The 120,856-nt window shown below is 42.2% G+C and overlaps 1 protein-coding gene across 7 annotated transcripts; it reads right to left on the reverse strand.

Moving 5' to 3' along the window:
- Positions 1 to 4,713: 4,713 nt before the first annotated feature.
- Positions 4,714 to 71,885, reverse strand: fgfr3 (fibroblast growth factor receptor 3). 7 transcript variants are annotated; one of them, XM_085258174.1, is made up of 18 exons: positions 71,358 to 71,885; positions 66,871 to 67,096; positions 48,310 to 48,582; positions 45,089 to 45,154; positions 36,631 to 36,797; positions 28,246 to 28,369; positions 27,894 to 28,084; positions 23,529 to 23,673; positions 20,847 to 21,022; positions 17,373 to 17,521; positions 17,067 to 17,188; positions 16,785 to 16,895; positions 16,507 to 16,697; positions 16,019 to 16,141; positions 15,542 to 15,612; positions 10,875 to 11,012; positions 9,781 to 9,886; positions 4,714 to 9,474 (listed from the first exon to the last, which is right to left on the reverse strand). In XM_085258174.1, exons 2-18 carry the CDS (start codon positions 67,016 to 67,018, stop codon positions 9,310 to 9,312), a joined length of 2,466 nt encoding a protein of 821 aa, XP_085114300.1. In that variant the 5' UTR covers positions 67,019 to 67,096; positions 71,358 to 71,885; the 3' UTR covers positions 4,714 to 9,309. The 7 variants fall into 7 exon arrangements, with proteins under 7 accessions (XP_085114300.1, XP_085114297.1, XP_085114296.1 ...); XM_085258171.1 differs by having other exon boundaries at positions 36,631 to 36,800; XM_085258170.1 differs by lacking the exon at positions 23,529 to 23,673 and adding an exon at positions 21,649 to 21,793 and having other exon boundaries at positions 36,631 to 36,800; positions 71,362 to 71,884.
- Positions 71,886 to 120,856: the final 48,971 nt, after the last annotated feature.

A 120,856-nucleotide genomic window follows, 5' to 3' on the forward strand; every position in this document is an offset into this window, starting at 1 on the left:
TGGTCTCCTTCAAATCTTGAGGCAAGTGAACTAATCTGACTGTCGTATTGAATATTTTCTGTGCAGTGATTAATCTCTTTTTGGGAAGGTTTCACAGGCAAGGTTCAAGCCTAGTTGCAAAGACTTGTCTTAAAATAGCTCTAGATTTAGCCTGTTCTGGGTTAAACAGATCCAGTCTCAAGATGGGGGCTAGAAGCTACTCTGGGCCTACGCCGAGGCTTTAATTAATCCTTCAAGGTGGTTGCTTCAACTTCAGCTTTGCAAATTTGTGAGGGCTCATTGACAACCCTGGGTATTTAAATGAGCGTTGACATGCACTGCAAAGACCTGCCTCATGACTGCTCTAGTTGTTGAAAGGACGATTCTATTGAAATTTTTGACAACATAAACTTTTCAACATTTTCTAACATCTGGAATCCATCATAATGAAACTGGTTTTATGTGTTGCCAGAGAAACAGCTGTGTGCAGAATTGTCTAATAGTCTGCAGGGTCCTTTTTTAATGCAAAGTTTTAGAGAAAGATGGTTCCAGCTTCTTCTTCTGAGGAAGATGAAAAGCTAAATCTCAGCTGACGGAGAGCACGATTGTGTGTTTTTGTTTTGGAAAAATCCGTGTTTTTAATGCGCTGCCACTCAGTGCATTTTTACGAGCGCGTTTGTTGCAACAGTAGAACTCTGGTTTGATAAACTGACCCTCGAGTACAAATTCATGTGTTTGTTGCCTTCCTAACTAGTGTGCCTTCTTTTTCCTCAGAGACTATGGGCTCTGTTTCTGTTTGGTAGCTGTGTCATAGCTGTACAACCGACTCGTAACACCAGTGATGATGCTCAAAATCAAGGTTGGGGCATCCCCGTGCCTGATGACGCTGCTGTTTCTTTGAAGTCAGGAGCCACGGCACAAAGAATCAACCAAGTGACACACTCACAATGTCAGCAGTTTCCATGGCAGTGAACCAACAATCCCGAGGTGCACTTCCCTCAAATTCTTGAAAAGTTTCAAGGGTTTGTCACCATGGTAGATTGCCCTGATGTCGGGTAACTTTCTGCCTCCTTTGAAATAGGAAACCTGCAAAAAAATGTAATTGGGCTAAATGATTTATTTATCATAGGGCTTTAGTAACATTTCAAAGTTCTCCTCAGTAGATTTTGCTCGCTGCTCTGTGCAGCCATATTTGATAGCAAGGCAATTGCAGAGCTTGCCTGGTGAGAGGCAACCTGTCATAGCCATTTCAAACTGACCACGACTGGTCTCAGACCAGTGGGAAAAGGTTAATGAGTAATTGTCTAATTTATAAATGGAGAAAGACTGCCAACTCGTTACAGTCTGAGTCAGTCTGTGCCAATGAGTGCAACTTTTCTGTGCAACATCTCTTTGCAACAGTGGACTGAATTCAGCTGGTTGCCAAATGGTTCTATTCTGTTTATATATCCATATAACAGAAAGCTTGCCAAGTGCCTATGCCATTTTGCAGTTAATTTGCCATCACACAGTAACTACATCACTATTTTCACATTTATGAAGTTCTGGCGAGATTCTGAATGTCTTGCCAGAACATTCACAGAAAAATAAATTGTATGTAGACGGCAACAGATTTTGCCGTTCGTCACCATATTGTTGCAGACAGATTACTTGTAATTGACCAATATGACCGTTTTTAATCACAAACTAATAGACACGTAGTAGACTGACTGTGTTATTGTTGCTTTATCTTCTTGAGTGACCAAAGTTGACTTCAAAGCAGCCATTTGAAAGACAAAGAAATGGCAAGTTCATTGCACTTTTGATCTTGTTGTTGTCTCCAACCACTGTTTCCCCTAATGTGACGGCAGCACTTATCAGACTCACAGATTAAACAGTCTCAGGGAACAAAACGTAAATGATGCCCAAACTGGAAGTCCACAGATGCAGTTCTTTAATGCAGCTTTTTCCTGAAGCAACTGTTTCTCATCATTTTACACTTGATAACATGTGCACTGTTTTACATGAAAAGATACAGATGTGTAGCTGGCTGATTAGCAGACTCACCACTTCTGCTTTAGAGAAGTGAAACAAGTATCCATCCCTTTATATCTGCTTTGCAGTTACCCCTCCTCGACTCCAGCTCCTCCTGTGCTGAGAGGTGGATTAAAGGTCTAACAGGAGCCTAAAGTGGGAGTGTAAGTTTGATGAACTGCAGCTGAGACTGTAGTTAGCTGAGAGCAGGGAGGAGAAACAGAAGGGAAAAGGAGAAGGAGAAGAAGGGGAAATGGGAAGTCAACAGGAGGAGGAGGAGAAAAGTGGGGGTAGAGGGTGTGTGCGTAAGTATGTGTGTCTGGGGGATGGCGTGGAGTGGAAAGCGTCCAGTAGCACAAACACCTCTGAAACAGAAACATCCATTTAGCAGCAAAAACAAGCCCCCCTCACAAGACCTCCATGAATGGGCCACTTCAGCAGGCTGAGGAAGTTCCAACGAGGGGCAGGATGTTCCCCTCAGGACGCACTTGAGACGGGCTGAGGGCCAAAAGCCTGAATACATAGACCCCTCTCTCTCCCTCTGTCACTGTCCAGCTTTGCCCTCCCACCCTGGCCGTGCCTTCAGTACCCCTCTGAAAAAAATCTTCCCCTCCTACCAGCCATTTACTGAGCTGCAGCCAGTGAGGCGGCGAGGGAGGGCGTGGAACCATGCTCAGCAAACAAAGACAGAGAGGCAAAGACTTTACTTGATTAAAGAGCAGTTAAGATGCTATGAGAGGCTAATTTGTTCACTGTGTGACAGAATCAACAGGAACTGGGGCAACAAAATCTCTGCTCACTGCATTTCCTGTTGCACTTTAAAGGTGTTATTCAAATTCTCAGCATCTTTAGTTTCCCTCTCTGCATGCTGTACACATACCATGTCATGATAATATACACATTTTACTGAAGAAAACAATTAATTATTGTATTTAAATTGTAATAACACATCTTCACATTCAGCTGATTTACATACCTGCATGTACTGGTTTTGGACCTTTAAGTTTAGCCCCTACCTTGGAGGAGACGAGGTCATAATATACAAAGAATTTCTTTGTCATAAAGCTAACTGGACGCACTCTATTACAAATTAAATATCACCACAATAACCAGTGCGGTCACTGTCTTTTCTCGGCATCCTTGGTTTGCTGACTCGGCTTGTTAATCAATCAGCATTTGACTTGCAGCGCCATTGTTGCTGGACAACGGAAGTGTGTCTCTGTGTTGGTCGAATTCCCATAATCCTCCTCTGTACATATAAGAGCCTCTTTATGCAGAGTGGCATAAACGCTCGGTCTCTTATTTCTCTTCAAGCTCCTTTAAATAAGATAATAACACAGTAATGTGTCCACTTGTCGATGGAGATATTCGGGAATCAAAGGAAACAATACCATCCAGTAACGACAGTTATCTGTAGTTGCTTTTTACTTGACTGAAAAACCGTGTTTAGGTATTGCTAAAGACAGTATGGCAGCACGCTGGTGCAATGGTTAGCACTGTTGCAGCACATGCAGTTAGTGAGGTTAGGTTAATTAGTTAATCTAAATTGCCCGTAGATATGAATGTGAGTGAGAATGGTTGTCTGCTTCTATGTGTTGGCTCTACGACAGACTGGTGACCTGTCCAGGGTGTACCCTGCCTCTCGACCTATTGTACCTGTGATTGGCTACAGACCCTCCGTGACCCTGAATTGGATAAATGGAAGAGGATGGATGCATGGATATTTATTTTTAGCCATGCTTGTGACACGGCCTGAAGGGTTGGCCCTACAAACTGAGTATATCTAATGCTGAAGTCTTTGTTGGCCAATTTTCCTCTGTATGCAAAGACAAGTATATTTGTGTAGAAATCAGTGACAAAAATGACAAAAAATGTTGGCTTTTCATGTTTGTAACACATTTTTGTTTTCATGATCTCATAATAAAAAATAGCATGATAGTCATTTTGTAAATTATGTTTCCTTTTAGAGTAAAATCAGCTTGGCTACCCCATGATGGCTACCTCATCGTTGATAAGTTGCCATCAAATTGACCCCGTGAGCATCGTTTAAATGCCACAGTTTAAATGAGCATCGCTTACAGTGTCCTTTACACCACAGTGTTATCCTGACATAAGGCACCATGTCACAAACCTCAAATTACCTTAAACTGGTTTCTCAAGCATGACAATGACTTCGCTGAATGCAACTGGCCTTCGCAGTGATCCGGTCTCAGTCCACCTTTGGGATGTGGTAGAAAACAAGATTTATATCATGGACGTAAACCGACAAGTCTGCAAAATTTGTCAGGAATGTTTCCAGGACTTTGAAGAATCTGTGCCAGTTCTGAAGACAAAATAAGGCTGAACTGGGTACTAGTGACATGGATGTAGTAAAGTCTCCAGTGAGTGTGTTTCTTTGCAGCAACTTCTTTGTCTTTGTTAAAGTCTTGCATTTCATCCCTCAGTTATGTAAGTTTGCGTAGAAGGGAAAAGTCCCGCAATCTGCGTCTGTACTGACAACGTTCAGACGAAACAACCTGAGACAGCGGGCAAACAAACATGCTGACATTTGTACTTTTGTGGTATTTTAGCTCCATTTCATTGACATACACTTCCAAACTTCTACCATGAATCATAAAATCTGTCTGGGGTTTTTTTAATGTTTGACTCGTTTTTTGCCACAGGAACAGTTTGTTTTTGCAAATTCATACTCTTAGCGACAGACACACTGCTGACAGCAAATGCTATTATATTGTTTATTGAAAACGTTTTTTTTTTTTGACAGCATAGTTTGTCAGGCACAGAGACACAGAGAGAGAGAGAAACAGAGAGAGAGACATAAAGAGAGAGTTGTGGAAAGTTGTTTTGTTTGCTCAGAGGGGGTGTGATGGTGGAATGTTACAGAGGATTCACCATGAGCAGAACAGGTACGTTACAACAAAAGCTATGAATTACACACACGCTAAAAAAAAAAAAATCAAATAATGCCAAATGGTTAGTTCCACCTTTCTATGTTAGAAACATGAATACAGAGGGAGGAAAAATAAATAGTGCGGGATTGTGAAAACAAAAAAAAAAATCTGAGGATAACTTTTGCAAAAAAACACAAAACCCCCGACAAACAAACCCTGCAGAATGCAAAATGGCGGCAATAAAACAAATGCATGAAAACGATACTTACAAAACAGCTCTACTCGTGCATACTTAAGCAACGTAAAAGCGCATTTCAAACTATAAATTATGCTGGACTAACTCATCGCGAGGTTAGAACTATATGAAGCGTAGAGAAAAATGAAAATAGTGCGGAGCTGCTTGACAACTTACTGAAAAAAAACAATCCACGTGAGAAAGGACGTGAATGTTTGGGTGTAGTTGTGCAATATAGGGAAGGAAAGACGTATACTTAAGATGACACCCCTCTCCCTCCCCTCCTGATCGGAAACGGGAGAATAAATAAATAAATCCGAGCAGTGACCGCAAGCGTTTAAAGGTCAACGCGTGACTGTAAGTACAGTAAGAGTCGCTCCCTGCTGAGGCTGTGGGGGTTGTTCAGTTTAGTAGCAAAGCAACCATATTCACTCAAATATATGTGTTGTTTTTAATGTGTCGCAGATACTTCTGCACAATAATACGGAAACGTCTCCACTAAAACTCCCGATTCCGATTTTATTTGAATTGTGAAACACCGTCACATTTGATAGAAGATTTATTATCTTTAATAGATGTGTTTGACAGGTTGCTGAAATCACATGACTCAAAATCAAAACCGTGGAAACGAGGTCCTGGTTATTGCCAAAAATGGGACACGTCTTAAATACAACACATTCATTTTAAGAGTGATGAAACAGAGAGAGCCCATCAGTGTCAAGAGTAAAAAGCTCGACATGGACACAGAAATAACATGAAAAATAAAAGATAAACTATGCCAGGAGCAAATCCTGATGGGGAGCATCAGCATCTAGTACAATTACTACTCTACATCATCATCTTCTTCTTCTTCTTCTGGCTCTTTAATGAATAACAACACTGAAAAACTGAAATAGTTAAGAATAAAAATACTCTCACCATAGGGAAAGCTTTTACCCAGCATGGAAGAATAAATACAACAAAACATCATCTGTTTCATTAGATCCATCCAACCTTTTACCGAAGTGCCTTTTTTGTTTGTTTTGTTCACTTGGGAAAGAAACGAAATAAAAAAATCAGGCTAATAGTTGCCCGCTTCTAGTGAGAACTTTATTTTGGTAATTATACATTCAAAATGTGATCAAAATGAACCAATGTCCTAAATTATTTCCAGGCACTTTACAGATTTGGGCCAAAAACTGTTCTGAAAACAGAAATAACTACGACTTTGTGTGGCTGCTCACTATGCAAAGGCCTTGTTTCAGTGCTCTACCAGTGAAGCAATCAATTAAAATATGAATTTTCACACTTTAAAGTACTTCAGGTGAGGTGAGGGATGACCACATGTTTAAAGTCATCTCACACACTGAAGCGAGGCCTTTGCAGAGCGGCGTGTCTGCACCTTTTCCATTTAGCAGCGAGTAAAATGTGTTAGTGAACCCTTCAATGCCACTTGAACGTCGCTTTCCCTTTTGTGACTTTTCTGAAAACAGATTCTGTAAACATTTCAACGCTTTTGCTTTTTTGGGGGAGGGAGGAGTCGGCTAGACAGATGACTGCATTAAAAAAAAGAAAGAAAAACAAAAACAAAATAAAAAGATGGATCCATCCATCTTGGAAATCCCATGATCCTTCCCTGCACGTGTAAACCTCTGCCCGCCTACATTCACCAGTGCAGTATTTGGTTCAGAGATATGAAGAATTTGATAAAATACACTTTTAAGACTAATTTGGCACTTTTCTCAACAAATGGAAATTGAAGAAGGACCCACCACAGAGTCTCATTCAACAAACCAATATTTATATATTTATATATATATATATATATATATATACTGTATATATAGTTTCTTTTGTTGCCGTGTGATCTGTAAGTCGCACAGCATGCCTTCATTTCAGTATTAATACTACAGAGCAGCGATAAAATCTCAAGCGTTTGGGCAGAGTGTTTTTTCCCCCCACACTCAAGCACAAAAGGACAACAGCTTTACATTTCTGCCTTCAAGCTGATCTTTTCATCCGTGAAAGTGTACACAGGCGCTCAGAGTTTTGAGACTGAAGCTTGTTAGCGCTGACCCTGTGACCTTTACGAGTTAAGCAATTGAAGCCTTCAGAAGCATGTTTAAAAAAAAAATCCCCCTATAATTACGTTAAATCTTTTCAAACAACACCAGCTACAGGCGATGCAACTTGAATTCCTCTTTTTGGTCATTTTTAGACTACGAAACAAGTGACATTTAACAATTACACATGAAGAAGCCCATTTCTAACCCTCATCGTAGCTGCTAATCTTAACCCTAACCCTCTACAGAAAACTGTCAATACAGACTAACACCTTCATGTTTGCAGGTGAGATGTTACTCTGACACCAGCCTTTGTGGTCAGATGTAAAAAATGACTATAATGCCAAAACTTGGAAGAACAATTGATCCAGATGGCTGCCCCTCTCTCAGCCTGGATCTAGCAGAAGTCTTCCTGTTAAAAGGGAGTTTGTCCTTCCCGCTGTCGCCAAATGCTCGCTCTGATTGTTGGGTTTTTCTCTGTATTATTGTAGTTTCTTCACCTTACAATATAAAGCACCTCGAGAAGACTGTTGTGATTTGGTGATTACATAAATTGAACTGAAATAATAGAAGCAAACACATTAATCTTTTCATGGCCTGAACAGTAAAACAGTCCAAACAGGAGGATTTTTTTTCCCTTACAAAGGGTCTGAAGGCTTCTTATGATTCACAGCTAGTCATTGTTGTTGATGTTCAATATGTGTTTAAGTACTAGAAGGTCTCCCCGGTACGCATCTCCTGCTTTTTCTTGCCCAGCAAGAGTGAATCGTCGCTTTGATACGGCAAACGCTAACTTTTCTAAACCAGAACTCAGAACTCATTGGAAACATCCGGCTCTCCTCAGCAGGAGCCTTCAGCCTTCGTGAGTCCTCCTCCGGCAGTCAAATCGCACTCTCTCGCTCTCAAAACAAAACAAAACAAATCATCTTCGTGTCATACATTCTAAACTGTAAACAAACCAATAAAAAGATGGATCAGAAACCAGAGGAGTCTGCCAGTTGTGAAAATAATATCGCAGTTTGGTTGTAAAATAAGTTACAAAAACAAAAGGAAAAAACCCATTGAAATAGAAATCTTTGCGTACAGTACTAAAAATCCTAAACTAGACCTTTCGAACTTAAGAACCACATGTTAAGTCTATAAATATCTTTACAAATATACACGTTAATTACTCAAATAAACCTTTTCTGATTAAGTGTTTTACACGTTCATGACAGTGTCTCCTAGATTGCAAAGTTTCCAATCCTAAAACAATATCTTAAAAAAATGTCATTTTTTGTCTTTTAAGTACACGGCTGTGGACAGCATTATGATACATATTTGCATTTATATATTTACAATAAATCACTTTGTAGATACATTTTTAAAAAACCCCTCATAACCTCGCTGTTCTTATTACTGAATGGCCCTGAAGCTTTGCCTCATCTTTGATGAGGAAAATTTGTTCCATGATTATCACTTTTTCTTTTTCCCAGGAAGCTAAAATGCGGATGATGGCGTACACGTTCACGAGGAAACGCTCACGTGATCCTCTCTGTTGCTGAACATCTTCTAGTAACTCTGCGGAAGAACAAATCCTGTCATTGAGCTCACGCTGGCTTTGCTGGTATCTCGTTCATCAATTTTCTTTCAGATCGCTTTATTGCGATAAAAGGGCTCCGTGTAGTAAAAAAAAACAAACCGAAAATTGGAGGACCCCCACCCACTGGATCACCAACAAGTCACTCATCAATGCCCTTCATTTCCTCCTCCTAAATCCAGTCTCAGGAGGTTTAATCCCAGTAGGCACGGAATGGTTTCACCCCACAGATTGTCTGTAACAAAAGACTGGCCCGAGTACAAAAATATAATTTCATTTCTGAAAAGAAGAACACAAACATGGTTCAACGGCAAGAAAAAAAAAATCCTTCAATGTTTAAAGAGAGTTCGTGGGGATGAGGAGAAAAAGAAAACACGAAACAGAGCTTTGTCCGAGAGTTTAAGACAAATCAAAAAGAGCTGAAGCACTGTGGAAGTATTGCATGCTGAGTTTTCTTTTTTTTCTTTTTTGTCCCTCTCCGTATCTTGAGGTGCTTGAGTCAGTGAGCGGTGATATTTCTGTCACAAACTGTGAGAAGAGGTTAATGTCCGACCTCCTCCGGCACAGGTTTTATGTCCTAATCACCCCGTTACTGGGAAGCTGTTTGGGAAGACAGGGCTCGTCAGGCAGCGGGTCGTGGGCGAACACGGAGTCGTCCCCTGAGGAGCAGGTGCTGTTGGAGTCCTGACAGGTGGGCGAGTACTGCTCGAAGGGCACCGACAGGTCCAGGTACTCCTGTCAGAGGAGAGGTCAGAGGTTAGACTCTGGTGTCACAGTCAAACTTTTTCACTTTTTGGTGGTCAGATGATTGGAAAAAAGTTTAGCGTATTATTCCAGGTCTTCAGAATATGAAATACTTTGGAAATGTTATGCTGCTTTACATTGTTCACTCGCATGCAACTTTAAAAATACACCCAAACATCTAAAGAATCTCTCATTGCGACTCTTTAGCAGTGTTTTTATGGTTGGGTGACGCAATAAGCTGCGTGTGCTTTTATTTCTGGTGTTGTGTGTGTTCTGCAGCTTTGCAGGGAGACTTACGTCTGTGGAGGTCATTGATAAAATCCGGTCGTGATCTTCTACCAGCTGTCTGAAGGTCGGCCTCTGCGATGGCACAGCGTGCCAGCACTCCCTCATGATCATGTACCTGGAATCCCAACAGCGAGGATTTAGTCACACTGCATCTCGTTCACTACATTCTCCGGTCTTAGATGGACTGTTTTTACTGTTTCGGTTTTTTTAGCAGACTAGACATAACACAAAAGGTCCCTATTAGGCTCATTTCCAGCTCCTTATTTTTATTCTTAGCTTTGAGTGATTCACAGTTGAAAATGATCTCATATCTATATTGTACAGGGCCAACAAGCTGTTTGGTTCCCTTATACCAGGGGTGTCCAACCCCAGGCCTCAAGGGCCGGTGTGCTGCAGGCTTTAGATATCACCTTGGGTCAACAGCGGTCCGAACCCCCGGGCCGTCGTTTGGTACCGTGAGAGACGAGACTCGGGTGTGAAATTTAAGGTTTTCAGGGTTTTTTTTATCATTAACTTGGATTCCCTGGATCTTTTCCCGTGTTGTAGTTGTGTGTCTTATTTTGAAAAAAATATTTACGTGTTACCATAGTGACCAGAGAGCATTAAGGGGCAGAGAGGAGGACGTTACTCTCTTGTTGGCGCATTTCAAAAGGGGACGCTGCTAATAAAGTTACACAATTACACAGTAAATTCTTGTTTATTATTATATTTACAAAATACCACAGTTTTCGTCCTATCATATCATTTTATTTTGTTGTATTTATCTGTGATGGATCACGGGGACATCTAAAACCTGCAGGACACCGGCCCTTGAGGCCTGGAGTTGGACACCCCTGCCTTATACAAACATATTATGAATACAGTATTTTAATGACAGAACAACTCATTAAAACATCGAAACCCTCCTAACAAAAAACACTTCAAAAAAGAGGTATAAAGTTATGGCTTTCTGGGAATGTCAGCAAATGTATGACAGTATGACAGATAAACAGAATATTACTGAGGAACATAACAGGGCCCTGGTGTAACCTGCTGTTGTTTGGCTCATCTGGACAGCCTCCTGTAAACAAAGGCAACACACTTATACTCATGCAGACACCTACAGTTCATGGGTGCAGTTGGCAGGCTTGTCCATTCGATGTCCTTCCTTCAGCAGTTTAAAGAGTTCTTCCACTGGGATCCCTGGGTACGGCGAGCCTCCCAAGGTGAAGATCTCCCACAGCAGTACCCCATAAGACCACCTAAACAGCAGCGCAAACACACGAGGAATATAGATCAGAGGTCGTAGCGACGCCGCGGTCTAAGGCAGTCATAGTTCACACAGATGCGCTCTGTCCACCGATCGATCTGTTTGAAGGAAAAATCGATCCTCGGTAATGTTAACTGCACTCAATTTGAAAAAATCCATTTGAAATTCTTATTGTTTCAGACAGCTGGTCAATATTTGTAAACAAACAAAAAAAATCTACTTCTCTTGCCTCAAGCAAGAAATAAGACGAGTAAACGAAAGAAGGAGATGTAATCATCAGTTCGTTGTTTTGATGGCTCAAGAAAAAAAAACAACACAAAAAAACGAAGCGTGCACAAAAATCTTGTGGTAAATAGGCAGCTATTAACTATGGACGCAGATAATGATGTTTCCACAACACCAACACAGGCCTGACCTGAAGGGAGAAGCAGAGATAAATGGGAAAACTTATTATACAGCATCTAGCGTTAAAGCGCAGCTGCTATCTAAACCAAGCCATCATCTCTCTTTCTTTGTCTCTCGGTGGCAGCAGCTCCAATGAACCCCCGTATTATTTCTTAATGTCTAAAAAATGAGGGACAGTAATCATATAACGGGCAGTCTATTAACTCAGCATACTATTGTTTGGCTATTCGTCCAGTGAATCAGAATGAGTCCCCTCCTTCTATTGCAGCTCTCGCTAGGTCTAATCTAATTATCCGCGCTCTGGTCCAGAGGGTGAATAAATGAAAAAAAACGGCCGCTACACTGGCTTAGCCGGCTGGTCTTAAATCCGAATACGGCGCACGCCTGAGACAGAGAGGGAGAGAGTCGGATGAAAGCCTGAGAGACGACTGTGGTGAAAAAGAGACATCAATATTCAAAGAGAGGGAAACATGTCAACAAATCAGGTGTTCAGTGTCACAGCAGGATAGTCGGAATCAGAAGGAAGAGCAGAAAAGAGAGGCTGCTTATATTTATTGATGGTTGCTAGGAATGAATATTCACAGGCTATTAGGTGACTAACAGGAGAAGAAGGCAATGAAGATATAAACACTTCATTTGGGCACCTGCAGCAACGGGAGCTGACAGTCTCGGAATCTCAATGCAAGCATCACCGATGGCTGATTTAGTGAGATTTAGAAGGATAATCACTTTGGGGAGGAATGAATATAATCCTGCATTTGGTGTGCTGGTTCAATGATAGCTGTGGCAATATCTATCGACTTCAAATGTGTTCATCAATCAGCCCTGTTGGGCGATGAAAAGCCACTGAAAGTACATGTGCGAACAGACGAAGAGGAACAACGCTGCCTTAGTAGCAAAAAGGCCATGCTGCCACTACTAATTTCGTTAGTGGGGAACTCGTTATTTGCTTGGATTTTCTCTTCACCAATCATACCAAACCTGTTACTGACAATCTGGCAGTACTGCATGTGCTAGGTGGTTGGAGACGAGCGTTAATGAAAAGTCAGCCACAACTTTATTGGCTTTATTTGTTGCCCAAGCATTGCTTCTTGCTGTTTTCATATTCAGCACCGACTCTCTTCGTGACTTATACGGAAAAACAACATCATCTGTTTCTGGGGCTAATAATAGACTCTGACGAATGGTATCCATCTGTGATTTCAGTCCTGTAGACACTTTTAATAAAGAATATTTGCACATGATACCAATCAACACACCACTGATCGTGTATTCTTACAGCAGACATTAATAAACGTCAGCCACTCATATAAGCAGCGGCATGAGTCAAATTAAGAAAATGAAGGCTGTTAGAATATATCAGCGTCGCAATATAATGACCGACTTTGTTAAAGAAGTTTTGAGTAATATTGTGAGCAGATAAGTGCAAAATTATTGAAAGGCTTTTTCCCATGTGTCTTTTTAACATAGTATATCTAAACATACTACTTTTACTGAGCTATAGCATAAACCACTACAGGATGTGCTTTAACTCTGTAATGCTCAACGCTTGTAAAATGTATCTTTCTATTTATATACAGTATAAAAACTTCAGTAAGGGATTTTAGCTGTCGCTGTGAAAGCATCGTGCCAACAAAAAGGGAATTGGTTTAGAGGAGGTGGACATAAAAAGTTATCAGAGGGTTTCCAAGTGTCAAGATTTGGAGTGAGAAGTATCACCAAGAAACTCAAAGAGAGCCACACCGTACAGAACGAGCCTGGCAGAGGTAGGGAGCAGAAGATTTCAAAGACTCTTTGAGAGAAGTGTCAAATAATCCCAGAACACCAGAACGCAAAGAAGACAATCGCACACAAACTCTGCACAGGAATGGACTGCGAGAAAAAGTCCACTTCTGCAGAAGAGAAACCATCAACCCAGACTCAACTATGCTAAGGATGACCTGGAGGAAGATACTGCATACTGGAAAAACATGCTTTGGTCAGATGAGACAAAAATAAAGCCATTTGATCATAGAGGCACTGCTTGTGTTTGGAGGAAGAAGGGAGAGGCGAACAACCCCAAGAACACCGTCCTCACAGTCAAACACGGTGGTGGGAGTATTATGTTCACAGTAGAAGGAATCATAAAGGAAGGATATGTGAAGATTTTGAAAGAAAACAGCAACACACGTCACTGAGGAGTGTCCCAGTCCTGGTGAAGTCTACAGTGAGTGTCATTGACTGTGGGGTGAACTGACGACCAGGGTCTGTGCAGGAAGTTTGGAGGAGCTCGAGAGATTCACAAAAGAAGAATAGGCTGGGACTGCTCAGGAGGACATATACAATTGAGTATCAGCATCATGGGGGCTAATAATTTTAATCCAAAGCAAGCCTTGGTTTTTGGAAAAGCTGTGCTAAAATGTTTCATAGGGGGACTTAGAATTGCATCTTCATCTAAAGATATTGACTCGAGGGCCGGTGTCCCTGCAGGTTTTAGATCTCACCCTGGGTCTACACACCTGAATCACATGATTAGTTCATTACCAGCCTCTGGAGAACTTCAAGACATGTTGAGGAGGAAATTTAGCCATTTAAAGCTGTGATGGAGCAAGGACACATCTAAAACCTGCAGGACACCGGCCCTCGAGGCCTGGGTTTGGACACCCCTGGCTTAAATGAAAAGAATGGCATCTACTCTATCTGTGACCATATCTTTGCTCTAAGCCTACCAGCATTACATTTACATTAATTCGTTTATTTAGTTACAGGTAAGTTTCTTTCCCTTTAAAATCATTTCTGCAAACGTGTCAGTGCCAAAAGCTTTAGTCTTAATCATACCTGCTTTTACAACCCAGCTGCTTTTGGCCCACACCTTCCCCACCTTCCCTGCTTTTAATGGGCTAGTGCGTCACTGTGAAGCTGCAGTGAGATTTCTCCACTGCAGCTTTTATAGGCTGACACCTCCGAAGCTGTCCAAAATAAAATCCTCACCTCCGTGACATTGGCAGCGGCCGCAGTGCTGGCTGAGCCTCTATCTGCACTAAATAACTCTGGTGTTTGAAGTCGAAAAGAGAACTGGTGATGTTAATGACGACTTACACGTTTTCTTGAAAAATGAAAAATGTGCGAAAGGACAAAAATCCTATAAAAATGGCTCCCAAATGTTGCCACTGTGTTTTCTGCCTTTACAGCTGTAAATGAGCCAGGAGGGTTTCAACAAGCATGAATCTGACAGGAGAAACAATATGCACTACAGTTTTTTCATTGTTTTTTTAATTGATTCGCCATCATATTTCCTAAAAAAAAAAGGGGGAAAAATAAGAAATCATTGCGAGTCAAAAGTCAAGGTCCCCCAGGGTGTGTGAGAGTAAACTGGCTTCAGAGCGACTACTGTATAAAAGGAGGAGGAGGAGGTTTGGCGGGAGGATTGACTGTGTAATCCAGACCTGCTGAAATAACAGAGAAGCCTGATTCTCCCCTCGGCCTGTTCCCAGTCTAGTGTAATCACACGGCGAGCCAGTGTTGACAGGGGCCTGTGTTTGGCTTGGATGGCTGTGCTGGGGACACGGCGTCTGGCTGTAGCCGGCGGGGCTTGGGGGTTGAGAAGACGTTTTGGGGTGGGGGGTGGTATGTTACAGCTACTGCAAGGCAGGCCGCCTCGCCTCCTCACCTTTCTTCTCTTGATCGTGGCCAACACGGAGGCAATCAGAGGTTGTGAAAACTGTCTCTGCTGCCCAGATTCCTTTTGAAGTGCTGTGGGGAAAGTGCCCCGAGGGAACACCTTGTGATAAATCCACTGACCCTCTTTATCTCCTCCTGCTCTGGGGCAGGTTGGATTTTCACTGATAAAACAGCACTAAGATGTCGGGACTCTGTTGTGTTCCTATCTCTCTCTGCTGTCGTTGGATAGAGATTAAAAGAACAAATGCAGGAATGCGCCGCGGCTAATACGCGAGAACCTCGGGGGTTATCAGGTGAACCGCAGATATTTGGAAAGGGAATGTTATGATTCCATGTTCGCACACGGTTGATGCTAACACGCTCAGTCACGATATTTCAACACCCGGATTCCGCCGGTGCACTCGCTTACACGCGACTGGGCAGTTGGTATGTGACGGTTAGTTTGTGCAAACTCACACATCGCTCTGGTGCGTGTAGACCCGGTCGAAGAGAGCCTCTGGAGCCATCCATTTCACGGGGAGACGACCCTGAAACAAAGGAGACAGAAACGCTTGGGTCAGCAGAAGCACTCTGTACGGAGCTGACAACCAAACACTCACACAAACACACAAACTTCAGCCTAGTCACGCTGCCACCACCACAGCTTGAACTTCAGCTAGCTTCAGAAATCTGATGACCATTTCGGTGCTTCATTCGCAGCAACACCTTTGCTTGAAAACACATTCATATCAACACTGTGGAATCCGCATATACACTTTTAATTTTGCTCAATCTGCTCAATTCTACTTTTGAGATGCGACCCGACCGTGACACTGAAAGAAAAGACTTTCAGCCATATGTAATAAGCTGCTGCTGTATTCAATACCATCCCATCGTATCGCTTCAAACACATAATATTTTCCTAAAGGACAGCACTGAAGGAATGAGCCTCACATTTGTGGTCTTTTTGTAGTAGTCTATATTGTGCACGTCTCTGGCGAGACCGAAGTCGGCGATCTTCATAACGTTGTCCTCCGTCACAAGGACGTTTCTGGCTGCCAGGTCTCTGTGGATGCACTGAGGGAAGAAGAACAAATGCATCAAACACACGGCGCATTGCACTCACGCATACACGCAAATATACTGAAACACTGATGCAAGTTGACAAGTTTTACTTTGCACTATGAAACGCACAAACTGAACTTTAAAAGCCTCAAATTTAGTTTAAACTTAGAGTTTTAATTCACTAATCTAATTATCTTTCAATTTCGCAATTAACACATTGCTGTAATGGACTTGATTTCTTCCTGTTAAAAGGGAGTTTTACCTTCTCACTGTTGCCAAGTGCTTGCTCATAGGGGGTTGTCTGATTGAGAAGTTAAGTGCAGGCCAAAGCATCCTTTTATATGATAACTGAGTTAAAGTGAAGCAACGTGGCTAACCTTCTGTGACGCAAGATACTCCATGCCTCGGGCAACCTGGTAGGCACAGGACACCAGGTCTTTGAACGTGAGCTGCTCATCGGGGATTTTGCACGTGTCGAAGGAGTAGTCCATGCCCGGTGGCCGCCGTGCACGCAGGTACTCCCTCAGGTTGCCTTTGGAGGCGTATTCCACCAGGACATACAGAGGACCTGCACGGGAAACAGAGAACAAATATGACTTTCATGGCAATGGTTAAGTCCTGCATTAATTCTGTTGTTACTGCACTCTGCGCTCACCATCCTGTGTGCAGGCTCCGAGTAGGTTGATGATGTTTTTGTGTTTCCCAATCATCTTCATCATCTCCATTTCTGACACCAGGTCTGATAAATCTTTATCTGTGGCGTCATCTGAGATAAGAAAATCAATGGAGCATTTGTACTGACGAAAATACGAACCGAAGCAATCAAACCAACGCAAATCCAGTACACAAGACAAACAGAACAACAGCGAGCATGGTAGCACTGTCACTGCCAAGGTCATGTATTCATTCCTGCAGGGTAGCCACAGTGATTACTTACCTTTCAACATTTTCACAGCAACAGTGAGCGACTTGTTGGGCTTCTCTTTGTCGATGCCAACAGCCTCAGCCATAACCACCTGACCGAAGCAGCCTTCTCCCAGAGGTTTACCCAGAGTTAGCCTGAAACAAGTGGCCAGATTTCAGACTTGGAGTTCAGTGTGTATACTCATAAGACTTTAAGTAATTTGATTACATGTAAATTTCACATGTAATTTTGTCACATAAGCACAATGTAAAGTGTGAAATATAATTTACTTGACTGAATAATTTTTTTTGAGCGCGTGCAGTGTGCTTTTTTCCTCACCGTGTCCGAGGGAACTCCCATTTGGGGTCGGACGGCAGCTCCAGCTCCGAGACGTTGGCGAGCATCGGGCCGTCGCTGGACGACAGACGGGCGATCCTGACCAGCGGCGTGTTTGAGTTCATGGAAGAGTTGGAATCCAAGGACACCTGCTTGGGTACAAAAGAATAAACTGTTATAGTCTCTGAAAAAGAGTTTGGTGACAGGCATTCAAATAAAGACAGAGGGAAAAGAGAAATCTAACCGTGATCTTTGACCAAATATTTTTTAACTAAATAATGAATAAGTAATTCCTTTTTCAGATCAGTTTGACTCTTTATTATTTATTCAAACAGTCCTAATATTTTTGATGTTTTTGAAAATGAACCAGCCCCTGAAACATAAAATATATTCAAAAGAAATCTTTTCTCGTGACACACTGAAAATCTTGACACTCTTTTGGGGGGTGAAAAAAAACAAAAACTGACAAAAATACATCCAGTGCAAAATCCAGTCAAATTCAAAACCGCTTTGAAGTTTAAAGAACAACATTCAGTGACTTGAGATAAAACCCTTTTTGGGAAACATCACACATCTCGGGACCAGACCAATGTCAGTGACTTTTACAAACAGCAGGCCTGTGGCTGCGCACGGGAGGAAGCGAGAGGTAACAAAGATGAATGAAGGAGGATGCAGAGGTGGGCGAGTGAGTGGCGAGGTGGGGTGGACATCTCCATCCATCAACAAGCTCCATTTCTGGATCTGCGGTCATTCCGCTGAGCCCTTGGGCTCGGCATCCTCCCGCCATTTATCTGACTGCTGGGGAAAAAAACGATGGCTCGGGTCTGCTTTTTGATAGATCTGTTTATGTCAGGGTCTGCCGGCTCAGACCCTTCAGGTGGGGTCCTGAAACAAACATGTCCACTTACCAGACTTCTTGACTGGAGGAAAATGAGAAAAAGGGCCCTGACCACAATTTCAGAGGCATGAAAAGTAATATCTGATAGAACATGCCAGGAGCTTTACAGGAGATTTACTCAGAGTTATGAAAAAAAAAAGGAGAGAACAGGGAGATTAGCTTTACAAAAACGAAGCAAAGATTATAGAAAAATGCAATAAGAACTTTCCCTGCACTACCTTATAAGACCATTTATATGAGCGCCGCACAAGTAGAAATGATTTAGAGGCTACAATTAAAAAATGTTTCGATAGTTGAGGTTTCTACTTGATATAACCTAACAATACTTCTTTATGTACCAAAAAAAACCCAACCTCAGACTGTATAACAGCCTTTACAGCTGAAACCTTATCGTGGTTTTAAAAGTCTGTTTGTTTTCCAAGAACTGCATTATGGCTTTCAAATAATATTTTCTTTTCTAAAAATGCATCGTTTCCATTTTGAGATGCACAACCCTTTAATTATGGAGTCGGAAAGCTGGATTTTGCACAAAACACACAGACACACATAGTGGCTATGTCCTGCACACAGTGGGAGCCAGCAGGGTGGGGCCGAAGAGATAATCGCAAACTCGTCTACATGTTAGACATTCAGACAATCTTGGCATTCAGAGAGAAATGGTAAGATGCACATCCCTACCTGGATTATAATTACTGTAAGAGACCAAAAGTAATGAGCTAAAGGCTCACAGGGATTAGTGCGACTGCTCTAAATAATCTGTTTCTGACTGTCTTGTTTTGTTCTTGGCTCTCTGTGATGTCATTCAAAGTGGCTATCCTTAATATGCTCAACCCAGACTCACAGCTCTGGCTCTGAGCACAGAAGCCTATTTGTCCCACCTCTTGTTCGACCTTCTCTTTAGAGAAAAGGTTGAAGGTAAAAAAGCTTTTTTCAGATGGAAGATAAACTACAGTACGTAGGATAAATCAGGATTTCTTGAACTGTGATTCATGCAAAGCTAGAGTCCAAAAATAATAACTTGGACTTATAAAAGAGCGTAATAGTTCCCTTTTAACCCCGTACTGCCAAGTGTATCATATCTGATATCTTATTTTTTGAAGCCTCATCAGTGTGTTTTCATTTCTCCTAATATGATTTTGCTTGTTTAAGGGAAACAAACCGTGAACAATAAATTGCACAAAATGCTATTTGTAGCAGAAATTATAAAAAAAAAAAAAAAAAGAAGAATTATCTTGATTTAACCTAAAAACTGAAAGCCCCCTTCATATATCTGTTAAAAGTTAGCATTAGAGCTGCTCACAGTAAAGCACAGTAAAAATTGGTTTATATTAGCTATTTGGCAACATATAAGAATCAGCATTTATAACGGCATATAAATAACAATTAAAAAAGTAAAGAAGAGACAAAGAAAACACACTTTAACCATTATATCAGTGCTGACGTTGTATAGTTAGTCCACAAGAGGGCGCTCTGCAACTGATGACAACAGAGCGTAAAATGGTGACGACGACTCGCGATCCGATCCGCAACTGATCTTAGCAAATGATCCATGAATAAATAACTGCATAACAAATGTTGAGGAAATGTTTTTTCGTGCGTCTTAATTCTACCCCCAAAAAGATGACATCTGACAGCGTCCCCCGTACAGATAATGACGAATTTTAGCATCTCAGTATAAATCAATAAGGATGTGGTTTGATGACCATTAGAAGCAGTTTCTGTTATTTTTTCAAGGGTAGCTGCATAAGCAGAGACCAGCTATGCTAACGTCTGATGTGCACCCAATAATTTTGTTCTATAAGCAGTCCTGAAATATGACAGAAACCACTAAGGTCAGAAAAGGTCAGTCTAAAAAAAAATCCTGTATCTGTCGGTCTGTCTCTGAGTGTTTACTAACAAGTCAAGCTAGCGTACCCAGGTTTTACTCTTTATGCTAAGCTAACCCGCTACTAGCTCTAGCTTTGTGTTTACATAAAGAGATGATCAATCCTTTGTCTCAACTCTTGTTGGAAGAGTGCTCAACAATTTTTTTACAAAATAAATTATTCCTTCAGCCCTCGAGACTTGCTTTAATTTCAATAACAGCCTGTTCGATAATAAACTGAGCATGATTAGCCCGATCTTAGTAGATACTGTATCTAAGCTTGAAGTCACGAAGAGTTCTTCGGACTAAAAGCTGCGGCAATGCAGCTGCTCCACTCTGTGTTTCTTCGCAAACAGTTGATGAGAGAGAGTGTGTGATACACTCAGAGTGAAATCTAAAACCAACACTGACAGTCACAGGAGCGCATAAATATCCCTGAACCAAATCTGCTCCAAGATAAATGTGAACACATGTCACCAGTGTGCTGCCGTCCATCGTCAACACAGCGCCAATTAAACAACAGGACAGACAGACGCGTAGAAACCTTCTTTAACCAATTTATACTTTGTTCTATTATTTAAATGACAGATACCCCAAACTCTTCCTTTCTTAGTTTGACCTGGGTTATATACTAAAAGCTGCATTAAACAGACAAGCAGAGAGAAGAAGGGTTTTGGGAAAGTCTTGTGCAAATCTTGTATCTACTTTCTGTTACCTGTCTCTTGAGGGGGAACTTTGACAGTTTTTGCACGGGAGGCGTGGGCAGAGTCTTCTGCGTGGTCATCCTCATACGACAGAGGATTGCGATGACCACGGCGAGGATGAAGAGCACGCAGCCTGTCACGTAGATAAGGATGTCGGCGTAGTAGTCTTCCTTTTGTGGACTCACTGCTTTAGGAGGGAAAATGTGAAAAGTCAGTTGAAATTCACCAAATTCACACAGCATTTTGTTTTAATTCCCACTCAAAAATAGCTTGCTTTGTTCAGTAGCACACTTCAACCAAATGGATTTTTAGTGAGCATTTTCTGTGAAGAAATATCCATAAATCAAAAGAGAAACAGATCAGAAACTTGTTGTTCCTCACTGAAAGCTCGCATTCACACCGTGGGTTGGGGCAGCAACCCACGGTGTGATCATCGTGTAGTTTTATCCTGCTGCAGGTAATTGCACCTGTGATACGCTTTTCCTCAGGGAGGCAATTATTGTCTTGAAAAGCAAAAGCTGAAGTGTCGTTAAATTGCCTCATAGCCCAGAGACATCTGAGCAGACGATCTGCTCTGATTAAAAAGCGCCTTTCAGTGAAGGATGGATTGCATGTTCGGTTGGTTAAATTAAAGGGATGGTGACAGAGCGTCGACGCACTTAAAATATGTGCTTACAAGTAGCAATCTATGATAATTAGGTTTGAAAATTGATGTTAAATATTGTGCTGCAGAGCAAAACAAGTTTCGTGGCGTTTCTAACATTTCAGGTAACACAGGTGGGAGAAAATGGACCCACAGAGTGAAGAGTATACCTGGAAGCACCGTCAGCCAAGCAGAGTGGTAAGAAAAGCCGATAGAGTTCCCTGCGAGACAAGTGTACTCGCCCGCATCCTCAAAAGACACATTGGTCAAGAAGAGAACCTCTAGCTCCTTATCTGTAGTGTTAATGCCAGCCGTCTGTGGAGGATGAGAGGGAAGAGAAAGAGACAGAGAGAGAAGATATATCGTAAGGCGAAAGCTTCTTAGAAGAAACACCAAATGCACCCTGGAGGAAAGGACAGTCCTGTTTACTGTTGTCAGCACCATCACCCACACCTGAAAACACCCAAGCAGCACCTACACCACGCTGTGAGACAAGCTCGTTGGTTCAGCCTAACGCCACAGGCACTCTTTGATGTAATGAACTCCTATCAAGAATTTTCTAGACTGTAGCAGTGATTTACTTTCATATGTGGAATCGTAAGACACAGGCATCCATTTCCACATTTAGAACAGGCAGAAGTGTCATAACAGAGTTTCCTAACACAAAATATTTCTTACAGACTTCTGTAAGCTTCTTTGATAAGGAGAGTTTTCTGTTGCCTCCAAATGCACCCGTGAGTTTAAACTGAACCACGTACAGTTGACCTGATGACAAAGCTTGCCTTTGGTTCTGGACTTGCTTATGAAGGTCTTTGTGTGTTTGTGAGAGGAAAGTGATTTGCGCCTTTGGATCAGTGTTTTTCTAGGAATGCCTCAAGGATCAGTCCTAGATCCTTTATGTTTTTAAAAGAAAACAAATTCAAATGAGCACCGGGTTTTGTAAAGATGTTTTAAAAAGATATTTTTAGTTTAAGATTACTGCTGCAAGATGTCATTACCAAAATGGGATTTCACCTGAATTTTTTACAAGTAAAATTTAGAGAGCCAGATTTATTAAATGGTCCGCAATCCCCAAATAGAGCTCAGAGGCCTGGTTAGTTTTATGGGTGATTTAATAAAGCGCCATAAAGCACAAAAAACCCTTTTTCCCCCCAGCTTTTTATATTGTGCAGATATTTAACGTTAGTAAATCAGTTTGCACGCTTGATTTAAACAGTCTTAGTCTTAAATAGTTTGTGCCTTGAGAAAGGAACTCACAGAAATACAACAGGGTCTGAGTTCCCACCTCTTACACGCCATCTTGTCACTGTGCACTTTTTGTAAATATCAAGAGTATCATCAACTACAACTTTTTTTTTAAGCACCAAAGCCCAGCCTAAAAAGTGCATCACTGCAGTTGCGATTTTTCTTTCTTCAAATATCATTTGGTGTGATGACCGCTAGGTTAGTTTGATTCAAAGGCAGTGCTGGATGTGGCTTAGTAAAGGCTGAGGTGGAGGACTTATTCCCCGTGCCTCAGTAATGAACACTGACATCCAGACGCCTGCTGCATGCTCTCATATAAAAGCACATTAATATAGCAGGAGGATGCTCTCCCAGAGAAATCAATACTGGCTTGTTTGTGTACGGGTACGCTTTGGTCAGTAAAGGTTTTATGTGGGCTTTAATCTGTGTGTGTGTGTGTGTGTGTGTGTGTGTGTGTGTGTGTGTGTGTGTATGTGTGTGTGTGTATGTGTGTGTGTGTGTGTGTGTATGTGTGTGTGTGTGTGTGTGTGTGAGAGACTTTTGAAGTTTTTGCATTAATTAATGGCGCAATATTGTCTTTCTCTTATCGACCGGGAAGGAAGACAAAGTGGAGCTAAAATAGATGATGGCCATTAGCTAACTAAATGCGAGCATTAGAACTCAAACCTCACTGATGAATGTGTATAGGTGTCAGCAAGCCAGCGAGCCAGTCAAAACCCACAACCAAGAGGAACATTGCAGAGAGGAAGAGGCACAGCAGATCAAATGTGGTGACGACGGTTCTCGCCCAGAGTTCAGAATTTACCTGGTTTGTATATGTTAAGCCAGAAAGCGTTTTCTGACTTTCCTACAAAGTTTGAAGCACGACACCAGTACTTCCCGGCATCTTTCTCTGTCACGTTGGACAGTTTCAACTTACTGTGGGTCTCAATGTGTTTACTGACAACACTCTGTAAAGGGAAAATTGAAAGGCAGAGTGAGGCCTTCACAGCTCCTGCAAAAACACATAGTAACAACATGCAAACCTACATACTACACACACATCTAAAAGAAGCACTGCACATCGGTTTTTACATTTACAACATTTTTTTGTGTTATTAGCTTAGTTTCATTGTTTATTGTGAACAAAGGGGACCTCTTACGCTCATTCTTATCTCCACATAGCTCTACGTGCTTCACAGCTCAAAAACGATCCAGCTTCTCTCTCTTTAAGGCAAACTTTCTTTTGATTGGCCGATCCGTGTGTTTTCATACATCACAGAGAGCCATCAGTGGAAAAAACTGCCTCAAACTGAACATTTAAAGAAGTCTTATCATCCTCATCATTTAGTCCACTATTGTAACAGTATATATGTGATAGAAAATCATGAAAAGCATGATGAATAAATCCTCTTTATAAGCTGCTGTTGTAAAAAAAAAAACAGAGACAGTAAAAAAAAAAACAGAGACAGCCAGTTCTATGACTTTCCAGTTGTTTACAGATTTATGCTAAGCTATGCTAACATGACGTGAGAGTGATACAGTGAGGCATAGTGTCATTCTGTCAGTTTTGTTGATTAAAAGCAACATGTCAAACCTGTAAGATCATAAACACACAACAACAGGAACACACACGAACCATACATTGCAGACTCGCACCAATCCGCGCTGTCTGTTGCTAGTTTAAAGGCATTACAGTATGTCAGTCCTATAAGGGTGTAAACCTGTGAGTGTAAACACTCACGATCTGACTGGGTGCTTCGCTCGCAGAGAAACTGCTGCTAAATTATTAAACGGGCCCGGCGCATAAAGGAGAAAACATATCATGTTTTATAGTTGCTTAATGAACATCCACGGCTTGGCTCCAGACGTCTCCTTCTCCCTCCCCCGTGCGGGGCGAGTCACTCATCGTTAACTCTTTTTTCCAGGCATCAAAAGAACGATTCAGGCATTTCTCAAAAAAAAGAAAAGAAAAATTCTTTTTTTGACCCCCTCGTCTCACCCTAAGCTGTATTTAACTTCTACAGTATATGCCACACACGAGAGAGCATATCATGTCTGAGTGAACTGTGGTGGGCCTAGAGAGAGAGACTGAGAGTGACAGAGAGAGAGGGAGGCACACACAAATCTCAGTAAATACTGTTTCAATTATGCGGTAGTCGAAAATAGAGCGTGGAGCCGCAGTCTGGGCTGACAGGCTTGCTTTCCCCCCTCTTTCTCTCTCTTTTTGTTGGCCTCTCTCTTTCTCCTCCTCTTTCGCTCTGTCTTACTCTCACTCTCTCAGTCCTTTTGCTTTCTATTTTACTCCACCTTCTCAGACGTACATTTCTAAAGATTTGCTGGACACTTTATATGCTGATCTTGTGTTTGAAGTCGTGAAGTTACGAAGACAACATACTGCACCCACAACCATATCTCTTATCCACAAACGACCCACGTGTTTCAGCTCAAGCATAAATTAAATGACACTACATTGATGTAAAAGGCTTCGGCACAGTCAGTGTTTTAATAAGTCATAAAATAACTGTGAATCCAGCAGATTTAAAGTGACATTTCAACATTAAATGAGTGAGCACCTAGGACACCTCGCTAAACTACCAGGCTCATATAGCCTCATATTGAACGTGCGGATAGGAGAGCGTCTCATGTAACAAGTGAAGGTATTCATTTATTTATTTATTTAAATGACTTGACATTAAAAGTCAATGAAACTTTAATGTCAAGATGGAGTAACCCAGACCTTCAAGCTCACGACTCATAGTGTGAAGATATTTAAAAATTTTAATAATAATTCTAATAATGTGTTAGAAGATTAGAAACTCAGGCCTTGAGCATCTCTTCAACTCAGGAAGGTTATCATCTAAAGGCTTCAGCTCCAAAATAATCTATTTGCAACCTGAGAGCACTCTTGTACCTGGACAGTTACTTTCATATGTGAAAAGCTAACACTGTGACATTTCTCCATGCGCTTTGTTCAGCTTCTATCTCTTGCTCTTCTTGTTTCACGTTTGCATCTTATTTCCTTCGTCTCCTCCTCCCGCCCGTCTCGCTGCTTTTCTGACACCCCAGCCACTCGTTCTCGCCCTCGCTCTCCATCTTTGCCCACCAATCTGTCACACATTCTCTCCCTCTCCCTGCTGACTTTGCCCTTCCTCGTGTTCCTCCACTAATTTTTTCCATGGCTTTTTTGGTTGCCTCTTCCCTTTTTCCTCTCTCCTCCTCCTCCTCCTCCTCAAACCACGCGACGCAGCACATCTGACGGCAGTGGCGGTTAGCAGAGCCTGCCTCTCTCCCTGCGTTGCCGCCACCACAGCAGTTAACTTAGTCCAAACCAGATGTTTGTTTTATTCACCCTCTCCTCTTTCTCTCTCCAGAGGCAGAAAAAAGAAAAAAAGGAGGGGGGGGCGGTCAAAATGAGACAGCTAAGCCCTCTCGGGTTTTGCGATGTGGATGGGAGTCTTCCTTTCTAGACCCCAGATCTAAAAACACGCCTCGAAGTGGGTTTAAGGTTGTTGCCCTCTCTTCGATTGATTGAGGACAATCCTATCTACACTTTCCTAATACTTCATGAGGAAGTATGCGATTAAAATATCTTTTTAAAAACTAAAAGATGCTTCATCAGGGCAAGGACAAAAACTGAAGACGGGCAACGCTGAATAGCTCAGAAAAGTTGTGATTAATCTACAGGGACATCTGAAAATGCAAGTCACGTATACATCATTTTCCAGCTCGATTTATAATTAAATAGTTCTTTCCCAAGCAAGTAAACACGTAGGGCCACCTTGACTGATCAGACTTATAACCTTTAGGGTGGATTTTTGATTCACTTTATTCATGTATTTTGTTTTTCTGACATTCTTTAGTTGAATTACGGTTTGACTCAATACGAAATAAAGCGCAATAAAAAAAAAGTCAAGTATCTCTTCTTCTCTATAATGCTGTAACCAAATATAGATTTTAGGAAATCTGACAAAGAAAACCTTTTCGTTGTTGTGATTGTCAGTCTGTCACTTACTGAATCAAACAATGCAAACATGACTGCCTTGGCAATCTCCTTTCCAGTGGTTAAATAAACAAATCTGGGATTTGCAATGAGACTGAAATACCAACAGCTGATATTTGGATAAACCATGACATTTATCTCAACAATAACAAATATTTCTCTGCAAATGCAGCTATTGCCTATTTCGTGCACTTCCTCCTAACATATTTTATTCAAATCGAATGTAACCAGTAAGCGGCACTCGACTGATTGGCTTGTGGAAATGCTGGTTAAGCATGATTAATTGCTGTTAGCCTATTAAAGAAACATGAATACATTTAGAGTGGTGGAAGAGACACAATGCGCAATCACTGGGTACAATCCTGCACTAAGTTAGTATAGGTGCTCACCCCCCAACCATTCCCCTTGCCCCTCCCTCAGCCTGCTTCTGCTGGAGGTTTCTTCCTGTTAAAATGGAGTTTTTCCTTCCCACTGTCACCAAGTGTTTGCTAACGGGGGGATCATCTCATTGTTTAGGTTTTTTCTGTGTTATTGTAAGGCCTTTACCTTACGATATAAAGTGATCTGAGGTGACAACGGTTACGATTTGGACCTTAACAAGTAAAACTGATTTGAAATTGAATTGAATTAGAACGTCTGTGCTGACAGCCAGAGCTGTGTGTCTGAGACAATCTTAAAAATGATATCCTCTTACTGTTTCATCATGACATAAATGAGTAGAAAAAAAGAAAAAGGAACAAATAAGAAAAAGGAGAAAGAAAATAAAACACTGTAATTATAAGTGAACTGGCTCCATCATCACCAGTATGGAACCACACTGCTCAGGCCAGCATTAGAATAAACTGAAGCAGTGCAGGTGCCGTGGTTAAGTGGAGAAAATTATTTACAGGGCTATTATTAGGTTTATGAGAATCCATTTTTATATGGTGTGGTATGTCGCAAAATGCAGGTGTGTGTTTTTTCCCCATAATGAAGGTATGGTGTTTGAGGAATGAGCTCTTCGGGTTCAGGCTGCAGCGAAAACAGCCTGTGGGCCCCACAGACCCACCTACTGTAAAAGCTCATTAAACAGAACTATTAGGAGAGATTAATTATGAGTAGAATTATCGCAGACTGAGATCGACTCCAGGCAGTGAGACTCAGGCTCATTACAGATGTAAAACAAAGAGCTCTGAGCTACAGACCCACCTTCAGCACGTTGACGTAGGGAACACCGTCGGGGCCAAGGCGACTGCCGTTCACCTCAATGTGTTTGAGCCACTGGATGTGAGGCTGGGCGTCGCTGTAAACCTTACAATGAAACTCCACATTGCTGCCCACCACCACCGTCTGATTAGCTGGCAGACCAGCCTGGAGGATGGGCCTGTGAGGTGAACGCTCTGAGGAAAAAGAAATTATAGAGTCATTACCACAACTCATTTGTGGCAATAATATGCTGCAGGAAATTTAGACTTAAGGTACAGCTAAAAATAAGCTCTTTTATAATTGCTGTGTGTTAAGTTATGTGTTGTTAAAACAGCAGAAGAGAAAAGACATTCACCGAGCACGTCAAGCTGGTAGGTGTGGCTGATGGAGCCGTATTTGTTTTGCACAACGCAGGTGTAGTTTCCCCGGTCTGACGGCACGGCGCTCTCCATCACCAGACTCCACTGCTGGTGTCTCAGCTTGGGGTTGGATGGGGTGGAGGGACGACGGAGATGAGAGAGGAGAGAATATTTAGTATATGTCATAAAAAATGACAAGGGTGCAGAAGTCTTTGGGAGAATTTGCTTTCATATTTTCAAGAGAGCAACACACAAATACCCATTTAGTATATTCCTACGTTTAATAAGACGGTCACCATAGAGAAATTGCTCCAATAAATATCAGCTATTGCTATAGAAAAGCGTCCTCTCTACTGTCAGAGCTATTCCCTCCTTTGATATCCTTTGGTATAAAACATCACAGAGCGCACCGCTCGGTAAACAGGAGAGGCCTTTGTGCAGTGCATGTTTACTGAGGTGCAAACCCTTTTGAACAAACATTTCAAACGACAACACAACTGTAACCTCTTTTTATTAATTGCATCCCGCTTGATGCAGAACAGATGTGATTAGCAGAACGCAATATTTTGACGTGGTGTTAAAGTCTTAATGGGAAATTATTCCGCGTGCCCGCAGCGGCCAGGGAAGCTGCAGAGAGTGGTGCCATCAGGTATCGCTTTGAATAAATCACAAGGAACGGCCTTTTCAAGAAAAAGAACGCAGCACACGCCATATGTTTGAGAAACCAGTTAAACTAACTGGAATCATGACTTGATGAAATATGACATTTTCAAATAGCAGAGAAGTATTTTCTTCTCTCCGCCTGCAGTGAGGGCAGAAGGATTTTTTTTCTTCTTTTGCACCTCTGAAAGTGGTTCCACTGTGCCACTCAGGAGCAAGCCATCCCCGGAGACCCGAGTGTTGAATTGTGTGTAGTAATTCAAACCAGGTGTGGCTGGATGGCAGCAGCAGACAGATACTAACTTGACAGATTCAGAAGTCTATCGGATGGGAGAGCGAACGTACGAGCGGTCCGGCACCGCGAGGCGCGAAGACAGAACCCGCCACGCATCGATAAGCAGAGTCTCCACGGGCCGAGAGGAATGACCTCCACGGTTTAAGTGGAAACGTGTGGCGCTTAGCGCTGCGAGACAGGAGCAGAGTGAACTCCTCCGCGAGAGGTCAGAATTACTAACGACGGGAGTGAGTGATGTCAACAAGGAGGCTTTTCAGGGTGGAACACTTAACATCACCCGCAAAGGAAAATGTGCCGACCCAGAGAAGGTTTAATGTTTTTGTAAACATTTAACCCCACACATTTTGGTGGCCAGCCAGCCATTCACAGAAGGTATATATATATATATATATATATATATATATATATATATATATATATATATATATATATATATATATATATATATATATATATATTTGTATGCCGAGGATCAAATTCTCCTCCCCTACTTCTTCTTCTTCTCCTCTGTCTGTCTTACAGTATACACTTCTTGACTCCCACTCTTGGAGGCGTATACGGAAAATAATGTAACAGTGTAAATATTATGCCTGTGTGTGCTTTTTGCAGTTGCGTGGTAACATAGGCTCGCTCGACGCTGGCAAATGGTTCTTCAGAAGGGCTGGCTCCACCCCGTCTACCCCTCTCAGAGACAGGAGTCAAACCGAAGTCAATGGCTGCTCTCATGAGCAGCTGAGTGACGCCTTGTGCTGTGGTGGCTGGGATTGAGCTGAGCTGAGAGGGGAGTGAAGGGATAAAAACCCCCCAGAAAACAGGCGACACATGCAGGGGGAACCGAAAAGGTGGTAAAATATGAGAACAAGTTCAAGCTCAGTAGTGGGCAAGACCACCAGGAGATACAGAAAGAGAGCGATCCAAAGCATGACTTCTTTGCTTTGTAACTCTTTGCAAACTTTCAGTTCAGATGGAGCTTTTGCGCAACTACATTTATACGACAGCTGCTGTTACATTGCAGATTCTGATTTCACACCTAGCCCGAGACATCTGTGTCTGATACACGCACTCGGTTTTAAAGTGTTAACTGCCACTAATATCGTGGCTACTGAAACGAACTTCTTGTCTGCGGTAATAATTAACTTTGAGTGCCATTCTACTTTAATTCCTCCTGGCACTTTTCATTATTTTCTAAACACACATCACTGGCTTTTATTACCATGTTACACTGGCTAACCCCTGTTGAACTCGTAGCATTAGTCCCCAAATGTGATAATCCTATCCATTCCAATCATGCCAGATTCCAACCAGAATTAAATTATTAAGCAGCTTACATTAGAGTCATACAAGGCTTTAAAGGTTTTAAGGCTTTGGCTGTGGATGTACGGAGCGCACAGAGCATGCCATGGGAATGGACAGGCAGTTTTACACTGCAAAAAGTGCACTTTGAAAGAGACATTACCAGCTTTTCAGGAGTCTGAGAAGGACAGAGAAACAACTTGAAATTTGTATTCTGTGTTAATTTTTTCTCCGAAATATTTTGGGACAAAGTAAACTGCCTTTCAAGGCATTTCCTTTTGCTTCACCGGGATTGCCATCGAAAACACTTCAGTTCCCTCATCCAATGGGCAGATTCTCTCACGTCTTTTCATCAAATTCTGGACTCTGAGCGAGCTTGAGAGACTGGCAAAGATGCTGACATTTTTTGCAGTGTATTAGTTGTCTGAGAAAACACAGGAAGCTCTTTTCCCTTTATAGTCCAAACTCTCCGTCTTCACCTCACAAAATAGCTTCTGTCAGAACCAGCGGGGCCAGTTACCAGAATTTATGAGTGTGTCAGAGCGGACCAGTGGCCCGGATCTGCGCTACCGTCTAATTTGACCCATAGAGAAGGTAGAAACAGAGAGATGCAGCCCTAAGGGGGTTGCTATTAAAGCTGGTAAAGTTTAGCTTTGCAAGACAGCAGAAGGCTGTAAAAATGGAAGTATATGAGTAAAAAAAACAACAAAAAATTGGATCATCTATCTTTTGATATCTGCGATGTGTTTGATTAAAATGACTGAGAGGGGAAAAAGACGTGCGGCTGGTCTAAAATTAAAAAAAGGAGTCCAAAAATAATCTTGCAATGTGTAGAAATTCCTGCGTGGCCTACTGAGACTCACAATCCAGGCTGTGTTAAAATCCGGAGTGGAAAAAACAAGGATTTAAAGTGCTTAAAGTCTTAAAAAGCAACAGTGTGGAGCCAGTTTAAGAGCCCCGTCTTGGAAAGCTGTCAAAACAGGGATTGAAAAATCAGTTAAGTGCTGAGCGACCTGGAAGGAATGAAACACAATAATTACATTGTCAGCTTTAGCCTCGCTTGTGCTGCCGAAGTTTAGCATGAGCACAACAAAATCCCATCCGCCATATGTGGCATCATACAACGGCGATGACTTTGTCTGTCGAAGGCTCGGGCTGGCTCAATGGGTTGACAACACGCCCATCTCTTGCCACGTCCATCTGATGGCTCAATAGACGGCTGAACTTTAACCTTTAGGGCTTGGCCTTCACAATAAGGAGCGCCGCAGTTGTCTGGAAAGGCGAACAATGCTCCGGCACATCGCACTGCTGGAATTTTATTTTCCATTTTATAAATGAGCCACACATCCTATTTAGTTTCCTTTAGTTTTCAGCTAATGCACCGCTTAGCTCTCTCGGTTGCATTTCAACAGAATTGTAAAGTGCTTGCAAGATTTTAAGCGAATATCTGAAACAGCCTCCAGCTTGCATGGGGAAAAAGGTGTCAGTGTACAAATATACAGGCCTGTAGGGTTGGACTATCAAATACTGACACTGGAGCTGCTAACACACGGATCATTCTGCTGATCCTCTTCTGTAAATTAAACAATCCCTTTGTTGTAGTCAGCATTTTCCCCCAGAAATACATTACCTTCCAGAATGGAAAGCATGTGAAAGACATTAACACTGAAAGCCAGACTGTCTGATAATACCGTTGTCAGCAGCTGGTAAATGCAGCTTGACCTACAAAAAATAAAATAAAATAAAAAATCTAGAAAGAGCTTTAAAAAGTTTAGTTATGCAAAATAAAGTATAAAATCCATTGATCTAATAAAAAAAAAGTGTTGTGTGGCCAGAAAAAATGCTTCAAAATGGGTGGAATATTAATACAATCCTGCCTTCTGCCATTTGTTTTCTTGCCTGTTCTGAAATTCAATTCAGTTAATTTTTATAGCGCCCAATCACAACAACAGTTGCCTCAAGGCACTTCATGTAAGATAAAGACCCTACAATAACACCTTTGAATCTCTTTACCACAGAGATGACATTATCTCTGCCATCATTTTACTTCAGCCTCCTGTAAAAGATACCCTTAATCTCAAGAGAGCACTTTTATCCCTGATTACATTGTAACCACTGAAAATAGACGTAAGCTGTTTTGCTTTGAGATACCTTCAGGATAAATGCTCAATGTCAACATCTTAATTGTATTTAAAATATGAGAGTTTTGATGGTGATCGACAAAAGAGTCAATGTGCCACTTTCCCCCCTACATTTCAATAAATTCTTCAAAAGAAAAGTAAAACCGGAGACTAGTTTAGACGTGTGCATATTTGCAAAAGAAAAGAGCGATTGTCAAACCCTCTGTTAAAGCGGAAGTCTTTAAGCAACAAAGGTGAACGTAGTGCATCCTCGGAAAGGCTGTTTTCAAGCACTCTGGCGTGAAGACAGGACGTATTTTCTGTAGGTGGCTAATGGACCCTAATGGTCCACTCAGTCAGTGCCTTTCTCTCACACGTCCGCAGATCTGAAGGCACTCAAGAGAAAATGACAAACTGGCTGGTGGGCAGCGCTTACATGGAGTGGACTCCACTGTGCCCGTCAGCATGGATCAGTTAGCAAGTCAGTCCCCAACCAGCACACTCCAAGCCCTGAGATATATGCGACAGAGTCGTTTCATCCCCCCATCCGAAGCCAATTCGTTCAGCCAAAGTTAACCATGGCTGTCACATCAAAAATGATCTTGTCATTTCAGTATAGATGCTGGAGGAAGCGACTTCACCTTGACGACCTGTTGGAGGAATAGTCTTTAAGAGGCCATTGTCAGGCTGTCAGGACTCCGAGACCCCCCTAACCACCCCCAGCCCACTAAGATGAACCAATATATTTCTATTAACACAACTATTATTCAAACTTTAGCTGTTAGTTTGAAAGACTAATGACTATTACCTGTAAATATCATTTTGTGCTACAAGTTTAGACTTTTTTGAGAAAAGAAGTATCCTCAATAGATCATGTTTAACATGACCGGCATTAGTTACTGTGTCTAAAATGACAAAAAAATAAGAGATGGAGGATTAAGGAATAAAGCATAAAAGTAGTTTGTGGACTAACAACTTCAAGCATATGGCAGGAACAAAAAAAAGGCAAATTAAATTATATTAGATACTATCAGGCACATCAATCAACTTAACCGAGGATAATGTGACTAGATTTTCAGTGTTAATATCTTTTAGTGCAAATTAAGCCATTATGGAAATTTCTTGGTCTGCATTTGAAGAAGGGCGTTATTTGTGGCGTGCATAGTAGCAGAATAACATGACGAGCAGCAGTTCTTGGCATTGAGATGGACTGAAGCTGTCACCCTTGACCTCACTGAAACGTAGCTGGGTCACAGACTTGTCTGTCACCCGGCACTGTGATTTTATAGAGGATGACCTCTCTGTTCACCTCCCTTAAGGCCAACAGTGGTCACATGGTGATTAGCTAAATGGATTTCGAAGCATCTCTGGGAAAGAAGGGAGGGACGAGGGGAGCGTGTGAAAACGTCTTGATAAAGACACGTAGAGGAATGTCTTAATAATCACAGGACGTGCTCTTACGTGTGCTAATGCTAACCATTTATAACAGTGAAATAACTGAGGCCATAGTGTGCAGAAATGGCCAAGCCACTACTAGAACCTATTCAGTCCCTACGCTTGTACTGCAACTACAACGTCCCATTCCACTGGATCATTTTATCCTTAGAGTACAAGTGGCCACAGATACAATTAAACCCACAGCAGTGGTTGTTTTGCTCAAGCTACACAGAGCAGAGCATGTACAGGAATTTGTGTTAATGACTTGTTAGTGTCACAGCTCACACTCAAATAAAGCCAGCCCGAGGTCAATGTGACTTTACATACTTCGTAAAGGCTTAGTATGAAGAGGCAGCTATACATATCGACCTCTAACTATACATGGAGCATCCCATAGGAGCATGTATTAAAGCATAAAGGTGTACAAAATGGTTACTGCTGCTTCAGGGGCAAACACACCAAGCTATACACACTGCATAGGCTGAGTTTGTGTGAGGAAAATACAAAGATGGCGCTGACATTAAGACCAGACCTTAATGCTAAAAACACCTCCGCTGTGCTCTTTAACTGGACACTGGTGAGTACAGAACAACTCTGGGTTGGAGAACTCAGAGATTTGTTGAACAGTTGGATTAAACATCTAAGTGCTCTGAGCGCTCAGTTTGGGATTAATTTGCTGCTAACAACAAAATTTCTCATCCATTAATCTTCATGTGTACTACACATGCTAAAAGTTGCTGTCAGGGAACCACTCCAGTCAAAGTTGGAGCGTCCTGAGGACTGGTGGCAGGTGTGTGTGAATCTGTGTGTGTGTCAGAGTGGGGACAGAGAGAGGGAGACAACTGCTGTTGGTCTGCTGGGAGCAGATGTTGAAGATCTCTGTAAACTGTTAATAGCTGAAGAGTCTCATTACATTTAACTCTTTAAAGGCCAAATGTCTCTCACTGCTTCTATAGCAGTCTGACACATGATTACCCCGCTGAAAGTGGAAGATGAAATGTTAGAGTAATAGGAAATAGCTCAAATGGACACTTTCCCTCTCTTCTGTAATAAAAAACCTGTCTCAGTTGACTCTTTAACCTCACTCTTTCTCATTTTTAATTCAGCAATTATTCTGCAAATACACTCTCAGTTAGTGTACTATGTCCTCTACATACCTACTTGTGTAGTATGTGAATTCTGACAGCCTACTGTAACACTATCTAGAAATAACGTTAACGTTTAGCACAACTGTGGTGCTTTCACAAAACATAATACTAAATTCTTTAGCAGTGAAGATGACAGTTTAACACGCTTATAAAAAACCCAATTGCATTTATTAACTGGGTTTTAACTGCAATGCCTCGAAATGAAAAAGTTTGTTAGCTAGCTCTTAGCTAGCTAGTAATGGCTAGCTAACAACGCCGTCATTATCTGATAATATATACTTCCTTTAACTGGCTGAAAAATGTTTGTCCACGTGTACAGTGACTGTTAGGAGACACTATTCGATATTTCTAGAGCCCTCAGTGTAGCCACAGTTAGTAATTTGAGCGCTATAATACTCTGAAATTAGTGAGTTTAAGTATAGAAGTGCAGACAAAGCATTAACTTAGGGTGGCTAATGTTACTAAATGTTGGCAAACCTCATGTACATTTTTTTCTGGAATATTAGTAATGACTTGATTACATTTTAATAAATCATAATTGCTGAAATGACAGCAATTTCAGGTTAGAAAGTAACAAATTAATGCAGCTCTCCCTTACATAATTCACCACATATGTGAATGTTAGCATCTAAAACAGTCTCCCCACCATCATTTTAAGAAAGCACTGAGAAGAATGAGAAGGACAAAATAATAAGACACAGGCTGAATGACCCTCAAAAGAATTTACATCTCTGGGCATAATTTTAGAATTTATGTGCCATTAGGTTGAAGTTTATTTTGAACCAAAACACACGTTTTTACTGTTTGAATTCCGATGGTCTTACCACACCAAGTTTGTCCTTTAATTCTGCAGCTCAGGGCCATTAAGGGAAAACAAAAGTAAACCAAGCCCCGCTACTTTAAGCAGTGCCATTCCACCCGAGAGCCTAGTGTTTAGAGTGAATCCGATGACAAAACTGAGCACAACAGCTGTCTGCTGCACTGGGTTACTGTCAACACTGAGCTATCACGCGAGCATGCATGTATCTGTGAACCATTCTGATTTCAGCACAGCGGTCTGACCCTAAATTCATATTCAGCTTATCCGTTTCTGAGTGCCGGGGGTGTCCTCGACTATGGCGTGTTTCCTGACCTTTATTTACCGTGAGAAGATTCACAGAGCGTGAGTTTCTTTCAGCACTCTGCTTCACAGTCTCCCAGTTATAGACATTCACACCAGGGAACATTGCAACACCCACACTGATCTACTGATGGACACGCAGCAGGGGATTAAAATGCCTTGCTAAAAGGCACTTTGACAGTAGCTCAAACAGGGAAGAACATGAGACTCCTCCAAGCAGATTTTTTTGGTGCTGTGTGAAGATTTGAATCTATAAATCACAGTCCTGCTCCTTTAACCTTTAGGTGTTAACATGTTATTGCTCTCACCTTGATGCCTCCCATTCTCTGCTCTCCCTTGAACTCTTTGCCATTCTTCAGCCAGTGTATGGTTGGTGGTGGGTTTCCAGACGCAGCGCAGCGGAATTTGACGGTGTTGGCCGCAGGAACGGCCAATAATTTCTTGTCCATTCGTTCTGGCCTGGTCCAATATGGCGCTTCTGTTGGGAAAACACAAAAGACTCATTAAAAACTCTTAAGACTTTTAAATATTTCCATTTCAAAGACATTAAATAGATAAGGCAGACTCACGCAATACGAAGATGCCACTTTTTTTTTCTCCAAACAGATCTGTCTACGGTTTTCCATTTACTCTTAGATCATAAAACATTTGGGGAAAGACCCTCCAGGAATTTACAGTTACATGTTTTTGTAATTGTTAAAAGACGGCACAGATGGGACAAGTTGCTCTTCTGCCCTTTTTTTTAAACGAGTGCTTCATCTTGGATGAGTTATGCACTATACCAGAACAGATGTGGTGTCACCAGAGGTCTTCCCTCATCTAACAACACAGAGTACCTGCAGTGTTTACAGAGACTAATACATATGTACACTGTTAGGTTTCTGTGATTCATTTTCAGTCATTTTAAGCTCTTTTTTTTTGTGATTTCAAGATGTTTTTCTTGAGTAAATCATGAGGCTTTTGTTTTGATATCCCAAAGGAAGAGTTGCTTATAGATGTTTGAATGAAACCTTTTCATTTTTTACTGATAAAACAATCTTTCTTCCAAGTCGGCCCTTCCCCGCTGTCCACAGAGATACAGTTAAGTTGAAGATGCGCCAGCGGTGTAAAACACAGTTTGACGGATGCTGAAAGAGCTCAAAACGGACGCATGAAGCGTCACGGGGGGACCAGACAAAACCATCTTACCATCTTTCCTCTATAACAAGATGAGGAGTTGGTCTGAATCATGAGATCTTGAGAGTTTGGAAACCTGTCAGGGCGATTTATTGAGTTGTATTGAGAAGACGGTGGACAAAGAGAGCGTAGTGAGTCAGGAAGGGCTATTGTCCATGCTGTGTGGGTGTGGAGAGTGAGAGCAACGAGGCATGGCTTGCTCACTCTCCTCTTGGTATAATCTGTGTGTGTGTGTGCTTCCCAGGACAAAAGCTGGGGAGTTGGCTGACCGGTCATCAGATGTCTCTTTTACTTTCTAAATGCAGCAGGAGAGAGTGGAGCTAATTACCATCTCAATAGCCGCGCTTGTGTGTGTATGTGTGTGTGTGTGTGTGTGTGTGTGTGTGTGTGTGTGTGTGTGTGTGTGTGTGTATTTGAGTGAGTCAGGCAATAGTTAAAAAGTAATTCTCACCCTCGAGCGCTGAACGGGCAAATTCCCGTCTCATCTTGGCAACTCAGGTGAGATGTCAATCACCGTTCGATATAACATCTACCTATAAATGCCTTTGATCTACTGTGTGTCTATTTATCAAATGTCTGGGGTGTTCTGATACTTTTCTGACACTTTGGCTCCTACCATCAAACTCTGGCTTCAGCTTCACAGAGTAATTGCAACCAGACTGAGAGAGATGTTCAGCGATTAAAGACACCTACCTATCTTCTTAGAAAGCAAACAAACAGGATGTTACTGAACCCTCTAAACAGACTGTGTGTGTGTGTCTGCTAATAAAGCACACAGACCACTGGCTGACTTAGAGACTCCCCAGCTCGCAAAGACAAACACCCTCCACGTGCAATCACACACACATACACACAGACACACACACAGCTTCCACCTTAAAAGGGAAGTGTCTGTTTGAATTCATGACTTCTCTCCCTCCATCTCTCTTTTTCTGTCTCTGGAGCGAAGTTCCACACTCCACACTGGGACAATCCTCCAAAAGCAGTCTGAACACATTGTTTTTTGGCATGGTAATCAGCCACCCTACACACACACTGACACACAGACACACACTCAGTCAAACAGAAACGCTCAGTGAGGTTTTAAACAAGTCTCTAACCCAATGTGTGGTCCTTCTCCTCATCCTCCTCCTTCCCCTGCTGCTGCTGCTGTGGGTCCTGAACTCATCTGGGCCTGAAAACATATTTCTGCTGCTGATCCTTCAGCCACAATGACGCTTATAACCCAAAATAGATGCTTAGGTGGATTCACAGGACGGACTAAAGGTGTCTCCGTGGTTTTGTCACCATAACACACGAAGGTTGTTTTATTCGCGGACCTTCAGCTGCTCTGACTGACGCTCTCCTCTGTGGAATCAGGAGATCAGCCGTCAGTCAGGCAGTCTGGATGAAGCTTTTGAAATCTTCTCGTAATTTGTTGCCCATTGTTGTACTTGTCGCTCATGCGAGCAAGTCTCCTCTCATTCAACGTGTTCCAGATGTAACAATCACCTCCTGTGAACCATTAAGCCAATTAGTAGCTTGCTGAAACAAATGTTTATTCCACGTGAAATTATGCCGTGATTAAGCGGGGACGGTGATTTAACAGTTTAAAAAAAAAATCTTTTTTATTCGCGAGACTGAAAAGCTTTCTTTCTGGTGCTTCAAAAATACGATATGCTGGCTCTGCCGATTCTTAAAACAGCTTACTTTTCAGAGAGCTGATGCAGACACTTTCCACCAGAAGGAAAAAAGTGAAAGAGCCGCAGCCTTTTCCAGTTCAGAAAAAGCCGTCGATATTTTGATTTCAGCATGCTTTTGATTTACTGCGCAGCCTTGCTCTGTATGCTCAGCAACACGCAGGAATCCCATCCCGTGTCTAATTGGCAGGATGGTATTTCCTCAGCAGAAGAGGGGAGTGGGATTTTCTGGGAGGGAGGCGAGGAGGCACGGAGGAGGGGAGGGCTGGCACCCCTCAACCCCTCGCAGAGGGGGGTTAGAAGGGACTCGACAGATAACCCTGCCCTGCACGGATATGCAGTCGCTGTAGTGGAAACTGGTTTACAATAACATCTTAGCACAACTCAGCAGCTACAGTGTCATGCCCACCTGTCAGACACGGAGGCTAACTGCGAGGGGAATCTCTCTGGGAGCCTATAAATACACGAGCGTGATCCGCCTTGCTTGCTTCATGTTTGATAACAGATTTCAAAGTGTGGCTGGAGAAATCCCACCAACACAGACGGGGTAGAGATCAGTCAAAGGAAGAAGGTTGTTTCCGCAGGCACACAAAGTGTCACATTGTCAGCAGGTATATTCTTCCCCATTGCGGCTGCAGCCCTTAAGGTAAGACTCAAACTCAGTGATATGGTGCAAAATATTGTGCAAAAAGCACAAGCTAACATAGGAAGACCGTCCACTTTTTGGTCTGGAGCTGGGATTTCCCCTATTATTATTATTATTATTATTATTATTATTATTATTATATTGTTTTTCTAATTAGGGTGGATATGGTGACCCAGAATCCTCCCTTAAGTTACGCTGCAATAGGCCTAGGCTGCTTCTCATGATGCTGTGAGTCTCCTTCACTCATCTGTTTTCCACTCACTTTGTGTTTATACACTGCTCTACATTTCATTATTAGTCATTATTAATGTCTGTCTCACCCCCAACCATTCCCCATGCCCCTCGATGGGCCTGGTTCTGTTGCAGGTTCCTTCCTGCTAAAAGCAAGTTTTTCCTTCCCACTGTCACCAAGTGCCTGCTCATAGGGGTTCCTATGATTGTTGGGGTCTACAATATAAAGCGCCTAAATAAAACGTAACTGAATTGGAATTTTCAAGATTTTCTCATAAACTTCTTAGTGCGCTCACGTCTTTCTGGCTCATGGATCTGTGCTGCAGGTTGGAGAAGCATGACTGTGGCTCCTCTATCAGCTATGTTGAGTACAACAGCAATTAGCTGGAGCACGACACAGTGCAGTGCTGATCGCCACGGCACAAGTCTCTTCAGCGCTCAGACACCGATCTGGGAAAAAAAAGGGGGGGTCTAATTGTGTAATTGTATAATTTGCCCTCACTGACGCCTGCGAGCACACAGGCAGATTTCATTACAGATTACACTGGGGCTCTTTGAAGGCACACTGCCCTGGAGGGCCTGCGGGGACTCAAGGCAAACAGAGCAGGAGGAATGGCGGCTGTGGAGCAGCGTAGCGTGGCCCGGCGTCCAGCTCTCTGCTCTCCTGCCAGGGTAAACAAGGAGGCTGCATAGCTCAGGAGCACAGCACAGCACAGATTAACCCTCCCACCCTCGTTCACATACACGCTGCCCTTTTAGTTCGCACAGGCTCCAAGTGTGTTCGCTGCTTTCCATGCTGCAAAAAATACTCACACACTCAATTCGCATTCATCGTGTGAGGGCGGACGGCTGTTCAAAAATTGCTCACTTTGTATTTGCCCATCTGTCAGCGCAGCATCTTCAGGGCACTCCATTTTAAAATGTTTTTTCAAGTTTTTACGCATATTTTGAGAGATCAAACGTCAGGTCAGAGAGATTCGAGTGGTAGGTTCTTGCGCACTCATTGCTGAAGTTGGCATCGCTCTGGTCACTTTACACAAGTTTTGTGACTGCAAAAATAGTCCACAGACAGCAAAGTCCTTGAAACCACCTTGGCTCTCCAACAGTTTTCTTTAGGGCCATGCTCTAAAGATCATGTAGGTCATCATACAGGTAGGGCCTCTTCAAGCGCTCTTAACTCCTGGGTCGGACCGCACTCGTCCTTGAATGCAACCTTCAGCTTGTTCTGAAATCCACCTGCAAAACTGCGTGACGACATCCACATCCTATTGAGAAAACCTCTCATACGAGCACCTGGCAAATGAATCAAGACTGTCTCTGTGTTGGTTTCTGCTAAATTTGTGTCTCCAAGACCATAAAATTGCAAAGATGACAAACACAGAAATACATGTTGAAAACAATGCACACCACGCTGTTTCAGCTGCAAAGGTACCGCTAATTAATTTGGACATGTGTTGCACAGAGGAGGCCACCTGTTTCCCTGATATCTTTGTTCACTCTCAATATCTCAAAATGCTGCTGAGGCTAACAAAAGAAGCCTACCGACAGCAACAATGCAACTCTCATTGATGAATAATTACTCAGTAAATATTTTAGTTCCCCAGCTGGAAACTTTTTCTTAAAGTGGTCAGGTTAATGCTGCCTCCTTTCCTTGTTTCCTGCGCCCTCTCTTCTCATTAATTAATACCCCGACATTTTCACCATCTCCACATATCTGTTATCGTCTGCTTTCGGGGACTCTGTCTGGTTGTGTGGTTTGTCACATGGCTCCTTCCTGCTACAGCTGGCTAATTAGCATTGGCTTTGCGGACATTAAGCGGCGATAGGGGTTTAAAGTTTCTGGGCTAATCCCTCTGCTTTTGGTCAGGAAATCAGAGCCTTATATGTCATGAGGTAGACTTACTTTAAGAGATTAAGTCTGGCAGTCTGAGGCTATTTACCGGCATTCAGGATGTCTGCCGTAAGCTGTTACCGCCTCTGCCACTTCAGCCTGTTTAGAAAAAACACACTGCAGGCTTTCACTGCGACGTGAAGCTGTGCATTCAGAGATTTTACGCTGGAGCTGTTAGCAAGCTTTTCCAAAGCGGCCTGCACTACAAAGACCGCATCGGGAAGTTTTCTTTAAGAAAACGTATTTATTTTGTTCATTTTTTTCTATCTCTCTGGATAAAAGCAATCAATTAAATCAATTCTAATTGAAGTCGAACTGAATCAAGTCTGAAAGATTAAAAGTCAAACATGAAAACGAAGCAATATTAGGTTTGAGTCTCTCACACATATTGAGTAGGTTGAATAGTTTAAATGTTGATATTGACAGAAGTAAAACATTTGTAAGATGACCTCAGATCAAACATTTAGAAACTGGTATAAGATGCAACTAAGTTCCCCAGAATCATTAAATGAGCACCATCTTAATTCCAGATCACTTTAAAAAGCATTATTCTTATTCTTATTTATTTTTTGGACACACCTAGTTGCTGTTGGTTCTGGAGTGGCCACATTTATATTTCCGTGGAATAGCTTTGCTTGTTTTTCACATGATTTTAGAACATTTAAAATTTCTTGTTTCTCTTGAACACCAGTTCATCTCCCCTTCCCGATCCATCTCTCGCCATGCAATCGTTGTAGCTGGATAACAAACGATTGGGTGAACTGTTAATGATGACCACGGGGCACTGAGAGTTTCAGGAGCGGCAGTATGTCCCACAATCATTGCCTCAGCTTCAGTTTTATTTTAGTTTGAGCTGAGTGTGACGATGTTTGATTTGGTTGGATCTTTGTAGCGACTTTCACAAAGGGGCTTTGATTTCGGCTGGGCGTGCGCCTGTCGCTCTGTCACTGAAACAGTTGCGCATTTTGCTTTTGGCACCAATTTTGTTGAGTGGTTAAGGGTGGACTGGGAGTTGGTTCAACATATCATGGTCTGTTTGACATCGTTAGCATGTTTTGGGCTTTCACTTTTATACAGTCTGCTGACTCCCCCTTTTTTCGTCTCTGCATCCTACACTCTATCTTTTACCTTTCACTTACATCCCATTGTCTTCCCTTTATTACTGTAGTTCCATCAACTCTTTCCTCTCATTTTTTAGATTCGTCTCTGACTGTCAGCACCTCACCTTCTGCTGTCTCGCTCCGTATGGTACAACAAAGGCAGCACAGTGTGGCGTCTGGCTGGTCGAGAGCTTGCCGAGAGGGGTGGAGGTGCTTTCTGTCTCTCTGGAGTCATGCTAGCTGACAGAATAGAGCGTGTAAAGTGTGTGCAGCCAGTGAAAGCCATCCCTCCTCGTTCTTTGTTCACCTACACCTGAACTCCGCAGGTCTCTGAATGCCAAAACAGCTCACATCACAAAAGAGCAGTGAGAGGGGCTGTTACCTGCTGGAGAAACAGCAGCCTTTGATCTGTGCGACAGTGGCATTTAGTTTTGTGCTTGTGGGGGAAGGTTTAATGCGAGCGATTATAAGAGCCATATAATGTCAATTACAGATATACAACTCTGATTACGCTCATACAAGCCTGCATAAATCCATTTGTAGTCACACAGTGGCCCATAAAAGCAACTTTGTGGGGACGTGCTGTTGCTCCTGCAGATGAACTCTTTTATCACTATGACAAATGAAATGAGTTTAAATTGTAAACTGCACATTAACTTCTGAGGATAAAAGTGCAAGTGTGGTGTAAATAATATGAAGAGCTCATTTATGTACGACATAGGGAATTTATAACTTTATAAATATCTGACACAGGACCTTAAAGATGCATTTGGCCCTTCAGTTCCTCCAAGCCTCATCAGAAATGGTGTTGATTTCTGATGCCATTTTGGTTGCTGGGGGATTCCCATGATGCATTGAGTATTTCTTCTTTAGTCACCTTTCTCACTCACTATGTGCTAATAGACATCTCTGCATTGAATCACACTTGTTATTCATCTCTGGCTCTCTTCCACAGCATGTCTTTCATCCTGTCTTCCTTCTCTTCTCTCTTCCTTCTCTCTCTCAATGAGCCTGGTTCTGCTGGAGGTTTCTTCCTGTTAAAAGGGAGTTTTTCCTTCCCACTGTCGCCAAAGTGCTTGTTCAAAGGGGGTCATTTGATTGTTGGGTTTATCTCTGTGTGTATTATTGTAGGGTCTACCTTAAAATATAAAGTGCCTTGAGGCGACTGTTGTTGTGATTTGGCGCTGTATAAATAAAACTGAATAAAATTGAATTTTTATGGAATGAAACAGAGGAAAAAACTGAGGTATGGCAAATTACACAAGAACTTTACTGGCAGTCGGTGGCAACAGGTCTCATGGTGTGATGAATCCAAATTTAAAACTTTTCGGTTCAAATTTACATCATATATATGGAGCAGGTGAGGACAGAGGGATGTGTAGAGCTAAAGCACGGTGGAGGCTCTGTCATGTTTAGGGCTGCATTTCAACCAGTGCTGTTGGAGATCTTATCAAAATTGATGGAGCTTTAAAAGCAGAAAAGTACCATCAGGTTTTGACCCACCATGCAGTGCAATCTGAAAAGTGTCTGAATTGCAACAGCTTCATTTTCAGCATGACAATGAACCCAAACACACTGCCAATCCAATAAAAACATGCCTGAATATAAAAACACACAGTAGACCCCTATCAGTTATTGATCTCAGCATTACTGAAGCAGTGTGGAATCATCTTTACAGAGAACAGAACAAACCAAAGAACCTTGAAGAACCTTAAATGTCCTTGAAGAACCCTGGAGAACCATTTATGAAGACTGCTTAAAGAAAGCTTGACTAAGAGAGTTCAATCGGCATTGCAGAGTAAAGGTGTTCATAATAAATATGGACTTAAGCTATCATTCTACAAACTCTATTGTTGACCTATGTTCTGTGTTTCCACATATGTTTGAACATGTTTCAAGAAATCGCTGTACCCATTTACCATTTTCCTTGCAAACTATAAAGAGATGAGGACTGGTTCAACACTCTTGCACAATACTGCATTTCCTGATGAGAGACGTATCATACTTTCTGATTGTGAAATGTGGTTTAAGAAAAGAATTCACCATTTTCATTACCTGCACCTTCAGGGTCTTCATCATAATCTTCATCATCACCAGACGACAGAGAATCTGACGAAAGAAAATACAAAAAAAAGAGTTTAATTAATTATTAATTTATGGCTGGAATGAAATTATTTCATTTAAAATAATATAAATGAGCAATAATTCATTTTAAAAAATACAGCAGTTGTATGAGAAAACACATAATACAGTGTATTTTCTTATACAACTCCTTGAACTATTTTGCATTTTGGATAAGAAGGAAATTACATGTGGAAAGTTTGTAGACCAGAGGGAGGGAGGGAGGGAGATAAAGGGAAAAGGGGGTGTTCACAACCAAGCACAAAGACACACACACACACACACACACACACACACACACACACACACACACACACACACACACAGATGCATGAATGCATATTAAAGCTGTTCATTCAGAAACTCATGAATGAGCCCACCGTTCTCTGTAGCGTGGCAGCTCTCTCAGATATTGCAATCCAAACATTTCCACAGACGGTACAAATAAGAGGGTCATTAGTGTCGCTGAGACGCACTTGCACAAGAGTGTGCGCACATGTGCTGATACACGCACAAAAACTATTCTTTCTAGCTATCTCTGCAACACACACTGACCCTAACTCTTGCTAACGGTTAGCGCGCCGGTTTACGCCAAATTACTTTCCATCTTGCTCTCCATCTTGTTTAGGTTTGCTGTATCACACGTTTTCACTCCGCTGCTGTAATTATTTTCGATGTGACCTCAACATTTTCTGGTTCAGCTCCACGGGTCTGGTTAATGAGAGCCAGCTGTTACCTCGACAACTCAAACTGCTCCTGGAACTAGCAGGTTTTGTTTCTATTATTGGACACCTCAGCCCACAACTCCACTCTGCTAGTGCTTTGCACCTTAGAAGCAAGGCAGCAGTTACAGTTGACTGACGGATCAGACGGGTGCCAGCACTGTATCAGTAAACCAAGTATTTAACACACTATAGTGGTTGTCAAAATGAATTACATAATAGAAAACTTTGGAATAAAAGAGAGAAATAATAGAGAAAAGCAGGCACATGTATTTTAGTGCACTGATAAAGCTCTAAAGCCTTCTGCCTCAATAGATGAAAGGATTAGTTTAGCTTTAGCATACAGTTAGGATACAGTGTAGCCATAGACTGGACATAAAGGATGGACGTAACCACCTTAAACATTTTGACAGCTGCCATCTTGTTATCTGTGGAATCAGACATCACGTGAAAAGGTTGACCGACAAAGTAGCCACATCGTAAATCCCAGTTTATTGTCTATTTTACTGTATTCGGATCGATTTTGTTAACGCTATATTAAACAGCACTTGAAACAAGTGATGGAGTCCATAAACTCGTAAGAGTTTAAACCATTTAATCATTAGTCATAAGTCTTTTGTCATGCCCATCACCCCCAACGGTCGCAGCAGTTGCTGCCTGTGTCTGAGCCTGGTTCTGCTGGAGGTTTCTTCCTGTTAAAAGGGTTTTTCCTTCCCACTTTCGCCAAGTGCCTACTCATAGGTGGTTACCAGATTCTTGGGGTTTTCTGTGTATTATTGTAGGGTCTTTAGCTTGCAGTATAAATCACCTTGAGGCAACTCTTATTGTGATTTAGCGCTTTATAAATAAAACTGAATTTTTGTCAATAAGTAATTCACGCACTCCTTTGTAGAAACCTCAGTTTGTAGTTGTACTTGTTGCATGTGTGCTGTGTGTGTACAGTGAGATTTGGCCCCTTTCTACTGCCTGGAAGCTGTCCAAGTGCTAAATCTGATACCGCCCCTAAATTTCTGACACCTTGCTCAAATATTTGAGGGAAAACACAATAGTCCATGTGTGTTTTAGATAAAACGGAGGCTCTATGTTTAAAGTAGAGGGAGGAGAATCGGCGGTATAAGGGGGGAAAAAACAGGATACTGAAACGCATACTGGAAGAAGTCTGGCTTCTTGAGTAATTTAAACATGCACGGAGAGCCGAAACAATATGAAATGTCAGACATTAGTGTGAAATGAACTGGCAGCCTGTGCAACACCTGAGACATGTTAAGTGGAGGTGGAACCAGCTTCAGTTATCTCTATTTATCAACTTCTTCATAAAAAAAGTCAGATTTTAAAGGAGAACGCCTCTTATTCTTCCTTTTAAGTCACTGATGAAGGTACTGTGTTTGCACAGTGTCCTGGTGTGCAGTTTGGAGCTGATACGAAGATCCGGGAGGAGAACCTGCCCACCTCTGATCAGTAATCGAAAATGCCCATTTTCTCCCCAGTTTTCTGCCAAACAAGTGCATCTGTGTGTGTGTGTGTGTGTGTGTGTGTGTGTGTGTGTGTGTGTGTGTGTGTGTGTGTGTGTGTGTGTGAGAGGAGGTGGGGTGAGTGAGCTGAGAGTGAACTCTCTCATTTCTTGCCACCCCATCTGCTTTCAATGATGAAATGTTTCAAGCTAATTGCTTTCTAATTAGTTGTCAATAACAGGCTCAGTTGGTGTCCATGAGTTTTACGGGTAAATGCGGCTCCACTTTTAAGCACACACACACACACACACACACCCACACACAGAGCCCCCCCCACCCCCTACACGAGCATTCCTATTAGAGCTCCGCTTGCATCGCACACTTGTTTAAAATGTTTCCCATCCCCTCGCCGGATAATGAATTTCACCTTTGACTATGCATCAGGAGGTGGGAATCTGTGTGAAGCTTGGCTGGGTGTTAGCTGGTGAAAGCTGGATATGTGCTTGTGTGTGTGTTGGTGTGTGTGTGTGCAGCTTGGCAGGCAGATGACATGGAGCTGAAACTGAGCAGGAGTAGCAAATAATAGAAATTTCCTCCTGAGCTAAGTTTTCAGTGTTTCTCTATAAACAGCTGTCATGTAGAGACAGCGCTACTGTAACTGTTTGAGTATATTTGTTGATAGAAAATACTTTCAGACTCGGTTTGTCTGTCAGACAGGCAGAACAACCGAGACAGGTCGGATTTCAGAGAGCTCTGCGAGGTGCAGCCAAAGTGCCTGTTTCTGCTGGAGCTCTGCTAGTAACTCAACTATCTTAAAAATATTGTGAGTCTCGTATCCTATTTAAAGCTCAACAGTTAAAGTATCTGCCTTCCACTTTTGCATTTAAATATAAGGCTAGATGCCCCTACTTAAAGTTTTCAGATACTCAACAACTTTTGTCTTTTCTACACACTTTCCCCACGCTCTCACCTGTCACCCTGATGGTGTAGTTGCTGAGCAGCGTGTTGCTCCGGGCGAGGTGGCACGAGTAGACCCCGGAGTCGTCATACGACACATTGATAATGCGGAGTATCCTCTGGCCCAACCGTATCCGGTTGCAAGGCACAAGTCCAGCGCCGTCTTTTAACCACACAATAGGCTCCGTGTGGTCTTCCTGCTCTTCCGGGTCACATGACATTTCCAGAGTGTCCCCGATGCCCAGAACATAGTCCTCCAGGAAGGCCGTCTCGCTGGATACAGGGTCTGCAAACAAAAAAAGAAGGAATGGTTTATGTAAGAAGAAATTTTTAATAAATGCAATCAACTTCATGCACGGGGTCAGTATTTAGCCTCACATCTAAGTCAAAAAACAATCTGATAATAAAGCAAGATCGGACACCTCTGCCCATATCAACCTTCAAAAAAGCAATAAAGTAGCAGAATTAAGTAATTTGACCCTGAGAGTCAGAAAAGTGCAACTTTTTTTTAATTGTCGAGTATGCAGATCTGTGTGGAAATGACCTCCCCACCCTCACCCCTCCCTCCCTCGTCTCCACGCCTCCTCCTCAGCTGGCCCTGGTCAAACACCAGCTCATTTACTCCGCGAGCTCCGTGAGCCAGCTTGGTTAGAGCCAAGGAAAAATCAACATGTTTACAAGCCTTGCTAAGGATGCCAGCCTCCACTGGAGGACGGTGGAGACATGGAGGGACACGTCTGGATAAACAAACTCTGGCTCCCCTCGTGTCTCCTGCAGTCCCCTCATTAGAGATGTCTTCTTATTCTGAACTTAATCACACGTCATCACCCATTGCAGAGACACAAGAAAGATGGCCTTATGCGCCCACTGGTTTATTTACTAGCTTATTTAAGCAAACACACTTTAAAAAACACACACATTTAGGACACTTACGAGGACGTCACAGACGCTTTCACACACGCGGGAATGTAGCCACTGTAAAAGTCTTCGAATGAGCTGCTCAGGCAACAGAGTACACAACGCACACTTGTTTGCTCGCACAAGTGCACACCCACCCACCCATGGGAAACAGTGAATGAGGTGTGTTAAGAGTGTGATTTGCGATGGCAAATACACCCACTGTTGACCTGCTAAAAGGGCAACGATGTTACTCAAGCAGCGATCGTGAACGCAGCCCTCTGGAGAAACGCTCCATGATTTTAAAAAAAGGCCAATTAATTTACTAACTATCACCCTGATATTAAACTTAAACAAGTAACGCACAAAGCAACTTCAGCCATTAGATAAATGTGTTGGAGTCAACAAGCCCAACGCATTTCTCCCATGTAGCGCGGATCATGAATAAAATGAACGGGACAGATGATTTGTGCGTCTTTTTCTCTGTCTTATTGCATCCATCGACCCATTAAAGAATCCTGGAGATATTAAGTCAATGTGCTGAACGCCGCTGTGTAGTTCTCTGCGTAGCCTCTGGCTTTGACAGCCGCATTTACAATGCTTTTTGTTCAAACAAAAAAAAAGGTCCATTCAGGTGAAGAAAAACACTGAGGCAACAGTGCCGAACGCATAAATCCAAGCCCAGCATGAATGAATGAATGAATGGCTATGGAACAAAGGCAGAATACAGGCCACAGAATATCTCCAGGTCTTAAAACATGGGAAATTTGGGTTTATGACATAGATATAATAATCTCCAGAGACTCATAGCTCACTTGTGCTTTATGGAAGGCGAGCGCTCGAGCACAACCTCGTATGGCAGCTCTGAATGAGCAGCAGCAGCAGCTAGAAGTGTTTCTTTGTATGAGGCACTGACTTGGTTTAGAACCATTTTTATTCCTTGCACACAATAATGTGCAACCATTCAAAGAGTCTCACTTTTATGTGCTAAAGTTTTGATATATATACAAAAGGATTGGCCAATATTAGCATACAGGCTTAAAACATGCCACAAAGTTGCCCTTCTTTCCAGAAAACTGGTAATATTCATAATGTGTACAAATCTACTCTAAGCAGATTATGGCTTTAGTGGAGAAAAATCTGGATTAAGCAGTAAAGTTTATTTAATTAGGATTTGTTAATAGCAAGGCGAGGCGAGGCGTTCATGTGATCCAGCTTGCAAAACAATACTTTTTTCCTTTTTCACTTTGATCCTGGGGAAAATGGATAGGACAAACATTTGCACACCACTTGGATGTTTACACCACCAGAGGCTAAACAAATGCAATTTACAGAAAGAGCAAAACAAAGAAAAAATATACTTCTTGGACGTTAAGGGAGGAAAAAACCCTCAATTTTTCAGATGTTGCACAAAGGAGCAAAGAACCCTTTTCTTAGTCACTATCAATGACCAAATATGTGTTTCTTTCTCAGATCCTGCACTTTGAAATGCAGATTTGGAAAGTGCTTTGAATAAAAAGTGGATTTTTGGTTTGAAAAAGCCTCACGCCGTGCCGGCTGCACAACCTCTCAGGACAGATGTACCAGCCGGTGAGCTCGGGTGGAGACCCGGGTCTCCACGCTGCACCTTTCAAGTGAAACTTCTCCTACGTGAAGTGATGTGTTTGATCACACTGACAAGAGACGGCTCTTTGAGCGGCAATAAAATGTGCTCGTGGTGGTGAGTCACAGAGAAATATTCCTTAATTAGCAGCTGATAACCTAAAGAAAAAAAAATCCGGCTGCTGTGTGCCTAGCTGTGGAAGAATGGGGTTTTAATAGGCAGCGTCTGGGTGGGTGCTTATGGAAGTGACTAAATGTGAAGCAGGGTGTTGCTCGGGCACTTTTTTCCTGCATACAAGTTAAGATAAGAAACGAATCAAAGGTAGTTTGATTCATTTCATTCAGCAGAATGAAATAAAACTCGGCCACAGCGTCTCACGTGGTTCCCTGCATCTGAAAGAGTGAGGCCTAATAATCTGAAATGAGTCCTTGAAAGACCACAGGAAGCTTTCCCAGAAACCTTAGCAGGAGCCGAGGAAGTACAGCGCTACTCAGACTAAAGAATAATTGGCTACTTTGAAAAAAAAAATCATAATGCAGACTTTCAAAATAAATTTAGATATTAAACACGAGTTCTGATGAAAACGCAGGGAAAATCATCAAACCAGAGGCGATTCATCCAGAGCACAACTATCCTGCTGACAGCATCCAGTCTAGATCAGGGGTCGGGGACAAACTCATTTCACATACAGACCACTTTGATCCTTAGTGAATGGAAGCCCGTTTCCGCCACTAAATAAAAACAAAAAAGCTAGTATCCATAACTCGAAATTTCGAGTTAGCTCTGCCAATCCAAAATATACGTGAATGAGGTCGCTTTCTTGTTACCCGGAAGCATATCGCGCAGAGGAACGCGCACTCAAAAACGGATCCCAACAAATTGGCGCTTTTGCGAATACGTTTGCTGATAGTAACACCATGTGATTCAGCTAATAACACAGGGATTTCATCATTTGTGAAGCCAGGCTGAAAACACTCAGCAATCTGTGCATTCACGACTGGATGTAATACCGGTAGCTTAGCTGTAGCATTTGTAGCTGAGGGCTTCAGCTTCCGGGTAACAAGGAAATGACGTCATTCACGTAGATTACTGATTGGCAGCGCTAACTCGAAATTTCGAGTTGCTTTTCTCAAAATTTTGAGTTAATAAATCGAAATTTCGAGTTAATATGTCGAAATTTCGAGAAAGTAACTCGAAATTTGGATCCTTTTTTTTTTAGTGGCGGAAACAGGCTTCCATATTAGTGAAACTCCCCTTTCTGTCAGTGTAAAGAAGTTTAACAACACAGTCAATCACTGAGATATCCTAGATACAAGAAAAAGAAGTGCAATTTCAACAGTACACCTCAGTTTTTTTAAATGATAAATGCTGTAGTAAGAAATCTGTCAGCACGACTCTCAAACTGTAAGAAACAAATGCGTTGAGTTACAGAAGAAGTGTATCCAATAGATACACTGTGTAATCTTTGGTACCGCATGAATGGTCATATGGGAGGTCTTTATCAGTAAAGATAAAGCTATAAAAGTTACGAAAATACAGTTAAATGTTGAAAATGAGTGCCTTCTTTCACATTTACCGAAGCTCTCCAGTTGGACGTCTTTGCAGGGACGATTCTGGGTCCTGGTGTTTGACACCCCTGATCTAGATCTTCCTGCCGTGTGTGTCTGTGTGTGTGTTTGAGGGTGGAAATCTCCCAACGGAACCTGCAGCCAGCTGGAAGCAATGTGTGATGTGTGTTTTTGAGTGTGTGTGCTAGAGTGGATGTGGGTTCTGATATGTGTGCGTATATTTGTGCAGTACAGGCTGGACAGTCACTCCATAAATCAAGAGACCCCTGCCCTCCTGGCCCTTCTAACCCTCGCGGCTCAATATCATAACAAATAGCCCTTCAGAATAATATAAAGTCTGTCTTTGAGATAGGACCGCGCGCTGTCCGCTAACGTGCCGCTCACAGACCCCATCTTTTTCTGCGCCTCTGAAGAGGTTTATTTATCCTCTACAAACTTCTCGATGAAAAGGCCTCTTTATGTGGGGGAACCTTTCCACGCCTGTCTTTCTCCCACTCGAGCGCACACACTGAAGGACTGAGCGACGGATCCCGAGGAACAGGAAGGAGTGTAGGCCAGACCGAGAAGCTGTCGCCGTGGCCGCTGTCATATCAGGACTTTTTAAGGGAAATTCTCAAGTTGTCAGCAGATCTCAAAGGTTTTCGCTCTGAGAAAGAACACGAGGTTTTGATAGAGATGTGAACAAATGCAGGCCAACATCACAAATATAAAAAACGGTGCAGTCTTGAATAAGGCACGCTCCTCTCTGCCTTCTCAGTGCGTGCATGTGCATCCCTGGGCTTTCCTGTTTCTGTGGTCTGCCACCCTGTTTTCACTATATTTGTTTACATGTCTAGATCTGATTTCCCCCCCTAAATCTAAGCTTTTGACGCCAACGTCTGAGCGATGGGGGAAAAGAGGAAGATCAAGCAGGGTCGAGTCGAGCAAGAATCCTTAAGATGCGGTTTTATATTACGTTCTGTATTTGGGTGGGATGTTTCCTGATACGTATCCTTCTTGACACATTCAGAGTGAAGAGAGCATTTTCTGAAGTTCACATCCGTCAGTAAACAAGTACGTTAATGCATCACGATGCTGCATTTTGATGAATTCATTTTCTGCTCTGAAGGAGGCGAACACGTCGAGTTTCATCTTTCAGCGCTGAGAGACTAATCCTTTAAAAGTTTGGTTGTTTAAGTACCCTTCCTAACTTCCTGCTGATGATGGTCCGGGTTGATTTATGAAGCTGCTTCAGTCGGGCTGTTTTACATAAGGCAGAATCCAAACTGGTTCAAAGAGGCAAGAGGGATCGTAAATGGTGACCGATAACAGGACTCACTTTCTTCGGGGAAGGAGGGCTTAACAGGTACTTTTATTGAGCCTGGTACAAAAGCAGGAGCACATACTTTTTCAGACCATATCTGCTTCTAAACTGCTCTTGAAAGTGATGGATTCCAGATGGGCCGGGGAGACGTTCATCTTTATCAAGCGCCCTCTTTTTCCTCCTCCTCCTCCTCACTACAGCTAATAACACAACAAGGCCATGTTTCCAACATGTGCGGAGCGTGCCGATGCTAAACCAGCAGCAAACAATTTAGCAGTAAATGGTCTTTTCAAGAAGGTAATTAGTTGTTTGCTTCTACTGCAGAAAAAGGCCGGACTTCGTCTTTTTAAGCAAATACATCACTAATTCAACACAGGGCAACAAACAGGTTTTAGGATTTTACACAGAGAATGACTAACTTTTGCTGAATCTTAAGTTGTTTTCACACATATGCACGTGCAATGTTAGGAAAATGGTTTTCTACTCTACTCTAAGACTCAAGATCCCTCATTCACACACAATCATACAAGCGGTTTTTTCTATGCCTAAGCGCTTTCTATCCAACATTCACACACATCCAAGCTCTGATGAACACATCACAGAGCAACTTGGGGTTCAGTTTCTTGCCCAGGGATACTTTGGCATGCAGGCCGGAGCAGCCAGGGAATGAACCACCATGAGTGGATGACTCGCTCTTCCTCCTGAGATGTAGTCAGCCCAGATCAGAATCAGGACATGTTTTCAATTTGTTCAGCAGGAGATTTTCATAATCTCCTCAGAGAAAAGATGCATTGTATCAAATTTAGCTACTAGCTAATTTTAATCTGCAGATCCTGGACAGGTCAAACAACAGACAGAAATTTATAAAAACACATCTTCAGTAAGCAAATTACACTAATATGATCACTTTTAATCACTTTTATTTAGGCTAAGGTCCTGTCTGGGTCGGGCGTGCAGGAGGAAAGACACATGACGCATGCTCGCTATGACTCCGCCAGATGCTTTACGTGCACTGTTCTCACTTTTTAAATTATCAGCCGTGATAAAGAAATCATAAACACTAAGATAAAAAAATAAAGTTACTTTGAGTTATAAAAACACTAAATTACCCTCTAAAGATATTTCCCGAAGAGCTCGATGAACGCAGACGGACAGCTTGGTTCGGACCATGATGTCCTCCACAGCAGCCCGTCTGCTCACTGTGTCCCGCCAACAGATTCTTTTACTTCTGCTTCCTATGTTGTAAATCCAGACCGGCTGCCAACCGTTTGGCAAACTCAACACCCCCACCAAACGAGCCAGCATCACATGACCTTCAAAAAGGATCTGTGGAACCCCTACCCACCCCACAAACCACCCCCAACAGCAACAACAACCATCACCTCCCCTCGCCATAAAGAGCGCATTTCTCTTCCTCCATTTCACAGCTATGCCAATTGTAAATCCTGCTCATCTTAGAAAAGCTCCCCCCACACTTTGCTTTTCTCTTTTTTCGAAATGTGCTGCAAAACCGCTAATCTCTCTTTAATATGGTTTGGCCGGATGTAAATACCTTCGGACAATGCCCCTAATCTGGGCCAGCCTGACAACCTCACACCGTTGTGGAGAAGCCTGCCAGGAGGAGACTGGAGAGAAAAGAGGGATGGCTCGGTGGAGATCAAGGAGGAAGGGGGAAAGAGAGGAGAGAGAGGGGTGAGGTTTCCCCCAGCTTGTTGCCTCTATTCTTCTGTGAGCCTGAGCTGCGCCTTCTCAAAAGAGCCTCGAAAATCAAGTTAAAGATAGACGTTGCCTCTAAACATCCCGCCCCGGCCTGTGCCAGCCTTCACCCTCCCTTCCTCCTCCACCTCATCCCTCCTCGGTGGCTGGCCCTCTACTCAGTTGCGCTAACGAGCATCGGAAGCTACTGTACATACAGGGTATCCTGGCAGCGCCCAATCGTCTTTGCTCCTTTCACACCCTCATCATCCCCCCCACCTCGCCTTCATCCCTTCAGCCTCAGAATAGGACCGGGGTTTGGTCCACGGTAATTGTAATTCCAAAGACGAACTGGCCTAGTTTCAATTCAACAGACAAGTGTAAGAAGCTCGCCCCACAACGGCCAGGATGTCTGCGGAGTGTGTGTGTCTGTGTGTGTGTGTGTGGGGGCCTACTAAACAACATAATCACCCTTCCCCGAACAACGCGGAGGAACCAATCTGATTACAGCACAGCTTTGAGAGCTTTGAATTCATACGTCACAGCTTCTTACTCGAGTGTTCCTAATAGAGCGAGTAGTCGAGTAGTAGTAATTTTAGTGCCACTTTCTGGAAAGTCAAATCACTCATGATTTCCCAAAGATTTTGAGGAGGAGGGGGGCAGACCGGTACTCGGAAAACACTTAGTGAATGTGGGAAATCGGAAAAAAGGTAAAACTCGAAAAATCTGAGCAAACGCATGAAAAACAAACGTTTTTGCAAGAACTGAAAATGTAGTGTGAGAACTTTTTTTCTTTTCCTGCTTAAATCCATCAATGTTCTTCGTCTTTTACAAAACAACTCATCACGTGATTAGCAACAAGACAAATGAATGCACGCATGAACAGCTAAACATCTGGACCACAAACACGTTTACTGCACATCTGACCTGAAACAGAGTTTTAAAGGGTTCAAAGTGATGCCTGAAGGCGTCTCAGCTGATGGAAACCATCTCCGAACACACCTCAGGGAGATGCTTGATTCAAACATTAAACTTTGACCTCAACTGACCCCGACCAGGACCCTACTCTGACCTCCCAGTGTGGCAAGTGTACTTCTGATACTCTCCAGCGGCGACGACCCTCCCCCGCAAAATCTCTGGCTCGACAATGATAGCGATGTGTGTGCGTGTGTGTTAAAAAGGAAAGTGTGCCTTAACACTGATCACAGTACTCAACTCGAGCACTCAGACACACATTTACAAAACAAGCCTAAATCCTGGATCGCTCCGTGTCTAGTCTGTTCCCCTTGGCAACGGTGCAAACTTTGATGGCGGCGTTGTGCATTCATCTGGTGAAGAAACCTACAGTAATCGTATTTACTCTCTCTCTCACTTAACAAAGAGCTGAAAATTAAAACCTCAACTGGGGTTTTGGTAATTAGCCTATCAAGCATTAACCGTGTTTAGGTGAATTCAAGTAAGCACAGTTGGAACCAGAAACATGTTGCAGGAGATAAATGTGTCCTAAGTAAACTTTAGATTGATGTCTTTTGTGTTCCTTTGGGGAATTTAATTGAAACTCAACTGATATCAAGCAGCGCATACATCAGCATTATTTGGTCTACCTTTGTTAACTCGTGTCCCAGGGTGGTTGGGGGAGTTTGCGGTGTATGTTTGCATGAGACCTGGGGTTGGGATCAGCAGGACGTGAAAGCGTTTACTGCTCTGTTTATGATGCGGTTTATTAGTGCGGCGGGACCGTGCGGGTCTCTCCCTCAGCCTGGTTCCAACCTGCCTCCTCTGAAACCTGCTGCTGGGCTCAGCCACATGGTTCAGATCACCTGGCGCACGGTCAAAAACATCCCAAGCTTTCTGGGCAACCGACCACTTCGTCACTTCGTCTCTCTCTTCTTCTTCTCGTCTTGCTCTCCCTATAGTCGTTTTTTTGTTCTCACTCTAACCTGACAAGGAAAAATGAGGAACATGTCACAGAGGACGTATCAAGATTACAGCTCCCTGCGGGTCGTTGTCTGAGCGTGGTGAAAGCCTTGAATGAAGTACTGTTAGAGTATGTTAGCTTATGAGAGCAGGGCAGGGGCAGGAAAAGCCCTTTAATCCCATCATCCCTGCCTCCTGCTTCCCTCCAGGTCCTGCCTCCACTCACAGCACAGGCTGACCGTAGAGAGGAGCCTCTGTTTGGGGCGAAGAACAACTGGAGCACAGTTGTCCGAAGACATCTACACTGTTACATTGTTACCACTGTGCAAAAAGGCTTTGAGAGCCAGGGATGATTTTAAAAAGCCTGGATTTCATTTTAAACTCACTAATGAAAAAAATTGATTTTATTAATAATTCTAAGTACAAGACATGGGCAGCTAATATTACTAACTACTTAGCAGTTGCCCAGACAGCTTGATTTACTTGCGGTAACCAAATCAGTTATCAGGATGGCTGAAACCTGCATGTGATCGCCTACGCTCCTTTAGCATCCATTGGTGTTTCCACAGCACTGCATACACATGAAAAATTTCAGTTGCATTCTTGTTCGACCAGCACCAACTTGTCACTGAGCAAAGAATTCAAACTTGATTTTTACAGTTAAACAGCTAGAGACGGATGATAGCTAAAAGCTGCTGCTGGTGGCGGGTTGAAGGCGGCTTTTATCTGCGAAAATAAAAATGAGAGAAATGCCTCAACAGTTTATAAAATTACAAATTAACTGCTCTTCCAGCCTTTATAAAAAAATGTATTTCAAAGCATCGTCATATGAGCGAAGCGTGTTGCTGTACAGTTTTTGGAGCGCTGCTGTAGGTTGCTGGTATTTAGCCGTGCTCCGTGTTGCCTCTTTATCAGCTGGAGCTGTGCTCTCCTTTGTGGAAGTCTGACTTTACAGATTCTGTCAGTTAGAGGCCACCGAATCAGCAGGGTGTCAGAAAAGTAAAGATCGGGTTCAGTTCTATCAGCGTTGTTGAAGTTACTCCTTGTCAGCCGAGGAAGTCGATAAAGGTCACCGATGACATCCTAGCTCCTAACGAAGTCTGATGCAGGGTGACGCCCCAAAATGCAGCGAGCGGACACATTTGGAAAAACAAAGAATCAATAATATAAAAAATGAAGTGAGGCTGTTTCCTGGTTTGATTGTGACGGCAGCCAGCAGATAAACCACTGACTGCATGGTGCACGGGCGACGGGGAGAAAGACGGCTCACAAGGCGAAAAGACGGCCAATTAACACATCCACCGCGCTCAAAACTAACATTTCATGGGAGTTCTGAAAAAGGAAAAAAAATCTGATGGTTTAGAAAAAAACCAACATAAAAACAAATCTGGAGTCAGCTCTTCTGTCACTGCTCTGCTGCTAGCCAGCACACCGAGCGCTCTCGCTCTCTTCTTTCCAGGGAGGAAAAAGGCTTCCCTTACGCTCTGCAGAGGGCACAAGGCTTTATTATTTTAGCTCTCCTGGCAAAATAACATAAAGGGGGGGAGAGGGGGGAGAGGGGTGAGAGAGCGAGACGTGGGAGGGAGTTTGGTTTCAATATTAGATGTGTCAGCTGCCCTGGATGCGAGGGAGCATTAAACAGAAGCGCATGCAAGGGTGTGAGTGGAGACCCCAGGTCTTTTATTTTTGGTTTTTTGGGGGGGGATCAAGGCAGGAAATAGATGATTCAACCAAGAAAGAACGAAAGAAAGAAACTACTGCTCATGTATAACCTTTTTCAGTCTTACTGCATCACAGTCACCTGTTAAAGTAAAGGAGACGAAATAAAAGAGCAGAGGGAAAGACACAGAAGAAGAGGAAAGACACAAAGACCGGGACAGGGAAAGGAGGGATGAAGGGGAAGGAAGACAGAGGACAGAAGAATATGAAAGAGATGCACACACACACAATCACACACACACGCACACACAATCACAAGCAAGGAGGTAATCTCATACTGCGCAGTAACTGCTTCCCTCCCTCGCTCCCCGACACACACGGCATTAAACACTGTCTGTTGGCTCTCTGGTTCCATTCACAGAAATGTAAATGGGGTGCAGCAGAGCCAGACAGCTCTGCTTCTGGTTAGTGGTCAGTGAGAAAGAAAGAAAGAAAGAGAGAGATGGACCTGTTAGGAGGAGAGGGATCAGTGCACGTGGGAGGCCTGGAGTAAACTTGCTCACCATGTGACTTTTATTAGTCTAATTATCTTGAAAATGCACGTTATTAATGACTCAATATGCTTTTGACTCCCGCTAACGAGATCCTTTATTATAAGTTAGACAGCGTGTCCTCTGATACAGCGGAGACCTGTAAGACAAATGAAGTACCACTGAGTTGAGTTTCTGTATAGAGGAAATAAAGACATGAGTGCTGTTCATATCACTGTAAGGATGAGTATGAGTGAGAACGGTGGAGTAAATGCAATTAAAAATGGTAATTGGTGCAAATAGAAGAACAAGAAAGTGGAAAGACAGACGTAAGCTACTATTTAATGATGGGTGGGACATGAAGCCAGGACTGTGACTCTCTTGGTACTTGTGTGTGTCTGTGTGTGCTGGATTTCTAACAGCCCAGCGCTCAACCTGCCATCTGTTTGACTCTGCCAGCAACAAAATTACCTCTTCCAATGGGGTTGGCTCAAACCGCGCGCACACACACACGCTTACAGTCAGGTTGTTCACATACAAACACGTTTAGACATGCACGGTGTATATTGGGTACATTTTGCAATCATCATCCATCTTGAAGATTCAGGTGAGATTATGCAATTGAACCAACGGTGGCAATAAATCCACATGTCAGCAGGACAGAAGGCAAAACAGAAAGAGTGAGACACCTAACTTAAAAAAAAATCCTGTCAACCCATCACTTCACAGTGCAAAAATATTTTGTCAGCTTCAACTGTGGCTCCAGTTGACTAATCGCCAACTCTCTTTTCCCCGTGCGCCCTCCGAGAGCGGTCTTCCTGATGTGATACAATGAGCCTTTTTGTTCTGCTCCATGTCTGCCTTATCTGTTAAGTATCTCAACAATTTCCTTAAGGGGAAGCTTTGTAATTAAAAGTCCGACCATATGTCAACGCCACTGTCAGCCAGCGGGCTAAGAACCGCCCTGAACCGCAGCCAGGGGTAGAGCAAAGGGCATGCACAGGTGTGTACGAGGCAGGCGAGTGTGCGTACGTGCTGGTGGAGAAAAAAAAAACAGAAACAAAAAAAGCAGGCAGTGGATGCAGGAATCAGAGCTTAGAAACTGATGGAGATTTGAAAACTTGCCAGAGAGGAGAAAAATGAGCAGATACACAGGAGGCTTTAAGGCTTAAAATGTTGTATAATATATGTATGCATTCAAATATGGCAAAGAAGAATGCAGAAAAGGTGGCGGGGAGTTAGACGTGACCAGAACACACAGACGGGCCTTTTTCATCCATAATTCATTGAACGGTGTGCAGAGAGGATTTCAAAGGGCATTAATGAGGTGTAATAATACATGCATAGCTGTGGCCTGCAGACACGGCTCGTACGAAGGCCGCGGGCAGACAATGACCTACTGATCTACAGCTGTCTGCTAATTTTTTGTGTTTCTTTTTTGCCTACCTAGTGAAGGTGCACCAAGGTGTGCATCCAACTCGTACCTGACAAAGACGGGTTTTCTTTCACACAGCAGAGGTCCCAACATACAAGCCGGTTTTTGTTTCACAGTATAGCACAGTTCAATCTGAGCATTTTCACTTCAGTCTGTGATCTGATATGAAAACCTTTAATAACATTTTGCTAAGCAACAGGCTTTTTCCACTAATGCTCAGCTGTGTGTTATCCTTGGAAAAACACTGCGTCTAGACAGTGCCGCCTAATGCATAACGTGCTTAGAAGGACGAGACAACACAACATGTTTTAATGTTGATTTAAATGATCAACTACCATTTATTACTCTTTGTTAAAAAACTGTGTGAATACAGTAACATGTGTAGGTTTACAGATGTAAAAACTGAACACTGGTGCCAGTGTTTGTACAACTGCAGAGAGTCTAGGAGAAATACCCCGCTATGATCCCTTGTGAGTTTGTTTGTAATGATTAATTCCCATCCACAAACGTGTCTGAAATGCCTACTGGATTAAATGCCTGACAGACTGAGGACAGAAGTGCCATTGTTTAACAAATCATCATTCAAAGCTTGTTTGGCCTGAACATTTACTCCACTTGCCAGAAAGATTTCTCGATAATGTTGCCGGGGAAATGAGCCTTCGCGCAGACACTGTGAAAACCAAAACACAACACAACGGAGGAACTTTTTACGCTGAAGTTGTGATGAACAGGCAGCCACGCTGAGCCCACACATGTACAGAATTGGCTAATTACAGGCTAGCGATGTGGAGACTGCTCCACCATAAACAATTAGAAATAAAAATACTAATAATATGCAAAATAAGACCAAGAAGGTACACGAGTATTGCTTTAGGGCTTAAAAAAAGAAAGAAAGTGCATCGGATGACTAATCGTCAACACGATCAGTGTCATTGTGGTGTGATTTAAAATAGATGCTTGTTAAAGATCAGATTTATTTTTAGTCACTCTCTATAAAGAAATAGGACTAAAAAATAAGAGTTAAAAACAAGAAGGTTTAAGGAAAACTTTGCACAGCTGGCAACATGTGCAGACCTATGAACATAAGAGCGTTTGAGCTAAGTAGGTAAACACAAAGGCAACTAACAATCCTCTTACATGAGCTGTAAGATCACTTACAGCTCATGTAAGAGGTGACAAGGAAAGGACTTGATGGTGCTAGAATGATAGAGCCAACTGGATTCTCCACAGGGACATCTGAGCAAGAAAGAGGGGAAACTCGGACTGACCAGAAGTCTCAGGGACACTCAGGGATACTGGAAAGGAAAGAGCTGCTGTGGGTGGGTATTAATAATGATAATAATAATAAAAATAAACATCTGACTAGAGGGGTGCTTGCTTGACGCAAACTCAGAGTGCGAAGAAGGGCTTAGAGGTGGATATAGAAGAAACTAACGTGCACTACAGCAGCACAGTAAAGCGCTTCTGCTGTGACAGTAGCAACATCCTGATTAAACACATCAATACATCCATTACAAAGATTACATAGAACTCTTCCTCCAGACATGAGATGGGAAACAGCTGACCACACCATAAATGCTGACTGGAAACTATCTCTGTCCACACACACACACACACACACACGCATGCATGCACGCACGCACGCAGGTATAGATCTGTTACCTTCAGGAAGATGCTGTCACCATCAAAGACTAACAGCACACATCAAAGTTTTTCGAAAGTGTGTAGAAGTGAGCGTGTTGTGTAGAAAAAAAGTAAGAAACAAGGAGAGGCAGAGAACGAGAGTGTGTGTGTGTGTGCACTCATGCTTGTTTGTGTACTGATGTGTGTGTGAACTGTAGAGCATGAGCGTAAATCGGCAAATGCTGAGGTTTTAACGAGTCGCCTAATCACCCAAACACCTCCTGCTGACATTTACAGTCCTTGCCGATGGGGTGGCGTGACCACACACACACACACACACACACACACACACACACACACACACGCTCACACGCACACATTTTCAGTCTCTAAACGGGACAAACAACTTGCTTTCTTCTCTAGTTGAAGGACACGGTGACCACACAACCACGGTGCGTCTTCCTCTCGCTCATGCGGACACACATTTTCTTCTTCTGCCTTCTTTTATTTATAATGTCGCATTAACTGCAGACTCTGCTCACGCGTAAACACAAATGTGCGCACACAGCGATGCAATGGCAAAACTGAATGTGCATGTCTGCTGATTCACATGTGCCGTATACTTCCATCAGAGCTCCGCGGGGATATCAGCAGGGGGTGTGTGTGGTCAGTAAATACTCAGGGAAGGTTACGAATGACACACACACACACACAGTCTCTGTTCTATGTCATCAGTCTCTCACATCAGTCAACTTGGCCTCTCAAACTTTTTTTTTTGTCACAGCAAATGACACCAGCTCTTGGAGAAATAAACAACGCTGCGCACCGACACAACTTAACACACACCACAAGGCCTGCTTACCTCACACACACATAAATAAACACCCAGAAAACAGCTTGACTTTAAACAGGATTTTTAAAGACCCACTATATTACCATTAGATGACTTTTTAAAGGGTAATTACGACCTTTTTTTCTACTATGATCTATTACTGTTACTTGTTAAGAAGGCATTGTGGAAAATGTTTATGCTTAAAAATAAAGCAGTTTCCTTCTATAACTTCTATCCAGCAGCCAACAGAGGTCAGTGATCACAACCAGAGTTCAACCAAAACAACTACACACTTTAAACATACTGAAAAAGATCTGAATTGATATTTAGAGGCCAGCTGTAAACCTTCAAGGGCATATTTGTCCTTAACACCTGCTGATCCTGACACACACTAATCCACACACTTCCCCCCAAAGTCACACAGTGCCACACACGGAAAACACAAAACCTAAGTGACAACTTTGCAGCCCGGTGTTGCGGTTGCTGAGGGGAAATTGTGCCATCTGCCATTAAACAACACTCATTTTACCCCTACTGCTCGTCCATCTGTGGATGTGGAGAACTCTCCTGGAGGCCAGAGGGCCACGGGGGAGACAAGACGCAGGCCAGAGACGCCTACGAGGAGCAGTCCCAACTGGACAGCAATGAATTGTCAACACTTGAGATTCTTACTTTTTTAAAAATCAATTTGAACCTGAAATTTGGGGATTTTTAATAGTTTCACATAAAATAAAAATGTAGCTTCAACCCTCGAATGCAGAGTAGTCCTCTTAGCCAAAGTAAGGGTGTGTCTGATATTCCCTTGTTGGTATTTCTGCATCTTCATAGTAATGTTGGTCTGGGATCAACATTCAAACTGACCAATCACATTGTTGTAATGGAAAAAACGGGAAAACTGTTTTTTTTTTTATATTAAAGTCTATTCTTGAACCAATGATAAGCATTTTAAGTGTATTCTTTATTAATTTACACAACACAATAAACATGTTGTCAAGTTAGCTTGATAACTGTCGGTGTGCTAGTGTTTTTTTTAGCATTAGCATTAGCCAATTTCTTGGCTAATGCTAACTCAATGCTCAGATAATGTCATTGATCACTTTTAAGATGATGTGTGAACAAAACCAACCTGTATTTACTACTATTTCTGCTATGACTGAAAGAAAAACAGCTAACAACACTTCCATGACAACCCCCCCCCCCCCAAACATTAATTTGTGCCAGATATTCAAGTGAAACAAGTCTCAGAAATAATATCCAGATCACAACAGGACTTCCAAGTGTCACGAAGGCTGTAAAGAAAGTACCCACTTAACATCAGACGTTGGTGTATTCGCTGTTTCTACACCGATCAGTCAAGGGTTTTCTTTCTTTAGCCCAAAAATATCAACTGAAAATGTTTATATTCGATCTGATTTGGCCCAAGATGTGTTTGTTTTGGACCTGCAAATAGGGCCTGTAAATGTCCCCCCCCCCGGAAGAAATAATACAAACTTTAGCAGACATAACAACTTTAAGATTTGGTTGAAAAGCCAAATGTGACAAAAAAAGAGTCTTTCCAGCTCTCTGAAAGGACATTTTAAGAAAAAGATGCTGCTTTACATGCAAACCCACTGTGCAATTTGAATCAAAAAATGACATTTAGATCAACCTCATGTGCCTACACCCTCATCAGAAACACAATATCATAAAATGACCTAAAGGAGTATCGCCACAACCCACTTTGTTTGCTTGTTGAGCTAATCAGCCACTCTAAAACACCATGTCTATTATCTTAGGGGTGTGGTCATAAGGCGCTATGACAATCCAGACGACTGAATGAATAAGGTTGCCATGCAACGCACCATTGAAAAGGAATTAAATTTACATGTAGATGTAAATAAATGGGCAAATACATCTAACCTTCATGTAGCTGTCCTACATTCAAAAAAAAATTGTGCCCAAAAATGCTGGGAGCTTAACAGCGAAAGCTCAGAGCTGTTTAGACGTCTAGCAAAACCCATTTCTTTCCAGCAAGTTTTGACTGGGTGGGTAATTATGAAGGTGAACAAAGAGTCTCGCGTTTTCAGTTTGATTCTAAGGTAAAAAGCTTTACATTGCACCAGGAAGCGTCCTTGGCAGAAGCACTGCTGCACGTGTTATCACCACAGCTATCCACTTGACATCAGATGAATCATCACACCCCAACATTAGGAACTTGAAACAATATCCTCCTCAGAGCCGTGGGCTCCGCGTGCATTTGGCTGCAGGTACATGAAGATCACAGCCTGAACACCCGCCACCCAGAGGGGGGTAAAAAAAAAAAACACAGACACACACTCAGCTTTTTGGATGATCCCACGCATGAGAGACTGTGATAGCTTCCAGCAGGGAAGGCAATCAGGCAGACAGAATCACACATTGTCTTTCCTTACATTATGCGTTTTACACGAGAGAGGGCGGGGGACAAGTCTCTTTTTAAGTCGCTGGATGCAGAGGATAATGTGGCTATTTAGCTGTTATCTCTCAAAGCTGTGTTCATTATCACTGATCAGCAGATTAAGTCCCACAAACACAAGTCTCCACTTTAGTGACTTAAGTCCAAGTCTTGAATCTCAAAGTCTGCATCTCTGCTCTGACCTCAGTTATTTGGGCGACAGCCAAAACAAACTGTACACACAAAAGCAGCAGTTAGAAAAGCTGTAATACCACGATCTTTTACACTCATGCACAAAGTGTCTCAGCTTGCGTAAGACAGCTGGGCCCTCTCCAGCAGGCGCCCGGGCTCCTCGTCTTTCTTAATGCGCTGTACCGTGTAAAGAGTGTCAAAGACTCATTTTAAATAACCCTCACATAAAAAGGAAAAAAAAGGGAGGGGAGAGAAAGAAGTGTTGGCTAACACCTACGAATAAAGATTACTCTGTGTTGTTGTTTTTTTTTTTAATAGCAATATGGAGAGATTAAAGCAAACGCAGTCAAAGTTTATTTTGGATTGATCTTTGGGTATTTCTCTGCCTCGAGAACAAAGAGGGAAAATCTCACTAAGCTCAGCGAACCGAGAAGAGGCCAATTAAATCCTCCTCGGACAAAAAATGTCATAAAAATTTTTTGTTGAAAAAGAGAAAGGACTCCATTCGCATAAACAGTAAATGGGACTTTTAAATACCATTATTTGAAGTGATGAACACAGAAAAATTAATGTCTTTCAAAGAACATGGAAAAGAAAGCAATGAACAAGAGTGCACAAGAAGCACTGTTTAATGACCTTTTCTACCCTTTCAATGTAAAGCCAACATGTGGATTATTCAAATCACGATTAAAAAAAGGAGCTGGAACCACTCAGAGTTTGGTATTTTTAGCTAATAATATAAATCACAACGCATTAAAGGGCATCTTTGCTCAAATTGTTCTCTAAAATTATGTTGCAATGAGTTTGAGGCACAAAATTCAAAATGAGTTTTCTCAGCGTCTTAAGCAGACTTAGGACAATTAATAATGTGGCATCAGCAGTGTGGGGTTGGATGTCTGTCTCCTACCTGTGGGCTGAGCAGTGGGCAGCCCGGCTGGAACGACGGTGAGAGGAAGGAGGAGAGAAAGCCAGAGTGAGCACCACAGAGCAGTCATTCCTCTGGGCGAAGAGGTCAGACGCAGAGCAGCGAGGCCCGACTCCAACTTAGACAACATCCTCCGTTCGCATACTGTCCAGCAGAAGGGCGGCCGCAGATGCCGCAAGAATCTGTCCGACAGCTCCCCACCACGGACCTGAAACAAGCAGCAGAATCTGTCAAAGAGAAGCCAGGATGTCCATTGAGACTATAAACACAGAAATCAACACAGTCTGAAACTTAAAAAAACCCAACATCAAATGGCTGTACATTGAACGCAGTGCAACAAAGCGCCTTGGGGTCTGTGCATATGCTAACGTGTTTTGACCTGAGAGTCCACACAGATTTTAAAGATTAGACGGGAAATCCCTCTTCAAAGTTTTTTCTTAGAAACTTTCTCTGAGCACCTGGTTCTTAGGATGGGAAAACAGAAATTCCAACACACGAACAGCTCAAAGTGAAAACTTCAGTACCCTACCGTGAGTTCAGATCACAAGCTCAACAATCAATCAGTTAACTTGCTCATTGTTACAGAGCTAAACAGCCTGACGCTCTTTTCCCGGGGACTCTTCTCGACAAAGTCACCCTCCATTATCAGACTGCAGCATGGTGGCTACAGAAAGGGATAGCAGAGTGTTCAGCCCCTAAGTTTTCCCGAGAAAGGAAAAGTTGGAATGCCCAGTGAGATGTGAGTGAAATGCCCAGAAAAGTAAAAGAAAAATCTTCCCACATGAGCACACGTAAACACACATGGTACCACTATTAACCTAAACGTCAGAGGGTCTGTGAATCTTCTGAATACCTTTGGTTGTGGGACGTCTACCTTAACACACACACTCCTACGGAGACGTTTATTGAATACACATGCTAACATTACAGAACGAGCTTCACTTGCACACACTGAGGTGTATTGCACACAGACACACAGTCAAAAGAAAGGTTGTATTGTCTTAAGTCTTAACAGTACTGTTTTCTTTCCCTTGCAGGACCTGTGACCCACTCCTCGCTTGGCACAAGTGCGAGGACGCATTTGCACGTTATCGAGCTTCAGTAAAGAAAAACACAGACTGGGGACACTTCACAAGACACACGTGGATAAATAAAGCAGCACACACACACACGGTGTCCTAATTTAAACAGTGCCACCGCACCTTTTACCCGTCAACATACTTCAGCCTTTAATGTTCTCCTTATGAACTCCCAGGAGTCCTTCTATTCCCGTCTCAGCCCATCCTCACCTTCTTACAACACGAGACGCCTACATGCTGCTGAGGTTTGTTTATATAGCACAATAAGGCCTTCGCTCTCAGGCCGTGGAGGTTGCTGATTACAGGCCTCGCTAAATCTAAACTTTTGTTTTCTCTGGCAGGCACAGAAACACACACACACACACACACACAGAAATAAATATATACATACATATATATATAAAATAGTAGCTTTTTACAAGGCAGTACACTTGGAGAGCTGACAGGGCTTCAGAGTTGGTTCATATCAACCCGTAGATCTGTTTAGACAAGTAGCATGACAGCCTCTCAAACCATGTGAGAAGAAGATCTAATACAATAGCAGCATTGACTTATCTGGTGTCAGGTAGGGGTTTAGACTAGGCCAGAGTCCATGGCAAGTGTTTGAATCTGAAGAGCAGCAAAGTGCTGCAGTGTAATTGATGCATTTGGGTGAAATAAATGACAGCCATGTGCAAGAGCAGTAATTAATGTGTGCCCCTTATTACACACAACTACCTGATATCCTCACTGAAAATGAAACCCTCATATACAGCACAACCAGCTAAAAACACTTTGATATCACTTAACAACCTCAAATAGCTGAGTAGAAGAAGAACATGAGGTAATATGGATCCCAAAGACCGAGAGAGGAGTTCAAAGCCTCAAATTTTCATGCTAATATTTTCTTAAAGCATGGCAGGGAAACACAACTACGGCAATGAATAAGGCATGAGCATTAATCATGCAGGACTATCTTCACATTGTAATAGCTCAGGGGCGGAAAAACGCTTCAACCCGGGTTCAAATCCCTGCCATCCCTCTATCCTCAGTGAGGAGCGACGTGAGGAAGTCACATGCTAGTCACACCTCCATGGAGTGTCAGCAATCTTTAATAATTAAGTCGGATAATCAGCGGCTGGGGCCGGATCAGCTTTGTGTTCTTGGTGGGGAAAAAAGGGAGATTAGAGGTTTTTTTTGGAGAGTGGAGCCAAGTGGAGGTTAGATGGGTAATAAAGAGACACACAAGTGGGTCATCTTCCTTTGCAGCACGCCTTTCTCCACTCCAGCTTTTTTCTTTTGCAATGCAATGCATGTCTCACACCCACCATCTCCCTTCTGCCTGTCCCTTCACGACTTCTTGCCTGCCTTCATAGCTGAGCCACCCTCTCTTCAGAGAGCTCGCTCGAACGAGTCCTCAGGTGAGAAGAGATATTGATCAGCTGAGAGGCAGAGGAGAGCTCGGCACTTCAGAGCTGTCAGAGGTTCAGGGGTGACTCCGGGCTCAGCTCACCTCGGGCTGACACTCAGACGGGCGGCGTCTCGTCTGAGACTCAGCCTGCACATGGAAAAAGATCCGAACGCCAGGGCTTTGTCCTCTGTGTTAAAGCAGAAGATACAGATGGACAGCGAAGTCCCTTTTGAAATTATAAAGACTACATGAAGTGCTGCTAGCAGACACTGGGGGACATTAAAATGTTATAAATCGTACTAAGGTTGGTATAAACTCAGCTTTTACTACCTCAGACATGTGAGAATCCTAATTACAGGGGAACAGAAAGACTAGAAGTCCTTACATATATAGGCACAAATTTTATATCAGAGGTATAGTGTAAAGCTCAGATAAGGTCACATAAGTTTGTTTTCTTTAAATAATAAATGAGTGTTTGTGCATGAAAGTAATGATCCTTTTTCTCTGTCAAATTAGACAAGCTGAAGCAGATTAATGAACCCTTCTCTTTATGAACGAGAAGGAAAACGTAAAGGCACTAAACCAGGAGCAGAGCGATGGTCTCGGGCCAATTTCACTAATGAAAAGAGGCAATCAGAGTCTCATTTGGAACCGAAAGTGTCTGAGGCTCGCCTCTGATTGAAAAAGCTGCACACTGGCACGCATTATTTCTCGGGTCAATAGATACAATTAATTTGGAGCATTAGCACAACTATTATCGGCCGCACGCTTGTTTATGACAGCATTTTTTTTCTTTTTTTTTAATAAGCTAAAGCAACAGAGCCCAAATCTCATTTTCAGCGTCTCTCTCGCAGGACGCAATAATCTAATAATTTTCTTCGGGTTGGGAGTTGACATGGTGGGAGTCAAAGCCGAGCTGAGTGGCCAAAAAGGAGAAGAAGGAGAAGAAAAAATCACCATCTGAATCCCATTGATGCGCATGTGTTTGAAGAGGGGATGAGTGATCTGCTGCTGAGGGGAGAGAACCGCACAGTTCATTCACTGAGAGGGAGAGGAGGGGGGACAATCCGCCGCTTTCTAACTTCAGAGATGATCAGAGGATTTGGGGGAGTGCGGCTCTGTGAAAGAGATGTGCAATTCATATTTCAGCGCCAAACCTGAGAAGACGTCACTACTGCGGTGAGGAGAAACGGCGTGCCCATCCTAACGAGCACGGGGATGGCTGGATTTTATTTATTTATTTATTTAAAAAAAAAAAACAAGATAAAATCAGGATAGGTTCGATTCATTCTGAATGAAGAGCGAGCTCACCTCAAACGAAATCTGGCAGGTATCACCACAAACCACCCTTTGTGTAAGGATAAGCGTGCGTGATTTCATTTGGCCTCTTTCTTTCTAAAACACTCAGTTTCACAGTTTCCCTCATTCGTGGATTTTTCTGTAAATACTGAAAAACTGGAAAGGATGAAGGGAATGACTTTGGATGTGGAGAGAACGCTTTAGCGCAAATTACTTTTTTCCCCTCACTGAAAAATCAACCAAACTCAATCAACTGCTGGAAAAAGCATACACGTTTCCCAACCCAAATATGTTTTACAGTATTTTTTCCACTCGTTTTTTTCTTACAGCGTGCGTAATTTCAGCAACACACACACACACCTCCACAAGCTACAACAGAAGCCGCTTTGCGCTCCTGCTCCGAACCCGTGGCAATAGATTTGCGCACTGACTGTTGATTCCTCCAGAGTCTGCTGACACTGGCCAAGATGCGCCAATTGCGCACAAACAGGGACCTCCACGCCACCTGTGCTGTGGCACAGCCGCGGGGCTGCTTCACGACTCACGCAGTGTACACAGTGCTCAAAGCTCTAACCTGTCCTCATCTACAAGGAAGTGAAGCTGTGAGACTTATGTGTCTGAGTCTGCGTAACCTGCTTGTAAATAATAATAATAATAATAATAATAATAATAATAATAATAATAATAATAATAATATTTACCCACAGTATCCCGTTTTGACAGAAAAGATCAGCCTTCAGAGTTTAGATGGCACCAAGCTTTCCTTTGGTGAAATAGCCTCTAGTCTCCGGTAAACTTCACAAAAACCCACAAAACTACTTTTAAATCCTCACGTTCCAGCGCTTGGAGAGCAGTTTAGCGACAGCGGAAAAAAAGAGTCACAAATCCCCCCCTCACGACTTGAAGGCGAGTGTCTTCGCCAACTTCTCTCCACTAAATCCCGTCCTCCGCCGCGCGCTGCTGTCCGCGTTGTCCAAAGTGTCCAGTCCTCCAAAGTCCTTTCATCCTGTCCTGCGAGGGGGCAGAGTGGACGAGGCGGACGGGGACGCGGGATGCGCGGTTCCTTTGCGTCTCCTCCGGCGCAGATGCCAGTTTCGGTGCGTTTCGTCGCTTCTGATCAACCAACGCAGAGTGGTGACTCTTCTCCTCTCGCTGTCTGTGAAGTAGGAGTTGCAAGGTGCTGCCGTCAACCGTGCACCGCTGGGAAACACGAGGAGTTCCAGGTTTACTTTCAAAATAAGATCCTTGGCTCGGATCCGATGACGCATGCTTTGCTCCGAGGCACTCGTTCAATTATGAAAATGCAGGAAAGGTAAGGGAAAAAAAGCACTCGCCAGCCTATGAGCCATCTACAAAGGAACTCTGTAATGCAGCAATGGTTATATCGTATCGTTTCATGCACTTTAGTACTTGTGTGTACTTAAATAAGAGTCTTTATTATGTTTTTCTGTTTTTAATTGTATTTTTTGTTTAATTGCTCACATCCTGTCATCATTGTTAAGTTGTGAATCAGTGTATTTGATGAAAATCTGAATGCATTCTTCAATAAATGAATATGTAAATTTAAATTTAAAATATGTTAAAATGATATACCAACAGAGCCATCTGAGGAGACAAATAAGTGAAGCACAGCTAGCTGTCGTTAGCAGCAAACTCAATTAAATCAGCCTGGCGGACTCAATTGAGTCATCAAAAAGAGTCCTATTCAATAAGGCGATTAGATATCAAGCTTTTATTTTGAAGGCGGAACCATCGCGTGTACGATTGTGTGACGCTCATCACTCCTCTTGAGTCCACGATGCCTCCCTCTGCCAGCCTGCGCGCCGCTGGGACAAACAGCAGCAGCGGGGGAAGGGCGATCAGATTTCGGCGCGCCGCCCCTCCGGGGTCCGCTAGAGGCAGCCAGTGATGGATGGTCCAAGCGCCTCCCATCTCTTTCTTTCAAACTTGAGAATCCTGAGCTGCTTTATGAGCCCCGAATTTTTTGTCTGACACTCAGCGTGGGTACAGAGGCACCAGTAGATGGCTCTGAGATGTAATGAAGACAAGCGTGCTGTATGGAAATGAATACAGTGTCCGCACATGGTGACTGACCGCAGACTTTTAGTTATCTATAAGAGTGAGGGGGATCTCAACCAGTTCCGTTCACTGAAAAAACTTACACCAGAAAACGTCTTTGGATCAGAAGTTTGTTGAATTTATATTTTGTCCATCGGAAGTCCTGGATATAACAAATATGAGAAAACCCCCACTGTAAAATATTTTTAACTTATTTATCTTTTTTTTTTTTTTTAAAAAAAGGCGGGAAACTAAATAAAACACACTCTCCTAAAACACCCACCTTTGTGAGCTTCTGGTGTAGCCAATGTTCAAAAAGCTTCTAAGTAATACTGATGGCTGCCATCACTTCTTTTGCTCGTCTCCCTGACTGTTCTCTATGATTCTCAATATCAAAGAATGTTGCAGCCAGTGGTTTTCGGGGTGCATGGTGCATACAGCGTAGCTCTGCGTAAGCACCATTAAAGCTGAGGGATACATGCCAAAAGCAATGCATTTTCAGTAAGCTTTGCTGATCTTTGTCTTGCATCTGCTGATTCAAAATTTACCGCCTCTATTTTCCACTGTTAAACATTATTAAATATGTACTTTTCCCTTAAGTAGGTTTATTGCTGTCTAATAATTACAGCTTACTGTGGAAACTGTAAGTCATGCGATAATCTGTCAGAACTGTCATTCAAGATTGAGACCAGCCAATGCAAACGTTTGACCATTCAGACCCCAAAGTGTGCTGAGTGAAGAGCAAATTACCATTAACCACCCATTTAATCTGCCATATACTGCAGCCTTTGGCTAATTACCGCAGTCAGGACAGAGGCGATAGCACCCGACTCTGCGTCAAACAACACACCAATTACCGACATCTCTTAAACTGTGTTTTGAGAAGGCAACTTTATGACACCATAAAGCGCAGCAGACCTCTGCTAAGTGGCTGCGAGGAAGGTTGAGGAGTGTGCCGCTATTTGTTCAGCAGAGGTGGGCTCCTCGGCAGTGATTTGTGACAATATGTGTCAGACGTGCACGAACTGACATACGTGTGAGAGTGAATGAAGGTTTTTAGACATGGATCTAAATTACATACATGATATAGATGTTTGGGTGCTTTAATATTTGCTCATTGGCTTTAATAGACAAAGAATTCTGCTTTATTTTGTATTTTTCTACATACGTCATGCATACAGGTGATACTGTACCCGTGCCCGACCTCATGGGAAAGTCAAATGGTGAAAGAACAAAGAGGTCCTCATTAATGTTGGTGAAGACGAAGAGCGCAGACTAATGATGAAGGCCAGTCCCGGTGACCCTTCGTACTACAGAGCTCTGTGAGAAACGCTGGTGGGAGGCAGGCAAGCTCGGGAACAAAAGCCAGTCGGTCGGGAGGAGAGGTCATACAGATGGTGAGAATGCTCAGTCAGACAGCTCAAGTACTGATGGGCAAACTGACCAAATGACCTCTTTGTACACACACACACACACACACACACACACACACACACACACACACACACACACACACACACACATAAACAAAACTCCTCCCAGCTCCCCCACGACACTCTAACTTCTAATGAACTCACACAAACATATGTATTCACACACATAACACACCCCCTCCACCCAAACACACACACATACAGACACTTACACCCCACCCCCCACCCAACCCCTCGAGGGAATAGATCAGCAGGAGATGAAAGGTGAGGCCTTTTCATTTAAAATGGAGTTAAAAATTAAACAACAACAACAACGCTGAGTCCGTAGAGTTTAACTTGATTATCCGAAGCCTGGCATGCCCAGAAGAAACTGACAGCTTTAATAAATTCTGTGTTTTTCTCTTTTTTTTCTTTTTCACCCATTACATTATTCAGCTTATCACGGCACATATTTTCACTGATAACCCCGAGTAGCAGGCAGCCCTGATTGTTTTCTCTTTGGGCCTCGTCGCAGCACACTGCCTGTGTGGGCAACAGCCAATTGACTCGCACTGGTTTTGTCTGTAAGATGTGCACAAAAGCAGCAGGGCTAATCATTAACACCGGAGTTTCGGGCCAGACAAAGATGCAGCACAATGGGAGGGAGTCGATCTCCGAGGTCACTTCGCACTCCACTTGGCAGTGCTTTCTTGGTCCTGCACATACGCTAGTGACCAACTGCTGTCGTCACACGCACCCGCTAACATACTGTATATCAGCGGCTCTCAACAAGGGGGTTGAGACTACTCCAGCGAGACACTATATGACTCACAGGGGCTGTGAGATGAATGATGGGATTGGAAACGAGAAAAAACAGTTTTATTCTGAGAGAAAACGTTCCCAGACACAAAGTATGTGAAACCAGAGACAAGCGCGCCCAAGCAGGCGCAATCCAAAAAGGTCAATTATCTGGAAGCGAGGTTATACAATAAAACAAGCTGGCTTCTAATTTTATTTACATTTTAAACACAGCCCCGACTGTTGGATATCTGTTTGACTTGTTGGAACTTGTAGATTTCACTTCGGTTTTATCACTAGCTGCAAACCGTGCCAGAGTTTTTTGAGGCCATTTATGTGTATTGAAAACAGTGGTGCTATGCTGCTAACATGACAGCTTGTCATCAGGCTCTGTTTCCTCAGATCTCAGTGCAAACAGGACAGCTTGCAGCAAAATCACACGTCGGTGCATTTGCATAATTTACATTAGTTCAAGAAGTATGGGTGACTATTAATCCAGGCTAATAAAACAAACAGGCTTGCCAGGTTCATAATAAGCACAACCTATTTACTATGTACCATGATCAGTGCAACCAATAGGGCTTCACCTGCAACAATATAATACTAATACTATTTTTTAGATCACAAAATAATTTGGGGCATTGCTAGTATGGCGTTTTTCCCCCAGCATCTTTTAGAGCAAGCTTATTGGCAATCGAGTAGTTGTGCGACCAAACCCAAGAACACAGGGAAACAGTCGATGCGAGTGCATGCGTGCAGCGACTCCCTTGTAACCACAAATTGCGATGGGCGCCCACACCTCAAAGCGAAATGAGGCTGACAGGTTTGAGGCGCAGTGTGAGGTGAGCTGAACACTCTCCTGAGGCTCAGCGGGGTTCCAGCACACAGTTTTGTATTGTCTCTCCTCTGCTGGGCGTAATGGGAGCTTTTTAGAGAAAAGGTTATAGAGCACAGCCAGTCCACCTGTTTGGCACAGCCATTACACCTCTCTAGAAGACCACTGAGCTGCAAGTCATTTTCGCTCTATGGGCTAGTGTTTTCGTCACTGTGAGAGTGGAGAGCTTGTTGGTGAAGTTGCAAAACAGACAGCTTGAGTCTGAGCCCCTGGACGTTTGTGCAGAGCAATGCATCTAAAGACCGAAAAGAGTAAATCACAACATAACTGTGCTCTCAATGTGGCATTGAGCCGCACAAGGACTCTGTGGTCTCTTTGACGAACTCCTCGATTGTCACTTTCTCTAAATAATATAAGAATATGGTTGACAATTAATAGTAGAATGCCTTGAGAAAAGTTTTCCCCCTTTCTAATTCCTTAGTCTTACATTTTTGTTGCATGTTTTAGAAAATTCCCCCCCAAAAATAGACAAATATGACCCAAGTAAATACAAAAGGCTGTTTTAAAAAAATATTTTATTTATTAAGGGAAAAACTATTATTCTAACGTAGCTGACCCCGTGTGAAAAAGTAATTACCCCGAAACCTAGTAGGTGGTTGTGCCGGTAAAGATCCCAGACCATCACACTACCACCACCATGTTTGACTGGTGGTATGATGTTCTTTTTTGAAGTGCTGTGGTTTTACGACAGATGTAACAGGACTCAAACCTGCTACTTTTGTCTTGTCAGTCCACAAAACATTTTCTTAAACGTCTTGAGGCCCATCAGGATGTTTTTTGGCAACAGTTAGACGAGGCTTTGTGCGCTTTGGTCCGCAGTGGTTTCAGCCCTGGTCTCTTTCTTATTGTCTCATGATGAACGCTGACCTTGACTGAGTGACGTCACACCTGCATTCCTGGGAACATTCACCGCCTTTTCTCCATTTGTAGATAAGGGCTGTCATCATGCCAAAGCCTTAGAAATGATTTTGAATGTCTTGAGTCAACAGGTCTGACAGTAATTAGGCCCGGGTGTGTCTAGTGAAATTGAACTCAGCTTTAAAAAAATATGGTTACTCACAGTTAATTTACGATTTAAAGGGAGGTGTAGTTACTTTTTCACATAGGGCCTGGCAGGGTTGGATAATTTTTCCCCTTAGTAAATGAAATCCTCATTTAAAAGCTCCATTCTGTATTTACTCAGGTTATCTTTGTCTAATATTAAAACTTATTTGATGATTTGAAACGTTCAAGTGTGAAAAATATGCAAAAACTAGGAAATTGGGAAATTTGTGATGGCAACGCAGTATATGATACTTCAGAACTATGCTGGAAGTTGCAAATTTCAATTAAAAATGAAATCTCCTTTTTGATTATACTCATTGCCCCGTCAAGACAAACTTTGGACATACTGAGCTTCCGTTCCCCTGGGTGCCTATTGCACATTTGCAAACAGATCAGAGCAAACAGGCAATGTTTAAGTTATTGACAGCAGGAGGGCTAAAGATTGGGATGGGCATAAAATTCTTGTTTAGTCACTTGTGCAAAATGAGCAGCTGAGAAAGAAATTAAGTTGCCTTGTTAATGGCAAGTGAATGGCTTTAATGTGGTTGCTCGGTACTGCTGCATTTTGTAAACTTCCTCTGTGCAAAACCCAAAAACACAATTAAAAACACAATTTTACAGAGAAAAAGTAAAACAGTAAAGCATGCTGTACAGAATAATTGAGATAATCATAAATGGAATAGTCAAAATTAATATTTCTCCAGACATCTGCTTGATTTTGACCTTTCACTGTCCTGATTAAAAAGCAGAGAATTCACATTTTTCCACTTTGATTACTAAAAATTTACCCTACCCGACCTTTGGCCATTAAAATCTTTTTATTAATATATTTTTTATTGCTTATAACCTTTGCAGGAGTTTAACCTTTTCTGAACGAACCAATTTTAAACTTACACATTTATTGAAGTAAAATGTTTTTGGGCAGTAGCAATCCAGATTCCAAACCCACAGCACAGAAACAGGAAGATTCCGATATCAGATCATGTTCTTTTGAACGAGTTCTGCATTTGATATAACTGATTGTGATGTTGTTATAAATCATATTGCTGTTGTCTAGTTTCATTCCTTTTTGTAATTTTAGTAGAAATCATTTCCCCATTTTTACCCCCATTTTATACTCTATTTATAGTTTCCTTGGGAGAAATAATCTATAGGATCAATGTTCATTGTTATGCAGATGATATTCAACTATGTGTTCCCCTGAGTGTTAGTAATGGAGAGATGTTTTGTTATTTTATGACTTGATATAACCTGTGATCTTAGATTTAGATGTAATAATTAACTTTAAACCTTGTTCTGACATACGAATATCAAAGAAAGTTAAATCGTTTAAATAAATCTATACTAATCTATTATTTATTTATAATAAATTTATAATAAATCTATATTTAACCAAACTCTAAAAAATTATATTGATCTTGAATAATGTATTATTGTAGTTGATATTTTTTTAATCTTAAGTGAACCTTGAAAAAACATCATCTGTGCTTTTGTCTTGTCATGTCTGGATTATTGTAATTCCACTGGGGCTCAGCCAAAACTACGCCCTCAGTTCCAACTTGTTCCAAACTTCTCTACCAGACTTTTGACAAGCTAAATGAAACGTATCACTTTCATCTTTGCTATAGCACACTGACTACCTGTTGGCTACAGAATTAGTTTAAAGGTTTTTTTTCTTGGTTTTAATTACATCAAAGACATACTCATGCCTTATAAGCTGAGCTACTGTTGTGTTATTTAGGTAGAAAACAGCATTATAAAAGGGCATTTTTTCTGTAGAGTCCTGGAGATGCAGAATCTTTTAATACAACAAGCCATTTTTATGCTAGCTCTGTTGGTCGACTTTCCTTTGGGGAGCTACGAAGGAAGGAACTTGCTTGACCACAGTGTGACCATACTTGGCTTCAGGACCTTCAGGGTGGACAGTGACATTAATCGTAGCAGTAGGAAGAAATGTGGATGGGTTGCAATAGCTGTAATTAATAAGTTGCAAGCATGTTACTGTAAAGGAACATTTCTGTGGCACAGATATTCAACGGCTAGCTGTGAAATATGTTCGTATTACTTGCTGAGAGAATTTTCTTCCATCACTGCTGGTTGAAATTAGCTTGAAGCATCACACTGTGTGGATTCCTCTATCAGCTGACTTGATGTCACATTTATGGATGTTAAGAGCCAGATTTACTAATGGCATAGAAAAAGTACTATCATTACTTCATGGGAGTTCCTGTCTTACTTAGGAGAATATTTAAATCCTGTTTGTGTCATTCTGCTTGCTGCTCATTGCACCAATATTTAAAACCAGAGAGAAAGTCTTATTTCTTGTGCTTGATGTTAAAAACATTGCATCTTTTGTAAATAACCTGTAAAGCTAACCACACCTATGAACGCTGCTCGGAGATTTCACTCACATAGTATTTTGTCCCATTTAATAAATTTGGCCCTAAACAGGTCCTGACTATCCTCTGCACAAATATCAGATGGTGCAGAAACTGCACCACATTTCTCTAACGTCTGATTCATCTCTGTTGCCTCGTCTTACAATACCCACATTAATTTTGTATTTTACTTATTAAGCTGCTTATTATTCAATATTTAGAAAAGAATATCTTTAAAGCACTTTTTTTTAAAATACAAGTTTTACAGTAGTGTGGAAACTCCTGCTGTCAGCACTACTCTCACTTCCCTCCCTCATCTATGCTTATGTCGAAAAACTAATGAACATTCAGTTTGTATCTGGCGGACTGTTTTCCTGTAGTTTAGTTTTAGATGGAATATATGAATACATCATTTATGAGGAACGCATCTCTTGGTTGAACTTTTAGCACACAGATTCTCAGTATAGATGTTTGCTACTTTTTGTAATCTGCATATTTTAATGGCCAAATTTATGATTTGTAATCTGAGTTTGATTATTTCCCTCTGCGTGACAGTGGAGCTTCCTGAGGCTGAGGGTGCGAGGTTGCAAATGTTCTTATGTGGATAAAAACAGCCCTCTGAGTGAATTAAAATAAGTTCCTTGATGACTGCTATTCAATGCTAGTTTGGCACAGAAGCACTGAGATACTAAATCTCTCTGTTATCCCAGTGTACAGTGGCCTGGTTGTTCCATGCCGGGTACTTGGCACACTCCGCGTGTCTCCATTTCCAAATTCGGCTTTACCTCCCTTCTGCTCTGATTACGAGCTGAGGTGTAAAACAGAGAGTCAACAGATCAAACAAAGCAAGCCCTCAGCTGTGTTTGTATTTCTACTCACCCCCCAAAACCTCTTAGAGTCAAAAAGCAGGTTGCTTAATTTCTACCTCTCATCCAAGAAAACTCAGAGAAAATCTGCTGTTTACAAGGAGCAAACAAAAAGAAATGCTACGCCACACATATTCATTTATATTTAAAGCAAACTCAAACAACAGAGAATGCTCTATGTGAGGCCAGAGTGTGACGCAGAGCATGAGTTTCTCACTGTGCTTGCATGGCAAAATATATATTTTGTAGATTTGTAGGAGTGAGAAAAGAAAGCAAAATCAGACAAATGAAAATAATTTCCAGGAAGGCATCTTTTTCTACATATTGATATGTAGTCTTCTCTCAAGTTCCAGCACACACTTAAACATTTCAAACTGATCAAAGGAAGTAACGTTATCCGATGGTTAGCCTTGTATGTCAAGTAATATCTCGGTTAAGTAGGCAGTTGGAAGTTCTTGGCAAGAAGCAGAGAGTAGAAGAAAATAGAGTATGGAAAAATCACCCCTGCCTGCTGTGTATCAGCTGTAGAGTGTTATAAAGTTTGCCAGCTGCATTGCTGCCAGCCAGCCAGTGTGACAAAAAGCTTTACTGATCTTCAGCGTATCAAGGTGGAGATGGCAGACGCGCTGCTGTGTGTTTGGATTACAGAGAAACATTTTGTTGTATGTCTCCACACTCACACAGCAGCCGAAATACAGCAGGAAGTACAACAGTTTAACAAACCCAATCTCCTTAAATCAGTTAGTGAAATGAGACTGACTGATGGCAGATTTTAACCTTTTGTTGAATTCTTAAGGATTTTATGGGCTCACATCACTGTTATGTTGTCCTTTCTTTTATCCTTTGAGCCTTTCTCGTATATCCTTCCATTATTCTTTTTCTTTTCACTGCTGCACAGTCTGTCCCTTCATTATTTCATATGTGTTCCCCTCTTTGACCTACCTATGCTTATCAGAATGCATGCTATCCTGTATCGTTCTCTTTCTTGCACTGCAGTCATTTCCCACTGTGAGTTATTTACTTTTACTAAAGTGACAACTTGGAGGGTTTTTTTTGTCTCCGAAGCTGATGAAAATTCAAAACGACTCCACGTTCGGCTCCAAAGGACAGTCCAAGACACACATCAGACAGCAGACTATACATTTCACTACTCAAACATGCACTGCACAGTGGTGAGCGGGCACAAAGCCAAAACAGTGTGTACATTTTGCTATTGAGGTTATATAAACTTGGCTGTCTCTCCTTAAAGTTTCACATTATCAGAGCATCTGAGTTCTACCTTGGCAGCGCTCTGATCACGCCACACCGTTGCTACATTTTAAAAGGCACAGAGGCATCTGGTCGCATGTTCACTGAGGCTGCTGCTGATACAGTGACACAGAAGTGGAAAGGAGGTGGAGGTCGTGCAGCGAGGATAATAAGCAAGAGGATCATGGCATCATAGCGAGAGATGAGCTTGAATGGCGCAAGTATGATAGGAAACTACATCAGCAGCACCATTGTTGTATGCCAATTTGTTTGGTTTTGTGTCACTCACCCTAAAACAAAGACTGAGTAACTTTCTCTGCTGTGCAGTAATAGGAGGAGAAATCATTTCAAGTCTGTCATTGTGGAAACTGATGATGAAATAGGCCAGAATCAAGTACAGGAACTGCTTAAGGTCCTCTTATAAAAATAATTAAGCAGCATAACAGCTGGGGGAAACACATTGTGATATACTGTGCACATATTTGAGCACCACAGATTTGACATCATTTTTGTCGTGTGAGAAAGACTACAAATGGTTAGAAAACAGGGCCACAAACAGCAAAACTTCAGTTTTAAGTTAGTTTAAAAAAATAATTACTGTTTCTATTCTATTTAAAAGTTTTTGTGTGGATAAAACAGACCTTTTCATAATAATAACCTTATTAGATGCTGCACTTCCATTCTTCGGCTTACCAGCAAGAGCCAAAATGCCATAAAGACATACTGGTTACATTACTGGTTACATTTACAATGTTACAATTTGATACGCTGGAATAGGCTGCTGCTTTTTTTTTCTTTTACTGGAATGTGAAATGCTTTTAAATGCTTTAAAGTTGGGCATTTTAACATGGAAGTCGATATTTTGGACAAGGCCTCAAGTGGCCAATTGGGGAACTGCAATTTTTTGCAGCTTCAGGGGTTGCTGCTTTTGTTTCATCCAAATAAATCGAGTAGTATTTTCAATTATTCATGGAACGTAGTGTAAAATTGGCATTTTCAGTTTCAATTAAAAAGACAATCTCTAACACAGTTTGACAAAACAACTTATTTTAACAGCTGCAAAAGAAAAAGTGTCATTCTGTCCAGCTGGAACCTCTTTTCACTGATCTCACCTGTACTAAAAAAATCATTTATCATGCAGATTATCAGGGTTTACTTCCCTGTGATTGACAAAGAGGACAGCAGCAAAAATAAAAATGCACGCTGCAAAGACAGATGAAAGGCTATTTTCCGCCTGCGCCTCATCCAAAGGCTATTTTTAGCCCGCTATTTTCTTCTTAGGCACTCCTTCAGTTGTTTTTTTTTACTAACATCAAAAAGCCTCCGCTCCAACCAAGAGCCTTGGAAGAAAGATACATTTGGGAAAGGAGATGGGTTTTCGCAGAGCAGCAGAATATGCATCCAGTGCACATCCATGCTATTACACCGACACAGGAGTGGCAGTGTTGCAGGGATGACCACAGAGCTGGGGGAGGGGTAGAAATTTTTGTGGGTATTGCGATCTTAATGAAGCTTAACAGTGAAAACAATACTGGCTGCACACACAATGGCACCGCCTTCCCTCATAATTTTGTTGTGATACAGTGTGGTATCTGTTCAGATGTTCTCATCACACGAGCACATCCGTGCTGCCTTCATCTGACGGGAGCGAGATAGTTTCTCTCTCTTTCCGCTGGCTGCATGTGGCTTGTTTTAATGACTGAGTGGGAGGGCGGAGAGGCGGAACTGTGCCCCGGGTTTCTCGTTTTTACGCACTGAACTGGGCTCGTCCACTGGATTGCAGTACAGCAAGCGCAGCAGCGTGGGAGGAGAGGTGAAGGTGGAGGAGAGACTCACACTGCTTGTCAGACCTGTTTGTAAAGCCCCGGTGAAAGCAGGCATACAGAGTGCCTTGATGACTGACTTTAGACAGATTTGATTTACAATCCGCCAGTCAAGCTAGATGTTATCTCATCTGCTGTGCAGTGAAACAAGGCCTTGTTACCTCATCACCCTCCAAACAGGTGTGCACACATGCTTTGCTCTGCACTTATTCTTTAATCTGTTTAAACACAGAATGAGCACATCAACGGTGACTTCACGTGTACTCCATCAACTGTTTCGATGCTACCGATTTACTTGTGCGTCACACTTGAACTTTATGATTTCGGGCTGCACAGAATTTGTGCAAAAGCAAACGTGGGAAAACTTACAAAGGGACTGTACTAGGAATAAGCTTCCCAAGGAAAAATAACATCTGGGAAATTCAGATTTCTTTGAACCACGACCACAATCGCAGTCTTTTCTTCTCTTTTACTGATCCATAAAAGAAAACCAGTGCGACTTTGAAAACTGCCACTATTGTCCAGACATATCTATGTGGCAACAATAGTTTATATGAACTTGTGCCACTGCATAATACTGATGAACTCAACAATATGTCCAGACGAGACTCCATGCAACTGTCAGTTAAAGCTTTATCTGTCTCTGATGTGTGTAACAAAGAGCATTTGATGATTCATAAAGCCTTGCGTCTGCATATAGACGACTGCTGGTCGTTGGTTTTAGCTGCATTCCTGTGAAACAGCAGTGCACGAGCCTGTGAAGGAGTGCTGCTGGCAGACAGGAGGTATGTCACGGCGTTTATCAATCATCAGTGCTTTTCACCCGTCCCCGATCTGTCACTTAAAGGCAAAGAAACACCGAACACGTCACGGTTGTATGTTGTAGGTGAAGGTGCAGCTTTATACTGAAACTTTGTCTCTATGACCAGCGTTGCCATCGTTACCTAAGAGAAGTACTTTGTTACACACGTGCAGTGCGTTACTTTATGAATCGCCTTATACTACTTGTTACATTACTTTCTTGTTACCCCATAAAATGATGTGAAACTCACCACCCACACACCAACATAAATCCCTTTCCTAATCAGGACACACATATGATCTTTCTTGTAGTTTTTACATATAAACATAAAGTTGACAAAGCAAACAACCAGCCCACAGACCTTCTATTTCTGTGCTCACCTCCTTTCAGTGTCATGATCCTGGGTCCTTTTGACCCAGCGTTTTGTGTTTTCTCTTCGCGATTTTGGTTCTGTTCTTCCTCTGGTTAGTGTTTACTCTGTTCTGCCCGTGTGTTCCTGTATCTAGTCCGCGTTTCTTAGTTTGTGTCCTTTCATGTGTAAGTTCCTGTTTTATTGTGAAGGTCTGTGTCTTATGTGAGTGTTTTCAGTTTGCCTCCCTAGTCTCGTCATGTTAATTACTCCCAGCTGTGTCCCCACCTGTATGTAATCCCCCTGTGTTCTCTGAGTGTATTTAAGTTGTGTCTTCTGTCATAGTAGTTGCTGGTTCGTCTGTGTTGTTTCCCCTCGGTCTCCCTGCATGTATTTCCCCGGACCTCCCTGCACCGTCATTCCTGGTTTGTGTGTTAGTTTACCCAGTTTAGGTTTCGGTTTCATGTTCACACCCTGTTGCTGTTTGTACCCACTGCTGTAAATAAACACTCACCTGCACCAGAGCTGCCGCCTTTTGGATCCTCACTACAAATCCACACGGCTTGCCCCGCAAACCGTGACAGAACGAACCAGCCACCATGGACCCAGCGGCAGTCAATCCGTCCGAGGAGCTCCAGGATGACATCGGCTACAATGTGGAGATCCTCCTCGGGCTGTGGCTGGAGAATCCTCCGCACGAGCTTCGCCGCGCCGTGGAAGGTCGGCTACAACGGCTCTTTTCCGGCCTGCCATGGCTACTAAATTCACTTCCTCCGACCATACAAGCTTTTCTCCGGCACACACCCCACCTTCTCTCAGCCACTCCTGCCTCGCTGCCCGACTCGCCGGATGCGATCTTGCCCGGCCCGTCGGAGCCGTCTGCGGGGAGGAGACGCCGATCGCGCCGCAAGCGCGCCACCCCACAGCTGGACGTTCGGACTTCTAATTCGCCGGCTGTGGTGAGTGAGGACTGTTTTCCATTTGCGGACTGTATGACTGTTCATTCAGGGGCGGTGTTCTGTGCGGCAGATGACTTTGTGAACAGCATATCACCTCCCCCGCAGCCACTCTCCGCCCAGTTAGCTCCCCCGTCTCCAGTGCCACCCTCAGCTCGGTCTCCAGTGCCACCCTCAGCTCGGTCTCCAGTGCCACCCTCAGCTCGGTCTCCAGTGCCACCCTCAGCTCGGTCTCCAGTGCCGCCTGTAGCGCGGTCTCCAGTGCCGCCTGTAGCGCGGTCTCCAGTGCCGCCTGTAGCGCAGGCCCCCAGTGCCGCCTGTAGCGCAGGCCCCAGTGCCGCCTGTAGCGCAGGCCCCAGTGCCGCCTGTAGCGCAGGCCCCAGTGCCGCCTGTAGCGCAGGCCCCAGTAGCTCCAGTGCCGCCTGTAGCGCAGGCCCCAGTAGCTCTGGCTCCAGCATTACCGGTTCCACCCGTTCACTCCGTGCAGGGAGAAAGCCTAAGTCCTACTCAAGGTGCTTTTCATGATTCAGCCGCCATTGGCACTGTTTGCCGCTCCAGGGCTTCCCCAGAGGCTAGGTCCCAGTCCTCAGCTGATTCTGGACCCCTGGAGTTTAAGCAGCCACCTGGGAAGTGCCCCGTGTCAGTGCTGTCTGAGCAGGGCCAGTGCTCAGCACAGCACCCATTTCCTTCATGTCTGCCAGTGGACTCCATGCCTGCTGGCTTTGTGATGGCTTCTGCTGGAGGGTCCAAGGGACCCGTCCAGCCTTCGTCTCGTATCTCCGCTGGAGGGTCCGAGGGACTGCTCCGGCCTTCGTCTCGTGTCTCCGCTGGAGGGTCCGACGGACCGCTCCGGCCTTTGTCTCCTGTTTCTGCTGGGGGGCCCGAGGAGCCCGTCCAGCAGCCTTCCTCGTCAGCTGGTGGTTCCGAAGAACCACACCAGCCTCATGCCTCATCGGCTGGAGGGTCCGAGGGGCCCGTTCAGCCTCCTGTCTCCGCTGGAGGGCCCGAGGAGCCTGTCCAGCCGCCACCTGCGGCCGCTTCGGCGTCGCCTGGTCCAGCTTCATCCGAGTCTTCGTCCTCGCCTGGTCCGGCCTCATCAGAGTCTTCGTCCTCGCCTGGTCCGGCCTCATCAGAGTCTTCGTCCTCGCCTGGTCCTGCGGCCTCTGCTTCTGCTACGCCTGGTCCTGCCTCTGCTTCAGCGTCGCCTGGTCCTGTGCCCTCCAAGCCTCGGCCGGTGCGCCTGACACTTGGGCGCCGCCGCTGCCTCCCGCGCGGCCAGCCCCCAGACCGCCATCGCCTGAGTGGCCGCCGTTGCCTCCCGCACGGCCGGCCCCCGGACCGCCATCGCCTGAGTGGCCGCCGTTGCCGTCCGCACGGCCGGCCTCCCGAACTGTATCCACGTCGCCGCCGTTGCCGTCCGCACGGTCGGCCCCCTGAACTGTTTTGGACTCCTGTGCTGTTGGCCCCCTGGCCGGCCCCCTGAACTGTTTTGGACTCTGTTATTTTTTTTCCTGTGTTTTGGTGTGCTTCGTTTCTTTTGGTTTTGGGCTCGTTTTTTGTTTTTGTCTTTTGGCCTTCTGGTGCTCCGGTTTTGTTTTGCTTCGAGCCCTCCTTCCTGGGTCCCCCGCCGCCCGCCCTGGTCGAGTTGTTTTCTGTTTTTTCTGGCTGTTTTGTTTCTTGTTGGGCTGTCTGGAGCCAGCCTTTGAGGGGGGGGGGGGTACTGTCATGATCCTGGGTCCTTTTGACCCAGCGTTTTGTGTTTTCTCTTCGCGATTTTGGTTCTGTTCTTCCTCTGGTTAGTGTTTACTCTGTTCTGCCCGTGTGTTCCTGTATCTAGTCCGCGTTTCTTAGTTTGTGTCCTTTCATGTGTAAGTTCCTGTTTTATTGTGAAGGTCTGTGTCTTATGTGAGTGTTTTCAGTTTGCCTCCCTAGTCTCGTCATGTTAATTACTCCCAGCTGTGTCCCCACCTGTATGTAATCCCCCTGTGTTCTCTGAGTGTATTTAAGTTGTCTTCTGTCATAGTAGTTGCTGGTTCGTCTGTGTTGTTTCCCCTCGGTCTCCCTGCATGTATTTCCCCGGACCTCCCTGCACCGTCATTCCTGGTTTGTGTTGTTAGTTTACCCAGTTTAGGTTTCGGTTTCATGTTCACACCCTGTTGCTGTTTGTACCCACTGCTGTAAATAAACACTCACCTGCACCAGAGCTGCCGCCTTTTGGATCCTCACTACAAATCCACACGGCTTGCCCCGCAAACCGTGACATTCAGTTTGCTGGTTAGGTGATTCGCGCTCACTCTTGAAGGCCTTGTTTCCTTCACACCAGAAATATTTCAGTATTAATCCTTTGTTGTCATTCAGTCATGTGGAAATTCTAGCTCACACCTTAGTATTTTCCCACCTTGATTATTGCAATTCACTTTTCACGCGCATTGTCCATAGCTCGTCTCCAGTTACTGCAGAGTGCAGCAGAAATCCTGCTAACAACAAGCTGCCAGTCACATGTCACACTTCTTCTCGTGTCCCTTCAATGGCTTCCAGGGAAATTCAGAATGGAGTTTAAAATTCAGTTACTAACAAGTAACGCTCTACGTGGACAGAGCTGATATAGCAGAGCTTCTGAAACCTTATCACTGCAGCCGACCTTTCCGATCCCCTAACCAGGGCCTTCTTACTGTTTTAGTGTCATGATGCTTTTAATGTCTATACTTTCTCTTTCCTTTTCTTTCATGGTTATGATTTTGGAGCATAAAGGCAATGGTCAGGATCATTAGGTTTAAGTAAATGAGGAGAGACAGTCAGCTGACAGAAACCACTTAAAACGTATGATGCCTTACAATCAGGTTTCCGAAGCTTTATTCCTCCCCACGTGTGTGACATTTCACAACATCACAACTTTGTTAACCCTTCAATCAAGAGTGACAACATGATTTCTGGTTCAACCTATCAGAACTCTTGAACAAATTCCAGGGTAGTTCATGTCGTAGTGTAACAAGCCAAGAAAAATAACTTACCTACGTACACTTACCTCTGTCTTCACTTTGGTAACAAGTAGATATGCCCAGCAACACACAGAGGAAACTGCTGTGAAATTGTGCTGTGTGCATTTGTCAGAGCCACAACATATGCTTGAATATTTTTGGGATCGCTGGTTCAAATTGGTCTAAAGGAACAAACAACCCCCCCAAAAAAACACATAGAAAAGTGATGACGTGGCTGAGATGGCAATCCCCAACCTTTTTTGCGCCACGGACCGGTTTATGCCCGACAATATTTTCATGGACCGGCCTTTATGGTGTCGCAGATAAATACAACAAAATAAAACTAGTACCGGTACCGAAAAAAGAAGATTTATTCATAACACACGTGAAAAGACCCAGGAAAACCGAGTTAACGATAAAAACGATAACAAAATAACGCTGAAAACCGATAAAAACCCTGAAAACCATACATTTCACACCTGAGCCTCAACTCTCGCGGCCCGGTACCAAACGACTCACGGACCGGTACCGGTCTGAGGCCCGGGGGTTGGGGACCGCTGAGCTAGAGTCTACCCATCTTCCTCTTTATTGCTGCATGTCAGTTTTTTAAAGATTAAAAACTGTTACAGAGCTGCACCTGTGTACTCTGTCACTCATACCAGCGCACAAACACTAAAAACCCTCACGCAGATTACAATCTCTGCTCCAACATGGAGGGAATTTGCCAAGAGCGGCTCGCAACTTCGCCGCTCGTTGAAAAGAGCAGCATTTACAGATTGCACGTCAGTTGGTTCCCTCAGGCCACTGGATCGAGTGCACAAGCCTGTCAGCAAGTTCTTAAAAAACAAAAAAAACCCCAACCTGACACAACAAAATGTTGTGGAACTAAAACGGGAAAAAACCGAAGTATAAAAACTAGCGAAAACTAGGATACCTGTGCCCCTTGAAGACACTTTGTGGCAGCTGATGAATTTGGCTAAATCTGATTAGTCTCCCGCTGGTTTGCCTTTCTTTGGATAACTCTGATTCAGTGGTTTCTTTAAGCCTGTGAATGGAGTCGGATGGGCAGGAGGCTGGAGGAGGAAAACCCCCTCACTTCTCCAAAGCTATTAGCTCCCTCTCTTTCCACCTGTCACACATTGGTGACTTTATTTGGACTCGGCTGAGGCCCCCTTGCAGATATCAGAGAGATCATCTCCATCTTAAGCTAAACGACTCCAACAAGCGTTGCGCTCTTCCATTCCTCTCCCCCCATGACCCCCACGACCCCTCGGCACCATGGGCCGCCAGAGGAGCAGAGGTCTGGGCTAGGGCGAGGAGGATTGGCCATGGGAATAAGAAGGAGATGAGCCGAAATGAGCTCTGTCATGCAGAAAACTGCAGGAGGAGGAGGCGACAAATACACACTGCCACCCCCCACAGATATGCACACACAGCTGGGACAAAGAGTAACACGCACACACTCTCACACTGGCTTTCTCTTTCACACTTTTTCCCTCGAGTTTTCTCTTCATCCCTCACTTAAATTTGTCTTCTCTTTAACCCCCACGTTGTCTTTCTCTCGCTCTGTCCCTAACTCTCTTTCTCTTTCACACACACACACACACACACACACACACACACACACACACACACACACACACACACACACACACAAAATAGCAGCTGCGACAAAGCCCACTGCAGGATTAGCCAGCCTTTGTTGGCAAAACACAAATTACAAGTCTTTTAGCGCTGACTCCTCCCTCCCTGCATGTGAGTAAGTGAGTGTGTGCATGTGTGTGAGATAGTGTGAGCGTGTGCATGGCAAATTATGCGGCTGTGTGTGTCCATGTGCGTGCACGTGAACGTGTGCACGCTTGCACTCGTTTCTCAGTGTGATATGATGTATGTGGGGGGTTTGTGTTGCTTGCATCTCACGCTGTGCGCAGGCATGTGAAACCAAGAGTGTTTGTGTGTTTATGAGGGGGTGTGGGTGCGGGGTGTTGTGTTGAGGAGTGTTTTAAAGAGGGGGTTTTGTTATCACTCACAGGCCAGCAAAGAAAACAGGCGTAACGGAGAAGAACCCTCAACAAGATGCCGTCTGAAACACTGAGGAGGAGCAGGCTGTCAATTAGAGACGTCTCATTTAAAACCGCAGTGCAGCTCAGTTTCTGCTATTCTCTCGCTTTTAGACAATTTAAACCTCCACCACCATCATTTTCCCCCAATAGTTCTTTAAAAATGTGTAGTTACATCTGCAGTCGCACATTATGACGCTCTAGAGAAGGTGGCCATGCTGCAGGCTGGTTTTATTCACTGTTTGTCGTTTGTCTTCATTCAGATGATGACAAATTCCCATTCAGCTCTGCTAAGGTACAAAGGGGGGCCCTGCAGTGCTCACCTCTTTACAGTTTGCAGTTGTTAACTTACCAAACAACACACAGCTGCTATTAAACTAAGAGAAAGGACAAAATGTAGACAGTAGAGTTTCGCAATGTCTGCCTAACAAAGAACTGTCACAGCAGCCCATATTTAAATTAGCAGAACTGTTGCCAAGCATAATTATCTGATAAATGCCAATCAAAAAAACGGAATAATTGTTTTTCTATTGTATCAACACTTAAAATCTGGTTCTGAATAGCTGTTGAAATAAAACCCCGAATCCTAATTCTCATGCACATTCTGAGTGTCCTTCAGAGTTATTGACTATTGATCGTCATTGATGACTAGAGGAACCCGGTAATGGTGTGGGTTGTGGGGTCAGGAGAAACACACAGGTAATCAGTAATTGGAAGCCTTGGAAGCAGCCTTGGACCAGTTTTGGTTAGAAAGATGAGTAAGAACGTATGAACAAGAACAAATAATACGATCAGAATTTAGCATGTGCTTTACACAGCTGCACCCATCTCAGTTAAACAGACCGCCAGTCATTGTGAGAGAAAGTATTTTCAGTTCTAAGGTTTTGCACATGATAAAAATGACCTGATCACCAGCAGGTCTTAAATTTAGATAAATATACAGCATCATTATCTGTGTAACAAAACTAAGCCAAAATGCAAAAGCAGTGTGAAAAACCAACCTCTCCTAGTTTGGAAGGGTTGTCTGGTAAAATCCTCTTCTCTCTAAAAAAACATGCTTAGGTTTGCAAAGCTGCATCTGAACAAACCACCTCTGGAATCAGAGCGTTCTCACTCCCGAGGCGTAACATGTCGACGTTTTGTCACGTCCCGCGGCGTTCCTGAGGAACGCGAAAGGAGACCTTCGGCGTTCTTATGGTACGCGGCGGGTTATGGCTGGAATCCAGTGCAATGACGCTCCCGCGGGAGTAGACGTTCCAGCCCTGTATTCCAGCCCTAAACCTAACCTTATCCCTAGCCCTGACCATAACCTTATTCCTGACCTTAACCAGGACTTTAATGATGTTAAATAGCGTGTTTCTAAGCGATTTGAAGAATAAGAGCGAACATGTGTAGGTTCAGTCCAGACGGTTCTCATATTTCCTCTTTTTCTGAGGTCGTCATTTAGGAACGTGGTGGGTAGCCGAAAACGTAATATGGTGACGATTTGTCACCTAGCGTAAAATGTTACGCTTTGGGAGTGAGAACGGGTTGCTGGAATAATGTCCTTGGGACAGATGAGACCAAGGTAGAGATGTCTGTTCGTTTGGGAAATACCAAGAACAGAATATCCGAATAAACGTCTCATACCAGTTGTCTAGCACAGTGGTGGACGGGTGATGATTTTGGTTTGTTTTTTGCAGCCACAGGACCTGAGCATACCAAAGTATTTTAGACTCAACCGCGAGACCTTTTGTCTGACAGCTAAAACCAGTCCAATACTGGGTCATATTGGTCTCCCACAGTCCAAAGACAAGGTTAGTGAAGTTAGGTTAATTGGTGATTCTAACCTGTAAGTGTGAATGTGAGTATGAATGGTTATCTGTGTCTCTGTGGTGACCTGTGCAGGCTGTGCTAAATTCTTGCCCTGTGGCTGCAGGATTAGCCCTCTGACTGTGTTTGAGTTATTTGTGCAGAAGTGTAACTTGTGAAGTGAAAAGTCTCCTGATGTTTGTCTGTTCCTTTATCAAAGATTACACGGAGGGAAAAGGAGGGAGAATAAAGAGTGTTGATTGATGTGTGTACCAGTTTAGAGCATTTAAACAGGCTAATTTATATTTATATTACCAATGTAAACCTAAACCTAAAATCTTTTGAGATCTACGCTGTTTACACCGGCTGTTTGTCCTCTTTCATTTTGTTGGTGTATTTCTGCATTTAAAGTGTATAAATACAACGACGCTATGTGGTTGTTAAAATGATTTTAACAACCACATAGTCCCCACAAAACCAGCAGCACATAACTTGGTTTTCAAATTTAAAATTGTGATTTTCCCCCAAAATGTGAGCAGAGATTTTGACATTTAAAAAACAAAACAAAACACTGCTAGCTATTAGATAAACAGCTGTGGCATGTTACCGGCCATAATCAGTTAAGTAGCGAGGTCAGCCATGTCAATATTTTCCCATATCTTCTGAGCATTGTCTCCATTATTTACCTTTGGGAATAGCATTCCACTAACATCTTAAGATGGCTCCAGATCACTTAAGCCGCTGACCATATGTCATAACTTTGCATGGGATTAAGCATATTCTCCACGTTATGGGCTAACTTGTGGGAAAGTGCAGGACTATAATGGAATATTCCAAATTGTTAAAAAAAAAGCAACTACACACACACACACACACACACACACACACACATATATATATATATATAAAAGAGATAAACAGTCTCTTTTTGATGGTAGTTTTATTTTAATTCAGAGAGACCAAATACAAAAAACACATGATATAAAAGTGATAAATTGATCTTCATGTCACTGAGTGAAATAAGTATTTGATCCTCAACTAAAACATGACTTAGGCGAGCACAGCAGTAAGACGTTTTTTGTAGTTGGTCATCAGGTTTGCAGACATCTTAGGAGAGATTTTGACCCACTCCTCTTCAGAGAAACTCCTCTAGACTTCTTGGCTGCTGCGTGGCAACTTGAAGCTTCAGCTCTCTCCACAAATTTTCTGTCAGGCGACTGGCAAGGGCACTCGATGACCTTAATGTGCGTCTTATTTAGCCACTCCTAGAAGACCTATCCATGACCCACCTTTAGTGTTCTGGCTGAGGCTACGTCCACACTAGCCCGGATAGATTTGAAAACGGCGTTTTCGTCTGAAAACGTGGATGGAAGGCCAAAACGTAGACGAAAAGATGCGTTTTCAAACAAAAACATATTAGTGGGACATGGCCTGATGGAGTGAAGCTCTTGTACAAAATTTTACAGTACATAGCCCAGTCTGTTGGCCCCTCAATGTAGTGAAGTCGTCCTGTCCTGTTCGTTTCTGTCCTGTTCTTCCCAAACCTTCTCTGAACCATTTAGATGTTCACTGGCAAACTTAAGACTGGGTTGTAAACGTGCCTTCTTGAGCAGGGGGTCGTCCATTACAACAGTGTGTGTTACCAGTAATGTTCCTGGTGACCGTCATCCCAAACGCCTTCAGATCATTAACAAGTTCCCTGACAAGCTCTTTGGTCTTGCCCATGGTGGTGGAGATGCTGGAATAGATAACAGGTAGACAGGTTTGCTTTATGTACATAACAGGTTGAGATGCAGAGTATCAATAATTGATTGATTGATTGTAATCTGCGTGCCACATGGACATACAGCCTGTCTGTGGGACCCAGAATTCCCACTGGGCTCAATTCACATGACAATCCCACTCTGTAATGTCACGTGGTCTGCCACTTCATGGCTGAGCTGCTTTGGTTCCTAAATACTTTCACTTTCCAAGAATACCACTTGCCGTTGATTATCTAATATCTGGGAAGGAAGAAACTTCATGAACTTACTTATTGCAAAAGCGGTATCCTATTACAACACCACGCTTGGATTCAGTGAGCTCCTTAGAAAGACAGATTCTTTGACAAACGTCTGTAAAACAGACTGCATGGCTGAATGCTTGATTTCATACACATTTGGCAATGAAAATAAACACCAGAATTCAGAGATTAAGAGGTGCGATCCAATACTTTTGTCCAAATAGTGTAAATATGAATAAAAATACCTGTAGGGCCCTTACCGTATTTTATGTGCAATAATAGACATTTCTCCACGTAATGCCATCTATTCATTTCCAAGCGTTACTGTGTATTCTTCTGACTTTGTTTTGTCACCGTGCTGTTGCTAAGAGCTAATCCGCGTGCCCTTTCTTTGCTTTGTTAACTTGTCAATCACACAAAGTGAGCTGTACAGTAAAGTTCTGTCCTTCAGTTTCTATATAAATCAGGTTTGAGAGTCTGTTTTGTTTCTTAGCCAGTTACACCACTTTCTTTGTAACCCTAAGTTTTTCTTAAGTAAATATGCAAAGAGTTTACAGAATCAAATGTAATTCGCCATGAGCTGGATTGAGCCTCGCATGGAAGGTATCAGAAAGACAATAACTTGAATGACATAAAGACTATATTGTGTTGCTTAAACTAAGAATAACTTAATGGCTCAACTTAAGCTTCCTGCTGTGTTTTATATGCAGACCTACTTAGTCTGGTGACACAACAAATACAAAACTTTAAACAGTTTAAAGACGTTGTTAAGAGGTTGTGAAGGAAAAACATGCTGCGGTAACATTGTTTATTTTTGTTGAGTTCAAAGTGAATGCATGCATCATCAACCGAAGTTTTTCCTTCGTCTTTCATAGATAGCGTTTACATGCTCTATGCACACGTATGTGCCGTTCAGTGTGAGTGACCAGAAGACAAACATGATTTGTTAACAGTAGATGTGCAACACAAATGTACACATGTATGGCTTCTTTAGTAAGTCTATTTTCACACCAGGTTTCATGTAACACAGAAGGCAGGTGTAAGTGTAACTCTAACACTTAACACTGGCTTTATTAGAACTGTATTAAGTTCTTTGTTAACCCTGTGAAGCTTGTGCTATGGTCACAACGCCTGACATGTTTTTTTTTAAGCCTGCATTAAAACAAGCATGTGCAATTGAGACAAGTAAATTAGACCACCAGGGACCACATGAGAAGCTGAATAATGATTGTGCAGTGCAATGATTATTGCAGCAGGGAGCAATAAAAAGACAGATTTCTCTATAAAACACTTTTAGATCTGCATTTATGTAACATATAACCTTTTATGTGCAACCTTCAAAGCTTGATGGAAATCAATGTTATACATTATGCATGTTTCAGATGAAGATGAAATGCAGCCTGGGTTGACGTGTGATATGTGTGGTCAATTTTTGGTGGGCTTCACACTTGAACTCCCTGGAAAACATGTGAAATTACTGTCTCAGATTTACTGCATACACAATTACTGTGCGATCAGTTTTGTCTTGAATGTGTGTATGCTAACAAGTGCCTTCACCAAGATGTCAAAAATCTTCTGGTCAGTGAAGTTAATCAGCTGGATCTTCAAATTATCTCGGACTAAAGCAACATAATTTCATCAGTCATTTTTTTAATGTTACTGGAAACAAAAAACAATGTTTAATGTGCTCAAAAAGATACACTGAAGGATTGTACCTATATTTTATTATCTGAGATGGCGTTCCCTTCACCAAAGAAGTGAAAAGGTCAAGGAAAGACAAAGCACAACTAACATCTGACTAAAACTTTATCTTCTTCCTGCTCACCTCAAGCCCGAGCTTCTGAATTTAGAGTCAGGTCCCTAACATACAAAAACATGCATAAAAAGGATTATTTGTTATAGATATTGTCACAGTTACTTATTGTCAGAAGACTGGACATGGCATCCTTCCATCTCCAAACTGCAGACAACAAGCTGGCTAAACAACAATAACAACTGGTTATAAGCTAACATTATGCCAGCCCACAGGCATAATTTTTAGGCTTAAAGGTCCTAAAAATCCCACTTTTCATCTGATAAGCAGTTTCATTACTTTCTCATTTTAAATGTGAGTTTATTCACTAAGCATCACAGTCAAATAAAGTTACATTTACTTCAAAGAAAATGGATGTTGTTAGCTGCTGTTAGCCGCTAACAGCAGCTAACAGTAGCTAACTGCAAAAACAGCAGTCCTTACTGACAGAATCCTCAACAACTGACCTCAGTATCACTGTCTTTGGTCAGAAGGGATGTTCACTGGCTCATCGACTTGCATCAGAGTTTTCTAAATATCACTAAATTTCACAGAATAGATATAGACACCTGGCATATTGACACTGTAGACATATTTACAGCAAAGGCTATAGTTGTTTGCTCTACGGTGGTCACTGTAGCGAGGATAATGGACTTGAAATGGGAGCCATAAGTAAAAAACAATCTGGAATCTACCAACATCTATAGTGAGAATTTATGCACTGTAACTTTTAGGTGATCCTTTTTGTGAAACTAATATCTCACAGTGAAGTTAACAGCAAGATAGCAAACATCACTACCTTCCCTTTTTCCTCAACTATGTTGCTATGTCAGTGCCATCCAGACTTATCAATCAAACAAATATTTGCCAAACAGGACTTGCATTTGTATCTGTAATGTTAAAAACAAATTATATACAAAAATGTGATCCCCAAAACTCGCTAAAAACCTAGTCAGGAGAAATGGTTCTTAAACTACTTCTAGCATGCTTACACGTACTATTTTATATGCATTCACATTGACAAGTATGGCTACATGTTTACATTATGCAAAACCTCATGCTAAGAATAATGCGGTGTCAAAGTGTCACTCCAGACAGCTGACGTTTGTGGGAGAATCTAGGTCTTCTTGAAGCCTGTCAATGTAAATATGTACATTTTCTTCAAAACTCCGAAGCAACCGAATCCTCGATATGTATAGCATAGAGGAGGTAGGTAACAGCTCAACGCTTAGATCTGATATGGCACAGTCTTTACATTCTTTGTGTACCTGTCTTTCCTCCCTTGGGGATAAGCTACTGCCTTCAACACACCCACTCAGCCTGCGTTCCAGTGACAAGAACTTGGAAACAAAGAAAGTAATCACGTCAGAAACATTTTCTTAATTTGTGGATCAAATTAAATTCTTCAGCAAATGGCAGGTGATTAAAAACTTTCTGTAATTGTAAAGAATGATTAGACTGTTCAAATGTTTAAAACAAACTCGCAGCAGAGTGACTAATTAGTAGTGCTTAACCAGTCCGCAAAACCAAACACAAATAACTCAAGTGTTAATTTTATTTCAACAAAGATTCTTCATTTGTTGATTGTACAAAGAGGCTAAATTTAAAAATCATGATTATAAGATTTAAAATCAATTTCACAGGCTCTCTGCAGTCCCGGGGGTAATTGTGTGATTAACAATGGCGAGTAGCCTTAATTGGAAATCCATACAAAAGCATGCAAGGACTTTAACGTTGCATAGTAGGTGAGGTTCAGTAGGATGCCAGTTGGTGGTTACCTTGGAAACAAAAGAGGATGGTCCTTTAAGAGAGTAGATACTGGGCTCTAATGCAGTTAGAAACAAAGAAAATAGATTAAGATACCTCAGTGCAGTATTCACTTTTTCTAGGAATGTTTGGCTCTCGCTGATGTTTTTGTCTGCTTCTGTGCAATAATGGAATAACGTGGGATGCAATCCACGAATGATTTTGATTGAAATGATTCAAACACTTAAAACTGATAAGTTTAGATGCACTGCTGTCATCTCTGAAGTCTGTTTTGGTGTGGCTTCTCCAACTTCTGAGTGGGACGTTTAACCTGAAATCTCTGACTTCTCGCTTCAGATCGATTGCACCGTAACCCACTTTCTCATTTCTCAAGGTGCACAGCTCTCCTCGACTCCTTGACTCCTTTCTTGGCATCTTAGTCCTTCCTACCAGAGATGTGAGCAAAGGAGGTAAGACAGGGGTACGAGGAGAGAGGAGTCGTGGCATTTAACAAAATAAGCCATCCATGCTCCTTTTAAAAGGAATTAATTAAATATAATGAATGCATTTAATTAACTTGTTAATTAAATAAAAGGGCTGCATTATAAATTGTTTGGTTTCAGTCACCTATGTTAGTGCTCGTGAAATGTTTTATGTTTAGAGCCACTTTAAATTACATTTAAAACATTGCACAATGTTACAAGAGAGTTACACTTATATATTTAATCCAAAAAACTGACCATATTAGGTTTCATTACAATACTGATACTGTAAATACTTGCAAGTGTTTACAGTATGCAACCAACTACCAGTGACCTGCTATTACAAACTGCAAGAAACCTCCAACAACCACTTGCCAACTGGTTGCAGATTACACAATTTTCCTTGTAGACCTGTGCTTACCAGGGGGCCTTTGACTGTTCTCTAGCCCTGCCAATTACTTTCCCACCAGATAGAGAATACATCTTTTCCCTCATGTCTGATGGTCGCTGACAGGTCTCTAGACCTGTGTGACTGAGGCCTTAATAGCTGAAACAAGGGGTTTAATAGTACACTAATATTATCAAAACCTCTTAAGCTAATTTTACATTGTGGGCCACATAGGCCTACTTTAATCTTAAATGGGCAGGACCAATGAAACTGCCTGTTTTTGTCAGTGTAAAGAAGTTTCATTACACACTTATTTCCTGAGATATCATAACGTTCAGTTCAGTTTTATTTCTATAGCACCAGTTCACAACAAGAACTGAACCCAGGACCATTTATAATAAAATATTTAAAATAATAAAAAGACATTTAATTTCAAGAAATGCTGATGTAATGAATTAAAGAAATTTGTCAGCGTGACTCACCTGTAATGTGAAAAAATACAGTTTGTCCTGTAACCATAAAACAGAAATTTTATGTTAATTTATTGTTTTTTTTAAACAAACAAACAAACAAACAAACAAACAAACAAACAAACAAACAAACAAACAAACCATTGTAAAAAAAAAAGAAAAAAGAAACAAAACAAAACCCCCCAGAAATTTTTCTAATAGATAGTGTGTGTGTGTGTGTGTGTGGTGGGGGGGCACATGGCAGTTCTCTGAGCTGCTCGAAGTCAATGAATAAAGCTGGGATGAAGCAAATAAATAAACTTTTTTAACAAGGTTATGGAAAGATTGTGGCCAAGGATGTGAACACATCCACTGATGACTACATCATGTCCCTAAAACTTTATTTATTTATACAGCCAGAAAGCCAGAGAGTCAGAGGCAAAAAAGTAACACATTAGTGGATGTTGTTACTTTTTTAATGAGCAAAATGGAATTTTGTACCATCATATTCAACTGAAATGGTAATTTCTCAGCTACCAAGCTCATACCATTTTCTCTTTTGTGGTTCATTTAAAAATTTTGTTTGAGCACAAAAAATTGGTCAAAGCTAACTCAAAGCCAGGAGTCCTCAGTATCACTCATCATCTGAAAAGCCCCAGTCTGGCAAAGTAATAACACCAGAGTGGACCAGGCTTGATAGCCTGAATAAAAAAAGGTTACAGCTGAACTGTAGCTCATGCTGATCGGGAATTCTATCACTCTGTTTGACCTTGCTAGCTCTATCATTTTTTAACTGTCTGTATCTATTTCAGCTTGCGTGTCTACCAGACTTCATCTGCTTTTGTGTCTATCTGACTTCCTTTGTCTGCCTCTCAAAATCTAAAATGTGCTAAACAACATTCAAAAGCATTCTTTGGGAGTAAGTTCAAAGTCGGTCAGTCAGCCCTCCCTCCTTTCTGCCTCTTCTCATACAGTGTATATATATATATATATATATATATATATATATATATATATGTCTCCCTCCCCTTTTTCTTCTTTTATTGTCTGGTATGAGTGGACAGTTGCCCACTTTTATGCTCCCTCCCTCTTTAAGTGATGCTATATAGCAGCCCAGCCATCCCCTGCAGTTAAACGTGGGTTACTATGTCTGGTTAGCGGTTTTGTTCAGTTTGACAACCTCGCCTGTTCTCCCTGAGCCTAAACATTTTGTGTTATGACAGCTAAAAGCAGGGAGCGCAATTACTGCAGCATAGTAACCTTAGTGTTTCTGTGGGGGCGAAAGGACTGCATAAACACACACACATCACTCTTAAATAGGTCGCATCCAAAATAGAAGACCGCAAATGACACATGGTAATAGAAAGAGCTCTGAGAGCACTTCAGCGTGAACAACACTAGCAGCAGAGTGCTTCAGATAGGGCGCAAATTCTGATCTAAAAGCCTCACGTTTCACTCTATTGTTAGTTTGGCCGGTTTAATGCTGCAAAGTAATATTTCATACAATCATAAGTAAAGTCATTAAGGTCTGTGTATAGCTGAAATGCTCGCTCACACATGCTACACCTGTAAAACAGCAACTCGAGCTAAGCACTGGAATGCAGTAGGAGTGCATACCATCCAAGCTTGCCATTTGAATAATCTTGAGTCTGGATATAAATACATGCCGTGATTCCAAAGAAATATTTTCTCTCCATACTGAAGTTAAAGGCATTTTATTGAACTTCAATAGAAAAAAGGAAGATTAATTTAAACATATTCAGGACTAATAAATAAAACAGACCTCATGATATGCACTTTGTCCGGCACATTAATGGTAGATGGACTGGTTCTTATACAGCGGAGAGAGGAGGTGGACCCAAATGCAGACACTTGTAACAAAACTATGATTTAACAAAGGGCGAGCCATTCATTGATGCCTGAATAAGAAACATACACAACAAGAGGCAAGGCGAAACTAAACAACAACATAAACTGGGTGAACCAACCACAGAAACACACACCAGGGTAATGAGGGAAGTGGAAACGCACGGGAAACACAGCCGATACAAACGAACATGACGCCACAGGGGAAGCAAAACTAAACACACTGAACATGAAACGCAAGGCTTTCAAAATAAAACAAGAAACATGGAGATATAAACTGAGAAGGGACATGTGCACATAAACACAGACACACAGAAAGGGACACAGAGGACCAAGGCACACTGAGACACACAAAGGGCGTCTAACTGACACAGGGGACATGACAGACTTGCACACTGAAGACACAACACTATAACTAACATAGTGGGGAAGACAGAATGAGAGGAACCTCGGCAGACAAGAACTAAATAGGGAAACAGAACTAACTACAGCCTCAACTATACAAGCAAGGACATCATTATACAAAAAGGTATGAAACTCAAAATGCCGGATCAAAAGACCCAGCCAATGACATGCTTTTCTACTCTACCTGAGCATTCACCTATACTCACACAAGCACTTTAAAAAAAATGCTTTTTAATCTTAATTCAGACTCCAGTAGGTGCAGAGTAGAAGAATTTGGATATTTGGGAAGCAGACTGGAGCAACCAAGGTTTGAACCACATCCCTTCTGATTAGTACATGACCTGCTTTACCTCCTAAGCTACAACCACCTCTGTGCCTCGATTCCACCTCTGTGCCTCTCTTCTACAGCACATCTTCCTGTCCCGTCTTGTATTTCCGCTCACCACAAACCAGTTGTGGCAGGTAGCTGATAGCTCAAGTTTATTCCTGTTAAAAGGTAGTTTTTTCTTCCCACTGTCGCCGAGTGGTTGCTAATAGGGGGTTGTGATTGTAGGGGTCCTTCTCTCTATCATTGTAGGGTCTTTGCCTTACAGTATAAAGCACCTTGAGGTGAGGGTTGTTGTGATTTGGCACTATATGAATAAAATTGAAATGAATTAAACTAAAAGGATGGGGCAATGAGATCATGATTCGTCTGCAAAGTAAATTTGTTGTATTTGTTTTCTACTGTTTTCTAATGAAACTATATTTCTCTGTTGAGCAGTTTAATGGAGAAGACTGTGAAGCAGTAAAGTACTAACACATTTTTTGCAATTATTTCTTTTGCAGATTTTATACCTTTTCATATATTACCATGATAGATAGTGTTTGAATACTGCCAGTATAAAGTATCACTCCATAATTTTTTCTTTTTCGTTGAATAACCGTTTTGAATTCACTCTTCCACTCTTTTATTTCATATAAATCACCTTTGTTGGTCTTGTGGGTAGGATTTTTCCCCTCCCCTGTGCCCTCTAATAGCCAGGCCTTGCATTCTCACGATAGCTTGTTTTGACAGGAGTTCCACACTCCAGACGGAGTGAGTATTATTTGACTCCAAACCGCCCCCTTTAAAGGCGCTGAGCCTTGCCTCAAAAACCCGATTAAGGCCTCGGACAATAATCTTCCACAATTTCAAGCCCCTCATCTTCACTCTGGCCTTCCCACTGCCCCCTCCAAGCCCCGTGATCTCAATCAGAGCTTCTCACTTTTGGTCAAAAAAGCACAGTTAGATCCCTGGCGCCGGGGTTCATGTGTTTTCACAACTGCTTGCCTAAGCGCTAGGAGCGCCTGTTAGCTCTGCTCTGTCCACCACTGAACACTTAAGACAAAAAGGATCTTTGAGGAAAGGGTGTTAGTGCTGGTCAGTCCTCCCACAATAAACCCCAAAAGTATTATGTTTCATTCCTGGTGGATTTACTGAAACGGTTGACTACTGTTGTTCAAAGATAAAGCCCGGTCTGACTCTGAATCTGCACTGAATCTTTAACCTGTCTCTCCTCGTCTGTACCTTTATTAGAAAGAATTCATGCAGGCTGAGAATACACTCTCTGTCATTCATCCAATATGCAACTTAACATCCAATACTACAGACAGTGACAGGGATTTTGAGACACCTGCAACTAATGAGCATGCATGTATTTTTGTCGTGACTTAAGGTTGTATTAGTGAGTAAATTTGTAGTAAATTCCAATTTCTCAAACCGCAAGGGGAGGTTTTGTTAAAAATGATACAAAGAAAGCAGAAATCAGTGCAAGTTGATGTTGTTTGTGTGATAAAATGCTCAAAAGTTTAATGAAACTATTTACTACAAACACCTAATTAATTAAATAATAACTGGTTAAAATTTAAGGTACATACTGGACAGATTCACTCATGTTACTTCTAAGTAAATAAATTAGCCACTTATGACTGAACTGTATTCAAACTATTGAAAGAAAAACACAAGAAGAGCATCAGTGAAGGATTATAATGAGCCTTTGTAATATCTGGATAAAAAAAAAACATTCATTTGAGCAAAATTTCTTGTTTGAATTTTCTCCATCTTTGTTTCAGGAGGAGAAGATTTCTCCTGCTTTGTTAACAACAACACCACTGCCAGAGTCAGAGAGCAATTAAACTAGCATTAAGAGTTAAGGGCAACAAGACACTCGACTCTCTCTTTAACGTGAAGAAAACACAAAGGGGAATGTAGCAATTTACAGGTTTATGTATTTTTTATTTTTAGAAAGGGATGTTTGTCTCCATCCCTGTACCTTCAAACTCCTTGTCTTCTTTAAGTTAAGTGTTCCTAATGTGCAGTCTTTCATAAATATGAATTTGCAGCTATGCATGTCAGTACACTTCAGTAAACAGCTGTGGTAGCTCCTGAATTCAGCTACGCGCCTTCACTGTTTCAATGCAAATGAGCCTTAATCAAAAGTGTCTTGGCAATAAGTGGTACATTAGTCTCATTTCTCTGACAGATGTTCTCCCTGTGGTCGCATAATCTTTGTCTAACCTGCTGAATATACCAGTTCCCCAAGAAAAATGCATCACAGTGAAGTGGGTTATCGTGGAGACAAAGGGTGCAGGTTAGCGGAGTAAGTATTTCTCTGGATGTAGAAAAGCAAAATACATTGACACCAGTTTTTCATGTTATATAATCATCAGTGTAACTTTGTGCTGAACATTGGGGGGGGTGGGGGGGCGTCAAGATCTCTAAATAAATACATCTGGGTAAATTCCCAGATGATTAAACATGCAACTATTTTGCTGGTAATACCTGAAATGAGTTAAGAAAATCAACAGCCTATTTATGCAAGATAGTTCATAATTTTATTGGGGGTGTTATATTGGTTTGGTCTGATTATTGGGGGGGGGGGTCATAACCCCCCTGGAAATTACGCCCCTGTATATAATCCACCTTAAAACAAGTGTGTAAAGCTTGAACCGTGAAATAATTTCCAGGAAATTAAAATTTTTTGAAAATGGAGTGTTTATTGAACCTTCTCCCAAATATAAAAAAATTCTAGAATTTAGATGTATAGGTCTCACAGATTCACAGAAACTCATATATCAAATATGATACACTTGGCATTACAGGTTTAAGAAAACACCCAATAGTGAATAGCTGTAAAAGCACACAAAGCACAATGGACGCTGGATCAAACACAACGGAAATATAAAAACAAACAGTGCCGTAAATCTCACAAAAAGACCCTCACTAAACACAAGAAAGTAGTTTGTGAATGTTTTAGCTGTTCAATTACAAAACACACAAAAACCGCTGTGTTTTATGTGCTTCTGTTCCAGTTTCTATTTGCTGGGGTTTTCTTAAGTTGCTGTATTTGACCTCTCAGGCCCACCACAATGTTCTTTTAATGAAAGAACTGCATGACAAAACAAAATCGTAACATGATTCATTCAGCACAAGTGGCCACATGACCGTTTAAGGTTAAATGTTATGTTAAATGCACTTCAAAAAATCTCTTTCATCTGTTGTTGTTTCATTTTGTTACACAAATATGTATTTTAATGGCAGATTGTGTATTCATAGTCTGGTTTCGCCACTCATTAAGGTGTGTTCAGTACAGCCTGTCTGTACAACGTGTACACCTGATTACCACTGAAACAGCTGTCGGGAGTATTGGAAGCTCAGGAAACTAGAAAAATATTCTCTGCAGCCATGTATCAGGTTGTTGGCTGAACTGTGTCCTAGATTAATAATCATTTAAACACCCTTCTCTCCTGCACCGCCCTTTTATGACTGAAGCAGATTTAAGAGGGCAAAGAAGTCCTTCTGTGAGTGTGTCAGCTAGGTCACGTGCAGCACATGTATGTTTGTGCATGCAGCGTGTCTCCGAATATCTGCTCGGGAACTCTCGCACTTAAATGTGCAATCAATCTGTCTTTCCTCAAAGCATTCAAGGTGTGCCAGAACAATCAACGGTGAAGAATTATAGCAACACGCGTGGGAGACAACAGCAGCCGAAGAGGCTCGCAGTGCAGCCACGCCTTCGGGTGAAGGGACCGAGTGAAATAACCACAGATATCAATCATGCCCTGGCTCAGCTGCTGGCTGCTGGGTCTGTGCCGACATTTCCCGGCAGGTGTGAAATACCAGAGGTGAGAAACAATTAACAGAGCAGTGATGCATGGTGACCTCTGATGGGTTTGTGCACAGTACAAGCTGAATTTTCAAGACTCTTTGTCCATTGGCTGCTTGGTTTAATTTAAACAGCTTTAGTTTGGTGTATAGTTTGGAAACGAAGAACACATTAATGTCTTCACTGTTGGTACCAATTATATGTCGTTTCACATGCCTGTTATCTGATAGTATATCATCTAATAAAATTCAAGTTATCTCCACATCAAGTGAGCAAATTCCCATCAATAAGGTAGATCATGTGACTGGCTGGGTTTTTAAAACATAATAGGTGGCTATTATGTTCCAAATTTGTATTTATGGACTCTACTAGAGTGGTGTTGGATGAGTCAGTTCAAAATAATCCTTTATTTTCTTATATTTGAAGTAGCCTCTTCAGGAAGTGCCTGAAATAAGCCATGTTAAGCCAGTGCTCCTCAAACGATAGGGTGGGTCCCACCGGGTGGGGCATAGAGCCACTGTAGTCAGGGTGTTGGTGACCAGGGGATTACTTACATTAATCCCAGAAAATTTAAAATGCATAATTGCTTAGATTGCAACGTCCAGATGAACCGTATCAAAATTCTGGGATTTTCTTACTTGGAGCATACATCAAGACAACTATCATAAACCCAAGGAAAACGTTAGCTGTTAGCATTATTTTTGGTGAGAAAATGAACTGAAATTTTAATTTTAGAAATTGGACTAAAAGTTAATCTTGATAGAGGTTGAACTCTTTTTTTTAAGCTTCTGAAGTGGTGTGCGCTAAAAAAGTCTGAGAACCACTTTTATAAGCAGCTTCTTCCTATTGGTTGCCCCTTATAAACAGTGGGTTTAAAAAGCAGGTGGGCGGGGCCTCTACATTCATAGCTATGGCTTTGACCTGGATGACTATATTAAGGATGCTTCCTTTTTATGGCATCAAACACATCCAAGAGTAAGAAAAAACTGTCTGAAGCTGGTCAGTCTGAGTTTTTAACACACTCAGATTATTTGCACATAAGCGGATCTCATTATCAAACTTTTACAGTGTTCAGTATCAGCATTGTCCATTCTGCTGTACATGAATCACATAGGGAAAAAAAGATTGAATGTAAAACTCCTTTACGTAACTGTTTGCACTTTCACTTATTTTTAAGTCAAGAAGCATCATTAATCATAAAAATGTGTTTGCAGTCGTATAAAGTTTTGGCTACTGAGCCGCCAAGTAACAGTTTCACTGCCATCAGTGCATTTGGCATGAAAAGATCTGAAAGCAGCTGAATAATTTTAAGAATTGCTCAGATTACAGATAATATTATTTTAAAGCTGATAAAATACACATCTACTAAAAGTGCATACATCATGTAATATATTTGTATGAATAAAAGCCACTAAGACTTCAGGGCTGGTTAGTCATTATTCAGTAACAGATTAGAGTTTGCCATCACATTTGCGAGTTATTACCATGCTTTATGAGTGGGCAGATGTCTGGTTTTAAAATGGTTGTAACTGATGAATCCTAATTCTCAATTCAATGAGCCACACTGTTCCAAAAAATAGTAATGTCAAATTATTTTACTGTGTATTTTACAGTTGTGTACTGTTTTTCCACAATATCATCAAATTTACATAAATCGACTGTGATTTCACATGTAAAATGTAAAATAACATAAAATCACTGTAAATGTAATAAAACATAATCTCCTTGTTACCCAAATATATTTCTCTGTACATATGCATAGTTAGATTGTGAAAATACATTGCACCTGGGGTGAGGGCGCGGTCATGAAAACAATGTGACATGCCATTGGATGTTCGGACACATAACGACATGACCATAAACATCGGCCAATGAATTAGAACTGACAACCACAAGGTCGCGGGTATGGCTGTGGAAAGCGCGGTGGAAGAGAGAGATTGAAAGATCATCCATGCAGTGCTGCAAGGCAAGTATATCAAACTCAGCTTAGTAGAATTAACTTGGCATTGCTTGACCACTATGGCTCGTAGTTTACTGAGCATGGAATCCCTAGCTTTGAAGGCAAAGGTGTAGGTGCAGTTAGTATACAGCTAGACCAGCCGCTATCTTGCTAGCTAGCAGAGTTGTTGTTCGCTAATTTGTTAGCTGCCAGCTTTCTGTGACCGTGTAAACACAGCAGTTGCTATGTGGATAGTTCCTACACCGCTAATACCCGTTAGGGGGCCCATGATGACAGCTGCCACTGATGCATTTGTCTTAATGTGAAAGTAAGTATGCAACTTAAGAGCTAAGAGGCGACCTGTTCCACTCTAGCAACGCACCTGCACTCTTGTAGAGAGCTCGTGCGTGCCAAGATGTGCTGCGTGATGAAGTGAGAGGAAGTGAGAGAAATAGGAAATAGAAGTAGCCCACTGTGCTAGCTTTGCCCTGTAAAATAAAATGAACATGTAAGCCAGGTATTTCCTTCTATTTTGTGGAAAGGAAGTAGGGCTAAAGCAGCTGAGGCGAATTATTTGACTACATTTAAACGTACATTGCATACATGTATTTGGATTTTGGCAGGTTTCATGATTCATAAGGTTTTTTTTCTTCCCCTGCAGATTAGTAGCGTGAGTTCTCAAATTTATTCAGTAAGCTGTAAAGGTGAGTATTGTGCTGCATTTAAGGATGTCAAAAGATTACACCTGTCGCAGTTGTGGTGCTTTAATGTAAATGTTTGGGCACCCATGGTCAACATTTAAGTTCATGTGAACAGTTAAGCAAGTAGAAGATGAAATAATCTCCAAATGGCTTAAAGTTATAGATGACATTTAATTTTAAATAAAATCATTTTCATACTTTTTTAAACAGAAAAGGAAAAGGCCCTCAGCAAAAGTTTAGACACCTTGTAGTTGATCGTAGGGCCCAAACTGCATGCCAGTGTACGTAATTGATATACATCAGTTGTAACATTGCAGTTAGTTGTTTGAGTCATGTGTGGACTTGTTTTTTTTGTCCCCTTGTCTCTTGTTCATGTACACAACAGGAAACTCTACTTTGGCAGCCGAGAACTTCATGTTATCTGTGGACCAGGCAATTGTGAATGGCCATATCACTATCTTTAGCGACGCACTTATCCTGATGTTTGGCTCTTACTACTGCACGAACATTTCTTATCCAGTAGCCCAAATGTAAAAAAACACATACAGTCCAGTCCTCAGTTTCTTAAAGAAGTTGTTGTTTTTCATTCGACAGATGCCTTATGATAAACCCCGACAAGGGATCCAAAGTGGAGTGGAACACGTCTAAGAAAAACCTTGCAGTCAATCCAAAGGTTCTGACGTTGATTGCAGACTATGAGTGGAGAGCATAAAAAGTTCTTATTTTTATCCTGAGGATAACTATATCTGTTGTTCAGTAACACTGGTCTCTGGTTCATGGTCAATGTCAACAGCACGGGTGGCCTGCTTGAGAGAGGAAAAGTGAAATATAGGCTGCAAATCCTATTCACATTTAGCTAGCATTAGTGCTAGCCAGTTGGTATGTTACTGTCTGCTGACAGGCTCTCTGTCACTCTGTCCTGCTTTAGGTGTAGCATTGTCTTAAGTATCATCTTCATCTCAGTTCATTGTAACAGGCATTGACACTTGTGGTGCTTGCTCTGCAAACACAGTCCCATTCGTTCAGTTATTTTGGTAAAAGTTTGTGTTAAAGTGACAACTTACAACATATCAATACTTATCAGTTAAGTATAATCAGCATAACAATGAGGCTTTTGTTTTACTCGAGTTGTTCTTTGCATATGATTACTTTGCAAATTTCTCCAAGGGAACCCAAATGGCCAGCAGCAGCCCTGAATGTGAGACTTTCAGAAAGCTAGAGCTACTTCTAAACCTGCAGGTTATGTGCCTCAAATATACCCCTTTTCGTTGCTCCAGATGTGGGGAGGCAGATGAACGTTCGAGGTGGCATCGTCCCCTTCTTTGGGGCTCAAATGTACGTTTGCATTACATTCTTTTTTCTACGTGCCTTTGTTTATGCATAAGTGTTAGTTGTTCTTGGATTGTTCCAGGAAGGGTTATCCTTTTGTCAGTAAAATCCATGTTAATGATTGAAACAATGTCTCATGTCTTATAAGTAAAATAAACATCTACAAACTGCTCATACACAACATATGATCAAGAATTAACATAATCTTGATGTAATTATAATCAGGGGTTTTGTTTAATAAGGGTTCTTTGGGTGTTTTGTGACAGATAAAACCCACAATCTTACAGGGAGCACACTTAATTCAAACTGAAAGTCCAGTAAATATTCAGGAAATTTATGCTAAATTACGCTTCAAATCTAAATTTACGTGTGATATTATGTAAAATTAACAGTGAATTGTAATTTTAAAGCCAATATCTAGTTTTTTGACATGTTTTGAAAGATAAATCAAATTATTTTGTGCTGTATAATGTAGTATTACATCAAATATAATTGAATATACAACTTTTTTTTACATCAAATAATGTTATTTAACCCAACTGTTAACTGTATATTTCTGTGAATTTAAGCATTATTATTCATATTGACACATTCATTGACCTTGTTTATAGGTAATTTCATTGTTTAATCACATTAAAATGTTCCAAATTTAATGTTTAAAAGCACTTGGAAAAGGCAAAATCCCATGTAAAATTAGGGCAACAAATTGTATTGTCATTACTGAAAATAACCGTGTTTTTATGAGGAAGTTATTTTCTGTTATTTTACGGTATTATTTTGGCGCCCCAGCTGCTGGAACATTACTGTTTTTTTAAGATGTTTTTTTTTAATAGTGCAGATGAACTTGGGATGTTAATGAAAAAAATCTGTGGGGTTAATGGGTGTTGGCAGACTATTAGAGTTTTTAGGTGAGCAAATCTCATTTCAGGATACAGCTTTTTGCTTGTTTGCATCTGTAAATCCTGGTATCCCAGAAATCCCTTTACAGCCACTTTGAGCGCTAATCAGACCTGCAGTAGACCAAAATCGCTGTGTTGCTGGTAAGACATCCAATTTTGTAATTACATACTTTGCAAGTCCATGCCTGTTGCACCTAAAAGCAAGACGATGCCAAGTCCTTAGGCAGTGGCTGGTTCGGTTTTTGAACCCCAAACATAACACTACAGATGTCTAAAAGTGCACATTGCTACCACTAATATACAGTACAATATACACACCCACACACTAATATACCATCTCAGACAACACCCAGCAACCCACACTCATCCATGTCTCTTGGCTGCATATCTCAGAGACAACTACTTTCTCTGTAAGAAGCCAAAACTGTTGCTTGCACATGCATGTGGGTTGGCAGCAGCAGCAACTGAGGCTATTAATATCAGGTTCTATTAATGAACTATTATCAGCTCCAAAGACTGGAGGTTAATCCCTAGCCTTCAGGTCATCAGTAATCAAGTTTTAATGCTACTTCAATGCCGTTTTAATGTAGGCAGGCAGATAGTCTTTAAAAATGTGACTTCTTTTGTCTACATCTATCATATCGACTGTGGGTAATTAGTGCTCATTTTCACGCATCAAGAAATTTAAATGCCAAAACAAAGAAAAGGGAGAACCGTACATAATCAAAGATAAACACATCTTATTGGAGGTCTGCAGCTTTAAATCTTTCCGTCTTCGTGGAGGTGTAGCTGCATTCTTCCCCCAGACTCGAGCAGTGACTAATTACTCTGCACTTTCATTGCCACCCTTAATTAAATGAACCAATATGGCTCCAGCAGCTGAGGATGTCCCAGTAAGCTGTAGTGCTCTTGGGCAGGAGGAATATTGCTTCCCACCCTAAACTTAATAATGCAGGACGGTGCCAGGAGCCAATTTCAGAGGCATGTGTTGAACTGATGACCTGATGTTCAAAAAGGAATACTTTGAGGTCACAGTGAGAGTGAAATCAAGAAGAAAAACAAGTATTTTTGAGATATTGGATATATAGAAAATTTCTGCATTCCTGTCAGCTTGACTTAATGTTATGTTTGGCAGCTGCCATGCACTTTAGATCCTAATGGGAAACTTTGATTAGTCTCTTTAGTGAAAACATGAAAACTCTTCAGGCTGTTTGAGAAGGGGGCATGCTGCAATCATTTACAGTGTTAAGTAAAATACAAGGAATGATGTGTGGTAGATAGATACTTCACTGATTGGCATGCTCTTAATGAGACGATGTATGGTTTCCTGGGGATCTCCAGCCAGATCTGGACCAGGGCATCACTGAGCTCCTGGACACTCTGAGGTGCAGCCTGGTTGCATCTGATGGAGCAAAACATAATATCCCCAAGGTGTGGTATTGGATTTAGGTCAGGCGAGCGTGGGAACCAATTAATGGTATCAATTCCTTCATCCTCCAGGAACTGCCTGCACAATCTCACCACATGAGGCTTGGCATTGTCTTCCACCAGGAGGAAATCAGGACCCACTGAACCAGCGTAGGGTCTGACATTGGGAACAAGGACATCCTGATACCTGGGTGCCGTTGCCTGGGTCTGGGTGTACCTCTATGGATATGCTTCCACAGACCATCAGTGACCCATCACCAAAACGGTCATGTTGAACAACGTTACAGGCAGCATAACGTTCTCCCCAGCTTCTCCAGACCCTTTCATGTGTGTCACTTGTGCTCAGGGTGAACCTGCCCTCATCTGTGAAAAGCACAGGGTGCCAGTGATGGATCTGCCAATTCTGATACTCTATGGCTCCACAGTGCCAGACAGATAGCACATGGCTCTCAGGCGACCCTCATAAAATCTGTTTTTGATTCTTTGGTCAAAGACTTCACACCAGTAGCCTACTACAGATCGAAATAACTCATCTAGGGGGTTGGGAAGCGTATCTGTAACCGGAAGGTCGCCGGTTCGATCCCCGGGCTCTCTGTCCTGGTCGTTGTGTCCTTGGGCAAGACACTTTACCTACCGCCTACTGGTGTTGGCCAGAGGGGCCGATGGTGCGATATGGCAGCCTCGCTTCTGTCAGCCTGCCCCAGGGCAGCTGTGGCTACAACCGTAGCTTGCCTACACCAGTGTGTGAATGTGAGAGTGAATGAATTGTGGCATTGTAAAGCGCTTTGGGTGCCTTGAAAAGCGCTATATAAATCCAATCCATTATTATTATCTGAACTCAGAGATTGCTCTGGCCGTCCAAATTCCTCAATCTAAAAGAAGAAACTAATTTCATCCGCTTGTATTTGCAAGTTTAAGCTTCCGGTCATTGTCCAAATCTCATGACCATAGGTGAGGGTTGGAATGCAGCTGGACTGGTAAATCTTTCACTGCAACATCTAATACTCTGCTCTACTGCATTACTGCTGACGTTGCACCAACTCAGTCCAACTCATGCCCTGCCTTCCCATCACACATGAATGAGACCGTGAAATCCCCCACTGGAGGTGGCTTCTCTCCCTAAACCAGAGAGAGCGTTGTGCCATTTTGAACTTGAACTTATATATCAGCTATAGAAAGTGCATTCAAAAGGGCGATACATTTAGGAATTGAGCTCTCCAAGGAGCACACGATTTAAAAAAACAAACATCCAAACTGATAATAGTCAAGTTGAAAGATGAAGTGAATCAATAGAGGGAAAGCTTGCACCACATGAAAGCCATGTCATCCTTCAAGTAATTGCATCTGTATGTGCACCGAGGGCTGGCTCTGAAGAACCCACATAAAGAGGGGTCATTACGCTGGAGCAGTTTGCTGTCAGAGCGATGATTTATATGGGCTAATATATGGAAAGCTTCATAACATAGAGCTATATGTAAACTTACTATATGCACTGTGGTAAGGAAGATTGCAGAGAAATGATGACAAAGAAGAAAAGCCACATGGAAGCATGTTTACTGAAAGTTCAAGAGGAATACCAACTTGTGCTTTTAAACCAAAGTTTTATCTTTGCAGTCTTTGGATTTTGATGCGTGAAGCCTCAGTTGTGCAAAAATGAATAAATGGCACTTTTCCAAATAAGGTCTTTATCTTTGTCTCTCTATATTTATATTTCTGAGCAGAATGGAAATGAAGCACAGTGGCACTGTTTGAATGGGAGGACATAAAAAGATTTAGGGAAAAGAAAAATCTAAGAAAAAGCAGAAGCTCAAAGTGGGACAGTGAGCAACTACTTCAAATGAAACTGATTTTCACAATCCTCTTTCCAAAAAAAAGATCTGCAAATATTTAATTAAAATTGTATAAAGACAGGATATCAGTTGTGTCTTTTTATTGTCTTTAGAAGTCCATGTTCTTATTTTGAATTTGATGCAACTAAAACATTTTTAAAATTTGGAGAGTGGCACTAAGCTTAATAATAATACTAATAAAGGTCAGTGCCAGTATCAGTGCTATAAAAAGGGCATCCAGAGAGGATGAGGGGCTCATCGGACAATCATCAATGATTTAAGAATAACATTTTTGAACTTGAAATTTAAGATTTTCAAAATTTACAGCACATGATATTTTAAGATGAAGACCATTACTGCATGTCTGTGAGCTTCATACCCTTAAAGCAGCCTCTTTTTTTCTGGCAAAACCTCTCCTCTGGTTTGCAGAGGATCAATTTATAATATATTTACACATTTGCAGCTCTTCACAAACACTTGCTCAGTATATTTTCCCGACAAATGTGTGTGCAGAACTAAGCAGCTCAAAGCAGCCACCAGGTGTGCAGCGTGCACTGCATAGCTGATTTTTGCTTACAAAAAAGAACCTGTTGTCACATAGTTTGGAAGCAGAAACACAGGAAGGAACTGGGTCCTTTTACGTTTGTTCACTGTCAGGGCAATCAGACACACAAATGCTTTCTCGGGCAAGATCTGCCACATTTGTCTGTTTTACAGTGTAAGAATATCTCAAAGTCAGGATCAGGAGGAAAAACAGGCTACAGCCACACATAAGCCTGTATGTTCACACAGAGTGTGGCTGTAGCCTGGGTTCAGACAGAAACGCAATAACTGGACTATAGTTGCAATTCTAGAAAACATAGAAAAATGGAAACTTTCAGGCTAAGTTGTGCTATTTTCTTTAAATCAATGGCATTTTTAGTTTGAAACCACTTTGTATGCTGCTGGTGTCACCTAATAGTTAACAGTATAGCTCAGTAATTCATTAGGCACAGCTGCATTAGCTAAAATATAGCACATATTTTGCAGTGCAATGTGCAAGCTCTCAGTTTTTCTAGTTAGAACAAAGACTGTGAACAAAGTCTGAGAGACTGAAGGCTTCCTGAAGCTTTAAACCTACAGCATCAGCAGAAAAGACAGATTTTATAAATAGCAGAGTTGCAGACACCCTTTTTTATTATATCCTTATATAACTCAGTTGCAATATGCTCTCTAAGACTGAAGCTGTTTTTTCTTTTGGATTGAAACTATAAAAGACTGTCACTGTTTTCACCTGATATTACTTATTATTGATGATGCAGAAAGCATGAGAGCGAGTTCAGTAGCTGACTCCCCTGCTTCCCCGTCCTCACCCTCGTCTGTTTTGACATACCTGCTGCGTTTGAACCTTTAAACGATTTTTTCTGCATTTTGCTTTTGCAAGTGTTCTGCATCTAATTGTAAGTCTGGACTGTGTCTCCCTTTGAATATGTACCAATAAACCGTTCTCTCTCTGTCTCATCCTGTCTGAGTCTGAGTTTGGACCTTAGCCTGAAACTTTCTCTGAGGTTAATCTTCACACTGCTACTCTAATTTAAAATGTGTAAAGATTGCAATGTATTGATACGGATTGATGTACAGATTTCCTTTAATGCTGAAATGAAAACATTGAAAATTTTTGCATTTTTAGTAACTTTGAAACTTTTCAAAATTATTAACCTTTCTATTTTTGTATGTGGAAATAAACAAAAGTTCTGACTGAGTTTCCTCTGATTAGCCTTTTCCACTAGTGCCCCCGCATTCTGTGTTAAAGCTCAGTGAGAGAATTCAACCAGATCTATTATCCAGGCTTTGTTATGCTTAATCATAAATGATGGGAAACAAAATTTCAATAAGACCCGTTTGGTAACACCCCTGGCACGAATTCAGACAGGCAGACAGCTAAACAGTCAGACAGGTAGGAGGTAAAGTCTGGAAAAGCAGGCACACAGTCACGTAGGCAGAGGCAGATGTGCAGAGAGACAGGCAGACAGTTATTACTCTTACGGCGCGAGTGATCAACAGTAATTATCTTTTCTGACCAGGGGAAGGCTGTCTTTTAAAGCCTCCCTCCACACTGACAGCTCATTAATCACCAGCAGCTGAGCCGAAAGAGCCAGGCCGCCAAGCGCTAGAGCACAAACCTGTTCCGACAACCTAGATACATACCCGAGAGGTGACAAAAATAAAATCACTCAACCCTGTTACCTAAAGAAGTTTGGCTGCACGGGACGTTGTTTGCATATACAACTTTATGGAATCAGACAGGTCTGCAGCGGTGGGATCTGTGAATCAGCCTCTCGCGGTTTGTTTCCTTCTGCTTTCTGCTTTTGACAAGTGGAAGCGTTCTGAAATGTTGTAGGAGTAAGAACATAACAATGACCACATTACATGTGAGATAATTTCAGCTCCACTCATCAGGAATTTATGATGAAAGATGATCCTCTTGGGTTTTTTTTTTTTTTGGTTTTTTTTTAAAAAGAGTGGTTCAGTTTCAGCAAAATAAATGAGGGTATGTGGGAGGAGTGCAAAGTGTTCTTTTACAAATGAGACAATGAAGACAAAGTAGCTGCCAACACAAAAGGACACCAAATTATAGTTTTTTTAGACATGATATCTTGAAAAATTACCTTTGAGAGTTTCTAAAAACATGTAAAAATATTAAACCAGCTCTTCTGCAGGTGCATTTTAAGCTCCTGATAGTCTGTTAAAGTGGACGCATTCTTCCTCTGCAACAGCAATCGTAGAAAGTGAACCGAGCCCAAGCTGCTGTTGATTCAATGTGAGTTCATTTTCAGGCTTAACAACTCGCATTGTGTAAAGCTACAATAAAACAATGGTTCTTTGGCTGGGTGGCGTGCCATAAATGTGCAGGCACACGAACCTGCTCGCTGCGTGTTGGGGGAACGAGCTGGAGGTCTTCCAGTCATTGTTATCCAGCATATTAGGGTAAAAATAAATGTTTACCTGCAAATTTGTGCCACATCCTTTCTTTGTCATATCAGTGCTCTGGCTTCTTTAAATGTATCGCTTGTGTCTTTGGCTTTGTTGATCTGTGGTTTGAACTTAATTTAATTTTATTGTCTGTCATGAAATGTTGCCTGAACAGAAGCATTTCAAACACCCGTCACCGGGCTGTTTTGACAGACAGCAACAAAAGATGATTTTTCCAAAAGCTGTCATTAAGCACCATGAGCTGCCAACTGTGGTTTTAAATGCACACAGCTTTAGTGTTTTAATTTGATCTTTTATATCCATGTAGGGCAGAGCAAGGATAAAACCCTGAAATGTGAACTTCATCAGGATTTAGGTGTGCTATAACTTTTCGTTGTCCAAGAGGAATTTTTAGTTACTTGAAATTAATTAAGAAAACTGCCACCTTTAGTCATGTGTTGTCTCTGTTCGTGTTTGTCAGCTCCATGTTTTAATTTGGAACTTTATCTTGTTTTAGACTGTCCACTCCTTGTCCTTGTGTTCTCCCACCTGTGTGATTAACTGCCCTTCTCTAAAGTGTGCCATCTGTGTTTAGTTGTCCTTCCCTCTTTGTATTTCGTCTGTCTTCTGCTCTCTTCGTGCCAGACTGTCCTTGTACTTTGTGTTGGATTTCTTTGCTTGATTTGGATTGATGTCCTGTTTACTGAACCCTCTTTGCTCATTAAAAAGCTGCCTTTTGTCCTCTACCCTTGTTGTTCTGCATCATGCATTTTGAGCCCTGCTCTTGTGTGTTGCCTGTCAAAGGACCATTTCACGCTATGAAAGAAATCAATACTGGCTAACTTTATTTCCCCAGTAATCCTAAAAGTGACCGTGACTAGATCGTATTCAGTCACTTTTATCATATCAACTAAATAGTAGAGATTACTTTGATTGGTGCAATTACCTGCTAAATAACAAGAAAAGTAAAGTGGTGAAGAGAGCAACCGTATAACTATATTTTCACCCTGACAGCTGCCTATCTATGCAGCCAGGTCTTCAGTATTCCACCAGCCTCATTTATCACTTTACTGCAGAGGAGAGAAGTGAGCTCCAGCTTACTGTCTACCCCCCCTGACTGTGTCAGCGCTCACAGTTGCTGGGATCGGCAGGCCCTCGCTGTATAATGATGGTAATTCATTTCTATTAAACAGGTCCGTTATTATTGTTAAACCGTTAGAGTGGCATCTCGGCGATTAACATACGCTGCCAGACAGCAGGCTGAGCGAGACAAATTAAAATCCCGTCACCTTGGCGGCCACCACTGGTGCTGTCACCACCTTCATACAGTCATGGGAATACAAAGAATTTACAGGCTTCAGATGCTGCACTCTAGGTAAATAATAACATGAAGGCATGTAGCATGAAGCTATATGTTACAACTTGATGCAAAGAGATAAAACATGCTGAGTAAAGATATTAAATCAGTTAGTACACTCGTCATACACACCCCATAGGAGACTATACATCATCACTAAACAAAATTGCAAAGTATAAACTGGATAATACAACATTCTCATGCCTAACTATAGTTTTTTTTAGTCACTTTCCCATCCTTAAGGCCTGCTACTTCAGGGAAAGCTAATCTGTTGATTGGTTGTGCAGTACTTTGGTTCAGAGATTGCATACAATGCTGTCATCACATCAAGATGTGATTTTGTCCAACATGCTGGTGAAAGAAAAAAGCCCCTCAAAATTTCACATCTTCATCAGCCTCGGCTATAATTGGTGTTTTGTTTTTACTAAATATGTACACGCTAGCTAGGGCCGGGTATCGTCACTGATTTGTAGAACCGATTCGATTCCGATTCACAAGGTCCCAAATCTATTCGACCCACGATTTCATTCAATTCGATTCGATTCGAATCGGGGAAATTTTGCCTCAGACAGTCAGAAATATTATAATTGAGATCATGCATCAGTACATTACTATATTTTTATATCTATAAAAAGAAAGCTAACACTTGCGAGAGTTTATCAAAGGTGCAAGCATCACAGCAGATGCCTTTGTGTCAAAGTAGCCGAGGATAAAACACAGAAAAACATGAAGGTGATTTTCCTGGTAATTTTGCATAATTTAAAGTTTAAATTTTATTCAGTATTGAACAGCAGAAATGAGGATTTCTTTTCGGAAGTAAGTAAAAGGAAAAAACGGCGGCCGACAGCGCTGTAAACAACGGTAGACTTGTGCATAACAAGCAAGCGAATAATGCAGAAAACAGATTTTTAGATGGGAAACTGTTCCTGAAGTATACTGAGAGAGAGAGAGAGCTGTGCATGAAGTGTGATTTTATCATGGTGGAAACAAAACAGCAAAAGGAAGAGGGGATTCATGACGATGTTTATGTGAAGCGTAGTTTGGATCTTCTTTTGCTGCTGGTTCAGTGAATATTGTTTGGAGAGAGATAAAAGCTACAACTTCTGAATCTAGCGCAAAAAGGACGTAAACACAAAGCGCGGACCCGCCGAAACATCAGAATCAGCGAGCTGTCGGCTTTCAGCCCCGACCGTGTCCGTGCCGTCGTGTGAGAAAGGCGACATCTCACTGATTCTGATCCGTCGGGTCCGCGCTTTGTGTTTACATCTCTGCGCAGAATCCGTGTACGTGCTCTCATTTACTGTTTTAGCTGTTTGGTGGTTGTTGAAAATTTGTGAGGTTTAACCTGAGATTCTGGTGTTTCGGGCAAAATAAATTCATATTAAAAAATCGATTCAGGATTCTAATGAATCGATATCACGTTATCCAAGCTAGAATCGATTTTAATTGATAAATCGATTATCAAACCCACCCCTAACAGTAGCATGTTAGCATTCTACAAGCATGTTAGCATGCTAACAGTAACACTTAGCTTAAAAGACTCCCGTGCCTAAAGGCGCACAAACAGAGCTAGGTTGTTCAGTGTGATGTCAACTTTATCTCATATCAGATAAAGCTAATACCCTGTAAGGAATACTAGTTTCCTTTACTCTTTAAAACATTATTCACTGAGCTTTCTGGGTCAGCACTGAACAGGAAGCTATTGTGGTAATGGTGTGTGGCAGTTACTGTGCTTGTCAGTTATTGGACTCTTAGATTCCTATTACATCACAGTATAGTTTTAGTGATTTTATTACATGTGGAAAGTCCGATTCTAAGTTTTTGCCTATTTTAGATTTTACAAGAAAGTGTGCAATTTCAAATTAAAAGATACTAAACACTTCAGAGAAGCCTCATATTTTAACCATGAGGTCCTAACTTCTCCTGGTAAATACAAACAAACACCATCAGTTACACAATCTACAAACTTAACAGATATTTCGTTAAGCATTGTATGGTGTGAATAAGTCATCTGTTTGTACGCCTTATTTCAGAGAGACTCATTTAAGCTGGGAATGACATTCAGCAGTTAAATGCCTCTTCTTGTTTCCCGCCTGTTAGACAGTCTTTGGCTGATGTTTTTTTGCTGGATAATAACAATATTATTCAGGGATACCAAAAGCAATATTTGCCACATTATACGTGAATAAGTCCCTTTAATAGATTTTCCTATCCGTCCCTCCGGTTTTATTTTTTATTATGTCTTCCTGGCACCACAAATATCTCCTGAGGCTGTCTGTCTACCTCCTAGCCACCACAGCAGCAGCTGATGGGGCGAGGAGCACGACAAACAACGCTGGAGAAGGATTTGAGCGGGGACGGAGGACAGAAGAAACATGAAGGAGAAGGGTGGAAGAAGAGAAGGTTGAAGAAAAGAGACTAAAGAGGAAACAGCAAAAAGAAAAAGATGTGATGAGAAGAAGGCCACAAGGGGAGGATGAAAGAGGCAAGTGTGAGTGGGAGAGGCATCTATGGAGCGTGAAGTTAAAAAAAAGGCATAAAAGTGACAGAAACAATTTAAAACACAGTAGAGGCAGTGAACGAAAGACTGAAACAAAGGAGGGAAAGGTGAAAAAGGAAACATTTATCTTTTTCATGTGCCAGTCTTAGATAATCCCTGGAAATGGCAAAACATGATTCACTGACGGTGTGACTCATATTGCAGATCCTCACTAACGGTGCCAAATGAACAATTCAGCAGTAACACTATACTACTGCTGAACACAAACAGCTCTCAGACTGCTGTAATCAGTCATGTCTTACAAGAAAAAAAAGTGTAGTATAAATGACGAAACACAGACATGTTTATTAGCTGCTATCTCAGTAAATCCGAGGGTTGTTGTTGTGACTTCTGACCTTTGTAGTAATGGCCGCTTCTACTGTAAGAGTGGGTGTTTATTTTAGTCTAGCCATCAGTGAGAATTACGCAAGGGAACAGCAACTGACTGACTGAAAACATCTGTAAAGCCCCTTTCACGAAGGATGCAGCACACATGGCCACGCACTGTAAAA

This window comes from Mchenga conophoros, linkage group LG19 (assembly GCF_057382185.1).
Source record: "Mchenga conophoros isolate Kocher_MC1m ecotype Shallow Benthic linkage group LG19, M_conophoros_male_GT1.1, whole genome shotgun sequence".
Lineage (NCBI taxonomy): Eukaryota > Metazoa > Chordata > Actinopteri > Cichliformes > Cichlidae > Mchenga > Mchenga conophoros.

Coding starts and splice junctions, on each gene's coding strand:
- fgfr3 (XM_085258171.1), bottom strand. CDS start 67,018: ATGTTGTCTAAGTTGGAGTCGGGCCTCGCTGCTCTGCGTCTGACCTCT. Junction 36,801..45,088: donor AGGTGCAGGTAATGAAAATG/GTGAATTCTTTT, acceptor TTTTCCCAACAG/AAGCGCCATATTGGACCAGG. Junction 16,142..16,506: donor AGTATCTTGCGTCACAGAAG/GTTAGCCACGTT, acceptor TTCTTCCCTCAG/TGCATCCACAGAGACCTGGC.